This window comes from Podarcis cretensis, assembly GCF_951804945.1.
Source record: "Podarcis cretensis genome assembly, chromosome: 2".
NCBI classification, from domain to species: domain Eukaryota; kingdom Metazoa; phylum Chordata; class Lepidosauria; order Squamata; family Lacertidae; genus Podarcis; species Podarcis cretensis.
Window position 1 is genome coordinate 40,617,961 of NC_137171.1, and position 143,267 is coordinate 40,761,227.

General features: G+C 43.6%; 5 protein-coding genes and 2 long non-coding RNA genes across 14 annotated transcripts in view; 2 read left to right on the forward strand and 5 right to left on the reverse strand.

Annotated features, from left to right (window-relative positions):
- Positions 1-3,936: 3,936 nt before the first annotated feature.
- On the reverse strand, positions 3,937-39,311 carry CDRT4 (CMT1A duplicated region transcript 4). Of its 6 annotated transcripts, none has more exons than XR_013835955.1 (4): positions 39,151-39,167; positions 34,898-34,953; positions 30,918-31,008; positions 5,579-6,093 (listed from the first exon to the last, which is right to left on the reverse strand). XR_013835955.1 is itself a non-coding variant. In XM_079966277.1 (3 exons), the coding sequence occupies exons 1-3, from the start codon at positions 39,187-39,189 to the stop codon at positions 5,579-5,581; spliced, it is 645 nt and encodes a 214-aa protein (XP_079822403.1). In that variant the 5' UTR covers positions 39,190-39,311; the 3' UTR covers positions 3,937-5,578. The 6 variants fall into 6 exon arrangements, 1 of the variants encoding a protein (XP_079822403.1); XR_013835956.1 differs by lacking the exon at positions 39,151-39,167 and adding an exon at positions 35,436-35,450; XR_013835957.1 differs by lacking the exon at positions 39,151-39,167 and adding an exon at positions 35,080-35,347.
- On the forward strand, positions 35,459-39,391 carry LOC307210434. The gene is made up of 3 exons (XR_013835998.1): positions 35,459-35,624; positions 38,343-38,443; positions 39,265-39,391. It is a non-coding gene; the product is annotated as an uncharacterized lncRNA (long non-coding RNA).
- Positions 39,392-56,820: 17,429 nt separating this feature from the next.
- Positions 56,821-66,590, reverse strand: LOC307210394 (Golgi apparatus membrane protein TVP23 homolog B). Of its 2 annotated transcripts, none has more exons than XM_079966279.1 (7): positions 66,512-66,590; positions 64,987-65,069; positions 63,167-63,311; positions 62,418-62,507; positions 61,047-61,178; positions 60,821-60,949; positions 56,821-59,449 (listed from the first exon to the last, which is right to left on the reverse strand). In XM_079966279.1, the coding sequence occupies exons 1-7, from the start codon at positions 66,521-66,523 to the stop codon at positions 59,417-59,419; spliced, it is 624 nt and encodes a 207-aa protein (XP_079822405.1). In that variant the 5' UTR covers positions 66,524-66,590; the 3' UTR covers positions 56,821-59,416. The 2 variants fall into 2 exon arrangements, with proteins under 2 accessions (XP_079822405.1, XP_079822404.1); XM_079966278.1 differs by lacking the exon at positions 66,512-66,590 and adding an exon at positions 66,203-66,238.
- A 3,453-nt stretch (positions 66,591-70,043) lies between these two features.
- Positions 70,044-88,197, reverse strand: FBXW10B (F-box and WD repeat domain containing 10B). The gene is made up of 14 exons (XM_079965926.1): positions 87,502-88,197; positions 86,837-86,980; positions 85,116-85,322; positions 84,447-84,574; positions 84,045-84,164; positions 83,481-83,590; positions 82,666-82,869; positions 81,340-81,461; positions 79,881-80,029; positions 78,895-79,037; positions 77,211-77,369; positions 76,313-76,578; positions 72,995-73,129; positions 70,044-71,413 (listed from the first exon to the last, which is right to left on the reverse strand). Exons 1-14 carry the CDS (start codon positions 88,043-88,045, stop codon positions 70,545-70,547), a joined length of 3,300 nt encoding a protein of 1,099 aa, XP_079822052.1. The 5' UTR covers positions 88,046-88,197; the 3' UTR covers positions 70,044-70,544.
- Positions 71,365-82,909, forward strand: LOC307210417. Of its 2 annotated transcripts, none has more exons than XR_013835977.1 (3): positions 71,365-71,487; positions 73,583-73,680; positions 82,719-82,909. It is a non-coding gene; the product is annotated as an uncharacterized lncRNA (long non-coding RNA). The 2 variants fall into 2 exon arrangements; XR_013835978.1 differs by lacking the exon at positions 71,365-71,487 and adding an exon at positions 71,983-72,108.
- A 5,979-nt stretch (positions 88,198-94,176) lies between the features above and the next one.
- Positions 94,177-109,211, reverse strand: LOC307210327 (cytochrome P450 2B4-like). The gene is made up of 9 exons (XM_079966123.1): positions 108,840-109,211; positions 106,245-106,407; positions 105,867-106,016; positions 103,850-104,010; positions 102,465-102,641; positions 100,665-100,803; positions 98,544-98,731; positions 97,213-97,354; positions 94,177-94,923 (listed from the first exon to the last, which is right to left on the reverse strand). The coding sequence occupies exons 1-9, from the start codon at positions 109,008-109,010 to the stop codon at positions 94,730-94,732; spliced, it is 1,485 nt and encodes a 494-aa protein (XP_079822249.1). The 5' UTR covers positions 109,011-109,211; the 3' UTR covers positions 94,177-94,729.
- Positions 109,212-130,125: 20,914 nt separating this feature from the next.
- LOC307210328 (cytochrome P450 2B4-like) overlaps positions 130,126-143,267 on the reverse strand; it is a 15,491-nt gene continuing 2,349 nt past the window's right edge. The window contains exons 2-9 of the mRNA XM_079966124.1: positions 140,869-141,031; positions 139,536-139,685; positions 138,896-139,056; positions 136,294-136,470; positions 135,222-135,363; positions 133,217-133,404; positions 132,566-132,707; positions 130,126-130,837 (exon numbers count right to left, since the gene is read on the reverse strand). Coding sequence (XP_079822250.1) covers positions 130,650-130,837; positions 132,566-132,707; positions 133,217-133,404; positions 135,222-135,363; positions 136,294-136,470; positions 138,896-139,056; positions 139,536-139,685; positions 140,869-141,031 — 1,311 coding nt within the window. The 3' untranslated portion in view covers positions 130,126-130,649. The remainder of the gene's footprint in view (positions 130,838-132,565; positions 132,708-133,216; positions 133,405-135,221; positions 135,364-136,293; positions 136,471-138,895; positions 139,057-139,535; positions 139,686-140,868; positions 141,032-143,267) is intronic.

Sequence of the window (143,267 nt, forward strand, 5' to 3'; positions counted from 1 at the left end):
ATCAAGCTATGTTCGGGGTCTCGGCTTCATTACCCTTGCAGCTGATTTTCACTTTGAGGAAGCCATGGCGCTGCAAACTATTCAACCACAGCAGCAGTATGAGAAATCCTTCCTATTTTAGCAGTCACATCATGAACTACAATGCCCTTGAGCTGCTCCTGCAGATGCATGATGTGGGAACACCCATCATCACATCCTTAATTCTGACACAACCAGTGGGTGTAGTGGAGATCTCATGGATCCAGATTTGCATCAGAAGTCATTTGACATGCACCCTGTCTGTAGGCTTGCACCCACATTTTGTTAAGCTTCCAGAAACAACAGGCCATGTGCTTCTCCAATGTCTTTATTATAGAGATACTCATACTAGCCTCATCTTACCATCACTGCATAAGTCCCCAGGGTGCACAGGACAATTCTATACCTCCCTAATGCTTTCAGATACCAATCCTGCTACAACATACAACATTGCTAGATTCTGCACAGCAGCACTCAAAATTTGTCAGATGATGACCTGTGCCACAAACTAGATATAATGAGCACTTGTATTAGAGTGCTCTGTAGACTGATGGCTATAGTCTTATGTATACTAACCTTTTTATGCTCTTTCACTCTTGTCTAATGTTCCTAACCCTTCTTTTAGACTTTCTTAGCTTCTTTTGGATTTTTATAGACTTTTATATATACTTTCTATTTTAACTTTTCTCTCTTTTTTGAGTTTTTAAAATGATTGCATCCCTCCCTCTTTATGCTGCTCTACGACCATAATAAATATTTGTTGTTGTTGTTAAGCTTCCACACCAGACCCCCTCCTTGCCCAAAGAGGTCCTCAGTGTTTCCCTTTCCTCATATGGGAGTAGAGCTTGCCATCCTGAGCACACAACCTGTTCAACTCACTGGGACTGAACTTTTAATTCAACCTGCTTAGACTCATGGCTGTGTTATCTCCCAAGTCAGTTCTCAGAGTGATGGGCATGTCCAGAAACAGGCTGCTTTGAGTGCTATTGCTGAAACACACACACACACACACACACACACACACACACAAACAATGCCATCAGCGCTGGGCATACACAAAGCACTTATGTGTATGCAAAGAGCCATAAACACTCCCTTTCACACTTGCAGAGCTGGGGAAATGTATAAAAGACTTATTTCTGCCTCCTCCACCTCGCCCACTCCAAGCATTGACATCATACCAATCTCCTACAGAGGCAACGCTGCCCCTGAAATGTGGAACCGTGGCAGACCAGTAGGGAGTGTGAGGAAAAGAATGGACATAGCCTTATTGCAGCCATTTGTGATTTGTATGTGCGAGTGTGTGCTTTTTCATTTTAAGCACTTGGAACCCCTGGAATCTTGCACTGCTTGGAGATTGGGGTGGCATGCAACAATATGGATCTAAAGCCCCACCTTAACAACACTGTCACTGCTGAGAATTAGAATTTGATGCATGGCCGCTGCATGTGAGGTTTGCTCCGCAAAGACAGACTTCCTTTTGTTTCTGAAAGGGTGTCTCCTCTCAGAGGTACATGAGACTGGCAAGCGTGGAAGCATTACAAAGTGGCAATTGGAATGGATCTTAGAACTTTTTATACTCCTAAAAATTAATGTCTGAAATTGCTGCCAGCCTGGAAAAGGGGAGAGCCACTGGCATTCAGTGAGGCACAAATACTAGAAATGGTGACTTCTCTGACTGCCACTTGGGCTTCTGGGCAGCACCAGAAAAGGATGGAATATCCGGGTAACATTTCAAGTCTGCAATACCTGAGTAACAACAAAGCCTACAGCAAAGATGGCTTCACATGCACTTGAAGTTGGGATCCCCAGAGCAATCAAAATAGGAGAAACAGCAGCTATGGACCATTTTTCTATAAATAAAAACTGTTGTGCTTGGAATGTGTTTGGAATCCATTCCCATAGGCGTAGGGACCAGTGCCGGATTTACATATAAGCTAAACAAGCTATAGCTTAGGGCCCTACTCTCTTGGGGGCCCCAAAAAAGTTTAAAGGGGAAAAAACCTGGATGTACATTTCCAAAATATAGGATAAAAAAACAAATAAAATAAAACCTACATACAGAAACAGTGTTTTGTGTTGTGTAGGCTCCTATGATGTAAGTAATGGGCCCCGCTTGCTAGCCTGCTCCCTAAAATATCACTGGTTTCCTCATTTCTCTATACAGTGGTACCTCGGGTTACATACACTTCAGGTTACATACGCTTCAGGTTACAGACTCCGCTAACCCAGAAATAGTACCTCGGGTTAAGAACTTTGCTTCAGGATGAGAACAGAAATCATGCACGGCAGCAGCAGGAGGCCCCATTAGCTAAAGTGGTGCTTCAGGTTAAGAACTGTTTCAGGTTAAGAATGGACCCCTGGAATGAATTCAGTACTTAACCCGAGGTACCACTGTATAGGGTGCCTACATTCTGCATGTGCAAATGGCTTTAGATACCTATTAGGTCCATAAATTTCCATACAGCATATATTCAACACAAAAAAACAGTGACAATTTGTTGCTGACAAAGGACAGCTGAACATATAAAGTGCCCCATTATCTTCAGTAGCTTTGGACCTCATCAAACCTAAATCCAGCCCTGGTAGGGACAAGCCCTCCAGAAAGGGAATGTCCACATGCTCAGAGACTCTCTATTACCAGACATTCTGCAATGACTCTGCTTTTCATCCAAAGAGTTCAGGGCAGCATCCATCCCCTGGACCAGTCTCATTATCTCAACAGCACTATGTGGCCAGGTGTTTGACTGATCCAGGCCTACCCATGAAATGCTATAAACCTGGCTCTGTCCACCGTAAACCACTACATCAATACGATGTCCTTAGAAAAATCCCTCCTCTCTCTTCTTGGCTGTTTCTTTATCCAGGACAAATGTGCCCATCCCTGTTCAATAAGTGTTACCCGTGAACCTTCCAACACCATGCAGGGCTTAATGTTGGACCAGATCCATCCATAACTAGACCAGATTCATCCATAAATTACTTGGCAAAGCAAACCCTTGGCCCTTAATTACCACCAAAGTTATTGCTGTTCTGAGCAAGGAAGTTATAAACCATGCTAATTTGGCTCTCATGTACAATATCCATCTGCTCTAACTGCACAATATTAAATTCTCAAATTGGCTGCTTAAAAATACAGACTTTTCGCCCTTTCCTGCAGGCCGTTTTCGTTTGCCTCTGTATGTGTGTATGTGTAAATCTGACCACGTTGTCATTGGTGTGAGGTTAGTCGATATATCACTTATACAAGGCAGACAGCACCTGGATTCTGTTGGTACACCAACAGGAACACCTGGATTCAATCTACCCAGACATAGCACAACAAAGCCCCTTTAGAGCAGAGCAGGGGCAGAACCGCACCGGATGGGGGTGGGGAGTCAGTGTTTCATGTTATAGTAATCAGTGGGGTCTGCTACTTTTGTACATAGTGTCAGTCAGGAGTGCTGACTTACTTTTTTTGGTCTTTCCTTATTAACCCTTTGCTCACCTTTCACTCTTCATTTAGCATAACCACCAGACACGGTTGGACAACAATGAAAGTGCTTCATTCTGTCTTTCTCTTGGCCGGTGGCAGATCAATCAAAAGCCACCCCCAAAATACTGGGATCTGGGGGTGAGGTGGGGAAAAATTAATAAAATAATAATAATAATTTATTACGGTATTTATACCCCACCCATATAGCTGAGCTTCCCCAGCCACTCTGGGCGGCTCCCAATCGAGTGTTAAAAACAATACAGCGTTAAATATTAAATATTAAAAACTTCCCTAAACAGGGCTGCCTTCAGATATCTTTTAAATAATAATAATTTATTAAAGCGAATGTATACAGACATTATTTAGGAAAGTTAGGAAGATATTTCTCATATAAGAAATGGCAGAAAACAGGAAGAGACTTATTGTGAAGTCTTCCCTTCTTTATCAGGTTTGTCCTTTATTTGTTTTGAAACATTATCTTTATTCAGTTTTGGGAAATGGCAACATGCATTAAACATAGCCAGCTCAAGGGCTGTTATCATAATACAAAGAATGAATTAAGTAACCAGCACACAAGACTGAAAACATCGTCAGTATAAGCGTGGTCATTTCAATTGATTTGGGCACAACCCCTCCCACCCTGCTGTCCTCAGGAGAGTCCATGAAAGAGAAAGAGGAAACTGGGTTATGAGGGAACTGTTGGAAGCACAGCAAATGTTCAGTTTGCAACTTTGTGTGTGTGTGTGTGTGTGGTAAGTGTGACAGCAGACTGATGAAGTGGAGACTCAAGTCAGTTGGAAGTTGGCTGGCAGTGAGGAAGACTGCTGAGATTTGGCCATTTGAGGAACTGGAGGGAAAAGCAGTTCTGGAGGAGTTATTCCTCTGTGTAGACCTGGCCTAAGGAAGACGAACCTCTGTGTTCATTTCCCCTCATGTTATACCCTGTTTTTCACTCAGTAAAGTAACAATGGCTAACAACCGCTACCAGCCACTTTGGCTATATTCCACCTCCACAGTCAGAAGCAGTATGCTGGGAATCGCAAGTGGGCACCAAATGAACAGAATGCTGGACCAGATGGGCCTTGAACTGATCTTATAGGGTTGTTTGTGCATTCTTATTTGCCCTCACAATAAATGTGCAACTCTGCTTATAGCATCTTACATTCATATGCTTAATAACACGTGAACCTTCTCAAAATCAAGGGTGCAGGCAATTGCATGAACTCAGTAAAGGCGGTAGAATTCTATGTACATAATAGGGGCTGTGTCCCTACTTATTTCAGTCACCAACCTCACCAACCCTCTCCCCCTGCCTTTACAGCTCACCCAAAGAATGTCTCAGATCTTGCCATACCTCTGAGGGTCTCCTGGACAACTCTCCTGGGCCACCCATCTGCCTGCATCTCTGTCCTTGGGTTCCCACCTCCTCACCTCACTTGGTTCTCTTGCCTGGGCCTCCTGCTTATCATAGAATGTAGAGTTGGAAGTGACTCCAAGGTTCATCTAGTCCAACTCTACAGTGCAATGCAGGAATATTTTGCCTCATGCGGGGCTTGAACTTATGACCCTATTAAGAGTCTCATGCTCTACTGACTGAGCTATTCCAGCGTTTTTATGTCTCCCTTCTCCAGTTCCCTCCTCCTCCTCACCTCACCTAGGCCTGCATCTCTACCCTCTGGATCGCTCCTCCTCTCCTCACCTGGGTCGCCTACCTGCCCACCAGCTTGCCAAACTGTAGTTTACAGCGCCAACTGTCTGCAGCCAAGCAAACTGCAGTGTGACAATATCCTTAACCATTTTTTATATCAGCGAGATACGTCACTTAGAAATTGTGTCAAACACTTGAAGGCAAAGCATTTCTGGGGCAAGGGTGGGCAGGCAGGAGCTGGCATGATCAGGCACAGACCTGTGGCCCCATAACCTATTGTGCTCAGCCACTTCTGTGAGTGTGTGAAAATCCCTCTAATGTTTGACATCTGGTTTCATATGCTCTCCTTCTGGCCAGTCTTTGCTTCTGCACAAGATATCCCACATAAATGAACCCTCCTGTCTGGATTTCTAAAGAAAACGGCCCAAATATAAATATTAGTTGCCGAAGGATTTTAATGTGGACCAATCCGAGGAGGCTATTTGCATCTTCTTGCCTTTTCTGATACTGGAGGCATCTAGTGGCTTCATTGGTAACACACGGAAAGGGACTCTTTTTTTGGCAAAAATGACAAAGTTACCTGGAGCTGAGGCTCCCTCTGGGAAAAAGCTGCTTATGGGGACCAGGCCACCATCAAAGAATTCCCTGCTAACATAAAGGGGACTAGTTGCTATGCTGAATCGTGACACTGCTGAACTTGGTTCAGCAGCCACACCTACGTCTTGAGACCCGTGGCTGCGCTTCTGCTGGGGGATGTGAGCAAGGCTGTTCTCCCTGCTGCTCAGTCCTTGATAGCTTATCCGAGGTGCTGACAGCAACTTGGAAATCCTTAATTTGTCTTGCTCTGCAAGCTTCTTGACCACAGGAGATGTGTGACTAGTGTAGGCTGGATACTGGATGCGGTGGATCAGATGCGGTGGGATGCCAATATTGCTTGATACCAAAGCCCGATCTAAAACCCAAAAGATAGAGAATATATATTAGTTTTCGGATTTTCGGTTTCAAGGATTTTGATTCCAGAAAACAAATCCTTGCCTATCTATACCGGCTTGTGCATAATGCTAAGCTGTGTTTTGTTTAAGCCATAGTTTGTTTAAGCACAAGTTGTCTCACATATGATTGACCAATCCACATCTTGTTTCTCTAAAGCTTGCTTTGTTTTCTAGCTGTTCTTGCCCTGTGGTCTTTGTAGTTTGATGAGTGCCTTTCTGGAGTGGGATAGTCAAACAAACTATAATTAAAGATGAGTGCTGGATTCACATGTAAAGCTAAGCCATAGCTGAAACAAACCAAGATTTGTATACCAACAACAAACTATGGCTTCTGACTGTGGTTTGTTGACAGTAAACAATCCATAGTTAAGCTGCTGGAAAGGGTTAACATATAGCTCTATGTCATGGTTTAACAAAATATTGTTTAATAAGCCATGGTTTAGCATCATGTGCAGAATAGGTTTCTCCAAGGAAATCCCAAGGAAAGAGAAATTCCCTTTAGCCTAGCCTGCAAACAGGAAGAGGACAGAGAAGTTCACAGAAATAAGACACAAAGTTAAAGAACCACGAAGAAGGTCCTTGGAAATCCTGGAGCACCTTTGTAGTGCTGGATCTAAAAAATAAATAAATCATAAACCAGTAGCTTCTTGACCAAGACATACAAACATTTATTTCAAAAGGCTCTTTCCTAGCCCGCATGACATTGTTTTGTTGGAAGCCCTCAGTAAATAAAACTACTGCTATCATCACACACTGGCAGTTAAGTATCTACAGGGCAAAAATGCTCTCAATTCAAGATCCAGCAATTCGTATTGGGTGCAGTGGTCCATAAAAGGCACACTGCAAGGCCAAGAAAAATTCATGCACCAGTAGCTGCATTTCACAACCTCAAGCTGTGCTTGAATCCACTTTGGCAGACATTGGAGAAAACTGGCGAGGCAGTTTTGTGTTTTGCATGACACCTCACTGTAACAGCCTAACAATTATGCCTGCTGCCTTTGGACTCCTTGACTCAGCTGCTATGAAACTACCACTGTGAAACTACCACTGACATCTTGCTTCACATGGGGTGCAAAACCCTTTTGGATTTCTCTCCGTTGTAAATTGCACATGCACCTTCCCTGAAAGAACATGTGGAAGTGCAACCCCAATGTTCTTGGATGAGCTATTTTGTAGTCCTTTTGTAATTTCTTTTCTCTTTCTTTCCCCTGCATTGGACCTCTCAGAACTGGCTGACAGTCCCACTCTGACTCTGGCAAGAAACCAAATTGGCCCTCATTCACGTTATTGGATCAAAATCTAGAAGGAGCTTTAGTTACAATGCAAAAAGGTGCAGCCATGGTTTTTTGTTTTTGTTTCTTGCACCACCTGACACATTAAGCCACCGAAGCTACACTACACTTAGTGGAAAGAGAACAACAATCCCCTCCAGGTGACTGTGCAAGAGATTCAAATGAGGGAAATAAAATAAAAGGTATTGGCTTACAGTAGGTGAATGGTAAATGCACAAAACAAATGGATGGAGAGAATCGAAAGATGGAAACTGGTGTCTGAGATGGAAATTGGTGTCTGAGCAGAAGATGAGTACTTGAATTCCAGCACAAACCTGGTTCCATTTGATCTAGGATATTCTACTTTGGTCTGATATTTGGGGAATTTCAATTCAGGATAAAACTAAGAAATAAGAATATGAGCTTTCAAATGGGTGAAAGTGGGTAATTTTTACATGACTGAAAAATTCCCCTGTAGATTTGAGTGGGAAGGGATGGGTCAAAATTATCCTATATTCAGTGAGCAGTTCATGGATGTTTAAGAATCACGATTTGACATAAATGACATCCGGGTTGGGGAAACTAAGCCTCATTGGATGTTGTTGGAAGCCAACTCCCGTCACTCCCAGCCAACATGGTCAATGCTAAGGGTGATAGGAGTTTGAGTCCAGAAACATCTGGAGGGCCACAGGTTCCCAACCACTGTATTGCAACATCCACAGAAGCTCATGGAATCTTGTGCTGAGTGAAAGTACCGGTAATAGCCAACCCTCCCCTTGATCTCAAGATGGAGGGCTGCATGTTGAAGTAGAAGAAGCATTTCTGTGTTCTACTCAATCCTTCTGAATGACAGCATTCAAAATGCAGGATCTTCCCCACCTCCTCTCCAGGCAAGAAGGACATGACCATAGAAGGAAACCCAGTGAAGTTGCCAGAGCCTTTCTGCAGAGAACACCTTTCTTCCCCATAACCTGCCTGCATCTTTGATGGCAAAGCATCAGTCAGCTTTTGTACCCATGTGGCTCTGTCATTTCCATATCTCCCCTTCCCTTTCCGGTTGCTTTTCTTTTGCCTCTGCTGATATTTCGCTGAACAAAGTCCCATCCTGCCTTGAGACCTTTAACACTGTGCCTATAAAATCCTAACACTTGGCTAGTTCTCTGCATGCCTTTTCTCTTCTCCATGGTTACCCCAGCCGAGAAACACTTTGTTTTTGTGTCACTTCCATTAGGCTGATTGCGTTTACAGGGGACGGCAGGAAACCATTTGATGGGAATATAAATTCCATGAAACAAAACTCAACAGATAAAAATGTTCCTCTTGGAAGAGTTTTCCCTAGCACTGGGCAGCCTTTGTCAAGGAGTTTGCCACAGAGGAGTCAGCACAAATAGGTCCACTTGTAGCTTTCCTATGACATGCCAAGAGATTTTGTGACCCAACACTGGATAAGGGGGGGGGGGTGTTTCCAGATTCCCCCAACTGAAGAACATTGCTTTTTATGAAAGAGGGCAGGGACATATTACTATAATGCAACTTATCCAGCAGTACATGTTAAAATGGATAATTGCTTCTAGTTCTGACGAGAAACTGGCATGGAGGCAATTTCCACACTCTTCTATTTAAAGACCATTTGCCTGTGGTAGGGAGAAAGAGATGGGAAATAAAGTTAAACCCTGCTGGCTGTAACTCAGCATGTTCTGACAGTGTATAGAATGATTAGCAAAAGCAAACAAGGGGAAATGAAATTATACACTGAAGATGGGAACTTCGCAAATGGGTGGGCTTTTTATTTGAGAAGGGGGCTGCAGAGTTACAATGTCTTTTGCTCTTTCTTGTTTCAAAGCTGTGTGTTTTTAGCCCTTCCTCGCCACACACGCATAAAGGTTGTAGGGCCCCAGAGCTTGTCTCCTATTTATTTTGCCATGTGGTTTCCATATACGCTCACTCTGGGGCCTCCAATTGGAAGGCGCTCCTACCTCACGACACTAGCGAGGGTAGGGAGAGGTGTGGCAAATGCTTTTGTTCGCTTTGTAATGGAGAACCAGACTAATGCAAAACACTTGTCTTGGAGTGGGCATAATAGCTATGTTGTATGCTCAACTGGAGTATGTTGTAGCTCAACTGGTTGCCATCATCATGGTGCTCTTAAATGAGGGAGGGGGAGAGATAAAGCAGTCCACAAAGAGGGGGGGAGTATAATAAAGACTCTGTAAGAAAACAAAAAGTAGGAGTTCATGTTCTCACTAGAATTTGCAAAGGTTCAGATATACAAAGTCAAGCAGTTCAGGGATGCTAGGCTCATTCTCATAGTATTCATGGCTTTCTGTGCCCAGAAATTGTCATCATTGTCAGTTTATGATGTTATTATTGGACTTTTATGACTGGCATGTGCTTTTTGAAATACTGCTTGATGTTTTTGGGGTGGGAGTAGCCACTTTTGCAGGGTTTTTTGTTTTTAGAAATGAGGATAATAAGTTTTAAAAATGCAAATACATACATACAAATATAAATACATACATACTGAAACTCATCTCCAGGGGATGCTGTTGAGGACATAGGCAGGAAAAGATGAAAAGAGGGTTTTTTTAGTAGTCAATGCTACTATAAAAAAAGGTTTTTTTTTAGAAGAAGTTATTTTTTTCTGAAGGGAGATGGAACCTCATTATTAGGATTTCCAGTACATTACTTTGAAAGACATGTGAAAACAAGTTAGGCAATGTTCCAGCTTCCAGATGTCATGATAAGCCCCATTAAATAATACAGAATTATATCTTCTAGTAGAGTTGCATTAAAGTTGTCAAGTATTTTCAGTTTTATAATACTTTCTGTTGTAATTTCAGAACATTAGAATGCACAGAACCCAAGAGGTGCCTCATATTCCATTTTCATTTCAAAATTTTAGATGCTACTACTTACTTTGGAGCCTGCCTTCTTAGGAGTCCTCAGGGCCATTTATTTTCAACCCTTGCTTCTGTTTGCCAGCCCAGACTGAGTACTTGTGTGGTGAAGTTCTCATTCATGTGCTCCCTCATACAAACACAACCAGTGCAATTTGAGCCATTGAGAAGAATCCCTAAAGAGCGTTTGCATTGGAATTTCAGCTTCGGTGTCACTGTAGATTCAGGTCCACAAAAACTAGCATACATTACCAGCAGTCACACATTAAGTGCAGCCTAGAATCCAACTCATGGGAAGGGATTTAGCCAGGCAGAGTCCCCTCCCCCAAGAAAGAAAGAAAGAAAGAAAGAAAGAAAGAAAGAAAGAAAGAAAGAAAGAAAGACAGGCTAGAATGAGGGAGGAATAGGAAGGAAACTGGAGGGAACCAGTGAGCCATCTAAATACAGCTGCTCTGTTCAGGAGGTGGAGTTGCTATAAAACCATATTCAGTGCTACCTCAGTTTTCGAGAGTCTTGGAAGCCAAACGTTTCGGCTTTTGAACACCGAAAACCTGGAAGTAACTGCTTCGATTTTCGAACGCTTTTCGGAAGTCGAATGTGCCACACGGCTTCTGTTTTGAGTTTTCCAGAAGTAAACGCTTTGTTTTTTGAACGTTTAAGAATGGTCTTCCAGAATGGATTACCTTCAAAAACCAAGGTACCACTGTATAGATAGCAGGAGGTAACCGAGAACCAGCCATAGACCTCCTATTACATTTAACTTAAAGAATTTCCCTTTTTTCCTTATGATGTTATTGTCTTATAGATTGGTTTCTCATCCTTTCCTCCCATTTATGCATGCCTGAATCTTGTATCTCTATCTTAGTCAGCTGGTCAGGTTTGTTTGTTTTTTGTAAAAAAGGACAAGACATCTGACACCTTTAACAGCTGTATAGAAGAGGTAGCTTCAGCAGGTGAATAACCCCTTAACACTTGATCATCTATATCTATCTATCTATCTATCTATCTATCTATCTATCTATCTATCTATCGGAAGTCTAATTCCAAAGAACTAGTCCTTAAATTAATCTAGCTAGAAAGCTAGAACAGTTCCTAGAGATGCATTTTCTTGGGAGAAGATGCCATCTCCATCACAATTTTCAATCTTTTTTTTCTTTGAAGACTCCCCACCCCCTTTTTTCCCCCTGCAAAGGAATACACTGAGTTTTGGCTGCCGCTGCTGTACATAGAAACAGCCCCCTGCGCCTCCTGCAATGAGGCTATATTTTCCGTTGTGTTTGTACAATGATCGTGCTCATATTGCAGGAATGACTCGGCTGCCACTGTTGCACTAACAGTAAAATGGCTGGGGTGGAGCAGGGTGGGTGGGGAGTGATTCTGCAAACTCTTAAGGCAAGCCCGGGAATGCATTGAGTAAGAGAGCTGGGAAACTTTTCCTGGACCAGTTTTTTGTTTTTGTTTTAACTGGGAAGGCCTAACCAGGTCAGTGACCCTGGCCTCAATTCCAGTGTTTTCACATATGCCTTTTTCCCCTGTGCGGGTGAGAAAGCTTTGCTATATGAATGGACCCTTCTGCCTGGTGCCGACTGCACCACGCTATGGAGGAGCAAAGTTAAATATGGCCCCTTGGCAGGAAGGCACAGCTCACAGATATTTGGGGGTGGAGGAGAGAGCTTGCTAATGTGAAATGCCAAGGCAACAAATAGTTGACATTAGAATTGCATGCAGGCTGTGGGACTAGGCTATTCCTTTCAGGCGCTCACACAAAGGGCCCCTTTTTTGTCTCGCTGCTAAAGACAAGCAACAGAACGAGAAATACAGAAACGATATTGATAGCTAGGGAAAGGCCTGTGGAATTTCTGGGGAGGGTTTGCTATCCCAAAAGCACAATGGCCTGTGCTTTGAAATGCACAGACCACGTAGGACGCAAAAGGCCACTGGGGTCTCACGTGACCATGGATTTGCCTTCTCCGCCTACCCCCGCCGATTCCCCCTCACCCAGAACTTGGTGAGAGTTCTTGCTGCTCTCCAACGTCTATGGCAACAATCCTGCCACACATTCAGGCAGCCTTACTGAATGCCCTCCAGCATTTCTCCAGTGAAAGTAGGGATGCCCTATTCCATCATCATCATCATCATCATCATTTTATTATTGATACCCCACCCATCTGACTGGGTTGCTCCAGCCACTCTGGGCGGCTTCCAACGTATATAAAAACATAATAAAACATTAAACATAAAAACTCTGCTTCCCCATACAGGGCTGTCTTCAGATGTTTTCTAAAGGTTGTATAGTTACTTAGCTCCTTGGCTTGGAGGTTACATAACTCCATACTTTCCATACATTTCTCTGATTAAATTGGGATGTCTTAAGGAAAAGCGGGACATTTCGGGATCAAATCAGAAACCAAGATGGCTTCTGTAAATCCGGGACTGTCCTTGAAAAATAGGGACATTTGCAGGGTCTGTGACTGTGCACAGCATGGCGGCTCAGATTGCCTTCCACTGATTCATAGAACCAAAGAATCATAGAATTGTAGAGTTGGAAGTGACCGCAAAGGGTCATCCAGTCCCAACCCCCAGCAATGCAGGAATTTCAGCTAAAGCATCCATGGCAGATGACCATCCACAGGCAAGTCTTTAGCATATGCGCCGCCGGGGTGCAAAGATCTGCCCAGTGTCCCGAAATTTAGTTTAGCTCCCCCAATTAACTTTTGCATCACCATTGTGAGCGCTGTCGTTGAGTCTGACAAGCGGCACCATTGTGAATGACAAGCACCACCGCTGGCGCGGTGTGTCTTTGGTAAATGAGCATGCAAACAGTAGGTATACATCTTATACATCTAGTTACAGGTAGGTAGCTGTGTTGGTCTGCCGTAGTTGAAACAAAATAAATAAAAAAAATTCAGTCCAGTAGCACCTTAGAGACCAACTAAATTTGTTATCGGTATGAGCTTTCGTGCGCATACATCTGAAGAAGTGTGCACACACACGAAAGCTGGTACCAATAACAAACTTAGTTGGTCTCTAAGGCGCTACTGGAAGGATTTTATTTTTTTAGTAGGTATACATTTTAGTAATACCTAGGTATATATGTATTTTGTTTTTCTAGCTTGATCAAAATTATTTATTATTTCATGACTGGTAGATAGTTAAGAGCTTAAGCAGCTTCAGTGGTGGGTGCCTGGTGCCCTCCAGAATCCAGCGCCCAGTTGCCCTGCACCCCTTGCACCCCAGGTAAGGATGGCCCTGGCCATCCAACCTCTGCTTAAAAATCTCCAAGGAAGGAGTTGTTCAGAACTGTTGACAGGTGCCAGGCCAGAGAAGCTTAGGTCTGGAGCAACACATGGGGTGTCCAAGTCAGGTTTGCAGACTTCAGGTGTTGCTTCTTTGCTGCAAAGCAGAATCCAGTGAGGGATATTTATAAAAGGAGCAGTTGGAGGAGGTCACATAGTTGTCGAATTGTCTGTGCCTGCCTCCTCCTTCCATTTTGCCCCAACCTATAGTTCCAGACCCATAGTTCTGTCACAGTGAAGCAGCACTGCCCAAAGTTTGGAAATGTAACTTGGATAAATAAAGTGTGGTTCTACTCTAAGGGCCTTCTCTTGGATGATAATAGGTCCACAGTTGTTGCTCATTTTGGGGGGATCCAGATGGTTTCCTTCTGTGGAAGGGATAGAGCATTTTCCAAGGACTTGGGAGGAAATATAGCTCAATGCTTGTGCTGGGTACAGATGAGCACGAAAGCAGCGCAAAGCAGGAAGATGACTTTTTTCTTTTCTTTTCTTTTCAAAAAGGCAGCTAGAAAGGCCTCAGACAGACACCATGCAAAATGCCTCAGCAGTTTAGCATTTAATCTATAGCTAAGGGGGGAAGAGGAAGCATTGCTGCACAGCAAATGAACCATATTAAACGTTGGCAATTTGTGGCACTGCCAGCCAAAGGAACAATCCTAACACCTAAGATTCATCAAGCTAGACCTTACAACTTCATTGTTTCCCTAGCTACTAGGATCCTAAAATGTCCTATTCCCAGAATGTAATCTAAACTGGAATCTAGAAACATATAAGAAATGCTGTGAAAATTGTTTTTTGGTGTTTTTTTTTAAAAGCGTTTTGAAAAATATATTAAATTTGCCATAAGCTCACCATAGCCATCTAGTGTCACATTTGTATAATGCACTTAAAACGTTATATTTGCAGCTGTACAGCTGAGTCCTAAGGTTAGCCAGTAACCAATTACTTGAACTGGAGTGGGGGGGGCACACTGTTCTGATTCATTAGATGCAACTTGTGAACCCTGTACCCAGCGGCGTAGCGTGGGTTGTCAGCACCCGGGGCAAGGCAAGAAATTTGCGCCCCCTAACCTGGGGCAAGGTAAGTAATTTGTGCCCCCTAACCCGGGGCAAGGCAAGTAATTTGCGCCCCTAACCCCTAACCTGCCGCCGCTGCCAGCTTCTTCCTGCTGCCTGGGCTGGTTGGGTGTGGTTCTCTCCCGCGCTCAGCGCTGCGCTGGGCGGCCGCTGCACTGTCCCTCCCCCAGATAGTCCCTCCCTCGCTCTCTCTACGCTCCGCACCGCAACGCACGCCTGGCTACCTCCCCCTCCACACTGGGTGGTGACCCGGCAGCTCGGATCGGATTCGCACAGCCAGCACTGCAGTGAGAGAGAGTGAGTGAGCCAGGTAGGGGCAGAGAGCTGCGAGTGCGAGCGCCCCCCCCCAAATGTTGCGCCCGGTGCGGTTGGCCCCCCCTGCACCCCCCACGCTACGCCCCTGCCTGTACCATGTGCAACTTCAAAATCTGGAATTACACAATATGGGCAGCTGGGTTTAGACCACCAACAAGGAGTTCTGCCCCCTCCCATCTTGTGTAGGAGGAATTGAAGACATCATTTTTAAAGCCCCTTTGAACATTGCCACCATTTCCATGGCAAATACATGCATACTGGGAGATAATATCAGGGTCATTTAAGACAAGGCCATACAATTGAATGGGATGCATGGCACATCACTCTGGCGCCAAGGGAGTTAGCAATGCAGCTTGAGCACGACCCACAGTGGGATTGTAGATAGTGCAAACAATCCTGGGCATTGTGGATAGAGATGAAGGAGGCACATAATAGCATGAACGTATTCCAGGGGGTGGTCTCGTAGCCAGTTGACCACCATCAACACCCTGTGCTTTTTCACCTTTAACACCTGCATGATGCAGACATTTTAAAAGTAAATGTCATTTCCATTTGAGACCTTTGATTACTACAGCTACTAGTCAGAGCAGACAACAAAGGCTGAGCTGCTCTGTGCTTTGATGCTAAAACCAGCCCTGCCAAAGAGCCCCGCCTTTCACAAATCCTCGCCACTTTCAGCAGTGATCTGCCCCTAAAGCATCATTCAACAGCTGTTTTGCTCGTTTCCCCCTGAAGTGGTATTCTGTTGCTGTTGCTGCACAGACACTCCTCCATGCCCATCAGACAGTGAAACCCTGGATATAAGTGACTGCCCAATTTCCAAACAGTCAGAGAAAGAGAGGGAGAGAGGGAGAGGAAGTGCTGTAGCAGCCTGAACAAAGGCCGCCTTTGTGAGCTTGGAGAACAAGCCAGGAAAACACAACACGGCATTAAAAATTACATGCTAGGCTGGCAGGATCGTTCAGAAGGGGATCAACCAATGCAGACGGCGTTTCCCCGGGACTCCAGTGAGACATTCCGGTACCGCCGTTTCAGAGCAGAGCTAAGTCTGAAGACATTTGAGTTCTTCTCAAACTGTTCTAAGAAAAGCGCCGCAAATTCTGGAGCGGACACACGGCTGTCATTCCCGGCTTGCGTGTCCTAATAATACATGCCAGGTTTGAAAAGTCCATGGAATCTGGTTGTCATTAACTCTCTGCTGATGTTATTGAGGAGGAGTGAATGGTGAGCCTGCAAAGGGCACAGGATTGAAAGACCCAACGGTCCTCCTGCTACAAAAATTAGGCGGCTGCTAATTTTATTTGCCCTGAAATTACCCGTGAGCAAATGCCAATTCCATGTGGCGGCAGATATCACTAGGTGGCACTGTTGTGAAACTTGCCTTTTAAGGCTTATTTGACCCAGGAAGTTGACCATGTGCATTGATTTAGGGCGCCGCTGGATGGTGAGTATTGGGATTCAAGAGCATGCCAGAAAACTGAGGTTTGCGCAATTAAAGTGGATTAAAGCGCTATGTTGCCTAGTGCAACAAATCCACTTTTACAAAAGAAACAGATTTCTTGGCAGTTCAGAAAGTGATGGGGAAATGGACAGAAAATGTGGAATAAATGAATGAATCATTCATGGGAATGCATGCCAACAACCCGCAAAAAATTAGGAGGAATGCAAAAGGAATGTTCATCATCGTATAACCTCCTTGCAAGCAAATCACAATGAATGCTCAGTACAGTGGTACCTCAGGTTACAGACGCTTCAGGTTACAAACTCCGCTAACCCATAAATAGTACCTTGGGTTAAGAACTTTGCTTCAGGATGAGAACAGAAATTGCGTGGCGGTGGTGCAATGGCAGTGGGAGGCCCCATTAGCCAAAGTAGTACCTCAGGTTAAGAACAGTTTCAGGTTAAGAACGGACCTCCAGAACGAATTAAGTTCTTAACCCGAGGTACCACTGTAAAGATTCTGTATAATCAAACTGTGTGATCTTTGTGCAAGAAAATCAGGATGAATGCTCACAACCTAGGTTAAAGCCTTTCTTCATTATTGCAGTTTAGATTCCACCTTCATTCAAGGTAGGTAATAACCACCAACCCCATCAGACACCTTTTCTTTTTAAAAAAACTAAATTGGGTATCTGGGCTGCAAAGCCCACTGAGAGACTGATGCATGCTGCAGGACTTGGCCCTTTCCACACTACTGATTTTAAACCTCCAAACTGCCCCTCCCAGCTGCTTACTCCCATGGGCCTTTGCCAGTGATACCCTGGAACCCAAATGCCTTGGCTCCCAAACAAATCGGCTCCCAAACGATCAAAACCTAGAAGTGAGTCTTCTGGTTTTCGAGCTATTTTTGGAAGCTGAACGTCCGACAGGGCTCCTGTGGTTTCCTGCAGCCAATCAGAAGACACGCTTTGGTTTCCGAACGTTTTGGAAGTTGAACAGACTTCCGGAACGGATTCTGTTCAACTTCCAAGGTACAACTGTTGAGTACAAGTTGAGGGGGAAAGAACAGGCACTCATTCAGGTGGATCTGCTACCCCATATCTCCAAAAAAAAAGGCCTGACAGTCCTCAGGTGATTTGAGCTAACTCATGGCTCATTTTTTCTCCCTCTCTCTTGCCTAAAGGTAAAGGTACCTCTAACCGTTAGATCCAGTCGTGGACAACTCTGGGGTTGCGTGCTTATCTCGCTCTACAGGCCAAGGGAGCCAGCGTTTGTCCACAGACAGCTTCCGGGTCATGTGGCCAGCATGACTAAGCCACTTCTAGCAAACCATAGCAGCGCACGGAAACACTGTTTACCTTCCCACCAGAGTGGTACCTATTTATCTACTTACACTTTGACGTGCTTTCAAACTGCTAGGTTGTCAGGAGCTGGAACCGAACAACGGGAGCTCACCCCGTCACGGGGATTCAAACCGCCGACCTTCTGATTGGCAAGCCCTAGGCTCTGTGGTTTAGACCACAGCGCCACCCGTGGCCATTCTCTCTCTCTCTTGCCTACCTCTGCCCATTTCTTCCAAAACGCATCACCTGATGTTTCTATGCAAACACATCCACTACACCCGCCCACAAACTTATCTGTGTGTGCATGTGTCATTCTCCAAGCTGTAATGATGGCTGCGTGCTTCTCAACGCTCAAGAGATGCCTCCACTTATCAGGAGACCATCTCCTAACCTCAGTTAGCTGATACCTTATCAATGGGAGCTCACTATTACAGCCAGCAATATTCCTAACAAAAGCAACGCTCACCCAGCGGCTAATAATAATAGGAATCAAATCCTTATGAAGCCCCCTGAGGATGTAGCAGTGCCTGAGAGTACAATTTTGCTATGTGAAGAAGTACCCTTGGGCTGTAAAAAATCCCTGAAGGTATGATCGGCACTGCAATACCATTTACCGGTACTTGGGCCTAATTCTCAAGGAATGTGCTTCTGAGCAAATGTGATTAGAGGTGTGCTGCACATCACATATGAAACCATGAAATGTAAGACATGCTTGTAAAGAAGGAAGTGGGTGTTGACTTTTCCTAAGCTACTCAGCCACTTGCACAGTACTCAGTTGTTAAAATTTCACACCTCAAGGGGACTATCCTTGGAGCTCTCTAAGCTGATCAACTCAGGACCATTGCAGACTATGCAAAAATGCTACCAAACGACTGAAGTTCTAAAGAAGAAGGCTTAATACATCCCAGATCCTATTTTTCCTGAAATTATTAGGAAAGGAATGGGATGCCAGGTGCCTGGTATCAGGAGGCCAGACTATTTGTTCTCCTAGGACGGCATTTTCTACTCTTGCCTGCTGACCGATTTCCAGCATTGGTTCTCCAGCCTCACTTGATACCTGATTAAATTTTATTATTATATGCTGAGATACCTTCATTGCAGGGGTTTGGACTAGATGACCCATGCGGTCCCTTCAGACTCTACAATTCTATGATTCTATATGAGATCTCACAGATTGCTGCATACACAGTATTTTTTGCTGCTTCCTAGCTAGCCTATAGCCCCCCCCCAATCCCTGACAACATTACATAATGGGATAAAGGTAAAGGTAAAGGTACCCCTGCCCATACGGGCCAGTCTTGACAGACTCTGGGGTTGTGCGCCCATCTCACTTAAGAGGCCAGGGGCCAGCGCTGTCCGGAGACACTTCCAGGTCACGTGGCCAGCGTGACATCGCTGACATGTGCGAGCCAGAGTCGCACACGGAAACGCCGTTTACCTTCCCGCTGGTAAGCGGTCCCTATTTATCTACTTGCACCCGGAGGTGCTTTCGAACTGCTAGGTTGGCAGGCGCTGGGACCGAGCAGCGGGAGCGCACCCCGCCGCAGGGATTCGAACCGCCGACCTTTCGATCAGCAAGCCCTAGGCGCTGAGGCTTTAACCCACAGCGCCACCTGCGTCCCACATAATGGGATAGCAGATACTAAATAACCATTGAAATCACTTTTCCTACTCCAGGGGACAACTTTAAAATCTGGCCCAAATAACGTGTTTGGTGTAAAGAGGTGTGCACACAATAAGGTATATAAGGAGTCACTGGGCTCCTTGTATTTTTAATTTTATTTTTTGCTAAAATGGATTGATAATATGGCTGTATTTTCCAACTGAACTCTCAATGGATCATGCATTCCTGCACCTCCCAACTCAGTATCCATGCATTAAGTCCTTGAATAAACTGAAAGCATATTTCCCTGGTCCCTAGAAAAACAAAAACAAAAGCCAGGGATCACTTCCTCTCCAAAGAAGCCTCAGGCTTATTTCATATCTGCCATCATCTTAAAATAACTGAGCTTTACAAGCAGGACATGATGCCATCCGTGATTGGGCTCATGCTATGCATCACCAATAGGTCACTCTCTGGCTCAGTTACAGTATAAAAGTAGGATTGTGCACCAAACCCCCAACGGCCACTCCAGGACGGGAAACGCAGGTTCATGAGAGGGCAATTTGAAGCTAAAAAGTGGTAGGGGGAGAGTGTGCTTAACCCTTCCTTCATTAGTGTTTCCACTGAAAACTCTCCCTTCAAACTACAATATGCGCGCGCGCGCACACACACACACACACACACACAGCTGCTTTTCACACCAAGAAGCTCCTCCAAATGTACATTTACTCCATTCCAAACCAGAAATGTGGGCCTCCCTGTCTTTTTAATAAAGACAGTTCCATTTTTAAAAAAATTAGTAAGAAGATGCCTGTGAAACCTGCAATTTCTGATGTGAGAAAGGAGAATTTCCCAGAAAGGGAAGGAAACAAACACACAAATAAATGGCTGCACCCTGCGAAATAGTTTCACCGGGCAGCGCTGATCACGCTGGCTCCTCTACTACGAAAGCCCACTGCTGTCTTTGGCGCTCTGCTTGTTTTCACTGTTTAATGAAACAATAATTCTGTTTTAAGCATTGGCAGCTGTCTTATGCACTGAGGTTTTGTGTAAATTTGTTATCCTTCATGGTGAAAACCATATAAATAAATACAGCAGCTTTTCCTTCCTGCCTGGACTCCCCACAAGAACCAGGCTGGTGGCTCTGGGCTCCCCTTCTCTGTCTCTCTCGCTTGCTCGGCTTGATAGCCTCAGACGCCAGCAATCACAACCCTGCCTCCCACGGAGTGAGCAGCCAGCTTTGGTTTAAATCAGCTTCTCCCTGGAACTCGTAATAAACACAGCGCAAAGTTTTGGAGCCATCAATGAATGGGATTGGCCAGGCTGGTCCAGCGTTCCCAGTGTTAATACTGCGGTGGCTTCAGCCCAAAGTCCAGCTTGGCTTGATAAGGTTGTCAAAGCTTCCTGTTTCTGGCTGACTACATTCAAATAGAACCTGCTTACATGAGCTCAAATCCCAACATGTGCTGAATGCTTCAGTGCCTCCTGAAAAACTGTCCCAGCAAAGCTCAACTTGTTTCTTTCAGGTCTGCAAATTGGGAGAGACCGATTGGAACAAGTGGGTCTTTCAGAGGCCCAGATTCAAGAACAGAATAGCCCTTTCAATTCCTTTGACTTTTCCAATTTAAAACCGCCCTCTTCAAATCCTGCCCCAGTGAACCTTGACTAGCTTTGATGGGGGAAATTGCTTAGTTTGAAATGTCTCAAAATTCTAAGTGCCTGGCTCTTTGGATTCTGGAATAATTTAGAAAATATATATATACTGTTTGTTGTTTGTCGGCTAATTCAATTCAAAATTGCCAACAATTTACTAAGCTAGTTGTAAATGATGAATAACAACAACAATAATAAAATTGACTATCAACGTGGCATCAAAGTTCCTGCTTTGATGAGAATTCAAATTTTGCCAAGTGTGAAGAATCTATTGCATTGACTGCTATTCCAATTCATCTTGCCCTTACTTGCCACCCCACTCAAACTGGCACTGTTAGAGAGGCTTGAGGGTTGCCCACCATGACATACAGGGGGAAAGTGTGTGTGTGTGTGTGTGTGTGTGTGTGTGTGTGTGAACATACACAAAAGAATTTGGGGCTGACTACATTATAGTGGTACCTCGGGTTACATATGCTTCAGGTTACATACACTTCAGGTTACAGACTCTGCTAACCCAGAAATAGTACCTCGGGTTAAGAACTTTACTTCAGGATGAGAACAGAAATTGTGCTCTGGCAGCACAGCAGCAGCAGGAGGCCCCATTAGCTAAAGTGGTGCTTCAGGTTAAGAACAGTTTCAGGTTAAGAACGGACCTCCAGAACGAATTAAGTACTTAACCCGAGGTACCACTGTAATGTGAGTGATTAAGTGTGCCTATTTCAAATTGCTGCACACTGAGGGCAGATTCATTTATTTAGAAGATAAACCAGCCTTTTAAAATTATTTTTAATAGGGAGGCTTTGCACAAGTCGGCTCTTGCACAAAACTGCTCTATTAAAAAAAATATAGAAACAGGTATCGACAGATAAACAGGAACTGGGAGTGAAGGGTTCTTGTGCCCCTCCCTCCCTGCTGCCTCCATTGCACTTAGGCCCCATAAAACTCATATTTTGGAGTATCATCCTTCACTCACTGTCTGAATGATGTAATGTATGTGGTTCATCTTAGGGCTGCATGTTGCTTTTTAGCCTTCATGTGGCAGGTCAGCATGAGAAGAAACATGAGCCATTTTTGAAACTGTCACCATGTGACTACTTACTGTATTGCTTCCTTAAATACAGAGGCAAAGCAGATGCCTGAAAAATGTGATTTAGCATGTCTGAACCGTTCCCTAGATGATAAAGTTCAAGTAAACATAGCTGCAAATATTGAAGTGCTCTTCTTCTGCAGATGTAATGGGATAGAGCTCAGTCCGAAGAGCATGAGACACTTTATCTCAAGGTCATGCGTTCGAGCCCCACGTTGGGCAGAAGATTCTTGCATTGCAAGGGGTTGAACTAGGTGACCCTCAGGGTCTCTTCCAACTCTACAATTCTATGTTTCTATGTCACTTCCATTATTATGCTTATGCCAGCATCCCTATTCAAAGGCTCTTTTCTTGTGGATTCCTAAAAAAAAGCTCTTAAAAACCTTGTGTTAAATTATTCTGCAGCTATCCCTCAATCCCAGTGAAGGCCTGTAGCTGGAGCAAAAACAAAAAACAAAAAACTGTAAGGCTTTCCATAGAGAGAACCTTTTGTCAAGATTACCTTCAGCTACAATTCAGGCTCACATAATATGTGGTATATTCTTGTCACCTTGGGGTGTGGGTGGGGAGACCTCCCCCCAAAGAGATCCTTGGAATTCTGCTATGGAAGCCAGGAATGCTGAGTGTTCTGTTCCTTAATCACCAGCCTATAACTTCTCTGCTTCATCAGCTCTGTTTTCAGTTTAAAATTATAGCACACAGGATGGAATGGCAAGCTGGTAGATTTACAAGCCCTTAATAACTTGGGCATAGCTGTCAACTTTTCCTTTTTCTTGCGATGAATCCTATTCGGAATAAGGGAATTTCCCTTTAAAAAAGGGAAACGTTGACAGCTATGAACTTGGGTCCAGGATACCTTAAGAATGCCTTACAAATTAGGTTGCACTTCAGCTTCCATCAGCCCCAGCCAGCATGGCAAAAGGTCAGGGATGTTGGGAGTTGGAGTCGAACGACTATTTTGGTGTTAAGCGGTATAAAAATTAAAGAATAAAAAGAATAAAACATCTGGAGGGCCAAAGCTTCCCTATCCCCGACATACAGCAAGGAACTGCACACTGGGGTGTAGAAGGCACATACAAAACTGTTGTTTTAACTGAGGATTTGAGCTACCCATTCATCCTCTGAATATGCCAGATTTTCAAAGCTTAGTGCACTCTGCTGCTCATTTCTAATAGACAACTGCTGAATGATCATCCATTTGTTTTTGACAGTAATGACTAACCCTGCTCTTTATACTGCTCCTCTCTTATAGAAGTCCAAATGAGCTCATGCTTCCATGTCAATTTGAGGATATATTGAATTTGTTTCCAGGAAGACAATATAGAATTTCTAATCCAAAGTTCATGGGAGTGTTTAAAATGTGAAATGTCCTGATCTCATATTTGGATGACATTTCTACCTTCCTTTCACTTCTTGGTAGAAAAAAAAAGCCACAGCTGAATTTAGAGGTTACTCTGATTTGTTTTGACCTTAAGATAATAGTGGAGAATTGAATCCAGAAGCTTTGTTTTTAAAGAACCCCAAATAGGATCCACTAGTTATCATTCAAACAAGATTGCATCTGCCTACACCAGGGTAAATCTCCTGGTTCCCTATGACATATATTAGAGGAGGCCTAGTCTTCATTATCTCTTCATGATATGCCCCCTTTCCTTATCTCTCATCCTCTTCCTTGTCCACAACACAAGAGAGAGATTCTCATCTTCTATAAAAGCAACAAATGGGGAAACTGCTGCAGTATAAATTCCCCCTCCAGATGTTGATAACCTGCAACTCCCACCCACCCCTTGACCATTGGCCATGCTGGAGTCCAGCAACATCTGGAGAGCCATAGGTTCCGCAGCCCTTTCTAGATATGTTATTCACTTCCCTGTGAGAACTATTCCAGTGGGTGAACCAGATAAACAAGGACAAAATGAAGTGGGATAATTACAGACGTTCCTAGAGCCTGGAAGTGTCCTGTAAGGCCTTTTGGCAAGAGGACTGTCAGCTGGCTTACAAGTGAAACAGTGATGCCCTTCATCCTCCTGCTTTGCTCAGAACATCACTCTGCCTCAGGAAAAACCTGGTCTGCTGGGCTACAACAATTAAGAAAGTATGACAAACCCATCCTGCTGCTTCCCACAATGGCCAACCATTGTTGGAGATGCAGAAAGCCCACAAGACACCAAGGCAATAGCCCCACCCTGCTATTTGCCACAAAGCAAGTGGTAATCAAGGGCATGCTACTTCTGAACAAAGGAGTTTCACCCAGTCACCATGCCTGATAGATAGCTTTATCTGCCATAAATTTACCTAATCTACTTTTAGGAACAGAGAGAGGCTGTCTTACACCAAGTGAAGGTATTTATAAGTCAAGTCAAGTGCATTTTTGTTTATTCTGACTGGCAGCACCTATCTAGGTTTTCCGGCAGAGCTCTTCCACACTACAGCAGTGTGTAGCGTAGCGGTTAGAGTGTTGGCCTAAGACCTGGGAGACCAGGGTTCAAATCCCCACTTGGCCACAAAGTGTCTCTCAGCAGTCTCTCGTGCCACTTTAGGCGCCAATTAATATTAGCGACTAGGGCTTAAAATGCCTACCACAACAGCGCAATCCTACACCTGTCTCCTAGTCAATTCCACCCAGTTCAACAGGCCTTATTCCCAGGTAAGTGGATATTGGATTATAGTCTAAATTCCGAAATGCAAGGGCTGCCACCTCCCGCTTCTGCAATTGCAGCACGGATTCAGAAACCTGAAAGATTTTAATGCCTAGTAGATTCAGACACAGATCACAGTGTTCAAAGTAAACACTTCAACCCCTCATTCATCACTCAGGAACGCTAATCCAGCATGGCCTTGAACTCAGCAACTCTTACTGAGATGGGTGTGTGTGGCCCAGATTTCTCTTAAGACCTGTGTCAGGGATGAATAAATGGAGGGACCATGTTTCAGAGTTTATTTCACCACTGCCACTCTATCATACAGAAAAGCTGTCTGCTTGCCATGATAGAGTGACGCTCTTTCCTCCAAGATTGTTCCTATCTGTGTTTCCTCCGAGGCAAAGGACCAGCAGCCTCCAGCCAGCATGCTTGAGGGGTGGCTTTTCTAAGATTTTCTCTCCCTTCCAGGCTAATTAGAAACAGGTGCTTGTTTACTGGGAATGACAGCAACTGGTTCTATAGGCTCACACCCTTAGCTGTGAGCTATGCCAAATAACCTGTTTATTGAGTGCCTGGCTTGTACTTTACATTACGGTGAAGGAACACATGTCATTATCATCATTATTAAATATTGTGAGAGAAGTAGGGCAGCTCTAGAGGCACTCTCGCTGAATCCAGTCCAAATGCGCCTTTCTCAAGCCCTTGGGGAGAAATGCGCCTGTCAGTTCAAAGCAGGAGCCCAGGCACTGAGTTCAAAGGAGAATTCCACCCTGCCCCTGTTTCCCATGATATCACCCAGAAACCTCCTGCTCATACTGGGCACAATCCTGCAGTTTTTAAAAGCAAGTTTCCTTCTTTTAATTGGCAATGAATGGATAAGTGCACAAACATTTGTGTGAGACTCTGTTAAAGATACATGAGGGCGATTTGCTGCCTGAAGCATATTGGGAGGAGAAGACTGGTGTCTGAAATAGTGGCCTGATTCAGACATAATGCTAAGACAACCTATGGATTAGTGTGAATGAGCAAGCATGTGGCAATGCAGAGCAAAAAACTGGCCTTGCTGCTACCACATTACCAACAGCAAAACCAGTGCTTGTTTTCTGGGGAGACGCAGGGGGATGCATGCCCCTAAACATTTTGTGAATCTTTGTACTTTTGTCCATTTACTGTGTTTATTTTTCCTGATTTGAACTATAAAATGGTGATTTTCTTGAGTCAAAATGAGTACCCCTAAACATTTTTTTAGAAAAAAAGCACTGAGCAAAGCTATGTTTTATATAATCCGTAAGCCACCCAGAGTGGCTGGGGAAATGCAGCCAGATGGGTGGGGTATTATTATTATTATTATTATTATTATTATTATTATTATGTTTGGCTTAGCATTACGTGCAAACCTGGTCTCATGGTTTGTCTTGCTCCAAAGAAACAGGGTTTTGCTGAGCATACCCTGCCATACACACTTTTGCCTGGTCTGAAATCTATGCTGACTGAAAGTGGCTCTTTGGGGGTTTCCAAAAGGAGCCATTCCCAGTCCAAACTGGAGATGCTGGGGATGGATGGAACCTGGGACCTTCTGCATGCAAAGCAGATGCTCCAACACAGTCCTTCCCCTCCCTGTTTACCCACCCAGAGCAAGTGGGAGCTGCTCAGCTTTCGCAGTCTCCACTGCAGGCTGAGAGCCAAATGCCTCAGACCCTGAGGAGTGAGAAGGAAGCTGACATCAGAGCTGGCAGCATGCGTGCATACAGCTTATCCATTGGATCGCCATTGGAGCAACATCTGTTTTCTGTGTCTTCTTGGGCAAGGCGCCAAGCTTCTAACAATATGCAGCCTCATAGATCCATCTGTGCCCGGGATGTCTTATTTGCCTCCTGAAGCTCTCAGATGGCAACAGCTCCATGTGGGGACCCTGCAAGCAGCAGCAGCAGCAGCAGCATCTGCCACCAACGCCATCCTGCCCTGCCTGATTTCGAAGGAGCCCCTCACAAGAAGGCTCATGAAAAGGAGGCTGCAAAAGCTAATGATCTTTCTGGCTCGAAGAGCGTTCTCTCCCCGAGGCAGAGGCGGCGCTTCCACAGCCCACAGCCGCCAAGCCCAATTGCTGCAGACAGTGTTTTCGTAACCCCCACCACCTGGGTGGCAACCAGCACATCTGCTGCCTGGATGAACTAAAGCGGAGCTTGACCTTCCTGTTCTCCAGAAGGCAGCTCAGTCGGCTGCTAAAAAGAGGAGGGAGAGAAGAACTGAAAATGCAATTCAGATTTCTCAGCTATCTGCTCCTAGAACTTTAAAGAAGTTTCAGGTTTCACCTCGAAAGAAGTTTGTGCACCCACAGCTATGTCGGTCATTGAAGAGGTAGTCTCTTTCCTTCCACCAGGCACAGGCTCTGGAATCTGCTCCCTTCATCCGGATGCTGTCTGACAGCTGTCGGCAGCTGAGCAAGGTGAGCCAGGAGTTGAGTCAGAGCTGAGGAATCAAGCCAGGAAGGCTTTGCTACTCAGGCAGGATCCCAGCCCAAATGACAAGCCTTTTATAGGTCTTCCTTTCCAAGATGCCCCAATGGGGTGGAGCCAATCCAAGATGACCCAATGGGATGAGCCAATCCATAGCCTACTTTGCTGCCATAAGCTGTACTTCTCATAGGTTACAATGTGGGGCAGCTAGACACAGATTTCTGGTCCTAGCACTGGCCTAGAAGTTCTTCCGGCCAATGTGGCACCCTCTAGAGGTTGTGGACTACAACTCACAGCAGCATGGTCAATGATCAGGGGTGATGTGGAGCACAGGTTCCCCAACCCTGTTTTAACGGCAGGTGTCACATTTTCTGGTCCCAAAACCCCTCGGAACTCAGGACAACTGCACCTCTCTTGCTTCAGATCAGAGAAGCTGGGTTTATCCTGGGAAGGGGGGAATAGATAGCACATTTTGCCAATCGCCATCAGTTCCTTCCTCAGGAGGCCATTTCAGGCTGGTTCTCCCCCTCTTTTTCATAGTTCTTTCTGAGGCTTATATGCCATCAGGAGAAATCTGAGAGCTTGCAGCCTCTCATCAGTTCCACACTTACCCATCTGGGCTGATGGGTCTAGTGCAGATATGCAGAACCAATGGCCTGCCACATAGAATTGGACACAAAAGTTTGGTCAGCATCATTAAGCATGGGAAAATATCAGGGACGATTGGGAGCTGGAGTCCAGCAACATCTGAGAGGGTCACAGGTTCCTCATGACTGTTCTAGTGGCTTTTTCTCCATCACTAGGAACAGCTTCCTTTCTGAAGCTGCTATCAGTGAACCAATCCAGGGTAGCTAGGTCACATAGAATGGCAACCTTCATTACTACAACACAGGCCCAAGCCTAGGCATTTTGGGGGGAAGCAAATAATGCAGAAGCCAAGTGAAAGCAGAGCAACTTAAAGGTTGCTTGTGAGAAAGAGGAGAGTGGCAGAAGTGATGCACCTCTAATGGATCCTTTAAGTTCCCCAGTAAGACATCTGGCTGGCCACTGTGAGAACAGGATGCTGGAGTAGGTTGGCCTTTGGTCTGATCCAGCAGAACTTTCTTGTGTTAAGGCAGACAATGGTGAGAACAATATCAGTGAATCCTGGTTACACCCCCTCCCCATGGCCCTTGCACGTTAGCCATCACTCACTGTGCTGGGTAAGAGAGGCTAATGGAGAGAGTTAACATTATGGAGCTACAGACCTGGTTAAGCCATGAAGAACTGGTTAAGCCATGGGTTTATTTCATGTTTTTGGAGGAGACTTGGATGACTCTGGTCCCATAACACCAATTTCTCTGGGCTAGTTTCAACAGGAGGCTTCTGAAGCCACTCAAAGAGAGCTACAAATCCCTAAGAAGCAAGCCTGCTGAGGATGGGGTGGACAAGTGGCAGAGCTTCATGCTCCAGCACCGGGGGGGGGGGCAGAGAACAGGTGGGGGTGTGGTGCACCACCCGCAGGGGCGTGGCACCCACACAGGAAGGGAGCAGTCATGATGGCATCCCACCGGGATTGTGCTGCTGGGGGCGGTACGCTCCCCCCGCTCCCCTCTTCCTCTGCCAGTGGGGTGGACTCCCCTATTTGGCACCCAGGTAACTTTGGCACCCAGGTAACTGTCAATCACTGGGACGCGGGTGGTGCTGTGGGTTAAACCACAGAGCCTAGGACTTGCCGATCAGAAGGTCGGTGGTTTGAATCCCCGCGATGGGGTGAGCTCCCGTTCCTTGGTCCCTGCTCCTGCCAACCTAGCAGTTCAAAAGCACGTCAAAGTGCAAGTAGATAAATAGGTACCGCTTCGGCAGGAAGGTAAACGGCGTTTCTGTGCACTGCTCTGGTTCACCAGAAGCAGCTTAGTCATGCTGGCCACATGACCCGGAAACTACACGCCGGCTCCCTCGGCCAATAAAGCGAGATGAGCACCACAACCCCAGAGTCAGTCACGACTGGACCTAATGGCCAGGAGTCCCTTTACCTTTTTAACTATGAATCGGGCTGAAATTCTGAACATTTTCATTGCCCACTTGAACCAAAATGTAACACTTAGAAACCACAGAGATAAAAATAAATAAACATCAAAAGTAATATGAGTTACCCCAAACCTCTACTTCAAGTGAAAGCATTGCCAGAAATCTTATCCAAAAAACACACCGAGCTTTCTTCTGGTTTTGTCCTTCAGACCTCAGTGAAAAGGAAAACATTGCTCTAACATGTGGAAGGGTTTGCTTTTGTGCTTCAGCAACTTTTGCAGTAATAACAGTGAACTCTCTCTTCTAAAACAAACCATTGTGCTTTCCAATATATAAAGAAAGAAGGAAATTATTTCTGGCTGCAAGGATAGTGGTTGATTAAGGAATACAAACCAGGGTTGCCAGGTTATCAGGTTGGAACTGTCAACACAGAACCTTCAATTTATTGGATTTTGCTTCAAAATTCTCATGCCCAGTGGTGGGGCCGAGGAACTGGGAGAAAATTAAATTCAGTTTGCATTTGAAGATGAACCAACATAATCTGCACTTTCCAAAACAATACGTGAACTGAAACACAGCAGCGCTTCAAAATTTGTGCTCTCCATATTTCACAATCCAATTTATGGCTCACCCACACTTCCACTTGTCCCACCACATTCCCCTGGGAAAACCTGCTATTTACTGCTGAATTGGGACAAATGTCTATGGCAATTTTTCATGTGATCTGCTGAGTATAATCATGCAAGGAAGTGGGGTTGCATGCACTATACATTCTATGGTCATTCAGTGGTCATTCTCCAATTTCTTGTTTTCTCGAACTCCACAAAAAATAGGTGCAAAACATTTTTGTTTAGTTTGGATAGGAGCCATCTTCCTAGCTGTAGTTCTATTCCTTCTTCAGTATGAAAGTCTTTCAATGAAAGTGAATTTATGCCTTTGCAACCATGACCACCCCCTTGCCTCCGAGAATATGGTAACTTCTATTAATTTCTTTTGGCATAAGCTAAACACAGGTGCTATATAGTCCAATCTCAAGGATCACTCTCTTCCCCAAACCCACCTTTAAAAAATAACAACAACACTTCATTCAATATATTGGAATATGCAGGGCTGCAACTGTGCAAATTCAGCATATACCAAGAAAACTTTAAACATGTAATTAATTCAATGAAGATGTATCATCAATACCAGTAATATAACACCACTTGGATGCTCCTTTTGGTTAAGCAGTGGCACTGTGGGTTAAATCACAGGGCCTAGGGCTTGCCAGTCAGAAGGTCAGTGGTTCGAATCCCCGCGATGGGGTGAGCTCCCATTGTTCAGTCTCTGCTCCTGCCAACCTAGCAGTTCGAAAGCACCAAGTGCAAGTAATAAATAGGTACGCTCTAGTGGGAAGGTAAGCGGTGTTTCCGTGTGCTGCTCTGATTCGCCAGAAGCAGCTTAGTCATGCTGGCCACATGACCTGGAAGCTGTACACCGGCTCCCTCAGCCAGTAAAGCGAGATGAGCGCAGCAACCCCAGAGTTGTCTGCAACTGGACCTAATGGTCAGGGGTCCCTTTACCTTTTTAAGCTTTCCTAACAAAATAGAGGACAGTACCCCAACTCTTCAGTAATTTTGTTCAGATTGGGATTTGGCCACAACAGATGATTGGCTCTCTGATGGTGATGTAGCAAGTCAACCCAGAATGCCTTACCTTTCAGTGCACTCTTAAAAGGGACTGCCATGGTTGTTTTCGTCCGTGTCAAGTGATTGAAGATGTCCCTCTGAGAAGGCTCTAAGAGATCCTTTAAGAAAATATCCATTTGTCAGGCTTAATAAGATACAGGTTGGCACACAGCAAACAGGATGCATTTCTGTTTCTTTTGCTCTCCCAGAAGCTAGGTGCAGTTTAGTAAGTTGCAAATGCCTGCCAGTAAACAGGGTGGTTGCCATAGAGCTGCTATATTGAAGTCCTGCTCAAGGAAATAAAGGCTCACGAGGGACATTGCTAGGTTCACAGACCATCTAAAATGAAGAGGAGTTTTATCATTCACTTCCATAATTATGAGGCACTTTGGTGCAAAAGTTTGTTTCACACAACACAAGGCAGTGCAATAACCTTGAGCGTCTTTTCTATTAACAGTTGTAGACAATGCCTCATGCAAAAACTATGATTCCAGAATGGAAGTTTATGCAAATTGCCATAATTAATCAAGCTGCCCTTCGAGGACCAATGCTTTTTCGGCGTTACTCATGGACCAGTACTAAACAGACTGTTCTTTACCTTCCCTGTGTCTCTTTTTCCATGCCATTTACCACCTCTTTTTAGTTCAGTTCCCATGTTGGCTAATGGAGCAATGCAAATTAAGACTGAGCAAAACAGAGCAATATAGCATGAAGCCCTTGGCCAGGCAGAGAGCCTTCTTGGTAGTGGCGCCCGCCCTGTGGAATGCCCTCCCATCAGATGTCAAGGAAATAAACAACTATCTGACATTTAGAAGACAGGCAGCCCTGTTTAGGGAAGTTTTTAATGTCTGATGTTTTTTTATTTTGTTTTTAATGTTCTGTTGGGAGCCGCCCAGAGTGACTGGGGAAACCCAGCCAGGTGGGTGGGGTATAAATAATAAATTATCATCATCATCATCATCATCATCGACTGCTAGTGTCATCTGGCTCAGTACTGTCAACACCAGGGTTTCCCAAACTTGGGTCTCCAGCTGTTTTTGGACTATAATTCCCATCATCCTGATAGCTAGGGATGATGGGAGTTGTAGTCCAACAACAACTGGAGATCCAAATTTGGGAAACCTTGGTCTACATGGACTGACACTGGATTTCCAAAGTTTGAGGCAGAGGCCTTTCCCAGCCCTGCTTAGAGATTTCAAGGCTTGAACCTGGAACCTTCTGCATGCAAATCATGTGTTCTACCACTGAGCTACAACCCTTCCTGGTGTCATGAATATATGGTACCTAAGGAAGGCTCTCTCTTCTTTCCTGACTATCAGGTGCAATGGGAAGTTCAAGTCCCTCTGGAAGAAACCCTCTCATGTGTTATCGTGCTAGTAGGAGTGGTTTTCTCCTGCAAATAGAATTAGGAATCAATACCCATGCAGCTGTTGTTCTGCCCTGCTCCTTGAGGCTCCCTTGGTGTAAATCATTGTGGCATCCTCATACCACTCTCCAACATAGCATTGTAGATTATTGCTAGGAGCTGGGATTATGACATAGTTGGCACAGTAATCCAATTATATTATTCCTCCATTTTAGGGATCTTGCATCCTGCAGCTCTGCTAGCTAAGTTGCCTTCAAGCCTTGGTGGAATTAAAAGATTTACAACTGAGAACATGTTGTGTCAGCTACCAGGCAACTGCAGGGCAGATACATAGAAGAGTTGGGCACATGAGAGCCTAAGTGAGAGTTTGATTATGCTTTCTAAGGATGTGCCTTCATGGAAGCTTCCTGCACTGTTAGTCTGTGGTAAGTTAATGTGTACAAAGCATCATTTGAACAATCATGCCCTGCTGAGAAGATTTTGCAGAATTCCATCAATGTAGATGCTGCAAATGTCCCCTTTCTCTTGGGTTGATGAACGGGGATCAGCCCTGCTGTTTTGCAGATTGAGGTGGTGGTGGGGTCCAGCCCTATGAGCTCAACAAAATCTCAATAACACTATGACTTATGTAAAACAGCTGGCAATTTCTTCCAAGTTTGGTCGGCATTGGCAGAAAGTGAAGATGAGGAAAGGAGAGGAACAGAGATGGGCACGAGGCAGAGAGCAGTGAAAGGGAGATTAGGTGGATAAGAAGATGGTGTGGTGGGAAATTGCTGATGAAGAACCCTAGAGGAGCAGGCAAAAGCAGGTGAAGAGAGAGTGCCCAAAACAGGCAAGAGGACAATGAGAGAAAGCTGGTGTATACTGAGTCAAGCCACTGGTCCACCCAGTTCAATATTGACTCTATACTGATAGTCAGTGGCTCTCCAGGGTTTCAGACAAGGGCCTCTCCCAGCTTTATCTCGAGATCCTGGGCATTCAACTTGGGACCTTTTTCATATAAAGGATATGGTTTTTTATGGCACACCACAGAGTTATGGCCCTCTCCCTTAAGAAAATGGACAAAGGTCTATGGAAAAGCAGGGGAGGCAAAGGACAAAAGGTTGAGAGCTAAAAGAACCATAGAGAATGGGGCAGGGAAGGAAACAGGAACAGAGAAGTAAGTTCCCAGTTGGCCAAGATGATGGAACAAGAAAGCAGTCTGTGACTGAGCATGGCCACCTATATGGCAAGAGGTTCTGTGGGGCCCACCAGAGGCCTTGACCAAGGAAGATTTATACCTAGTGTTGGGGTTGTCCAACAGGGGCTTATAGAAGAGCATAGCCCAACTGTACCACACACGCCAGCAAACTTATTTGTTGAATTGGCGACCTGGCCTTAGAGTGTTGTTATAGCCCACAGGGGACATTGTGAAGTGGGTAGTGCCAAAGTGTTACTCCCTATCAAGTTGGTGGTACCCATGAGCCTCTGCAGGAATTATCCCACAGAGGTAAAACACTGAAAGGGGAGGAGCAGGTTAGTTTCACACACAAAAAAAGATAGGAGAATACTGCCTGTACATTTTGCTTCATATCTAAGGTTCTAAAAATGTTAGAAACTTACTTTTTTTTGGTAAAATGATAGGAATCTGGGGATTATGGGTCATGGGCAGGGAGCACCTGCCCACTTTATCTATATATCTATATCTATATCTATCTTTATCTATTTATAACCCACAGATGCCCATGACAGTACTCTAACCTCACTAACATTTCAGTGCTACTATAATTCCTCCTCAAACCCCTGTTGGACTGAGCATTGTAAATGGTATGTTTCTGCAGGAGATATTTCTGTTCCTGTTGCTGCCATGTTGGAAGCAATCTGAGATAAATGGTTTTCTAACAGGAATACTGGAAGAGTCACTGTGGAGGAAGCTTCCCTGAGGTGAAATCAAGGCTGTCAAAGCAAACAATGATGCACTTTTTTGGCATCCTCAGAAGAAAGAGAGAGAGAGAGAGAGATGCCTCTTGTAGATCTAGATTAAGTCATCCTCTTGGCAGGCTCACAGCTCACACCGGAACTGTGCATGTGACGCATGGGAGTCACAAACAACTGACAGGGAGTCAACTAGGGAAAGGACAATGCAAGAAACCACAAAGGCCAGGGCTACTTGGATTGGCTTGAAATCCAAGGCTCCAAGTCAACATCCCTCCTTGTGTCAGGAGTCCATTGGAAGGCTGCCACTCCAAGTGGCTGGACACTCTGTAACAACATCCTCTCTCCTTTGTTTTCCTGCAGCCTCTTCCTCACTTTCATTTCCTCTCTGCATCTGTTTCAGGGGCATGGTGCAACCCAGAGACACAGGCACTGGTTCTTTGTTACCTGCTAGGCATTACCTGCACCACTGCTACTAATATTGTTGAAGTATTGTGACTTCTCCACATGGTAGAAAGCTCCTGAGGCAAAGCAGTTACGCAAGTTTGGTTCCCTTTGGAAGGTGGTCAGTGGAGTCTTGCTAGCATTTTGTATAATTTATTTGCAGATACATAGATTGAGTAGAACTGGAGCCCCAGTTTGCACATGACAGCAGATAGCCAAACCGTTGTCCACTTCAGATCTCCAACGAGGTGTGTCCCAAAGCTGCTTACAGAACCCAAACTCACCTCTCTGCCCTCTTGGTTTTCTCAGCCTTTCTTCTTCCCGACTCCAACCGCAGCTTCTGTCAGGAGAAGAAAGGCATGTCACTTTTCATGACCTTCCAGGTATTTCCCTTTCAGAACAATGCAAGGTGGTCTTGTATTAAGAAGCAATCATCTAACAATTATCTCCCATGGAGACACATCACCTGAATACCCTGAGCTATTAACATTCCGATCCTAGGTGTCCAGGTGCTGCTTTAAGGCAGGGGTGGGAATTGGATCTAGCAGATGAGCCAGATCCCAACCTCCCGCAAGTCCCGTGGGCTATTTTGACAGGTGGGTGGGGCCACCACATGTCAATCACTTAATGTCACCATGTCAAGTAAAGTGTTTAGCTTTGCTTATGTGGCATGAAATCCAGCCACGCAGGGAAAGACTATGGGGTTTGCAGGTGACACTAGTCACGATGACCACCTCAGGGGCAGCAGAACCTGATGTCTTTATCTCTCTCTCCCCCCCCCCCATTCCTGGCAAGGAAAGGGGGTGCCATTTTGTGGTTCACCTCAGGTGCCCAAATGTATTGGACCAGCCTTGGCTCAGATCATAATGGCCATTATTTAATCAGGCCACAACTAGCAGTTTCACAATTCTTTATTTAACATCAGGCAAGCTGTAACTTTCATCTTCGGGGAAGAACCCAAGAGGAACCATGTGCTGCTGATGCATAGATGTGGATGAGCACAGAGTGAGGGTGGGTCGGGAGCATGTGGATGGATGAAGGGATGAGTGTGAATGGAAGGTATATGTGTGAATGGAAGGTATATGGAGCTTTGGCCCCACCCTCTGTTGGCATGTCAACTCTGGAAGGTAATGTATGGCAGGAATGCAGTCCTCAGGCTGAAGAAGTCTCCCCACCCCTCATTTAGAGGATTTTGTATCAGGGATTAACTTAGTCAAAGGGTACTGATTATTTCTGGGAACAGAACCATCTGAAGCATCCACCCGCTGTAAATAAAGCAACATTGCTCCCCCATCTATTCGTTGGGATGTGAAGCGCATGGTCTCATGGAGAGAGGCAGTGTCATCAACTGAAGTGCTGCCAAGTGCTCCCTTGACTTCCAGCATTCCTGGAAGTGAATAAGTTTTTCCTTCTCTTTACTGCCATCGTGAGCCACAAAGACATTTGTTCTTTCCTTTGTTCTGGGTTAAGGGGGGGGGGGACTAGCAGGAGACAAGGCAACAGCACGTTGCTATGAACCACTGGGCGGAGATACAACCAGTACATGTGCGTTTGACTACTGTTCCAAGGAAGGGATATTTGGCAAAGCCCCGTTTGTCTCTTTGAAGGATATGCTAGTGAATGATTTGTTCTGAGATCACCACCTACACAGCCAGGATTTCTGTCTGTACACACAGGCATGACTGGTTGGCCGTACAGCCCTGGAGCCTTGCCTCTTCTTCCTTCCTTCCGTGGGCAGTCTCCCTTCCTCTCAACCCAAATGCCTCCAGGCTGTATGTCATTGACAAGCAGCAGTTACCTCATGAATCAGACACACCCCTGTTCAGACCTTGGGCCCTTCCAAAGGAAATTCCTTAATGTGGAGCACAGTGGGGATGTCTGACTCACATCTTAACTCAGGGTGATCCTGTGGGGTTTGGAATGGACTATGGGAAAGAATCCCAGGGCACCTGCTATGTTAAGCCAATCCTATTTTCACCCAAGTTATGACAATCACCTAACAAAAATGGCTTTTTGTTACTGAAAAAAAAGCCACAAAAGAAACCCCACCTCACAACCATGAGCCAATGGTGACTGAGAGTAAAATTATCCTTTGGCCCAGAAAACCAGCCGCCATTTGAAGCTTGAGTGAAAAGACTCTAAACTGAGAGAGGGTGAACTGGGGAAGCTTGATGAAGGGAAAGACCATGACGAGCCCTTTTGAAAGGGCCAGCATTCCACCCACAAGGCCACACAAGTGCAGGGCAAAGCCTTGTGAGATTACACAAAAGACCAGGAGGGCCCCTTGCAATTGGAGCTAGCAGACCATCCCACAAATTGGTCCCCGGTGCGCAAAAGAACACAGAACCATGAGTTAAAAGTATGATGTGGAGGTGACCATAGAGTCAGAAGGGGGCCTTGTAGGCCACCAAGTTCATCTCCCTGCTTGATACAGAACTGGATCCTCTCCAACAGATGACTGTCCAGCCTCTGCTTGAAGACCAGCTTGCATTAGGGAAGCAGGATTTCAAGTTTTGCAGAATTTTGATCCAGTTACATACATGAGGATGGGAAAAGACTGGAGTAAACGTGGATATAAAAATGAGAATTTTCTTTAAGGTGATTGCAGATATCTTGAGGTGGTTGGAGACTGCAGGCTATTAGTTGACAAGGACCATTAAAGACCCGGATTTCCCAGGATCAAGCATGTCAGACTACCTATTTCCTCCTAAGATGCTTCCAGCATTCTTGAGTGCTTTGGCCAGAGTAGAAACTTGGAAAGTGGCCTACCGGACATGCCCTAAATATCTGAGATTCCCCACCACACCCCTCCATTAAAAAGGTGAAAATAGAACAAATGGATTCACCATATAATCTTAATCAGTATTTTAAAATATGTAATACTGTCCAATATGTAAAACTAGTTGTACAAATGTGCACACATGTAAGCCAGCAATTAAAATCTGGCTAAAATTTCTGAAAGTTGTATTATCTTTTTCTGTCACAGTAGAAATCAGTATGTGGGGTTCACCTGACTCCTTCTCATGCAATGAGACTTGTACCCTTTTCTTCACCCCATGTACCCACTGATATTGGCTCTGGGCAGGTCAGGAGAACCCCCAAAGCAAAGTGTTAAAGCTTAGAGAAGAGTTCCCTGTAAGCTGAAATGCTTGAGCTGTCAGAACGATCAACTTAATGCAATGCTGAGTTCCTCCCAGTGACTATTGAAAGTTGCCCAAAGAAGTTATTTGCTGCACAATGAACTGTTTTCGCCATAATTATTGTTCAGCATCTGGGACTGGCTCTGATGTGCAGGTGCTAATTTGAGGGATAGTCCTGGTTCTCTCTCAGTCATCTTCTTGCGACTAACCAGAAAAGGGGTGTTCTTTTTCACACGAAGCATCTACAGCGTTTGAGGAATGGCAAGGCTGTGAGGAGGTCCTAAACAGCCAGGAAAGCTGATAACCACTGGTTACGCTAATCATCCAAATGTCACCTTGGTCACATTTCAAAGTGGAGACTGGGCCAAAAATACAAGAGGCAGAAGAGCATTTTGAGGCTCTGCCCACAGTCAGTTCCAAAATAGAGAAGGAGGTGTGTTTGTGGGTGTGTGGAAGAGGAACGTGTCTTTGTTGCTTTGGGTATCATGGTAATCTGAGTTTGTGGGAGTCAGGTTTGTGGTAGTCTTGGCTGTGCCAAAAAAATAATTTAATCTTTGTACTTAGGAAAATATTTTTTTTATACCAATAGGGACATCTGACGCTTGTTTCTTTCCACATTCCACTTTGATAGTTTTGGATAGCTATACAGAGGTCTTTGCCATTGAGGGTGCCCACTCTGATACACAGAAGGTCAGTCAGGGTATAAATAGCCAAGCCTACCTCACAGGGCTGCTGTGAGGATGAAATTGGAGTGGAGAACCATTTATGCTATCTTGAGCTTCTTGGTGGTGGGACACAAATGGCATAAATATTTAAGAAGGTCTCTAGTTCTATCAAAGCATCAGATTTTTGCCTTACAAAGACCTTTTGAATCCACACACCATCAGAATCTGAATTTTCAAAACTGGGAGTTCATCACATTTGACCCTCCCCACCCCAGTTCAGCTGTAGTCCAATCTGTTGGTGGGAAATGTGGACAGAGTAGAATCCACTGGCAATATACAACCCCTGTATAATACCTGAATAGCCATTTAATCTCCACAATGTGTTTGTGATGCAGATTGTAGGGCCATAACTTGTAGCTGCTATGTAGCTACTGACCTCTGAGCATATCTGTGAAGATGAAGATTTGATAAATACATGTGTACACTTGCAAATATACACACACATACACAATGGAGGGACAGTGTCAATTGCCAAAAACAGGTGGCTTGAAAGTAAACAGCAAATGCAACTCCAAAACGATGAGTTGACATGTTATTCCCTGAACATACGTGAACTCCAGTGGAATGCAAGCTCAGTCATAACTGAATCCAGTATAAACAGCTTTGTATAATTCCACTGGGGAAAGCTTTGGCTTGATAGGAGACATAAGGAACTAGACCATGACTGCTTACCTGGTGTGTTTTAGTCATCCGTCCCACCAAAGGCTCCATAAGGAATTGTCTCTGTGGCTGAAGTTTTGGAATAAGGCATCAAGCTTAGGCAGTAATGTGATACCCTCTCAACAGAGAAGAAGGCCATGGTTTGAATTCCCAGTGAAGATTTGTACTCATGATCTAAGCTCCATCCTGTATACTTGAAAATTGAACTTTGCACTTTCAGGAAAGGAACAGCCAAACTAAGCCAAAGAGCTATCATATGAATTGAACCCACCTGTTAACAGGGCAACCTCAGGTTTCTGCAGTTTCCTCTGTGATAAGGTAAGAAGACAACATGTTGCAGTTGGGTTGATTCCGACATCATGACGCTAAGGTTAGTTATGCACAAACCTGTTTGTTGCATGGAAAATGTAGTTTTTCCTCAATCAGGAATCATTCATGCTCAACATGCTGTTTTCCATCTAGATTGAGTCTAGACATGGGTGGAGGAAGGGGGTGTGGTGGGGGGGGCCACCCTGGGTGTCACTACTGAGGGGGTGATAAAATGCTGAGTGGCACTCACCATGGGGCCTGCTGTGCGCCCGAGCCACGTGTCTCTCCTGGCAGTGATGTGGTGGCTTGGCACCCGTAGGCTCCATGCTGCCCCAAACCGTCTGCCCACTGCCTCCCCCTCAGCTGTAGGGCAGACTCTTCAGAGGCCCCACAGAGCGTCCTGCCCTGGCTTGCCCCATCCCGTGGGTGGTTGGCCCTGCCCCTGGGCACATCAAATCTTCATCTTCACAGATATGCTCAGAGGTCAGTGGCTACATAGCAGATAAGAGTTATAGCCCTACAATCTGCGTCACAAACACACTATGGAGATTTAATTCAGGTATTATACAGGAATTGTATATTGCCAGTGGATTCTACTCTGTCCACATTTCCCACCAACAGATTGGACTACAGCTGAACTGGGGTGGGGAGGGTCAAATGTGATGAACTCCCAGTTTTGAAAATTCAGATTCTGATGGTGTGTGGATTCAAAAGGTCTTTGCAAGGTGCCCAATTGGCTTGCTCCACCACTGATTCTAGATCCTGCGATCCATAAGGGTATTAGGGCTGAGTGATGTCTGGTTTTCAACATCATGATATATCACCAGCTAAACATCACGATATACCAATATATGACAATGTCTGAACTGTGTGGAACCGAATGGGGCAATGTCCTGACAACTGTAACTACTTAGGAGTCTAAAACAGAGATATTTTTACTTACCTTTAACATATTGTTACAACTGTTATTTTATAGTATAGAGCAACAGGGATGGCAGGAATCAGGAGAGAATCCTGATTTTTCTGCATGTCATGATTTTTTACATAGCACACACACACATCATGATTTGCGATATATCGCCATGCCAAATATTATGAAACTGTTACCATGATGTGGACTTCAAACCAATTTTGGGTGATATATCACCCAGCCCTAAATGTTAGTTTTTCTCAATTTGGGATCACTCATGCTTGATACAGAAGGACCACCCTCCCTGTTTTTTCAGGATGTATAAGAAGCTTCTGCAAAAGAGTCCAGATGTCAGACAGGAAGTAAGAACTATGGTCACATCTGCACCTCCCCCCCCAAAAAAAATCCCAGACTCCTGGTGATGTTGATGATGATAATTTTATTATTTATACCCTACCCATCTGTCTGTAGTTTGTTAAGGTGGCTGGGAATTGTAGTTCTGTTAAGGATAAACTACAGTTCCCAAGATTCTTTGAGAGCAACCATGTGCTTTAAATATATTGTGTGGCTGTGTTGGGGACCTTCCAGTGGGAAAAATGGGTACAGAATCTGCAAAAACAGATTCCCCCACCCATGTCCTCATTACATAAAAAGGAAACGCTGCTTATTTTGAGGGAGGGGAATAATATTCTGTGTATGTGTAAGTTTAAGAATTAATGGGATAATTGCATTTTTTTAAAAAACCTCTCCCACTATGAAAAGCTGGGCCACCATGTCTCCCGTGAGTATCAAAGATGTCTGGAAAGCTACTCTAGGGATGCACAATTCCTGTCTGCATTTGTAGGAAGCCTCTCTCTCGGCCACGGATGAAGTCGATGAAGTCCTTCATTCAATACAGATATATTTTTAGAATTGTGAGCAAAGAAGAGGGTCGTGCTGTGGACAGATGCAACCTTGCCTCAGCTCCGAAGCATGATGTCAATTTTATTCCCTGATAATCCCTCACTCCAACCAGCACATCAGCATTAGCAGCAAGTCAGCACTCACTAAAAGCAATGATGCACTTTATGCTGGGGCTCTGAGATTCCTCTGGCATTTGCTCTGCAATCTAGATTCTTGCCAGCGCTTCTCTTTCCATGAGCTCACACTATAAACATTTTCACACACCCTTCCCCTAATGCAATGTTCAGTACAATCAGGCAGAAGGGGGCTCTTTTTCATTGACTGATGCTGAAAGGTGGTGGAGAAGGCAAGGTTGGAGCAGGGCAGGAATAGTATTTCCTGCTCAGCTAACTTGCCAATCAACACTGGAGGCCAGGAGATCGGGGACGTGTCTTTCTAACTAGCTGCGCTTGCCACCTGAGTGTGAATGAATGCAACCTTCAGCCATCCAAGTGGTTCTCTGAAATACAGCAGCAGTCAGGGACCTGGACAACTTAATGCAGCCAGGGGGTGACTTAAGAGAAAGAAGAGAATTTGCTTGCTTAAATAAATACAGAATAATACAACACCAGTTGAGTAGCAGAGCAAAAGGAAAGCGTAATAGCTCAGATGGAATGGGGTGGAAGATGGAGAAACCTATTAAATTTTGGGCATTCTGTTTGATGTGCAAACACAATGAGCAGTTTAACCCAGATTATTCAGCTAATAGTTTCGTCTCTCAAAGGGAACTGGATCAAGCAACAACACATATTGCTACAAATTATAAAGGAGAATCATACAATGAATTTAGCAGGAAGAGGTCTAGCTGCATGGAGAGTTGGGCAGTTTCCATGCTAGAGTCCTTCTTCTTATCTGGATGAAGCAAAATTAAAAGACGTCACACAGACTTGCCTACAAAAGAAACTCAGAAATATTGAATTCAATGGTGTTTCCTCTCAAGAAAACAGGAGCAGAATATGCAGCCTTAACTTATAGCCATATTATCCAGCAATGACCCTTTCCCATAGTAAAATATCCTCATATAATGCTTACTCAGTAAACTCCATTCAGCAAAGTTCCCCAGCAATATTAGTTAACAGTTTCTTCTTTGCAGGCCCAACCCACTTTATTGCTTCCCTCAGCTGAGGGCTAAACTAGATTTGTGTGATGAAAATTTTTCTTCTTTAAATGAATAGTTGAGCTCTTCCAGATGGCCTGGTTTTGGAGCATTCATCCTCATTTATTTTCAAGGAGGTTATTTGACATTGCTTCAGAACCAATGTTATCCCACACTTTCCAGCACATTTTCCCATCAGTTTCCTTATCATAAAAGGTCTGATCCTCTTGAGAAGTGGGTCAACCCTAATTGCACAGCCTGGATTTGCCAGGAAGTGATTGAATAGCAGCAGTTTGGAAACAGCCCTGCTCACTAGGTAGGCCCAGTGTCAGGTAGTAGAGTTCTGAAGTGGTTCTGGTCATAACTCCAGGGATGGTTCCAGAAGGTAGCACTGGTTGGCTAGGATCATGTGGGCATCAGGATGAATTCTTTTTAAAGATATGCCCCCAAAGCATATGCTACCTGTGGAAGTAAAAAGGGCGTAAGCTGGCACCAAAATAAAAGGAAACGTATTTTGCTCTCCAAGTCCCCTTTTTGCACCAAAACTGTTCACCGGCAAAACAATTTGGAATGGCATGAATTGAAATAACCATGCACAACTTGGGCAGATTACATATAAAAACAGTTTTAGCTTTGGAAACCATCTAGTCAAGAACCAAAGAATGGAGAGAGAACCCTTTCCTTTTGGTGCTGGGCTAGACATTGGCACTGGGGCTTGGGAGATAATGTACACAGAGTCAGACAAAGGGGATTTAGAGAGCAGGCAGCAGAGCTGTTAAGCTTTGGGATCATTCTCCCTGTGTCATCTCTGGGACCCATGTTGGTCCAGTTTAAGCACTAGCATGATGATCGCATGATTTCATTCCTGAAGCTTTTCCAATTTCTGTTTGTTTATGAAAAGAATTCTCTTGACAACATTGTTTCCAAATGAGTGTTCAAGGCTGGGAGGCCTTGCTGGACTTCCATCACATATGATGACAGCAGCTAGGTGTGTCCCCGTGTGTGCACCTAGGATTTGTGTGACGGAGTCTGAGAATCAGGAAACTCAGTGAGGAAACCAGAAGGACTGGTATGTGCTCTCTGGGAAAGGCAAAGTTCGCACTTTGCAAGGCCTCCAGGATTTTTGTTCCTGGAAAGGATGAGATAAGCTCATCTCCAGGAAGCATGATTCACCTCTGCAGTGGAAATGTATTTAAAGAGTTTATCTTGATAAATAATGGCTGGTATAAAAATACCTTCCTCCTTAGCCATCTCCAAGCACCACCATGGCTAGCCAAGGAGCAGCAGTCAAGCATCTCTTTCGCTTGTCCAGATCTTTTGCTGAGCAGTTTCCAAGTTGCAATTCTCTGCTCTTCAGGGCCTCAAGGCAACTGCTGGGTGGTACATCTTCTTGAATTGAATGTATTGACACAGAGACAGTGTCACTGGTTTCGTTAGGGCACTGAAACAAGACAGAAGTCCCAGGAATCTAATATTCAGCCCTCAAAGTTTCCATGCATGGACTTTAAAATAGCCATTGAACTTCTCTCACACATTCATTATGTGGGCTTGTGCTGTCAGACTGGAAGACAACTGGTCACTCAGATGAAAATTCCGGCCAATGTAGATTTGACATTCATCTGCAAAGAGATGTAGGCAAAAAGGAATCCGCTGGAAGGTTCGCATGTGTAAAAAGCACCACTAGAGTCATGTGGCTCTTGAGACCCGACTGTCCTCGTAAGTGCGCCATTCATAGGAAATGGCTGCAAAACACATGTGGAAGGTTGGAGATAGCTGAACAGCTCTGTTTACATCTGGAATGTCAGAGAGTTCACATAGCTAGAAGGGCTTTTGTGTGGCTTGTCTGTGGTTTCCCAAACAGAAAGAGAGGAGGACTGGCTGTTGGCGAAGAACCACCACCTTGCTCTTTTACAAAAAAAAATGTACACAAACCCTTTTGCCGGGTTGCTGCCTGTAGAGGAGATGCTGGATTTCTTCAGCCAAAGGATGTGTCATTGATGAGAAATGCTGCTAGCAACTTTGAAACCTGATGCCAAACAGAAAGCCATGATCACACCAATCCGGCATAATCCAGAAGTTGTGCAGCCTTAGGAAGCTGCCTTAGCCTATGCTACACTATAAGCCCATCAAGCTCAAGATTGTTTACATTGTGTGTGTGTGTGTGTGTGTGTGTGTGTGTGTGTGTGTAATCTGTGGCCCTCCAGAGGTTGTTAAACTACAACTCCTATCACTCCTGAGCATTGGCCATGCTTGCTTGAGGCTGAGAGGAGTTGCCAGGCATGGGCCCCGGGACCTCTTGAAAACAAGGCAGGTGCTCTACCACTAACTTACAGCCCCTTCCTCAAAGGCAAGGACTAATTACTTAGGCAGCTGGGCAAATGGTTTTTATAATGAATATATCAGGGATGAGGTGTTCTTGCAGTGCAGCTCCCATCATCCCTGAACACTAGTCCTGGTAGCTGGGATTGGTGGAAGCTGGAGCCCAAGAACATTTCATAGAAGCACAGAACTGCAAACTTGGAAGGGACCACAAGGCTAATCTAATCCAACCCCCTGCAATGCAGAAATCTTTTGTCCAACAAGGGACTCAAACCCCCAGCCCTGAAATTAAGAGACTCGTGCTCTACTGGCTGAGCTATCTTCTACTATATTGACGAAGCTCAGGTTCTCCATCCTTTAAACATGTACATTATAGCTCTTCCCAGAAAACAGCATAAGATTCAAAATAACTCAAGTGAAATGCTCCACCACTGTTTCCTCCTCCTCCTCCTCCTCCTCCTCCTCTTGGCCTTGCTTGAGTAAGAGGCTCCATCCTGAGGCTGCCTTTGATCCTGGCAGCTGTTTCAACTCACTGGGGATATACTGACAGACCACATTCTAAAGCTTGTCTGCTGTTCAAGAATATGGCATGATTCGATCCCTCCAGTGATTGGAGGAGGGAAATTATTGCAGAGAACATCTGGGCATGCCTGCCTTGCATATGTAGACAGGATTACCACCACACTCCCCAAAAAGGCCACCAGGGATTGTAAGGGGGTGAAAATGGTAGGAGAGGGAAGCAACAGGAACCATACTGTGGGTGTCTGTTATAGACCTCAAAGCCAGACCGAAGACCTGAATGATGCCTTCCTAGAGCAACTGCCAAACATTCAAAAAGGAGAGATATAGTAGTCATGGGAGACTTCAGCTATCCGGATGTGTGTTGGAACTGAAACTCTGCCAATAATGCAAGGTCCAACAAATTCCTCCATTGCCTCGCTGACATTTTTTTAAAAATGATTTTTATTGAAATTTACAATCACCAGCCAACCCCCACCACCTACCACCAAAACATCACATCTTATTACATGTATCCTACTTTGTGTTTCATAGATCCGTTAGCTTCCGTCCTTCCCTTCCACCAGTTTTCCTATTCCACTCTATAGTTTACAGATTCTTTAATTACAAATTATACCATGACATGAGAATTATTTCAATCCTGCCAAAGTTTTCATATTTGTACAATTCTCGCTTATATAAACCATAAATTTACTCCATTCTTTTTGGTACTTTGTCTCCTCCTGATTGCGAATTCTGTGTGCCAATTTAGCCATCTCAGCATACTCAGCCAACTTTATCTGCCATTCTCTTATCATCGGCATCTCCTGTTGCTTCCACTTTAAAGCTATCAGAACTCTGGCTGCAGTTGTTGCATATAAATATAATCTTTGATCTATATTTTTAATCCCTTCTCCCACCAAACCTAGCAAAAATTCTTCCGGCTTTTTGGGAAAACTGTACTTAAACATCTTTTTTAACTCGTTGTAAACCACATCCCAAAACTCTTTTATTTTATTGCAAGACCACCACATATGATAGAAATCGCCGTCTTTTTCCTTGCACTTCCAGCAGGTTTTACTACTTGTTCTATACATTTTTGCCAATTTGGTGGGAGTGAGATACCAACGATAAACCATCTTCATAACATTTTCTTTTAAGGCAGAACATGCCTCGCTGACAATTTCATTTCCCAGAAGGTGGAAGAAGTGACAAGGGGATGAACTATCTTGGACCTGGTTCTCACCAACAGGGAGGAACTGATCAACGAAGTGGAAGTACTGGGAAACCTGGGAGGAAGTGATCATGTCCTCTTGGGTTTCATTACACAGAGGCAAGGAAAAGCTGAGTGTAGTCTGACATGCACACTGGACATTCAGGAGGCTGATTTCAAAAAGCTTAAGGAACTACTGGGTGAGATCCCATGATCTGAGATACTCAAAGAGAAGGGAGTCCAAGATGGATGAAAGTTTCTTAAGGGTGGAATGTAGAGGGCACAAAGGCAGATACACCTGACAAGAAATAAAAGTGCGAGGCATCTAAAGAAACCAGAGTGGCCACATAAGCAGCTTACAGATGAGCTGAGATGTAAGAAATGAATGTACAGTGGTACCTCGGGTTAAGAACTTTTTATTCCTTCTGGAGGTCTGTTCTTAACCTGAAACTGTTCTTAACCTGAAGCACCACTTTAGCTAATGGGGCCTCCTGCTGCCGCTGCGCCGCCGCTGCACAATTTCTGTTCTCATCCTGAAGCAAAGTTCTTAACCTGAGGTAATATTTCTGGGTTAGCGGAGTCTGTAACCTGAAGTGTTTGTAACCTGAGGTACCACTGTATAAGAAATGGAAGAAAGGAGAAACCAGAAAGGAGCACACCCACAACCCAACTTAATGGGCATTGCCATTCAAGTGGGGTGGAGGTGCTAAGTCATGTGGAGCAGGGCTTACCTCCAACTCCCCCGCCCCAATATTTTATTCAAGTTAGCACCTCTGGCTATACATAGGAATGCCGTGCAAGGCACTTACATTTTCTTGACAGCAGGTTTCCATCTGTTTCTGCTGAGCTAAGCTGGATTTTATGGAACAGCCACTGGAAGGATACCAAGCATCACTTGGAAATACAGTGGAGTTCAGGTGGGGGTCTGATTTCCAACTTGATCTGTGATGATGAAGGAGGGCTGTGAAATCAGGGCAAACAGGACTGCAGCCTGAAATGCTTAATAAGAGGCGTTCAGTGGGAAGCGAGCCCCGTTTCCCGAAACTGGAGCCTGCGAGTCTAAATGGAGTTCAAAACGCCTCCTAAGTGGAGCCAGGCTGTGGGTCTCGGTCTTGCACTCCTGCACACTCCTCCTTCACACAACTGCCTGGTTCCAATTTGCTTCTTCCCACTTGGCTCCTTGCTCCAAGAAAGCTCAGCAAAATCATCTTCCTCCCCCCCCCATCCCCCATCACTGCACCGATGACCCAAAGGGAGCAGTGAGCGGGGTATGAGAAAGGGTGGAAACAGTGACTCTTGCTCTGTTTTGTCATGGATTTCCTGTCAAGAACTTCTGCTGCAGCAGCCAAGGAATGTAGACGCAGGCCAAGAGTGACCCCGTATTGTGGCTCCACCCGGCTCCGCATCTACTTGCACTCTCGTCTCCCCACTCTGTTCCCTCCTCTTTCCGGGCAAGTGAAGCTCTGGCGGGGAAGGGCTGCCTTATTCTTTTCCACTTCTCGCACTTAAATTGATTCCTGGAGCCATTTCAAAGGAGTTCTTCCAAAAAGGACTGTGTGCCAAAAGTAGCCATTTTCTAGCCTGCTCCTCCTGCCTTTGCAAAGGAAAGAAGAGTTGTGGCTCCCTCTGCTGGTAAGACAAGAACTGGCTGCTTGCAGCATAAGATTCTGAAAACAAAAGTCTATAGAGTACCACTGATAGGGAAAGAAGAGCAAAAAGTCCCCTTGATCTGGCCTGCTTGGACCACTAAATACACCTTCTCTACCCCCTTTTCTCATTACAACCCTCTTCTACTGTCTGTTCATTTCCTCTTCTACTGTCCGTTCATTAAAAAAACAAATTCCGAAGTAGCTAAATACAGAAATTATTAACTATAGAAAAGCTCTGTATGAAATTTGTATTGACGCAATTATGCATTTACCTGCATACATCCTCATTTTCTAGGCTTTCCTTACTCTTTCTCCTGCTATGTCTCAACTTGGATACTGCGCGATCTGTGACAACTGGAACATTTTACTTCTTACTATCTATCTGCTTTATGTGATCCCCAAGCTAAGGAGATAAGTAACAGGTAGCATTTCTGCTCATCCCAGTATTGGACAGTGTACCTGCACAGACTGTATTTCTGAAGTGCCTATATAAATTATGGGGTGCGGTTGCCTTAAATTGTTTTTCAATGTTAAATGTTAATTTAGATGTTTGCATTTGTATCTGTGGGCTGTTTAGGGGCCTTTATTGGGGAGTGTATTTTTAATTAGTTTGTATACATTAGTATCGTTAATTATTTTTATTATTTTTATTATGTATTTTGTGCTTTTATATTGTGTTGTGAACCACCCTGATACCTTCGGGTATAGGGTGGCATACAAATAATAATAATAATAATAATAATAATAATAATAATAATAATTTATTATTATTTCTACCCCGCCCATCTGGCTGGGTTTCCCCAGCCACTCTGGGCGGCTTCCAACAAAATATTAAAATACAATCATTCATCAAATATTAAAAGCTTCCCTAAACAAATATTAAAAGCATCCCTAAAATAATGATGTTGATGATGTAGATACCGCTGCCAAAATCAAAGATTATTTGTTGGGTGTAAGGAAAGCAGAACTAGGAATAAGACTTGCACCCACTTAAAACTGGAAGTGTGTCAAAGTTTCCCTTCTATTTTTGACCCGTGAGCCACTTTGCGAACCCTGCCCCACCCTATTGTTCCTCTAAGAAGTGTAGCGTGAAGGACATGAGGCGAGGCTCCCTCACCACCTTCCTGTCAAACCATGACGGCTTCTATTTCTATTATTACACAGGAAAACCCGTCCAAGCTTTATTTATTTTTTATTTTTAAGTTCCCACAGCAGCCCAAGTGGAAATGAGATAAAGGCTATTTAGTTCCGACCCCCTCATAGCATCACAATGGGAAAGTGTGGCTTCTCAACAGCCGGGAGCCTAGATACAAAGCAAAGGGTATAAAAAGCTGCAGAGGGTGCTATATTTATCTGAGCTTATTAATAGACTTTTTCTGGTCTTGAGGAAATTAATTGCATTTCCAAGAAACAGTAAATGACTTTCAGGAAATAATTCAAACCAGCAAGCAAGCAGAAGAATTCTCCACACCCAGTAGGGTTTTGGTCGGCCAAAATTGGGTGGCTTTAAAAGAAAGAAAGAAAAAAGCATTGTATTTACTATGTGGTAAAGCCAACTCTCTCCAACAGCACACTACACATTGTAATGAAGGCAGGCATTTTGCCCCCTCAATATTTGTTGAAAGGGGGCTGGGCCCTCTCAATGTTCAGCTTCAGTGGCTGGCTTCTCCTGCACGTTCAGCCTCCTCCAGACATCGTCACATCATGCATGTGCAATGTGCACTGGGCCCCCTCAATCTTGGGGGCAATTTTGTGCCTCTGCTCCTTGATGCATGGTTGGTAATCAATATTCCCTAGATGGTACTATGCCAGCCACATGACGCCCAATTCCTTTAACTGTGCTTGTGAAGCCATCACAATTAAATTGCTATGAAACTAAAACAGGTACAGTGGTACCTTGGTTCTCAAATTTAATCCATTCCGGAAGTCTGTTCCAAAACCAAAGCATTCCAAACCAAGGTGCGCTTTCTCATAGAAAGTAATGCAAAATGGATTAATTCATTCCAGATTCCCACTAAAAGGGAAATTTAACATGGATTTTACTATCTAACGAGACCATTGATCCATAAAATGAAAGCAATAAACAATGTACTGCAGTCACACAATCAATCAATCAATCAGTGGCTGAACAAAAAAAAAAAAGAGCAGCAAAAATGCAAAATAAATAGCAAAAACAGACAGACCTCAGCATAACATTCAAAATGGAAGTGTGGCATTCAAATTGGAAGCATAACACCCAAAACGGAGCACGTTCGGCTTCCGAAGAAAGTTCGCAAACCGGGACACTTACTTCCGGGTTTGCAGTGTTTGGGTTCCAAGTTGTTTGAGTACCAAGTACCAAGTACAGTGGTACCTTGGTTTTCGAATGTCTCCATTGCCGAACATTTCAGTTTCCGAACACTGTAAACCTAGAAGTAAATGCTTTGGTTTTTGAACACACCTCATAAACTGAACATGCAATGAGGCTTCTGCACTGAGTTTTCCGTATTGAAGCTTCCGTATTGGGTTTTTGAACATTTAGGAACTTGAACAGTCTTCTGGAATAGATTACATTCGAAAACTGAGGTGCCACTGTATATAGATAGGTAAAAGGGAAAGAGAATAAAAGGGGGAATGGGGACACTGAGGCTTCCATCACTGTTTGAAGCAAGTTGGGAAGCAGCATGAGCACGTGTGATACAAAAGAAGCAGAGAAAGCTACCCACAATTAGTGAAAGGTGTGAGAAACCGCAGGGAGGAAGGAAACAAGGCGGTGGGTGAGAAGCGAGTGCGAATAAATTGCTCATCCTGCAAAGAACAAGCTGTGCAGCGAGGCAACAATTGCAACCGAAAGGAAAGGAACCTTGGAACGCAACGTCTGCTTCCTGACAGGAAACGAGGAAGCCCATAGTACGCAGGGAGTGCTCTGTTACAACATGTACTCGCATCACACCACCAAATGGAAGGTGCTTATAACCACACCAAGGCCACTGCAGCGGAAATTTATAGGATATATTCTGCTAGGTAGCCTGCATGTGAAGAGATGTAGAAACTGTAAAAGAGAGTGTGAAAGGATGTTAGGAGAATTTGCTTACTCAGGCTGTATTAAGAATGGGTCAATAATGTTTGTGCAGGAGGAACTTGGCCTTGAGCTAGCCTGATAGAAAGTAGGCACCCTGTCCTTCTCTCTGAATGAGGCATCCAGCTCTGTTAACGCAGGCATGTTTTTCCTCCAAGAATGTGACTTACCGTATTTTTCGCTCTATAGGACACACCTTGTTTTAGAGGGGGAGAACAAGAAAAAAAATCTCCCCCTCTCTGCGCAGCGCCCCTCCAGCGAAGCGGCAGGAGAAATGGAGCCCTTTCAATTTCTCCTCCCGCTTAGCTGAAGGGGCGCTGCGCCTTAGCTGAAGGGGCACCTACCCTTCAGCGAAAGGAACCCGAAGCCTCCAGAGCGCAGTGGGAGCTCCTGCTGCACTCCGGAGACTTCAGGCAGCTATCTGGAGAGCGAGAGAGGGCGGTGCGGAGGGAGGGCGGAGACTCTCCTGGCTTCAGCGAAAGGAACCCGAAGCCTCCGGAGGCTTCGTGCGGCTATCTGGAGAGCAAGAGGGGTTGGTGCGCACCGACCCCTCTCGCTCTCCAGATAGCCGCACGAAGCCTCCGGAGTGCAGCGGGAGTTCCTGCTGCGCTCTGGAGGCTTTGGGTGCCCAATGCGCTTCAGAGGCTTCGCGTTGCTATCGCTGAAGCCAAGGAGCCTGCATTCGCTCCATAAGACGCGCACACATTTCCCCGTAATTTTTGGAGGGGAAAATGTGCGTCTTATAGAGCGAAAAATACAGTGTATGTGTCAAGCTAAGGCTAGGGAATGCCTCTATATAAGCCTGTGTAACTTATAGGCCTGGGCATTCCACTTTTGTGGGTTCCACAGTGGCTGCTGCTATGACCAAACACCACAGTGGGATGTTTATTGAAGAAATCCACTAAACAACAAAGGCTTTTTCAATTTGAGGGAGATTTTATCAGGCCTCTCATCGATCCTACCCACAAGCACCTATACTTACGTGGAAACGTACATCAGAAGAGACCGTTCTGCAATAGGATAAGGCTTCACAACAGCAAAGCTGTTTACTGTTGTTGTTGTTTGCAACACAACTGTACAGACGTGGGGGGAGCTGGATCCCAGGCCGGTGTCAAATCAGACCTAATTGTCTGCCCCCTCGCCTTCAAAATTACTACTGCTTTGTAAGAGTTTTATTTTTTAAAAGTTTACCCTAAGCTGAGATTTCAGGTTTTGTTACAATTTAAAAATTAAAAGCATCACAACATACACTATAAAGCATCAACAATACTTCACAACCCCCCTCCCCAAGTCTAACAAGATTAAATCTCCCAAACAACTTTGGGACCCACTTGGCATTGGAGTCCACCCTCAACAACCAGTAAGTATTGGGTGGCACAAAACTGTGGGCAATTTGCTCAGAGTACCCCCACCCTGAGGCTAGGCTTCTCATCTACCCCATTTTTCACTGAGATTACCAAATATCCTTTGAAGCGCTATCTCCTTTCTCTTAAGACACTTTCTAAGTGATCCAATATATTTTTAAATTGTATTTTGGTATTTCGTTCACTGACTAAAAGGGCCCCAGAACTCTATATGAATAAATGAATAAAAGATGCCTAGCTCAGAACAGGATGAGCAAAACCAAATTTCAAAGTGTCTAAAAAGTCAAATGCGTTTCAGTGCAGTGCACTTGTAACAACACACTGCCACCTAGTGGGTTTTCTGCTAACTCTACTGTACAGTGGTAACTCGGGTTACATACGCTTCAGGTTACAGACTCCGCTAACCCCGAAATATTACCTCAGGTTAAGACCTTTGCTTCAGGATGAGAACAGAAATTGTGCTCCGGCGGCATGGCAGCAGCAGGAGGCCCCATTAGCTAAAGTGGTGCTTCAGGTTAAGAACAGTTTCAGGTTAAGAACGGACCTCCGGAACGAATTAAGTACTCAGCCTGAGGTACCACTGTATTCATTGCACATTTGTTTAGAATTCACTCCTGCTTGCTAAAGAATCCAATACAGTACTTGGGGAAGAGGTGTGCATGCATACACAGAGTGAGTATATTTGCTTACAGTCTGCTCAGAAATAAGTCAAACCAAGAGTTTCTAATGAAGATATTAATTTGCTCTTCCACAGAGTATTTGCTTATGACTCAACTACCTAGTACAGTGTTTTAGGTTCCACAATAAAATGAAGATATTACAAAGTGTGCTTCAAGATTAGGGCTTCATATCGCAATTGGGTTGCTCCAGTCCGACTTTCCTGTGTGTGCAGCTGACACAGTCACTACCACACATTCTGGCCCCAACCCTCCTCGTCCCCCGTCATGGCTATTTGTTGCTCTTCCACAGCTTGTGGAACTCTACCAAATGGCCCCCTTAAAATAGCTTCACTGGTTGCCAATATGTTTCCAGGTCTAATTCAAGGTGCTCACATCACTGTTCAAAGCCCTAAATAACTTGGGGTCCCAAACAACTGAAAGACCACCTCCTTTCCTATTGACCCTCTAAGGTGTTAAGATCAGCAAAGGGATCTTAGTTGAGTTCCCTCACTCCATTATGTAGCGAATAGAATGTCCCTATTGTCATGTGGAAGGTTGCAGAGCTATAGCTATGGGGGTGCCAGCCAGGTTTTTTTGCCCTGGGTGAAGCCTCCTGAGGGGTGCCATTGAGGCTCCCAGCCAGTGTGTGCGTGTGCCAAACTGGGTCTTTGACCCGGGTGAAATAAAGCCTAGTTTTGCCCCTGAATGTTAAAGGGTATGTGATCATATGAATTGCATTTGAAATCATATAGAAGATCTATTGGTTGCATGCACTCTGCAATGGCTATTCCTATATCTGTCAGTCACTACCTGATGTGGCAACCATTTTGCCAGCAACTCTGGGTCTTAGGATTGTTTTGTGTTGTCCTGCTGTTTCTTTTTTTTTTAATAATATTTATTAAATTTTATATAACCAATAAAAGACATTCATAATAACATAGTATTTTCCATTATCCACATTTCATTCTCAACTTTGGACTTCCTCACATCTCTTGTTCCTGCTTTCTAAACATAAATTTTACCAGCAAATTATTAACTTGATTTAATTCATATAATATAATTTTCCAATATTTAATGTCTCAGATTTTGGGATTTAACATACTCTTATTGAAGCTTAAACATAAAGTATTAATTATCCCAAATTTATCTTTTCATCTTCCGATTGAATTTAAATTTATATTCTTTATAACTAGTTTGTTGAAGCCATGTTTTTACTAATCTTACATCTTTCTTAACAATCATACAATTTACAATATTTTTGTAGATAGTCCTTGAATTTCTTCCAGTCTTCCTCCACCAGTTCTTCTCCCAGGTCTCGGATTCTGCCCGTCATCTCCGCCAGTTCCATATAGTCTATCAGTTGCATCTGCCATTCTTCCAGTGTGGGTAATTCTTGAGTTTTCCAGCTTTTAGCGATGAGTATCCTTGCTGCTGTTGTAGCGTACATAAAAAAGGTTCGATCCTTCTTTTGCACACTCTGACCAACAATGCCCAAGAGAAAGGCCTCTGGTTTCTTAGGGAAGGTATACTTAAATACCTTTTTCAGTTCATTATACATCATTTCCCAGAAAACCTTCACTCTAGGGCAAGTCCACCAGAGGTGAAAGAATGTTCCTTCAGCTTCTTTACACTTCCAACATTTATTATCAGACACATGGTATATCTTTGCAAGCTTGACTGGGGTCATGTACCACCTGTATATCATTTTCATAATATTTTCTTTCAAGGCATTGCATGCCGTAAATCTCAAACCTGTGGTCCATAACTTTTCCCAGTCAGCAAACATGATGTTGTACCCTATGTCCTGTGCCCATTTTATCATGGCTGATTTGACCATTTCATCCTGTGTATTCCATTTTAACAGCAAATTATACATTCTTGAAAGTATCTTAGAGCTGGGTTCTAACAATTCAGTTTCTAACTTTGATTTTTCCACCTGGAATCCTACCTTTTTATCCAACTTAAAAACTTCTTTAATCTGAGCATAATGTAGCCAATCTCGCACTTTATCTTTTATTTTATCCATACTCTGCAACCTGCAGTTATCTCCATCTTTTTCTATTATTTCCCAATATTTCGGCCATTTGGCCTCCATATTGAGTTTTTTCACAGCCTTAGCCTCCATTGGTGATAACCACCTTGGGGTCTTGTTTTCCAATAAGTCTTTATATTTCAACCAGACATTAAATACTGCTTTTCTGACAACATGGTTCTTGAAATTCTTATGTATTTTAGCCTTGTCATACCACAGATATGCATGCCACCCAAACGCGTTGTTGAATCCTTCCAAATCTAAAACATCAGTGTTCTCAAGAAGTAGCCAGTCTTTCAACCAGCAGAAAGCTGCTGATTCATAATACAACTTTAGGTCTGGCAGGGCAAATCCCCCTCTTTCTTTAGCGTCAGTTAATATCTTAAACTTGATTCTGGGCTTTTTGCCCTGCCAGACAAATCTTGAAATATCTCTCTGCCACCTCCCAAAACACTCCATTTTGTCCACAATCTGCAAAGTTTGAAACAAAAATAACATTTTTGGCAATACATTCATCTTAATTGCAGCAATACGTCCTGTCAAAGAAAGTTTCAGTCTTGACCAAGCATCTAAGTCCCTTTTAATTTCAGACCAACATTTTTCATAATTGTCTTTAAATAAGTTCCTGTTCTTCGCTGTTATATTTACCCCTAGGTATCTCACTTTTTTAACCACATTTAATTCTGTCTCTTTCTGAAACCTTTCTGATTCTGAAGAAGTCAAATTTTTTTCCAAAACCTTAGTTTTTTGCTTATTAAGCTTAAATCCCGCCACTCGACCAAACTCGTAAATCAGTTGTAGTACCCTTTTAGTACTGGGCTCTGGCTCCTGTAGGGTCAAAACTAGGTCATCTGCAAGTGTTGTCCTGCTGTTTCATCATTTTATTCTGCTGGAATTTTAAACAGTATTTTATTTGTTTTAAATGGCACAATGCTTCGTTTCAAATGGTGCTGGAAATGGCTCTGCGGCATGAAGAGTGGTCTAGAAGCTTGACAAATAAATAAAATGAGCCAGACCTAGCTATGGCTTGCAATGGCCTCATTAATAGCAAACTCAGAGCACTAAATCACACCAGTGCTGTAGCGTCCCAAGCTTAACTCTTCTTGGGCCACTTATACCTTCTCTTGGGGATTCCAGCAACCGATTAGCAGGCTCCTCTTCCTAGAGTTCCATTGACCAGCCAATGAAGACAGAACCCTTTCTGATTGGTCATCAAGATTAACAATTAGCAATGGCATTCATATGAACAAAAAGGACTACATGATCCTGTGGAACAAGGAGATTGTCAGTAACTGTGCCAATATCTCTTGCATGCACGTGTATGTGCACACACTCACACTTTGCATGTACAAAGGTAAAAGTCTCATTGGTTGCTCTGGTCACTTTTGCCTTTGGGCCATGCCCATCACTGGCCCACAGAGCAAGGTGATGGTTCTCTGCATAAGACATCAAATGCAGGTCTGTGAAAAATGGGTACTGGCAGCCACCCATACTGGCAAGCCCAACATCCAAAGAAAGGAGGGCTTTAGGAGGCCAAGTTAAAAATGTAAGCTTGTTAATCGGCCAGACAGACATTACACATCACTGCAGGCAAAGAAATCCAGGACACTAATCAAACCAGTTCAAAGGTACAGAACTTTTAAAAAAATATATTTCTTTTGAAAAACATGTTAATTCAAAAGGCTTCACAAGCGTGCACAAGAATTTTTAAATACATTGCTTAAGTATCCCTCAAAGAAATAATAACCCACAGCTTTACATTACCCAGATATCCAAACACAAACATTTAACTATCAGTATTCAGCACTCCGTTGAATATAATGTTGCCCGATAAATGGATTCTTCTTTTTAACCAATATCAGACAACATTGTATTCTCCTCTTTGTAACAGAGCTTCTTTGCCAGTCATCTCACTACATTTTCTTAACAGTAATTGAATAATACAGCTGCAACTTCCATTTAAACACCTTGAGATTTATGCAAATGTCATATTAAAAGTGTTGTATTTGATTAGAAAACTGCATCCAGCCAGCGTTAGTAATCCGCGTATGATTCAGCACTGAGTCTGAAAGTAGCCCAGCCAGCCAGCCAGCTACATAATATGGTCAATCCAGGAGCCTGTTCACATGACTCCAAAGGGAGTGTGAGGAAATGCAGTTATTAAAGAGGGTCGTTTGATGTAAAGGACCATAATCCAATCCTGGATGAAATGTGACTGTGACTTTAACAAGCAGATGACTGGCTCAAGGTAGTTTTTTTAATTCCTCTGGCCATCACAGGTTGTGTGTATGAACGAGCCCCCAAGTTTAACACACACACCCTTCTCAAATTGAACCAGTTAAATTACCCTTTTTAAAATGTAATGGTTTGGGTGTTCCAGTATCTTAGGGTTCATTCTCATACTGCATTGAGATGCTCTACAAGTGATGCAGGAGAAGTCGTCTCAGGCTTGCATTCTATACCTGTAGAATGTTGTGCATGCACACAATAACACCCCATACGTAGATGGAAAGATTACATGGATGCAGAATACATATGACTGCATGAAAACATGCTCCAGTTCATATAATACATTTTATGTGCACGGGAGTGTGCATGTATGTGAACACATGTTCATGTATGTGAACACATGCATGCAAGCCAGATTCTTTCCTGTCCCACAATGTCTGTAGCATGGACACATTGGGGCAATATGTGCACTGGACCTTTAACTGGCATTGGCTGTGTTTGAACAGAGCGCTAAACTATGGTATAAGCATTAGGTAAATGAGCCTCAGACTCATGCCCTCACCCATCCCTCAGCCATGAAGAAGAGATGGGAAGCCTTGGCTTCTCTTTCCAATTAATCAGAGTATACTCATCCAAAGTGTGGTTGCTCATACCATGGCTTGTTTATTGAAACAAGCCAATTTCTTAACACACAGTTTGAAATTGACACGCTTCTGTAAACCATAGTTAATACAAACCACACTCTTGTCAAGGTGCAGGCATAACACTGAACTGGGGTTGGTGAAAACAGAAGCAAAAGCTTCTGATCGCCCTATGGGTGCGCTAGAGGAACAGATGGGAGAGAAGCATGCAAGCTTGAGACACCACACTGGAACACAGCTATTACATATCTAAAAGGAGGAAGGGTTCTGAAGTCAGGTTTGCAGATATTCTATATGAAAATATGGACTACCACATTAGTTATTTATCTCCTGTGGCAAGAACGGAGATAAAATTCTATAGCAAAGGTCTGTCATAATCACATCAGCATGAATCTTCTCTACTTTCTACTGATTACCTACAGCATGTTTTACCTATATTAACTTATTACCAAGGAAAGGATGGTCAGGTGCATTAAATACTCTACATAACTTTATTAGGATGCAAATACATTCCTCTTTCTTTTTACCTCTGCTGGCTATTTAGGAAAAAAGCCGAAAACCAAAAAGGGTTGCTCCGATGCAGTCCTAGCAGCCTACTTTACAGTTGCACCATGAGAATTTGGTACTCCCAAGAAAGTAAAGAAAATGTTTTATAAAAAAGAGGGAGGGGAAAGAGACCAATCCGTACTAGCCAGGTGCTCTGAAATCCACACTAAAAAGTCTCAGGTCCTACACAAAAGAAAACGTTTGAGCTGAAATCAGTTTTGAAAGTTGAGACATCAAAGTGCTTTTGTTCAACTTTCAAAATTGGTACTCTACCGCAATTTTCCCAATTCCTGGTAGCAGAACTTATCAACCTGTTTTTCAAGTTGCCCCCTCCACATTTATGGGCTAAAATACTTCCTCGTTTTAAAAGAAAACAAGAAACCTATAATATTGTAATTATGTAGATAATATCTCAGATTTCATGTTAGAGGTCAGATTTTGTAGTTTCCGGGGGGATGAGAGATTACTCAAGTCCCTGCTCAAAGGGCTTCTCAGCTTTTGGGACTGCCCCAAATTTCACAAAAATGCTGATGGCAATAAACCGTGGTACTTATCATGAACTCTCTGCCATCAATATATTTTACTTATGTATAAGTGGAGCTATTGCACCTAGAGAGCCCAGAATCAAGTGTCAAGAAGGACTCTGCAAAATAGAAGCTGTAAGGAATATGAGAGGTAACCTGCATTTCTAGAAGATGCATTTAATTACGAAAAATCCACACACAGATTATAAATCTTCTGTACAGGGGGGTCAAGGAAATATATCTCATTCTCCAGAAGGAATTGAAAACAAAATGGGACTCTTCCTGATCTTCAAGACACTGCTTGCTCCTCTTTGGGCACAGTCTATAAAAGGAAAGAAAGCAGCATTAGATCAGGACTTTAAAAGACAGGGAATTGCCTGGGGGAGAAAGATCACCAAGAAGCTGAACTGTTCCCAACTTTGGAAAAGCATTCCCTTTAATATCTTTTTAAATAGCAGCAGGGTAGAAGGCTAAAGAGCAGCAGAGGACCAAAACAAGAATTAAATGATTGAGTGTGGATAGTGGAGGAAGGTATCCTGCTCAGACCCTCTGTTATCAGCTGACATACTGAACTCATTGTTAATCATCTAGTATTGCTTAATTTGTAACTTCTCATTGAGAAACCCTGGATCTCAGGATTCTGAACCTCACTTAAGGATAATTAGCTGGGCATCATTTTCACTCCCCGAGACCTGGAAACCTATTTTTAAAATGATATAAGTGTGAACAGTAATGTACGGGTCTTATGTTGAAAACCCTGAAGCAGCCTCCTATTATTTTCTGGACCAATTAAAAACTGTGACAAACTTTGCATGGCCAAGGCTTTGTGAAATAATGCCCTATAGAAAGATCCCAGAAGATGGAAGCCACACATCTTTTCAGAGAAAACAATGCTGTATTAGCATTTATCAACAGGCAAGGCAACATCAGGAATGAGAAGGAAGAAACAGAAGGGAATGACCCAAATTACAGATGGCTGGATTGCTTTTGTCAATATATGGACTTTTCCTCTAAGGAATTCAGGGGCTCCAAGGAACTACATGGGACTTACTGTTACTGTGCTCTGCACCTTGCATCGATCTGATGAGCATACTCCTCCCAGAGCCAATCAGTTACATGGCTCAATGGGATGTTGACATGCTGGCAGGAGGGGTTTAAAACTACTCATCCCTACATGCTAAGAGAAGAGAGGGTGAATGAGTGTGGAGAAGGCAGTGTGGCCACAAACTCACAAGGTCCTAGGACCCCAAAAGGATGTGCCCTCCTGCCTCACCGAATAGGAAAGGAGGTGTGGGAAAAGTCAAGGACAAGCACTGGGAGATGTACAGAAAGACTTGTTGTCTTTCTCAAGGTGGTCATTAAGCCACAGGCCTTGAGGAAACAATTCTCCTTTCTCCACATGGTTCCAGGTGCCCGGCAAACTACAGAACAGGGCACATTAAGGATCCTGTACTTTACTTTCTCAGAAGGATAAGGCAGAGGAAAAATTGTGAAGTAATGTACCTTTGAAGCTCAGAACAAACTCTCTTTCCAGTAATGGAAGAGCCAGATCATACTGTGATTTAGACTGAATTCAAAAAGCCTGCCAATATCTGGGCCACAATGAATTCAAGGAATGCAAAATCAATTGATAAGCACCAAAATACACTCTGGGAAGCAGGAAAAATGGCCATGCAAACAAAATCTCAAGTACCTGACGCAGGAGCTGCCTGCCTAGGTAAGAGGTCGCCACACTGGTCAGGTTCTTCCTGCTGCCTACTTTGCACCGGATATAGCCATACAGATTGGCCCCTTGCAATGTCACCCCCATTATCACTATCGCCTGTGGAGAGAGATGACAAAGATATGTAACGGAATTCAGGTATCATTACACTCAAAGGAACAAGTTCAGTCAGATATTTGCCAAGCAGGCCACTCACCAGCCACTTAACTTTGAAAGAAAACAGGGCGCTGAAGGCAAAAATCACCCAGAGCAAAGGGCAGCTGATAAGCCCTAGCCAGAAGATTCTGGACTCTGCTTCTGATGTTGTTTTCTTCGTCTGAGCAGATGCCTAATAATTTGGAGAGAAATACAGAAGTTTTCTTTTTTAACGTGGCTTACCAAATCTAATGCTCTGAACCAGCAGGACCTAAAAATTGCACTGGCAAGTCATACAGTAAGAACACTTAACTGCATTTTTACAACCATGTTTCCTACTGAGAAAAATATATTTCAGCCTGTTATTTTAGAAGGAAAAAAAAAGAGCCACCTAATCAGAATACCAAGGATTTCCACCACCTTAAGCCACAAACTATCACCCCATCATTTCCAGGCATGGCACAATGCCATGACACAATAGCCTTTTTATAAAGCTTCTAAAAATTGGGAGCACTGACCGTGGACATACAATAGCCTGAAAAAAAGATCATTCAGCAAACTGAACTAAAACATCCCAATGAAAAGCAGCTGAGGTATTTTTAAGTAACAGAATGTGATATTTTAATTGCATACAGCAAAATAAAGGATCAAACCAAAGTAGTTTTTGAGTAGTGCTGCATATACTGAAAATGAGTGTTAGTCGAATAATGATGAGAGGTGTTCCACTACTAGCGAACTAAAATCAATGAATTCTTCTATAAATAATGGGGAAGGAAAGCATGCCACAACTGGAAATAGTATCTCAGAGTAGCCATAGTGGAGGTGAAGGTTATTTTATCTTCAGAATGCTCATTATTCCTATCATTTTAAAGGCCTGTACAGATGTAACAGGGCTTGAATCCCACATATGATTACTGGATCAAGACCAAGCTCTAGGATGTTTGCTTCCTGCCACAAGGTTTCTCCTTTTCCATATGGATTTCCATTGTAAGACTTCACAATAATTAAAAGTTACATTTCAATAATTAAAAGTTACATGTCAACGTTTTAATAGTAACCAGGGTATTCTGCTATCCAGGCTCTGAAACCACTTAATGAAATCTGGTTAGTACAAAACAGTTAACATCACTGTTCATATAGCTTGTATAAATATAGTTTGGTCTTTATATGCCTAACTGTAAATACTCTATTCCACGTTCAGTAATATAATCTGTGTTCTTTCGCTGTGAAATTAATGACATGTCTTTGTAGCATTGTCTCTAAAGCAGAGGATAGGGAAAGCCAGATTTCACACGCACACTAACTGTTGCTCCAGTTCAATCTGTCTTATCTCCCCCAAATGGCATATTGAATGAAAGATGTCTACAGCCCAGGAAAACAACACCATATACCACCAACTGCAGACTTCCCTCAAGGACTGGGAGAACATTACCTTCCTGGCTTCAAACACCCAGTGGCTTTTGCCGTCATCATCAACTTGGTTCCACCAGCGGAGGCCGACCATCAACCTCCCTGTGACATTCTAGAGAGAGAAATACGAGTTTACTCCATGGGATAAGTGAAGGCAGGAATGAATTGATTCCTCCCATTACATAACAGCCTGCCTGGTGGCCTTGGATGCTTCTGAATGTGCCTGGGATTTGCAGCACCTTGGGAAACCACAGACATCTCATGCCCTAGAGGGGACTGCAGTCTGAAAAGGGGGGGTTATTTATTTTTTTTGTATTCCTCCCCACCAAATGGCTTTACATGGGTGGTATGTAGGGTGCAACTCCATCACAGATGCTGAGTTCTACTCAAGAGGGGTCTAGATGCCTCTCTACATGAAACCAGCCAGTTACAATCATCCCTAGAAATGGCTGGATCTCAATTCATGTTGGCAGCCATTGTGGTGTAGTGGTTAGTGTATCACACCAGGACTAGAGATACCCTGGGTTTAATCAATACCCTATCCCCCCCCACGCTTTCAAAAGGAAGCTTGTTCCTTCAGAGGTTAAATGTACTCTGCACATACCTAGAGGTATGAGAGTACATGCAAAAACACTTGCTTACTTTTCCTACTGAAGTTAAGGGATTTAGAAGAGAGAATTCTAATTCAAAATCTAAGAACTTGGCCAATCTGCCCACCCTCCTTTGAGAACAGCCATGCTATAGCACTGACAAACTCCCAACAGTATTTACCTTCACTGCCCAAAAGTCACATGACAGAAGTAGGATGATCGTCACCATACAGGCAATATAGCTGCTGCTTAACAATTCACAGAGTAAGTAGACGATTATTGCACTAACCCGGAAAAACAAGTGAAAGAAGGAGGCTATCGGATGTCTGTAAAAGGCACATGTAGACAATAATTTAGTAATGCATTTATCTGTTCACTCTGTCCAAATCAAAAGGCCTAACAAGGGTTATAGTTTCAATCGTAATTCCATGTTATGGCACTTCATAAAGACAGAAGTAATTATAAAAACCAACTAATTAATTACCATAGCATAATCAGTGTGGGCAGACAGAAAGTGTCAATCTTTAGCTGGTGAGATAGACCTCTCTAACAGCACTTCCTTGCAAAGTTTGCTAAGAATACAGCGGCAAGTAAACATTGCAGTTCAGAAGAATACATATATTTCCTTCTAAAATAATAATCTGCATGCACAGGTAAATCATTCAGATGGAACCTATCCAGAGCTTTGTCAAACACTTTCAGACACCAGAAGACTGGCCTGGAGCAGTTCTGTGCTTAATGATACATTGTGCATTCAATGCTATGCAATGTCAAATCCATTAACTCTGTTTGGATCATTTTTTCTTTGCTCACTCTGAACTAGGGAATTTCAAAGCCACCTTAGCATGCCAGCATCTGTAAATGCTCCAAACCAGGTTTCTTGCACCTGGATAAGAACATAAACACACCCTTTGTGTCAGACAGTATAAATAAACCATAGTAGCAACAATGCACAGGCAAGCAAATGCTGAGTTGTCTGGAAAGCTATCCACGGTAGCATTTTGAATTTTATTTTTAGCCTCCAAAAGTCTTTGGTCGATAAGGTTTTATTTATTTGCAAATAATCTTATATACCACCAATGGATATAAATTATCGAGGTGATGCAGAACAATATCTGCGATAAAACTTAAAACAAAGTGGATGGCATGCAACATTGGGGGGCTGTTCCATGAAGGGAAGGGCCATATCACAGTAGCAGAGCAGAAGGTCCGAGGTTTCATCATCAGCATCTCCAGGTAGAGCTGAAAAAGACCCCTGTCTGAAATCCCACAGAGCCAGTATAGACAACAGTGAGCTGAATGGACCACTGGTCTGACTTACTACAAGAGAGCTTCCTATCCAGTGCTGCAGCCACAATTCCCTACGGGTGGCAAGAGACCCCCAATTGTGATTCCATATGCATCCACAGGCCTTAGTACCTACATGGCAGTTAAGGCAATCAAACGCCTGCTGTGATCCAATTTACATGGTCCCCAGCACAAACAAAGAGCATGGGGTTGCGTCACAAGATCTCCTCCATTTCATATAATCCTGGTCTATTTCCAGAATAGCATCACAGTGCCATTTTCTCAAGGTATATGGGAAGGTTTTTCAGAGCCATTAGAATGGAAGCCCTTGCCCAGCTTGATTGGATTTCTCTATGGCTGATTCCTTACCGAAATATATAAAAAATACCTCTTACTAGATGCAGTATGGTTGATTCCTTACCAAAATATATAAAAAATACTTCTTACTAGATACAGACTCTCTCTATATATATATCTGATATGACTTATTTTGACCCATACAGAACTAGAATATAAAGCAGGTAAAATTTAAATATATGTATCATATGATATTCAAGACAGAGATCCTACAAGAAAGCTCTTCAATAAAGCATATAAGAAAGCCAGTGCCAGAGCTTTTATTTTCCCCAAGCTCACTCCAACAGACAGACACAAGAAATGGCAGGTCTTGTACCAAAGAGATGGCAGCCCAAGACAATTCTGTTAATTACTTACTTTATCTTTGATTTCTTCGGCCTCCTGGAGGTTTCATCATCAGCATCAAAGAGTGACACATCTTCTGTGTCATCACTACTGTCCTGGACAAGCACATGGGCAAGGGTTAGAAAAGACAGCATCAGTGGTGAGATTACATAAAATCATAGAATTGTAGAGTTGGAAGGGTCATCTAGTTTAACCCCCTGCAATGCAGGAATCCTGCCACAGCCATCCCTTGGTAGGCTTGAACCCCCAACCTTCTGGCTAACAGACGCACTCACCACAGGAGGGCAGCTTATACAGTCAGACAATACCGTACATTCTGAACACTTTATCTGATCTCTGTTTTCTTGAGACATTATAGAGCATAACAAATTATTTCAGAGAACAGTAATGACTTCAACTGCATAAACATCCTTTCCCTTAGATAATGTAGTTGTCAGTTATCTATTTTTTTCTGGCCACTTGTTCCAGATCCAAAATACTGTATGTGGTTTTTTTTAAATGCATTTTTAAAACCTTTAGCATTTTGTAAATTTCTGCAAATGCCTGAAAAAGTCAAATTATATTTTAATATTTTCTCATCTTAAAGGACCATTCAAAGTGGTATTTCATATAGTTTCATTTTCAGGGGTATTAATTATTATGAAAAGGCACTTTGCACAGCAAGAACCCAATCATTTGGGAGAATGCCAAGACAATTAATTGGAAAGAAAATTTGCCACTTAATATGTTTGCTGCCTTTGAGTCCCTGTCAGGGAAAAAGGTGGGGTATGAATAAATAAATAATAAAAATATACAAATAAAAATATGCTTACTCAGAAATAAGTAGCACAAAGGTAAATGAAACTGACTCCTATGTGTGCACAAGGAATACAGTAGTCAAAGTGTGTTGTGGTGGCAACTTGTTTGTTTGTTTTTGTTTGTTTGTTGATTGAATTGATATACTGCCCTAAACTCGAAGGTCTCTGGGCGGTTCACAGAACAGAATTAGAATATACAACCACAAAATACATAACCAAAATAAAAGCAACAATCCAATACTCCCCCCTCCATAACTTGGAATCATGTTAGTTTACTACGGCCGAAAAAACTTCACAGCCACCGCTACTCTTCATTTTGACACAGAGTGTTTCCTTCTAATGATGCCTAACTTCTAGGGTTTGGGAAATCCTAAAGAAATGCGATGCATATAAAGCAAATGCAAAAGAAACGAAGAGGGATAAAAGAAAACCAAGGGCGAAGAAAGCAACATTTCCCCCCCAAACAAACAAGCCCTTAGCTTTGTGCATAGAGGAAAGGAGGTCGGTGGTGAGGTTCATCCCGCCGCCCGCCCCTTCCTCCTCTGTAAGCAAAGCAGCCCCCCAAGTCGTGCAGCCCCAGACAACGACCCCACCTGCGACCCACTTTCCCCCGCGGGCCCCCAGCCATCTAGCCCCTCCCCCGGGCCCTCCCCCAACTCGCGCCCCCTCAAGGGCTCCCTCTGACCCGCCCCGCTCGCAAGGAAACCGAGTCACCCACCCGCTGTCCCCCACATCCCCACCTGCCGCAACATCGCTTCCGCCTTCTGCCACGTCACAATGCCGCCCAGCGGGCGAAACCCGACACGCCGTCGCTCTGCGACCGACGCGCGCGATTATAGTTAGAACTAGAAAAAAATACAAGAGCGACCCGCTTCTTGAACTTCCGGGAGTAAAAAACAGCAACGAAGAGCATCCATTTTGGCCGACAGATAAAAGAAAAGAGAGACACATCTCAGGTTCCGTGTACCAGTATTCCGCATTTTCATCGGCAGCTGTTTTAAATGTGTCCTAGGGCGGCGCGGAGAATATCAGGTGTCTTCGCCGGCGTATTGGGGACTGAGCTGCTGCAGCAGGAATGTCCACCCAAAAACGAAAGGAAGCGGCAGGAAGGACGGGAGACTGTGCTTTTCCCGGCTCACGGCTTATTTCGTGTGTTTTAATGCCGTTGCATGTGAATCCGTATGCCAAATATATATAGCCGCTTATTGCAAAGGGAAGCAATGATGCTGAGAGAATGGCTCACAATATTTTCCATCCACCACCACGCCACTCCTCCTAAGATACTGTTCATATATACAAGGAGAGAACAATCATCCTATATTGCCCCCTCAGGATCCATCCAAATCCAGGTGTCAGTTGCATGCAGAAGCCTTCCCTTCCAGGACTTGCATGGCTTCAAATGTTGACAAGCTTGTTCTTTATTGCTACCTGCCTGTTCATTCACTGTGAGCAACATTAAAATCTTGAATTTCTCAGTTGATTTCTACAGGCTGCAGTCAGTTAGTTCTGCCTCCGTCAGTGCCAGATGTACATATAAGCTAAGCAAGCTATAGCTTAGTCCCCCCCCCCACCCCCCCAAAAAAAAAAATTAAAGGGGGAAAAAAGCACCTGGATGTACATTTCCAAAATATAAGATAAAAAACCAAGTAAAATAAAACCTACATACAGCAACAGTGGCAAATGGCTTTAGATAACTATTAGGTCCATAAATTGCCACATAGCATATATTCAACACAAAAACCAGCGACAATTTGTTGTTGACAAAGGACAGGTGGACATATAAAGGGCCCCATTACCTTCAGTAGCTTAGGGCCTCATCAAATCTAAATCTGGCCCTGGCCTCAGTGGAGATCTCCCCTGTCCTTCCCTGTTTGTTTCTGCTTCCATATCATTCAGTTTGTCATGCTTCTTCTGCAGGTGGTTTCATCATTTCCAGAAGGCTTTAACTATTCAGAATGTTTTAACTATTCAATGCAGCTATTTGAGGCTGTTCCCATCGAAGCTATGAGGAGGAGTATAGCCAAAATCAACTGTACTGTATATGTGCAAGAGCAGCATGGTTAAAATGCTGCTGGGCCCAAGAAACTCGTGCAATGTGATGCAAATTCTTTGCAGGTTTGGCCAAACTTGGCCCTCCAGATGTTTTGGGACTACAACTCCCATTATCCCTAGCTAACAGGACCAGTGGTCAGGGAATCGTAGTTCTAAAACATCTGGAGGGCCAAGTTTGGCCATGCCTGCTTTACAGGCAGTAAGCACCCCTGGTCTCTGGTTTCAAATGTGGCGATGTAGTCTCCCTCCTACCCCCATATTTCAAGTTGCTGTTCCCACCAGAGAGGGGGCAGGGAGGTCTTCATATGATGTTCATTGCCTAATCCAGTTCACTGAAGCTGCCCTCTGTGCAAGTGCTGTCACCCCTGAGTGCACAATGCTACCCGAAATGTACACACCTCACCTTAACTGTGGCTTCTGTTTTCTAATCAGATTAAAGCTGGATTGAGGGAAAACACATCAAACAGAAGTATTTCTCAAGAAGTCACAGGATACCTATGGATTATGGCTATTGTCATGTCTAGGTAAAGGTAAAGGTACCCCTGCCCGTACGGGCCAGTCTTGACAGACTCTGGGGTTGTGCGCCCATCTCACTTAAGAGGCCAGGGGCCAGCGCTGTCCGGAGACACTTCCGGGTCACGTGGCCAGCGTGACATCGCTGCTCTGGCCAGAGCCAGAGCCAGAGCCAGAGCCGCACACGGAAACGCCGTTTACCTTCCCGCTGGTAAGCGGTCCCTATTTATCTATTTGCACCCGGAGGTGCTTTCGAACTGCTAGGTTGGCAGGCGCTGGGACCGAGCAGCGGGAGCGCACCCCGCCGCAGGGATTCGAACCGCCGACCTTTCGATCGGCAAGCCCTAGGCGCTGAGGCTTTAGCCCACAGCGCCACCTGCGTCCCAATTGTCATGTCTACTCAGCTTCAAACACCAGTGGTGGGAAGGTGCTGGAAGCAAGCAGTAATGTGCACACAGCTTTAGGTTGCAATCTGCGAATCAGTCACATTGAACATGAGGGTACGTAGTAGAAATGACTAGGATAGCACTGTAATTTCAGAGTAAATCTGCAAAGGAACAGGCCAAAAGGCAGGTCATTTCAGCATGGCAAAAGCTGTTAAATGTGAACAGTTTGTAGGTTTGTGTCTCTGCTAGGAACCTCCATACCAAATATGGTATTTTATGTCAATAAGAAGAACTAAATACTGATAGTAACTCAGTGGCCAGAGTCAGGAAAAACTAGATGGTGGTTTAAACTATCTTTGCAAACATATGAGATGGTTAGCTGTTGCTAAAACTGCTAATAAACGGTAAAAAGAAGTCTAAAGGACAGAAAGACCAGCACCAACTCGACTGCAATTTCCATAGAAAATTACATTTATTCATTATATTTTCCCTTGGCCCCACCCCCAAAGCAGGACTAAGGACAAATTTATTTATTTTGTTTATTAATTTATCTGCAATATTAACACAAAGTCTGTAAACTGTCAGGATCTTTGGGTGGCTTACAATGTTCAAATTAAAACAACAGTAAAACCAACCACAAAATAATAATTTAATTTAAACAATTTAAACAACATTTCAGTTTCAGCTGGTCTCACCCAGTTAGATTTACAGCTATGGAATTAGTTATCCCCTTGTCTTCCCCCTTGTATAATTTGTGAACCACACAAAGCAGGTGTCAAAGGTGAATCAATGCCAAAACCACACCAGCATCAGGGACAAAATGGATCTGCTCAACTTCTTCCTGTGAAGGAGATGCTAAGCATACTCTCAGACCTGTCACTCTAAGGTATATTTTAGGCTTTCAGTGTTAGAGGAACAATATTGTCCTAGATACTTCGAAGTTTAATAAATAAACTTAATAAATATACAAAAAACACCAACGAATACAAGTAACATTTTAAAACACTAAATAAAAACCACACTAATAACTAAAAAGTTATCCCAAACTATTAGCTATCCCAGCATAAACTCAACATATTAACAATTTAGAATATTGTATAGTATTAGCAGTCTAATTTATTTCAACTAGTGAAGGCTGCAGAGAGAAAAAAATTGTCTTTAAGGCCCACTTAAACATGAAGTGGGGTAGAGACAGTCTGATATTGCGGGGAATTTAATATGCTGCTCCTTCTACCCTGTTTGGAAGGTGGGAACGAGACCCACATGAAAAGCAACAAGTAAGGAAACAAGTTCATTACAAAGCAGGTACCACTGTAAGAGCTGTTGTAGCCAGGTTTCTTTATTTTGTGAACATATATTAATTGATGGTGACTCTTGGACACCTGGAGGATGTCCTCAATAAGACTGCAAAGTTTAGAACATTTTCATTAAGATTTGGGCTATATGGTGAGCTTTGAGAAGTGTACACACAGTCTTAGAAACAAAGCTTACAAACAGAATCATTGTAGAGTCATGTTAATAAACCTTTCTCTAGAGACCAGGAGTATTTGTAAACTGCACTCACTGCAAACTGGAAAGACATTTCTTTGGGGAGTGAAGTAGCTTCCCCATCATATCCAGCCCACCCCACCTCCAGTGCAGCCCAGAGTCCCACCTTCTCAGCCATGTGAAAATCTGGATAATTCAATAGAGTTTGTTGGCATTTTCTGAAAGGTAGCTTCAAGCTGAGGGTAAAAATTCAGCCCAAAGCTCTCCAGTGCCAGCTGTTTGGTTTGTAGGCAGTTGTTTGGAAGGACTAGCAGGCTGCTTTGAAAAGCGAAGTTCAGATGAAAACATTCTCTCCAAGTTCAGGAGCTGCAACTTTGCCCTCCTTGTTGAAATCGTCGATGGGGAGACCTTTAATTTTCCTTAGCCAGGCATTTTTACACTCTTTTTCTCTGTTTGCTATAACCTTGGTCTTCTGTGCCTGATACTCATGCGCCTTAGCTTCTTCATACTCTTTCATCTGTTGGGTTGTCAGAAGCCGGAACCCAGAATTGAGCCGGTATGGGTTTGGCGTGTGGGTGAAGAAGAGTTTGGGTCGCCGTGGTATCATGTCTCTATCGGGTTGGGCAATCTTCATTCGAGGCACTTTGATGGATTCAACAGAGCTTGTAAAGTGACCAACGACATGCCCTATGGCAGGTGGAGATGGTATCTTTGCCTGGCGAGAAATCTTTCCACCTCTGGCCAAGTTGCTGCATGATTGGGAACGTGTAATTGTGGGGGCTGGGATGAAGGATTTCACCCTGCTTCCAAGCAAGGAGTTCTTCAAGCTTAACTGCAGCGTTTTGGTTTCATAAGGTGTGGAAATCCTTTCCATGCCGATCATGCAACGGGCAGCCTTCAGTCGTTTCAGCTGGGTTGATGGATCCATTTTCAGTTGCTCTGGACTTTGGGCAGCAGGGGTCTTTTTGGGCAAATTTTTCTGGAGAAAGGCAGGCCCCCAGGCATCTTTGATTTTCATATTGTATGCCATGTTGGCACTGACTTGGTCTGTCTGGTAGGCATGCTGCATTGTGCTAACAGTGAGAAGTATCTGGTCACCAGACAGGGGACCATGGAAACGCCTCTTTTTTATGTGCTTTATGAAAGCATCCTGGCCCGATGCAAAGTTGCTGGCTGAGGGCTTGTTTTCCTCTAACTCATCTCCTGTTTTCAAAAATAAAAGTGAGATGAGTGAAGATTAGCACCTGGGGGAAGGCAGGGCAGAACTTGGAGCACAGGTCTGGGCCCCTACTTGGTAGATCAGAAGACCCCCCAAATGAAGTCTTTTAAAAATCCATGGATTGAAAGAGGAGCCTATGGGGATCAGGAGCTCCACTGTCAGAAGAGCTAGAAGAAGAGTAGCTAGCTTCCTGCTGAATGCTTCCCCTCTCCTCTCTCTGTGAGACTGGGGGCTGTGGTTTGTGCAGGATGGGGGGGGGGCTGAATGACTGAATATGGGTAGGTGGGTAGGGGCCTGCAAAGCCTGATGAGTAGAGCAGGATGGGGAGAAGGCTTGGGTGTTTGTTTGAGGTGGGGAGGAATAAATCATGTTGGATGGCACTTTAGTTTTAAAGGCGAAAGTCCAAAGAGGGAAGGGATATGACTAGGAGGAAGGAGTGGTGCCAGATGATAAGCTTGTTGCTCAATGGCTCACAAAAATGGGGAGCTCACTCTGCACATTACCATGTAAAGGAGGGCCCGAACTCACCTAACTGCAGCACTGGGTTTACTGTGAGATGAATTCATTGTTGCTGATGATGTCAAAGTGGTTGCCATGGTGCGCCAAGACAAGCACAGTTCCAGGCAACTATTATGTCATGCAGGAGTGTGAGGTGGATGTTATGGAGACGAAGGGTAGAGTACGTGTTTGACATTTGTACGATCTAAAATGTATATTGGCTCTGTTTCTCTTTCTAATTTAACATCCCTTAACCTGCTGCTTTGTGGTGCTTTGTTTATCCCATTTCCCACCTGCGTCTTTGCTATTTCACTTTAACATGTAGTAAAGGATATTCCCATGCCCTGACCCACATTTTACTTTCCCCACCCTCACCTTCCGTCAGTCTGTTTTAAAATCTACATCCCCCCCTCCTGTTTTGCCAAGTCAATAGCAGGTTTTTTAATGGATCTCTGATGGACCATAGAGCGCTTAGTGGGGGGAAAAGATTTTTATTTGAACAAAATAGGCTTCTCGTGTAAAACCTCCCCAGATAATCTATGATCCACCTTCTTACACAAAGAAACAATCACAAAGAAGCAATCCCCACAATACCTTCACTCAGACAACCCACATATAGCACCAGATCACCAAATCCCTTGTTCTAGCCATGGGGGGGGGGAGGCGGCCTCAGGAACAGCAGCGTCCAGTCTGTGATGCAGCAATGTTGACTATGTTGCTCCGCACCCAGACTCTCTGCATCAAATGCCTCCACGGCCGCCACCTGTGGTGATTAGGGCTCCTCCCAGTCCCATAATCTGGGCAATCGAGCTGGAGCTGGGCCACCCTCAAGGGCAGGAGTGCTCCTGCAAGGACATGCGGCCTTCAAGGGATGGTTAATTGCGCAAGGCCAATCCTAAGCCTGCTCGATCCTTCTTTGGCGTTTCCACTACACCTCCCAAATCTACAATTTGCATACTGTTTATTTTGAGTATGCTAATCAGCTCTAGTGGCCTAAAGCTGGACTACAGGAACAAATGGCACCTTTAAATGCAGCTGCACATTTTCAGTACACCATAGTTCCTTACCTACTAGAGTTGTTACAGATTTTGAATGCGCAGCAAGAGAAAAGAGTCTAGTCTGCTCATCTGGCTTCATTTCCAGGGTTACTACATTTTCGCGCATCCTGGGAAGAGGTTCCTCCAACATTTGATAACGAAGAGCTAGAAAAGAAGGGAATAATTTCGGCTGCTGTCCAAAGCACACTTATTGTGAAGGAAGTCCTACTGAACGCAGTCAGACTTTCTTCCAAGTATATGAGAATATGGCTATATGGCTGCAATCTTCAAATGGCTTAGCTCCAGAGTTGTGTTTTGCGGATCAGTGGGACTGTGCATGCCAGTGAGCTTGGGCTTATCAGTTTTGTGTCAGCTACAAACATCCTGAACATATATGAGCAATGTATCACTTGATATCTGTTTCCTCTCTCCAGAAATTCTAGTTAATTGGAATATTGTGAAATTAGAAAAATGTGAAAAGTAGTCTGATAGGACTTCTTCACCAAAGGGATTATCTAACTACTGTGCAGTTGGTCTTGTATAATTCTTAAGAACTTATTAGAACACATTCAAAAGGAGTACTTCAGTAGAAACCCGTCTTACTCTTCATTATTCCAGAGAACCAAGATCAAACCCATCTTGCAAAACTACACAAAGATTTCCGATGAATATTCCTAGGAACCCAGAAATATCCAGCCTTTCTTTCTGTAATGGAGGTAGGTTTTATAATTTTTTAATGTTGCTTTTAATATATGTGTTATATGTTTATTGTTGTTAAGTTGCTTTGAGTATCTTGTATATGAAAAAAAGAAAAGTGACTTGTAAAGAAACTGGTAAAATGCGGACTTGACTATGCTACCACTCAGTGGATTTGTAACTGGCTGACTGACCGAACCCAAAGGGTGCTCATCAATGGTTCCTCTTCATCCTGGAGAAGAGTGACTAGTGGGGTGCCACAGGGTTCTGTCTTGGGCCCGGTCTTATTCAACATCTTTATCAACGACTTGGATGATGGACTCAAGGGCATCCTGATCAAATTTGCAGATGACACCAAACTGGGAGGGGTGGCTAACACCCCAGAGGACAGGATCACACTTCAAAACGACCTTGACAGATTAGAGAACTGGGCCAAAACAAACAAGATGAATTTTAATAGGGAGAAATGTAAAGTATTGCACTTGGGCAAAAAAAATGAGAGGCACAAATACAAGATGGGTGACACCTGGCTTGAGAGCAGTACATGTGAAAAGGATCTAGGAGTCTTGGTTGACCACAAACTTGACATGAGCCAACAGTGTGACGCGGCAGCTAAAAAAGCCAATGCAATTCTGGGCTGCATCAATAGGAGTATAGCATCTAGATCAAGGGAAGTAATAGTGCCACTGTATTCTGCTCTGGTCAGACCTCACCTGGAGTACTGTGTCCAGTTCTGGGCACCACAGTTCAAGAAGGACACTGACAAACTAGAACGTGTCCAGAGGAGGGCAACCAAAATGGTCAAAGGCCTGGAAACGATGCCTTATGAGGAACGGCTAAGGGAGCTGGGCATGTTTAGCCTGGAGAAGAGGAGGTTAAGGGGTGATATGATAGCCATGTTCAAATATATAAAAGGATGTCACATAGAGGAGGGAGAAAGGTTGTTTTCTGCTGCTCCAGAGAAGCGGACACGGAGCAATGGTTCCAAACTACAAGAAAGAAGATTCCACCTAAACATTAGGAAGAACTTCCTGACAGTAAGAGCTGTTTGACAGTGGAATTTGCTGCCAAGGAGTGTGGTGGAGTCTCCTTCCTTGGAGGTCTTTAAGCAGAGGCTTGACAACTATATGTCAGGAGTGCTCTGATGGTGTTTCCTGCTTGGCAGGGGGTTGGACTCAATGGCCCTTGTGGTCTCTTCCAACTCTATGATTCTATGATTCTAAGTTTAATCAATAATAACCTAGGAGAATGTCATCAAGCAGAATATGACGCCATCTGATGAAGGGAAGTTGGCCCTAGTTTGTCTATTTTCTAGTCTAAAAGCCACATTTCCTCATGGAGAACCTTTTAAGGGTCACGTGACAGTCTTGGGTGTGGCCCAAGTGGGTGAACAATGGATGTAACTTTTATCTTCCTACAGTAGCTGAGACACAAAAGGACTAGGTTTCTGCACGTGCATGTGCGCCCATGCACACACACACACACACACACACAGCCACGTGTCTCCATCCTTCAGGCAAGTAAGAGGTGTTATCTTATTGTAAGGATGCATTGCAGTCAGGGCTGGATTTGGACTCTGGGCATAAGGTCCCCCAATCCTGCTCACAAATCCATGATTATATTACATGAGTTTCGCTTTTTACCTATCCAAAAAACAGTATAAAGCAGGACATTGCAGATCGCTTGTGTATTAAAACCTACAGATAATTCATTCCATCTTCAAACAGCCACCAGTGACCTGAAATATCCCCGCACAGCCATCTGTTTTGCATATGTACCAAGAACTGGTTCATATGCTCAGATTTTGGTTGTGCTTGCTTTACCCTGCAGCAAACTGAGTGGGCAAAAGGAGTCTGATTACTCGGCATTTGCACAACTCAATGGCTGCATTGGGGTGTCATGCTAAAGCATAGTTTGATGAACAAGCTGGAGTGAGCCGCCGCAAGCCTCAGGTTTGAAAGGTCACCCATCTTCTCCGGTACAGCCATGAAGAGGCACTTGGAAGCTCTCACTTCTGCTTAGCCACAGCTTGTTGAGGTCTCCAAACCAATAAGCTTTGCTTAATGTCAATGTAGTTCAAAGCTAGCTTGTGTCAAATAAACCATCGCTAACATCAACCATGGTTTTGCAGTTGGGGCAAAACAAACAGGCTGTGGTTGAGCAAAACCTTCCAAACTCTTCCTTGTAGTCACATCAGAGTGGCAGGGGCAGTTGTGTGAGCCCAAGGCTCACTGCAGCTTGCTCACATAATCCTAAATGATGATATATCCTTCAACCTTAGGTCCCCGGATGTTGCTTGACAGCAGTTATAATCTCTAACCATTGGCTAAACTGGCTGCATATGATATGAGTTATAGTCCAACAACATTTGGAGTACAGATAGATTTTTCATTCCTCTTTGTGAGTGATAAAAGGAGGATCAGACCACCCTTTTACTGCATGTCAAATGCAACATAGATCAAATGTGATGCTTATCATCACAGGGTATTAGAATTTAAAGGAGAGATGACCAAGGCTGTATACAAGCCATCTAAACATCCTGGAAGAATTTGTAAAAGGATGAAGAAGTCCCTCTCTTCTTGACTCCTACCAACACTTGCAGGATTTCACCTGCCATTTAACTTAATACTTGATGGGCATCAGGAGCAGTACCTGGAGTAGAATTTCTGAAGTATTTCGTCGACTTCCGAATAATGTCATAGGAAAATACTGTTTTGGTGTTGTAAAGCTTCCATTTATTCCTGTGGGACCGTTTCTTCTGCCCAGAAAGTAAATGTGGCGGCATTATTTGCAACGCTTTGTCGTCAAATTTGCTCTTTTCTTTCCTTTTAGTTAGTTGTTCGGAAGCTAGTGTGTGGTCCCACACTACTTCCTCAAACTGGAACATAACCACACTGCCCAGTGCATTGACCAGTAGCCTAAAAGAAAGGCAAAGGTAGTGAGAAAACACCATGGCCAACTGTCAGAAAGTACCAAACGTGTAGTGCTGTAAACTGAGGAGTGAGGCATTATTAGAACCTTCAATCTGCAAGGAAGGAAAGGTGGTATGGATGTAGCTTATTGCCACACTGCCTTTTCCTGCAACTAGTGACATGATTTTATTTCTTTTCAAATGCAAATAGCGATCACATGGCGGGGTGGAAGACTGAGAATTATAGAATTGTAGCAAATGGGGGAGGAGAAATTTTAAACTCTCGTTCCCTTGGTGCAGTCCTAATAACAATTGCTCCTCTAAAGCTGTCATTTGCATGGGGATGGTTCCGTTGGTTTCATGTAGATGTTAAACAGCCATAGGGGATAACATCAAACCCCGAGGAACCCTGCACTGAAGACTCCACAGGGCTGAAGACCACTCCCCAAGCGTCACTCTCTAGAAACATCCATCCAAACAGGACCAGAACCACTGGAAAGCAGTGCCATCCACCAGAAATTCAGACAATCACTCCAGAAGCAATATAAGGCCCTTCACATGCCAGCCCACACATTTCCTCAGAAATGTATATGGCAACCTTTATTATTTAAGAACTGGGAAATAATGTCTGCAACCTACGTGTTTTCCACTATACAGAAGGACACCACGGGGTCACCTCTGCTATTGGCTCTCAAAACTCTCAGGCAGGTCCCTGTCAGGAAGTTGAATATGCGTATCTTCCCATCCGCACAGCCACTGATGACTCTGAGATAGAGAAATCCCAGGGACAGAACCTCCCTACAAACAAGGAAAGTTGTTGAAATACAGCACTTGCTCTTATGAGGACAACATTGAGACTGTAAGGGTGTCTTGGTGTAGAATGATGAATTAACACTCCTCAAAGTAAACAAATGGAGGATGTGTTTTACAAGGAATATTCATGACTGATGTGAAATTGGGGGGGATTATTACTAGTACAACTTTGTCTATTTGCACACACACGTAGAATGCACATAATGCAGTCAATGTTCATTAATTTGAATTAGTCTATTCTGAGTAGAACTTAGTGGAATACCACCCCTAGTTCCTACCCTTCCCTCATGTGTTACTCTGAGCAGAAAATATGTCAAGCAAGTGCTGTTTACTAGGAAAATGACAAATTGAGGTTTAAACAGGCTGCCACCTGAAGTGAAAAGTTACTGCTAGAACGCACCCGGATCAGCAGAGCGCTAAACGTAAGCAAACAAAATGTGAGCCAATTTACTTTTAGGCAGTTGAGGGAGAAAGAAAATCAACACTGTGTTGAAGGATTGTATGCTGACATAAGGGGCTGGGTGGAGAACCGCCTGAACCGAGAACTGGCATTGGCTCGAGTCCAGAAATGCTAGAGGCACCTTCTTCTATGTGCCAAGGCAGGCCAGCAGGAACCTGGGAGAAGTGAGACGAACTTAGAGAAGAGGACCACAGAGAGTACAGCAAGGGTAGGTGACTCTTCAGCTGTTGTTGGACTCATCAGCCCCAGCCAGCAAGATCACCATCCCTGGAGTACAGCCTAGTGAATGAAGAGGCACAACTTACTGCCTTTCTGGAGTAAAGTAGTCTGATGGGGATGGAAAGTGAAAAATGGCCACCATCTTTCAGAGGCCTGTAACCACATGCCAGTGTGGTGTAGTGGTTAAGAGCGGTAGACTCGTAATCTGGGGAACTGGGTTTGCGTCTCTGCTCCTCCACATGCAGCTGCTGGGTGACCTTGGGCTAGTCACACTTCTTTGAAGTCTCTCAGCCCCACTCACCTCACAGAGTGTTTATTTTGGGGAAGGAAGGGAAAGGAGAATGTTAGCCGCTTTGAGACACCTTCGGGTAGGGATAATGCGGGATATCAAATCCAAACTCTTCTCCTCCTCCTCCTTCTTCTTCTTTCTTGCTGTATCCTTTCATCATTACCAGTTCACAACACACACACTTTTGAGATGTGATATAGACTAAATATTAACTGAAGTGGTAAATCCCATGAACAGCTTTAACGTAGAGGACCTTTGAAGGTGGAGACAAGCCATTCATAGTAGAGTCATGCTAGGTTCTGTGGTCTTAGGTTTGCCATCTTGGAGGTGGGTGGGAGTTAAAAGAAAAGATAAACCTTGTATGGTTCAAAAGCAGAGAGCTATCTCATCTCGTACAGAAGGGATTTTGGCAATGGGGAAGATTCACAGTTCCAGTTAGCTTTGTCCTTTATAAAAACTACTCCAAACACATAAGGATCAAGAGTCATTGCTAAGGACATCACAAAGTCTGCAGCTTTTTGACTGCAATAAACAATACCTACATGGGGTGTCTGAAAGCCCCCAGGCATCTCTTGTGATTTCCGTGCATGCTCCATCCCAGGATATAGCCGTCATTGCTTCCTGTCACAAGATGCCACTCATCAAACGACAGGCATGTCACAGGGCCCAGATGCCCTTGTAAAGTCTGGGAAACGAAACAGATTTGTTTTTGCATGCTCTTTAGAGGCTTCCAGCAACCACAGGATTATGATGCCATTGTTTACTTTGTTGGTGGTAAAGATGTGACTAACCTCCACTGGCCGCCTGTTGCTGAATGCTAAGCATCTAACCTATCAGAAATGTCAGCTTTCTTACTGTAGCGGAAGAGGATCAAAATAACCCCTTTAAAAATAGTGGGGTGCAAGGAATCATCAGACTGATTAGGCTAATTTCAATCCCAGGAAAATTTGTAGAAAGCATAATTAAAACTTTACCTGTGATTAAACATATAGACGGACTAGCCCTGCTGAAGAAAGACCAGCAAGACTTTCTCACAGAGAAGGTTTGCCTCACCAAACATTCAGAATTCTATGAGTGTGTCACAGACATGATGTATTGCAATTAGCAACCACTTTTGGTGAAGTTGCGCACTAAATTCCTATTGCTGCCTAGAAAACCCCTGCTGCCGGTGGCAGTTCCCATATTTCACTCTGAATGAGTGGTCACTGTAAGCCAGTTCTCTTCTGATTGTTTGACGCTTGCCTGGGTTAGTCCCTTTGCTATCCCTGTGTTCATGAAATGCCAAAGAAGCTTGAAAGGTCTCGCTGACCTTTCTCTGTGTTCCCAAGGAAGATAGAGCCCCATTGTTTGCATACAAACTTTTGGCAAGAGCAGTAGAGAAGTATGGAGGGCCATGTTACCCTCCCGCCCACCCACCCTGGCCTGAGTTTCCCCACCACTGCTCTGACTCCACCTTAAATGTGTTGCTTGGTGCCACATACTGAGCTGACAGCATTTTCAGAGTCAGCCACTGCGTTTTAAATCTTACCTTTATCAGTATACATGTCTCAGCATGCCACACTTTCACTATGCCCTTATCGCAGGCACTCACGACATGTGTTTCATTCATCTTAGCAGCCCAAACAATAGCTTTGTGTGCGAAAGTCTTAATGCACTTTCCAGTTTCTATATCCCACACTGTGAAAAACAGAAAAAGATGCCGTTAATTCATTTTCAGCACAACCCTGAGCAGTCTCCTGGTGCCATTAAGCTGAAGTGATGAGTGCAGGATCTCAGAGACCTTGCCAAAGACACAGATAGGCTGGGAGATGGACAGTACTCTCTTGCAAAAAATCTCTAAAGGTGCCAGCATATTTAGCAGCAGCATCTGCTCCAAAGGGTCACTCAGTCCCCTTCTTCCTGATGACCAAGCAACCCCCAGCACTTGCTCTGGAAGCAGAAAAGAAGATCCCAATGAGGACTGAGCAGCCTTGGTGGCCTTCAGCCAAAATAGAATACTGTCTACTGGAGAGGAAGAAAGGAAAACGGTGTGCATGAACAGTCTTGCTTGACCCCTTGCAACTTATGGAGGAAGGCATGATTGGCACCTTGAACTGGAACACTCCTGTTAGATACAGTGGTACATTGATTCTCAAACTTAATCTGTTCTGGGAGTCAATTCGACTCCCAAAATGTTCAAAAACCAAGGTGCAGCTTCTGATTACTGTAGGAGTCTCCTGCACTCAAGCAGAAGCTGTGTCGGACAGTCAGCTTCTGAAAAACACTCGCAAACCAGAAAACTTACTTCTGGGTTTGCGGCATTCGGGAGCCGATTTGTTTGGCAACTAAGCCATTCAAGAACCAAGGTACGACTGTATTGAGGATGTACTGCAACACGTTGTTATTCTGCAATAAAAGGTAAAGGTAAAGGACCCCTGACACTTAAGTCCAGTCGAGTACGACTCTGGGGTTGCGGCGCTCATCTCACTTTATAGGCCGAGGCAGCTGGCGTTTGTCCGCAGACAGTTTTCCAGGTCATGTGGCCAGCATAACTAAGCCGCTTCTGGTGCAATGGAACACCGAAACCAGAGCAGCACACAGAAACGCCGTTTACCTTCCCACCAGAGTGGCACCTATTTATCTACTTGCATTTTTGGGCATGCTTTCAAACTGCTAGGTTGGCAGGAGCTGGGACCAAGCAACGGGAGCTCACCCCATCGCGGGGATTCGAACCGCCGACCTTCTGATCGGCAAGCCCAAGAGGCTAAGTGGTTTAGACCACAGTGCCAATAGGAGCCTTCTAATGACTACAGTTCACAGTTCCCAAGATTCTTTGGAGGAAACCATGTTTGTTTAAAGTGGTATGATTCTGCTTTAAAAGTATCTTGACGATGCGGTCATAGTTCTGCATTACAATTGTTTACCCTTTCATTCTGCAAAGTTTAAATTTAACTATAGTATGTAGATTTTCCCGTATTTCGCTGGGAGACAGGCAACGTTTTGCTCACATTTTGCTGTGCAGTCTTTGGATCCAGACACAAACTTGCTCTTGTACAAATCTAGGCAAGTGATGCTTCCGGTGTGGCCGTTAAAAATTTTCACACATGCCCCAGTGAGGATATTCCACATTCTAAAAGATACGGATCAAGAGGATGAGATGAGAAGAAACAAACACTGAAGTTGCATGTATGTTACCAGCTTAAAATACAGCTAGGCTGTTTCCCCCATCAATTTGGATCAAAGCTGGTTTAGGGGAAATTGCATCAAAATGCAGTATTTCTCAAGAAACAACAGAATAGATACGCATTGTGGCCAACATGGTGTATACACTGCTTCCAAACTAGCAGCGGAAGTGCATGAGATGCTGAGTAAACAGAAGAGTGTACACAGCCAGAATATAATGAGTTATTGAAATTTCAAGCATATCTAGATAGGGGTGCAACCAAACAAATGGGAATAACTATCTGGAAGCAATATGCTTTGCACGGTCTTTCTCTGTTTGGATTACGATACTGGGGTTAATGCTTCATTTCCCTTTTTCTACTATGCAACCTACTAAATTAGTATGGGGATTGGTAATATGTGGCAATGGCCAATCCAAGGTGAGATATGGTAGACATGTACATGAAAATTGCTTTAAGTTCTGACATTCCGTTCACCTATCTTCTTGTCTGATCTGTTGGTACCAGGTTTTATAGCTTCTCTAGTATATACTAAAGTTTAAATAGTTATGATACAGGTATGATATATTATGGAATACAATGTAACACATGGCACTATACTGTGTGTTTTTTTAATGCGCTTTCTGAGTTTCAATAAACAACGTTCAGAAGCTGACACTCCCTAAAGAACTGGAGCCACCAACAAATTAGTCAACCAACAATTTATTTGAAATTCTGCTGGTGAGTTGCAAGTGCATTGCTGTTTCATTTGCTGTTGTGTTCTGTAGTCTGTGGCTCTGTATTTCATTACTGTGTGAAGTGCCCTGGAATTGGAGAATGAAGGATGGTATATAAGAATAATTAAAAAAAAAATACAGTAGCTAATTCTGGAGCTTCCTGGCTCCAACCATCATTTGCTATGGCTCCACCCAGTGCTGGAATGTACCTCTGCACAGATTACCCCTGAGCTCTCATCCTTGTTGTGGGAATACATAACTTATTTTAGACTCAAGGAGCATAATAATACAATGTGAAGTATTTTTAAGCTCCACCAGCAACGAAGCACTCAAGGGACGTTGAATTAAATGGGCCGCAAGTACCCTTAACACCTTCCATATTTTGCCTTTCCCTCCCAAAATGCAATGTAAAGATGTTAGGATCAGCACAGCTCACCTGATGCTGAGATCATAGCTGCCACTCAGAAGCAATCCTTTCTGTTCATTGAGGTACACAGCCCGGATGCTACCAGCATGTCCCAGAAAGACAGGAGGGACATAGCGCATCTCATCCACATCCATCAAACGGACTTTCCGGTCCACAGAACCAGTGGCCATCAGCTTCCCACCACCATAGTGAATCACTCTGTTTGGATCCAAACTGAAGAGGTAGCGAAAGTTGAAGGGAGAACCTGGTTTTATTTGATAGACTTGTTTCTTTCATATCCTGCCTTTATTCCATGGTGGAATTCATCATGGCAGCTAATATAGTATTCCCAGGAGGTCCCCCATCCAAGCAGCAAGCAGATCCAGACCTGCTTAGCTTCATATGCCCTCACACCACATCCCTGTTTGTAGCAACAGATGCAACACTAACCAAACATTCATCCTTGCAGTCATTTTTACTATTTCTCAAAGTCTAAGCCAGGCCACCCACATCTGGTTTCCTCCAAGTGTTGTTGGCCTCTATGAATGAACTGAGCTGGACTACTTGCATGTATTATGGGAATGTACGTCCTACTTGTACCACTTGTGGCAATTTATTCAGAGGCAGGAAGCAGATAAAAGACACAGGGAGGTTTTCCTTAGCGTGCTGCTCCTGGGGGGAAAGCTATATGTGTTCACTATTTTGAAAATATCATCAGAGGTTCATGGGTTTACAAAATGCCCCATATGTTGTGGAACATTGGTTGTTGTGAGGCACATCTAGAGATTTTTGGGGGGAAGGAGGGTGGAATGAGGCAAAACACACTTCTTGCTGGGTGCACATACCTGTCTATTAGAATCCGGACATTATATCCACTGCAGAAGACATTCCGTTCTTCCAACTTGACAATGTCTACCTCTTGTCCATGATAAGCTTTGCGCAGGTATTCATTCTCCTTAAAGCAGAATGAGGAGCAATGATGGCTGGTTATATGAGAGAATGACAAACGAGGAAGTAGGTGGCCTTGTGCTTCAACTGGCAGAAATGGGCTTTGTCTCCACCACCACTTCCATCATTAGAAGCCCCCTCTACCCTGTATGGAGAGTGTGCTAGGGCAAGACAAGTACGCAGACTCCCACTGCAAGCTGGGCACACACATGGGCTATTATTCCTTTCTTTGGGAAAGAAGGAGCATAGCTTCAGGTTGACACAGCTTCACACTTCCATACCCTAGGCATGGTTTCTCTCTGTGGTTTCTCTCTCTCTCTCTCTCTCTCTCTCTCTCTCTCTCTCTCTCTCTCCAGAGAGATCAACCAATGGCAGAGATCTGAATAGGGTCCAAGAATTTCCCACCACCTACTCAAACCCAATCCAAGAAAATCCAGGAATGCAGAACACCCACAATGCACCTTTATGGTTACGATTAACTTGGCCTTGCTTCGGATGATGTCACCTTCAGAGTTTATGCGAGGAATGGCAACATTGACAATTTTGGCATAGTTGGAAATTGCTCCTTTAGGGCATGACCCCTGCAACAGAAAGAAGACAAAATCATTTAGTTAAATATGTCAACACTGAAATGTTAGAACAAAAAAGCCTGCAGTTGGTGCAAGATAAAGCTTGGCCTCTGCATGGGAGGGCAGGTCCATCCTTACTGACTGCACTCCACACACTATGACTGCAGATACGCAATACATTGAAAGCACATGATTTCCCCCAAAGAATCATGGGAACCGTAGTTTGCGCCTCAAAGAGCTACAATGCCCAGTACCCTTAACAAACCACAAGGGTTGAGGAGAATCCCATAGTACCTGCAGGAATGCAATCTCACTATGGAGAGCACGATTTGCTATCATATCCCTCTTGATTAGTTTGACCAGGAAGTCCCAGTGTGCACTCACGAGAGCACATCTGTTCAAGGATTTCATGTCCAGCATTCCTAGAGAATCACAAAGAGAAGCTTGTTGCTCTGTTGCTTCCTAAAAGCGAAGCATTAGAAAGCTGCTTCAGGGACTTATTAAGACATGCTGAAGCCCCTAAGCTTTTGTCAAACTTTGTCAAGTTTAAGAGGCCGGAAAACGTTAAAAAACAACAACAAAAAAAAACAGAAAAGGCAATGGGAATAGAAATAACGAAGTTTAATATCGGCATATATGGTGGTGGCACAGGTAAGGATATAACAAAAAACTAACCATCTAACTATGGACACCTTATAAAAATACAGCTATTTCTGCACAAATTAATGAACTCAATATGACAAATGTGTAGCCATTAAGTATATTGTTGTCATATCAGAGCAATATTGTATGTTTTAGAGTGCTTTCCCTGTTCTCCTTTTTAACCAATTATGTAAAATATTAAATTTAGTTTTTAAAAGAATGTATTTAGAGATTCCTCATAATCTGAAGCCCTTGAATGTAGCTTAATTTAGCTTGTGCATAAGTAAATCTGGCACTGTGAGGAAGGCAAGAGGTTCTTACGCAATATGAACTTGGACAAGTGGATGGGCAGACAGCGAATGAAGTCTTTGAACTTGTTGACCTTGAAGGGCTTTGTGGGATGGGTGGGTACAGGCTCCGCGACATTCAGTATGATAGAACTGCTGGCGGCTTCATCCATGTACTCTGACATTACTTCAGACATCTGATCTGACTCTTTGCTCCAAAGCCTTTGCAAACGTAGACGACCTGTCGAGTGGATGAGAAAACCAACCAAGGGAGTATTACAGAGTGGCCATAAAAAGAACGTGCAGGATAAGAAGCTTAAGTTACCCTCTATAGCCCCGCAGTGAACAAGCAGCCGGTGCATTTGAGCAATTGGACCTCCTCATACATATGTTATATATGGGCCATGGCTTTGTAGGTGACGTAGCCAATGTCTCATACAGTCCCACATCTCAAGAGGGACTATGTAGCACCAGATTTCCATTATGCCAACTGGGTAGTAGTTGCAATTATTTACAAACAAGATGCACCTCCTAGAGAAAACCCAGGAAGAATGAAAAGTCACGAATCAGCATAGAAGTGGTAGAGATGCTGCTTCACAGGCGGAAGGTCCCAGGCTCTATTCAGCATCTCCAAGTAGAGACCTTGGAAGAGACCCTGGTGTGAAATCATGGAGAGATGCTGCAAGTTGCTGGGAACAACACTGAGCTAAATAGACCAATGGTCTGTCTTGATTATCACTGATCTCATCAAAACATCCACTACTGTTATTCTGGCTGTTATCTATAATTACAACTGGTGGACTGGATTGCTAGAAGGGGAATTAGGTGGAATGAGAAGAAGAGCAGAGCAGGATGGCCCGCCAGAGCTACAGGGTGGTGCAGCTCAGGGGTATCAACAAGCCTTGACATAACTTGAGTGGGGAAGGCTGATCTCAACTTTCTGATTGAGAGTTTCCCAACCATGACCTTGGGATGGCCAGCACGGCCACAGAAGCTATGCTGGAGAGCCAAGACTGCCACCAGAGTTGAAATCGCAACGAGGCAGTTAAGTAATGCCATAGCATGTTTTGTTCAGGCTAACGGTGACATTGCCATCTGTTCCCCACCCACCTACCTGCTCCACACCTACCTGTGTGGACCTCTTTTGCTCCAGTGGAGTGGCACTGTTAGAGGCAGACATTGACATTTGGCTGGAAGACAAAGTCTAGTCTGTTGGATCAGCTGCAGAGGTTGATGGGGTTGGCAGCATGAGCTTTGTTGTACACTGTTCTTGTGATAGGGATGGCATTGGTTAGGGTAATTTGACAAAAGGGATATGTGAACATCTCCCAGCCCCACCACAAGTTTAACTTCTAGCCTAAGGAAGAACTCTGGAGAACTTGAAAGCTTGCTCACTATTTTGTGACATTTTGGCTGACCCAAAAATAACTATGGATTTTGCATATTAAAAGTGGCATATATATACAGTGGTACCTCTACTTATGGACGTGATGCATTCTGGGGTGCCATTCGTACCCCCAAAAGTCCATAAGTAGAGCGCCACTTCTGTGCGTGTGCGTGACATGATAGAGCACTCCTGCGCATGCGCAAAGCACACAGATCACTTATGCACAAAGTGGCGAACCTGGAAGTAAACACTTATGGGTTTGCTGTGTTCGTAACCAGAAAAAACGCAACGTGAACCTAACGCAACTAGAGGTATGACTGTATTAGGAATGGGAAATGGATGGATGGATAAACAGAATTAAATAATACCAAATAAGTCACTCTTCTCTGAAGCAACCCCCGAGGTAAAACCAGAGGTGCGAGATGTGAGGTGGCTCCGAACCTGGGAGATAGATTTCTCTTGCTTCTTAAGAGGAATCACATCCTTGCTTGTTTGATCTTCATCTGGCACAGCTGAAAAGATTTAAATAACACAGGAGATAGAAATAACGAAAAAACAAAACAGTAAGAGACAAACATTTCACAGGAAATGATTCTATATCTAGGTTCTTTGCTCATTGGTCTGCAACCAAAGGAAGAACAGTTACAAGCTACACTTAACGTGGTCCTCTCTGAAGTCAGGTATGGGGAAGTTATGGCCCTCCAGATGTTATTGGACTCCCACTCCCATCAGACCCACCCAGAGGTGATGGCAATTGAAGTCCAACCACATCTGGAGGTTCCCCACCACACCCACCTCTTCACATGAACTTCTGAATGTAACTAGATACTTGGGCAATGTAAGCTAGGACAGTTCATTCAGTTTCACTGGTTGACCACAAGCAACTAGGATGCTGGCTGCCCCACACATATCTATGCAATGAGGATTAGCACAACAGTAAAGGATACTGTCCATTTCCCCCTCCACACATTACTGGGATGTCTGGTTGAGAGTCAGAGATAGCACCTTCAGCTCCCTAATGCATTAGTATTACCTGTTTTGTTGTCCGCCGATTTGCAAGTGGCCTCATCTTGGCTCAAGAGGATGCTAACCAGGTTGGCAGCCATCAGCAACAACTGTGAGTCACACATCTGCAGCAGAAGCAGGAGGTAGTTTGCTTTGCTCCAGAAACTGGCATTTAAGAACCACTTCCAGAGGTCTTCCATGGCATGCTCCAGTTTCTTCGGATTAAGTGCCCGGTCCAAGGTGGAAGATGCTGCGAAGCTGGAGCTGACGCAGGAACGGCTGTAGGTGAAATCCTTGCTATTGGTGGACTGCAGGAGGTTCCAGGCATACTTCAAGAGGTCTTGGCTTTGGAACCGTCTTATGATCCCCTTCAAGAATTGCCCCTTAGAAATATGGCTGGCCCGCACAAACCACTCTCGGGTGGAGAGAGCCTTCCAGGACAAGATGCAGGATTTGCAATGATAGCAAACAGGCACCAAGTCTGTTTGCTTGTCACACCGCAGATCTGGAGAGTACTCTAGTTTATATTCCAGGAGCTGTGGAACCACTTCCACCACCGGGTGGGTCTTCATTGTATTAGCCTGTGTTACACACACACACACACACACACACACACACACTAACAGACACAAGGGCCACCAGCCAAAGGCAAGCAAGCAGCTTCCTAAGAGTCTCCCTCCATGACCCTAAATCTCTGTCTAGCAGCAACAGTTTTCTGTTTGTGGAACTCGTTATTTTTCAGAACTCCTAGGAGACACAGTTAGTACCATAATTCTCCTAGAACTTGCCAGGGCAAAACTGTCTGCAGCTAACATACCTTATAGATTCTAATAGATGGAGAGAGCTGCTTCTGTATCAAGATAGACACAGAAGGATCAAACATGGCTCCGGGTTCAGATTTTCCCCACAAAATATAGTTGTATTCCCCCCAATAAACCCACAACCTCCCAGAAATTCTGTCTACTTGTTTCCCTATGCATCTTGGCCTACATTTTCCATTTAACTCATTTAACAGCGAGTCTCTCTCCTAATAGACTTATCAGACTCGTTATAATTGAGCACACAGTCTTCTGTGCTGTTTTTGTCTCCATGAGGGAGCACTTTGAATTCACACAGAATCTCATCTCTCTCTGCTTTCAGTTTGGGGAATTCCTTTTGGCCCTCTTCCCAGTCTTCTTGGGATTTTACCATTCTAAAGGTGTTTGGCGTCATCTGACTTTAAATCATTTTTTGAATTATTTCGACAGCAATAATTGCAAAGGAGAGCTCTGGTACATCGCACTCTTGTTTACATCCCTTACACTGTGAAATCAATTAAGACTCTCCTCCCTGAAAGAGAGGGGAGTGGTTGTGGGTGGGACCCCGAACACCGCTCCTAGCAGGGGGTGTTGCCCCCTGCCTCCAACTCACCTGGCTGGCGCTCACGCCCCCCCAGTGGCCGTCCAACCAGGTGCCATGGGGGGGCGTGTACAGCAGCCTTTATGCTGCAGCGCCAGCCTCTCTCCCCGGCCTCATTTCTCTTCGTCATCCTGTGCGAGTCACCCACCCTCCACTCCCTTTGAGTTAGGGCCTAGGTCATTGGCCTTGGTATGGACCTTAGGTTGGTCGCCCCGGTTGCCCGGGGGGCCTGGTAGGAGTTTTTCCATTTGGCATTAGGCTTTTTGGTTTTTTCGCCTACCTCGTAGCAATCGTCACAACTTTTTGTGGTATTGGTGGGTAGGTTAGGCATTGGAATAATGTGTTGTGGTGTGTCGAAGTGCTAGGTGTGGCCATCGCCTATGCCTACAATTTCTAGGGGTATTCCGTTAAAGGAATCTGGCGGTCGTGTATTCCGTCCGAAGCCTGCTTGGCGGGAGGCCATGGCACGACCCTCGGTGACATCAGGGGTGAGCCTATAGTTGGATTAGCATCAACAGGTGATGAACCCCTGGTGAATAAACCCACTTGTTTTGCGATCCGATGCCTAAGCCAATACCTTTTCATTGCTGTAATCAATAAAGTTGTGGCCTTTTCTAGCCCATTAACCTTATATCACGTGTCCCTGTGTCTTCATTTCACTTCGCGGGGGTCAGGTCCTCGAACCACAACTGTCCGCTTCATGTTCAGTTTTGAAACTGGCCACTAATCTGTAATAAGATCTGTGTGCTTATTGCATTACTACTACATTTCCATCATATTTGGTTTGCTTCCAGGTGGTCAATATTCTGTGGAAGGGATTCAATCATATATTAGCACATTTAGGTTTGGGCTGCAAAAGTGGATTGAAGTGTTGATCTGCAGCAAGCTCCCTTTAAAAAAAAAGGAACCCGCTCAGATTTTTTGCAGTAAGAAGAGTGCAGACCCTCCAAACTGCCCAGAGTGGTTGGGGCAACCTAGTCAAATGGGTGGGGTATTATTATTATTATTATTATTATTATTATTATATAGGACTCCCTATTTTCATCAGAGGAATGTTGGAAGGTGTGAAAGTGTAGGGTAATGATGAATTGATGAAAGCTCATATAATGCTCAATAAATAGTAAACGTTGCATAAACTCTGTGCAAACAAATCCAAATGAATGCTCAACAAACAGTGGGTACTGTGCAGGTTCCAAGCAATCTTTGTGCAAACAAATCAGCGTGAATGTTCAATAAACAGGTTGCCTAGAAGTGGTGGAAGTGGCCTTGGAGACTTTTTCCTAGACCAATAGCTTCAGAGGTATGTGGAGTCACTCTTCAGCAGGAAACAGTAGCTGGCTACTAAGACAGAGAACTCAGTCTAAAGCTGTCTGCCTTTTGTAGGCAGATGCAAGATTGCTGTGGTATCTGGCTTGCAGTACCCACAGGAACATGGCTGAGCACCTGAAGACTGATGCAAAGAGTTGGCTTGCTTTTTGAAAGAATTTATTTCTGCCTCCCTTAAGCTCCCTTTATCACACGTTTGTCAACTAAAGGACGTACTGCTTCTCTGGGTGGTTTTAAACACTGTATTTGTATATTTTAAAACCTGTGTTCTACTTTAATCGGTTGCCATTAATTTGATTTTAATTAATTAATTTTTATAATGAATATTTTGAATGTGTGATTATTTGATTGTTTGATTATTTGATTATTGTTAGCCGCCCTGAGCCCGGCTTCGGCTGGGGAGGGCGGGATATAAATAAAATTTATTATTATTTATTATTATTATTTATTGTAAAGCCTTGAGGTGGGTAAAACCATGTTACTACTAGTGTTTATTCTTAAATCTCTTAACTGGCTTTCCTTACAATCAACTAGTGGGGACTGCTGGCATTACATAGGAATTCTAAGAAACCAACAGCAACCCTTTACTGGCCATCAGTGCAGTTTTGAAAGGTTCCATCCACCATTTTGATTCAAAATGGCATCCAGTGATAGACCAAAACCTGCTGCTTGATCTGAAGAGCCACTGTACCAATTTTTGTTAAAATATTTTAATAGTTGTCCTAATCAGTGCATTTTTGAAAGACCTAGCTTGTTATTTAGTTTCAAAATGGTGTTCAAATATAGTCAGGAAACTGCTCCTTGACCTCAGGGACCATTGTGCCAAATTTGGTTACAATATATCTTAAGCAGTGTCTAAATAAATGCAGTTTTTTATTTTTTTTAAAGGTTCAGGTCGTGTACCTTTTGATGTTGTTTTTATTGTTCATGGCTACTTTTGTTATGTTCGTATTTATGTATTTTTTGTACTTTGTAAGCTGCCTGGAGCATGGTTTTAACTTTGGGAAGGCAGCATACAAATGAAATGATTTATTTATTTATTTAGGCCAAGTTTTTCCACATCTTCTTGTTTATTATTCAGCCACGCTGGCATTTTTTCATGGGTTTGTGCCTTTTCCTAGCCCGTACTACATATTTCATTTGTGTCTTTGTGAAAATGACTTTAAATTATGTTCACACTTTCTGAAGGAATCTGGTCCTCCTACAAGTAGTCTCAGTTTCCTCTAATTCCGAAGATTTTCTTTCTTTTTTTTAAAAAAAAAGGTCCACACTTCCGGGTCAGCGCCTCTGGCAATGGCGGAATTCCTCTGATCGGGAGGAATTTACTCCGTGGAAACAGGGTCTGGCCGCCACGGCGAAGGCAGAGACCCACTAAAAATCACAGGCGGGAGAAGCCTGTGAACCTGGGATTTGGCTGGCACCTTTTGCGCCTCCCCTACTCGCGGGGAGACCCGGTTTCGGGGATCCAGAGCAACGTGGGCTGAGCGGCGCGGTGCTTCAAATTGATTGCTTCTTTCACGGAGTGAAGCCGCATTGCTGTGGCCGGAGAGCGCTGATTTTTTCCTGTGGACAATTCGATTTTAAACAACTACCCGTGAGTAGAACGGAAAATTGGACCTATAAATGTTTTAATTTGGCACCGAAACTGGAAGGTTTTAAACAGGAAGTCCGCCTTCCCCTTTTGTAAATAGATTGAAGCAAAGACGCTGCAAGCTAAGGTCTTGGAAAGTCTTCTGTAAAGGATTAAACTTCCATCGATTAAAACTATTAAACCCCCCTTGGAAGCAGGAGAAGAGGGGGGAAATTTTGGATCGCGCAAGCCTGCAGGAGAGAGTGTTGAAAATTAAATCACCACTGCTCCGAACCTGGAAAGGGTTCTGCCAGTAAGACTGACGTTTTGAAGTTCATTGACAGTGAAGAGAACGTATCTTGACAGTTAACTAAATAAGAGAAATATATTGTTTCCATTGTCCTCTTCTGCGTTTAAAAAGGAGGAAAAATAACTGAAAATTGAAACTATATTTACTGTTTGAACTGTGCTTTAAAAGGATTGACACAAATAGAAACTGTTTCCCTCTAGAGGGAGCTTTTGAAACTGTTATAAGAGCTGAGCTGGGGGAACCAGCTGCAAGATAAGAGACTGTGAGAATCAGGGATTGACCTTGGACTATTTGAGAATGTCGACAGAAGAAGCTTTAGTGATTGCATTATGCAAGATAAGTCACTCGTTGGAACAACTCCACAAGAAGACAGATGTCATGACTACTAAAATTGATAACTTGGGACAAAAAGTGACTAACTTGGGACAAAAAGTGGCTATCAATACAGAAATTATTCAGGATCTGATACAGGAATCTACTTTGACAGGGCAAATTGTTGAGAAGGCGAAGGAGAAAGTTGCTGTTGTTGAACCTAAAATAATAGAAGTGGGAGTCCCAGCCTTACAGAGGCAAATTGAGGACTATAAATTGAGGCCTTTTATGACTGATTCTAGAAAAAGTCAGATTTTGAGGATCGGAGCCCTGCTTGGACTGGAGAAGGAAAGTTGGACAGATCCCTTCATGCAGGGATTTACTGACTTTTGGAATTTGGACTTGGGTCATGAGGAGATTGGAGCTGTGGAGGCCTTTGGATTTGGAGGAATTTTGAAACATGTCCTGAAACACCTTATGGATTTTAGATTTAACCATGGAGATTTGGTTGACCTGTCGAGAAGGAATAAAAGCATTGCTAGGTTGGAGTTTCCCCGAGATCTGCTCTTCAGTATCAAAGGAAGGAAAATAAGAACAAGATCAGTAGAAGACAAAGTAAAGTGCATGTATAAATATGAAGAAGACCTACAGAAGGGACTTGGAAAAGAGTTAAGAGCCTCGGACAGAGGATCACCAGGTTGATGGACTATTTGGAATTGACGAATGACTGGCAGTATCCGAGACCAGGGAGAAGAGATGGTGGAAGAAGATTGGGAAAAAGTTTTATTTTCAGAAATAGAAATATTGTAAAATTACTGAGTGTTAGAAAAATGTTGGAATGAAATCTTATGGCTTTAGTTGAAATGTTATAAGGAGTTAAGCATAAATAAGCATTATAGTATTAATGGAAAATAAGGGTAAAAATAAGTTAAGATATTTATATGACAGAAAATAGAGAAAGATGGAAAGGACTTGCTGAAACAATAAATAGAAGTGGAATACAAAAAGGGAGGTGAGAGGAGGTCGATGAAACAAGGGTATGAAAGATAGACTACTGAAATGGTACAATGTATGTTTTTAAATTGTTTTTGTTTTGTTTTGTTTAGGTTAATGTTGTGTTTTGTATTGTTTATATATTTTATTGTTCTTTCCTTTTCTTGTTTTTTTCTTTTTTTCTTTTTTCTTCTTTTTCCTTTTTGTAAGTTTTAAAAGTAAGAAATATTATTTTTAAAAAATAAAAAAATAAAAAAATGGTCCAGTAGCACCTTAGAGACCAACTAAGTTTGTTCTGGGTACAGTGGTAGCTCGGGTTAAGTACTTAATTCACTCCGGAGGTCCGTTCTTAACCTGAAACTGTTCTTAACCTGAAGCACCACTTTAGCTAATGGGGCCTCCTGCTGCTGCCGCACCGCTGAAGCACGATATCTGTTCTCATCCTGAAGCAAAGTTCTTAACTTGAAGCACTATTTCTGGGTTAGCGGAGTCTGTAACCTGAAGCGTATGTAACCTGAGGTACCACTGTATAAGCTTTCGTGTGCATGCACACTTCTTCAGATACACTGAAACAAAGAGTTACTTTCATCTTCTTCAGAGATTTAAATAGACAGAATTAAGGAATTTGGGGGTACTGCCTCTTGAGCAGGTGCAGAGGAGAGAGATAATCATTATATTTATTTGGCACGTCTACTCACAGGTTTTCTTTACTTTCAGTAAAGAAAGTAATTGTGGGATCAGTGTTCCTCATGCATTCAAGTTTTTGTTTGTTTTTTGTTTTGCAGACAACAAATGCCACCCATATTCCCCCTCAATTCAATCCAGGGTAAATCCAATAAGATTAAAAAACAATAATCTGTTGCCAATGACTCATTTGAAATATCTCAACAACCTGTATGCAGTTTTAAGCCTCCAACTGAAACCAGACAAACAAGATTAGGATTCACTTTGTTAAAGCATTTATTTGCTCACAGATAACTTCTAGCCAGAAGCTGCTCTATGGTTACATTTGAGAGAGGCAGCAAAGAAAATTAGGCATGGGTTCTTGTATGAAGCCTACTGTATATTCAAAATGCATTGTCAGGGTTGTGGTTTTGGAATGGTCCACTAGAGGCAAGGGAAGTGTGATAGGACTCTCAGTGGGAGCTATGTGACATCAGAACCTCAAGTTTAGAATAACCATAATGCTGTGTTTCACACTTGGTGACGCTCAGCAGATTCCACATCCTCCACTTTTCTACTCTGGCACAGTCCTAAAGCTTTTGGACAGAGAAACAAATAGACACATGGAGACAGAGAGACATTGTTCTGGATCTCTGAGTATTTCTGCAATCATGAATTTCATTCTCATTTCACATTTTTACGTCTGATGGCTTGTAACAAGCGGTGCTTCCCCTCTCCTCTGCAAGCAGAAAACAGGGTATCCATGTCCATCTCATTGGGGTTTGCAACCAGTTGAAAGGTGAAGTTCTGGAGCAGGGTGGCAGTGAAGAGGAAAATCTCCATCTTGCCCATAGCCTCTCCTGGGCAGGCCCTCTTCCCTAGAAGATGGAAAGGGAAAGAGAACTAGTTCATCACCTGAGACATTTATGGTACCCAGTAAACACTTGACTCCTGAGGAGTCACCTCAAATTATTATGTGTGTACAGAGACATTTTCCCAGAAGCAACATAATGTAACCAGTACATTGAGATAATGTGATAGCCCCACAATATGAATGCAGAGGTATTTCATTAACCATTAAATGTATGTTAGACTATAAAGGTTACCATCTGTAAGAGCTCTGTTATTCATTTTCCCACTCTTAAATTCAGTTGCCCATATTTTGCTACAATTTGTCATTAAAAAATATATTTGTCAAACCTCATCAGCATTTTAGGCAGAATTTGCCCTAATAAACTAATTTCTATATGTAATTTTGACTAATATTCATATTTTTGCAATCAGTTTTCCCTCCTGTGATGCATCTTTGTATGTTATAGTTGCAAATATATTCATTTTTAGGCCCACTTTCCTCCAATATATGCTTTTTGGTAAACATTGTTTGGTTGCAGAACTGTTGCATATTATTATAATTTTCACTTTTAGAAGCAGCACAGGGGCAGCTGCAGCATGGGGAGGGGGGTAACTATCCACCCTTGCACTATAAAAACTCCCACCCCACCCCCATGAGCTGTGGTTTGTCCCAGAGGGACTGCTTGTGTACCCTTAAATGCACTTGGGGAGATTTACTAAGATCAAATATGCGTTAAGAACTTCTGACTTATGGCCCAAAAAGATGTGTTATCGGGCAATATGTGACCAGATCACCTGCATTCCCTTCTCCGCAAAAGTAAAAGACAGCCTCTCTGGGGAATACAGGTGAATCACACTGGGACTGCAAAGTTAACCATCTCCCTATGCTGTTTTCCCAATGCAAGAGGACAATGCACATTCCTTCCATCACTGCCATGGTTGCTTGTACCTTTGCCCCACCCCACTCTGAGAGATTTAGTCATGGATATCTCCCTCCCACCATATTTATATAGTTTGACACCAAGATAAATAGCATTCTGCTTCAAGGCTCAGATCTGAAGCTCCTGTTCCCAATGCACAATAGTGTTCATGGCTGCTACTTTTACATGCTGAGAGGTGGCTGGTGCTGTGGTCTAAACCACTGAGCCTCTTGGGCTTCCCAATCAGAAGGTCAGTGGTTCGAACCCCTGCAACGGGCTGAGCTCACATTGCTCTGTCCCAGCTCCTGCCAACCTAGCAGTTCAAAAGCACACCAGTGCAAGTAGATAAATAGGTACTGCTCCGGTGGGAAGGTAAATGGCATTTCCATGCGCTCTGGTTTCCGTCACGGTGTTCTGTTGCACCAGAAGCAGTTTAGTCATGCTGGCCACATGACCCGGAAAAGCTGTCTATGGACAAACGCCAGCTCCCTCGGCCTGAAAGCGAGATGAGTTCCACAACCCCATAGTCGCCTTTGACTGGACTTAACCATCCAGGGGTCCTTTACCTTTTACCTACTTTTACATGCAGGTTTGCATGTGCTCGAGGTGTTAATCTCAAAAACAAGACAGTCAATAGCAATGGCAGGGAGCAAGTCCAACACATGGATGAAACAGGAATTTCAGCAGCAGCCATGATAGCAGAAGACCAGACTCCAAGAAGCAATGCCAGATTACCAAATTGGCAGAGTAGGCACCAAACCATGGGCCCCATGCCTTTTATGGACCCCACAACAACGGACCAAAATAATATTGATTAGATCTTGAAAGAAAATTCCAGTCGAGCTTTCTTAGTTCAATGTTATCTCGCGGGAGTGCGTGCACTAGGAAGGCCCCAAGATTTCAACCACCTAGGGGCCTCCACAGGGTTTAATCCGGCACCGCCATGAAGCACTTTCTATGCCAGGAGCGGGAAACCTTTTCACATGATCTGGGCGGGCAGGACCAAAGGAAATAGTGGGTAGAGCAATGGAGCATCCTTTTGCACAGTAGGCTCTATTCAGCCTTGCAAAAGTCAGAGGATTATTTCTGCACCTGCCCCTTGCCAGCCAGCCAGCCAGCTAAGCAGGAAGCACTGTCACAGTTCAAGGACATATTCCAGTCAGCCAGAGCACTCAGGGTGGGCATAGAGCAGGGGTAGTGGTGGGTGCAGCCTGGGAGAAAGGGGTGTGGTCTGGGGAGGGGGGTGTTTGCTTGAGGAGAGTCCTGCGGGCCAAATAAAGAGGCCTGGAGGGCCACATTCAGCTCCCTGAGGTCCCTCAGTCCTGCTCCAGGCTTTTGTAGGATCTTAGGTACCTAATTGCGGCTGTGAGCCCCGTGAACAGCTCTTACTGTTACCTGCAGAGAAAGGCATAAAGGCATCATTCATCCTGAATTCACCCTCTGCATCCAAGAAGTGACCCGGGTCAAACTTTTCAGGAGTCTCCCAGCAGGCTTGGTCGAAAAGCACAGAAATGAGCAGTGGAATAATAAAGGTGTCCTTTAGGGAGATAAGAAGATGCATAATCAAGACTGTCGGCTCAGTTTAACAGAGAGCAAATAAAGAAGTCTTGTCTTTGACAGAGAGTTGAATGGAATAAATCTTCTCAGAGGAAGAGGTGGTTCATAGAAGGATAGTAGCAGAAAGATGGTGGGAGCTAAGGGTGGATGGATCTGTCAGTTTCAATTATCTCAATTTCTCATTCCCCCCCCCCCCCCCCGCAGCATTTTTTCTTAAATCCTCATAAAAATTCCTCAGCATTTTAGTGCAAATATCTCCTAATAAACACATTTGTATGCAGCATTGACAAATGTACACAATTTTCACAAGCAACCCCCCACCCCGAAAGTAATGCATTTTGAATGTTTTTTTCATGGATCTACCCATTTTTATGCAAACTTTCCCCTTACTGATGCATTTCTGTAAACCGTAGTTTTGTTGGAGAGACTATATCATAAAATTTGAACTGATTCGAATTTTCCATTCTCATGCTGTTTCCATTCTCATGTTGTTTTGAAAAGTGTGGATTTCATAGATTCAACTAAGTAGTTGTGTGCATGGAATGAGGTCCGCTGGCACAACAAGACTCTCCCCACTCTCCTCCCACCACATGCCTCTCACCCCCTAAATCTCTTCTGGAGGGTTGGGAAAAATGCAAGGTTTAAAGAACGGATCGGTGGGGAGGATAGGTGGGGAAGTTCTGATGCACAAGCAGACCTCATTCCCCATATGCATACCCCACTTGGCACTATGTTAAGCCCCACCCCAAATCTTTATGTGATTTACGATCACTTGTATCAAGATGTGTGGGGGAAAGTGTGTGTAGTGTTTTACCAACAATTCAAAATCTGCACTTCTCCCGGTTTAGCAGTGCAATTCTCTGGCCATGTGTACAAAAACACACATACTAAGATAAAGTGTGCATAAAATTCATATACTGATGAAAATAACATACAAGCTGCGTTGTAATAAGCTAAAATGTATATATTAGGAGAAATTCACACTGCAATGCTGATGAAATTTCATAAATACTTTTTAAAACATGCAAAGTGATGTGGGAAAGTAAAGAACTAGAATTTATGACTGGAGAAATGAGAAACAAAAAACTGAAATTGCCATATCTGACCATCCTTTGCACAATACATTTTCCCTTCACAAAATACCCTGTTTATTTTCTGACTTGCCACACCTGAGGGATGGTGTAGCCCTTGAAATCCACATCCTGAGTTGTCCAACGTGGAAAAGCCTCACTACTCCCTAGCTGATAACGCAGTATCTCATGGGTAAATGCATTGGTGTAGTTCATCTTCACCCTGTCCTCCATGCCAGGAGCACGGTTGACTCCAACAACCTCATCAATCTCTTGGTGGACTTTGGCTGCAAAGAATGATATTTTATTGCAATGAATAATATTATTGCATGTTATTCTGGAACCCATTTCCCCCATATTGACAATACAGGCTCAGACTGCCTGCACCATACAGTGTGTAGAACCAAGGATATACAGCCGATTTTCGCTTTCCAATTTCAACCCTATTTGAGAGATCAATTTGAAGTGATGGCCCCATGATCCACAGTCACTTGCTGCATGACAGATCCACTGCTTGATCGAGGCCAGTAATCTAAAATGCTTAGGGTTAATCACAGGTTTGTCTGACCCAGAACGAGGGCTTTTTTTTTTTCAACCGGAACTCAGTTCCAGCACCTCTCAGGTGGGCGCTATTGCCATTATAAGAGAACAAGGGAGGCATTCATGGTGAGTTCCAGTACCTCTTTTTCTAGAAAAATAGCACCGCCAAGGACTTGCATTCGACTGAAGGGACCAGTGGAATTCTAGAAACAATAAAAGGAACCTGCTCCTGCTAAAACCAGAACAGGAGCATGAACATGAAATTCTGCATCTGTTAAGCTTTATTCTGCGCCTAGTTTCTTATTCCTAAAAGTCCAAGGCTCTAGCAGTTTCCCATAATCAATCCATCAAGTCTATCTTAAAAGAATAATTAGGAGGTCTGTCCCTGCTTGCTCCACCCACCAGCTCTGCCTCCCCATTTGCCAACTACCTTCTCCCCACAGCTGGCCAACCCTCTTCCTTTACACCTCACCTACTCTGGGGGAGCTTCCCAGAGTGGTTTGCTAAACTGCTCTATGAAAGTCCCTCTCCGCTTGTGTTAAACCTCATTGCAGCCATGCTTAATGGAGGGTTAATGCTTCGTAGAGCAACTTGCTAAACCACTCTGTGAAATGCCTCATCCTTTTCTATTAAACAGCTCCCCTGGGCCCCCTGCCACCAGTGCTGCTTCCTCACTCTCCTGCCTGCTGTTCATAGTGCTAGAGTTGGCTTGGTCACCTGTTGGCAGCCACTTGAATTGCAGAGTGTGATGATAGCCTTACATTTTTATGTAAGAAAGATGATATAATGTGTGAAATCATTCTAGAGTGGGTGAAAGATTACTGTATAGAGAGACTAGCTGCTTTATTGGCCTGTTTGCTTCAGAACAGGACCGGCCCACCCAAGTGGCTTGGTGAAGCATTCACCTCAGGCAGCAGCCCAGGGACAGTGGAGGAGGCAGCAGATCCAGGCCCCTGAGGAGCCATCTCCTCTGCCTGTCAGCCTCCTCAGCCCCCACCTTCCCCCACCATTCTTCCTTGCCACCTGCTGCTCTCTCGTCCTTTCCCCCCTCCCCCACTGTCTTCAGCAGGTGTGGGATTCTCCAGGCTGCCTCCCATTGCCTCAGGAGGTTGCCGTGGCAGAGGTGATGGCAGCAGCAGAGCAAGAGGCAGGGGTGGCTGTGGGGCGCCATTTTCTGTTTTGCCTCAGGCAGCAAAATGCGCTAGGCTGGCCCTGCCTCAGGAGGTTATACATCTAGTGCACATTTAAAATATGAAATGTATTTTCAAACATGGTTAAATTGTTAATTTCAAATACTGAGGTGGTTGTGGGATTGTGGTGGTCAGAGAAATCTCTTGGGGTTTCTTTCAACTTGGCCATTCTTGATTCTAAGAGGATGTGGGCCACAAAATGGACAGGCACGTTTAGGCTCATTGTTATGTAAACTCCAGAAATAAGTTGCCCAGGGTGTCCCAGTTGTTAAGTAGAGGAGTTTAGCAACAGCTCAGGAAGCAGAGACACCTACTAGAGGGTGGTGGGCATGGCTTCCTTCACTTTCTCTAAGGGTGGCGCTTGTGGAGAGAGATATAGCCTGTAGTTTTGTGGGAGAGAGACCACAGACTGGGGGTGGGGGTGGTGAGAGAGCTAAGCTGGAGCTCTGAAATATCTGGAAGTGTCTGTTGGGGTGCTAAAGCTGTGTACCTTGTATGTGTGGGAACCTTGCCAACAACAGAAGGCCATAGAAGATGTTATGGCTTGAGGTCTCTATACCAGCAATAAAGAGGACAAACGCAGTCATCACTAGGTCTTCAACACAGATATTCTGAGCAGAGCTTTGTTCCTGTAAATTAATGCAGAAAGAAAGGGAAGAGGTGGAAGGGAAATACCTGCTTAAAATAAAGGACCAGAATTTGTGCAACACCAGACAGCTGTGCATCAGTAAGCCGTCAAGATGGTTTTCTCGGCTTTAGCTCCATTCTAGATTAAGGTTACCAGATTTTTTTTTCAATGAATCCGGGGACACAATAAATAAATAAATACTACACGTTTGGGATGTTGATGCTGCAGCGATGCCAGTTGCAGAGGGGCGGCCACTGCCTTGACCTCAACCGCCACGTTTCCCCTTCCTCCGAAGCTCCTAACTCCTTTCTCCATGAGACTGGGCAGCCCCTGAGTTGTTGGTTCTTCAGTGGTGGGTCAGGCATGGAAGGCAGAGAAGGAGGGCCAAGAGCGGTGGCGGTGACAAGGCTCGGGCAGTGCAATTCCTCCCTTCCCATTGGACCAGTCCCAATCCCATTCCTACTTGCGTGCAAGCAGGAGGTGGTGGGGATCCCTCAGCTGGGAAGGGAGGCTTCCTGTTGCCTAACTGAGAGATCCCTGCCCCCTCCTGCTTGCATGCAAGCTCCGATAGGCAGCATGAAGCCTCCCTTCATAGCTTAGTTGCTGGGGTCAGGGAAGGTGGAGGCAGCCTGGAAGCTGCATCTTAGAGCCCCTGCCCCACCATCATATGGGGACTTCCAAGCAGCTCCTGAAGCCAGCCAGATCCAACAGCTCCGGGCTGCTGAGACTGCCACTGTTGTGTTTCCCAGGGACATTAGATGAAATCTGGGGACATTCCAAGGATGGAATTTGTCCAGGGACTTATTCGCAAATCCAGGGACTGTCCCCGGGAAATGGGGACGTCTGGTAACCCTATTCTAGATCAAGCTATAGGAAAGTGCCACCAAAAGCGGCAATCCTATGCAATACTCTACACATTAATGTGGATGTCCCATGGAACTTACTGAGGCTGTCCCACCCATCTGGATAGAGGTAGCAGATTAGGTTCATGGCTGAATGGAAAAGAAAAGGGACTGAGGTGAAGGTGATCCAGTTCCTTCTCCTATGGCCTTTGTACAAGCAAACTCCTAATATCTGATGTGTCTTACTCCCTTGCCTCCACCACCTACCCCTCTGTGGGACCCTGCCACGATAACCTTTGTGGCTCGGCATTTCCCTCTGTGCAAAGGAAGGCCATCTGCCTTACTCGCCTCTCAGCCAGAGCCTCTTCCTCTCCTCTTCTTGACCCTGCTTTCTATGTTCCTTTGGAGCTCTAGACTGATGCACTTGGTGTCTTCCTCTCACTGCCTTCCACTTCAAGGTGCCCTCAAAATTTTCATGTTCCCCCATTACCTGATAAGCACCTCCGACTGATCTGTATGCTGCTGGCTATGGCCAAGCAAGTTGGACATGTTGATGCACACCCAGGTGAGTGACTTTGGATCACAGGGACTCACTACTGAATTTACAGGCAAAGAATTGTAGCAGACATATGACATTATATGGCACATACGTAAAAGTTTTCTGGGGAGCATAGCCAATTTCCAATCAAAATAGTCTGCCCTAAGCTTTTGGGGGTGGGGTGGGGTGGGAATCACCTGGCTGAAAAGATACAAGTTCTGTAGTTACATGCAACAAGCCACTTCCCTTAGCTTCCCTCCCGCCAACAAATTTCTCATCTACCTTATTCAACCTGAGTAGGAAGCAGTCAATAAAATCACCAGGATTTTGTGGATCCAGGTTCAATTTGTGAGATTCCACACTATCTCGGATAAACTGGCAGAGCTTGGAAGAGTCAGTGAAGAAACTCTTGTGGGGTCCAGGTATGAAGTCCATGATCCTTGGGATAGCATTGTATGCCTGGGACAAGGCAATGCAGTGCATTAGAGACAGTGATTCCCTCCCCCCCTCCTGCCCCCATCTTCAGTGGCTTACTTTCCCACCTTTGGCCCAATTCACACGTTAATATGTGCACCCACATATTAGAGAAGGGTTGCCACATTCTTTCTTGCAAAATACAGGGCCGGGCAAGGGGGGGTGGGGTGATTTTTATTTTTAAAATCTGGTGCTGAAATGACTTCAAAACAATCTATTACAGTCTAACAGAATGGCCCCTCTGGAATTTGACACACACACTCACACACACACACACATGCATGCATGAACACACACATACACATAAATTTGTAAATCTGTCTGTGCTTTGCTACCCAGAACTTAAATACATAACCTTTCACACACCTTTTCACACACATGCATTTGGAGAGGATCCCTAACTTGGCATGGGGGAGGAGGGGGGAGGGAGAGGAAGAGAGTTGACCTGAAATATAGGACAAACTGCATTCTGCATGGAATCAATATAGGACACAGCATTTTACATTGAAATATAGGACTCAGTGGTGTAGGAAGGGATGTGTGGTGGGTGGGTGCGGACCACCTTGGGTGTCATCACTAAGGGGTGTGTGTGACAAAATGGCAAAAGTTGTGTTTTTAAAATAAATAAATAAAAATTGGGCTCACAACAATTTTTTTTTTTTGGGGGGGGGGAATAACTCCTGCACCCACCACAGCTCCCTTCCTACGCCACTGGTAGCTAGGTGAGGCGGGGAATACTGCAGTGTGCCTGAGCCATGTGTCTCTCTTGTGGGGGAGGCGGTGGGCTGACTGCCTGCAAGCTCCATGCTGCTTTTTTGAGCAGCATGAGACTTGTGTCTGCCCACCACCTCAGCCGCCCTACAGCTGAGGGGGAGGCTGCGGAGAGGCTCCATGCAGCTCTCCCTGCCTTGGCTCACCTCGCACACATGGGCAGTTCGCCCTGCCCCCAGCTGCAGGACATGCGTGCTGCACCGGGCACCCAAGCAGCTAGCTACACCGCTGACAGGACTATCCTGTATTATACAGGATAGGTGTCAACCCTTGTTCTCACTAACATGGAAAACCTATGTCCAGGTTGTTCTCCTTCAGAATGCAGAAGAATGTTTGCTCATAAAAGGAGCATTCTGCATAAATGAACACTTTCAATGACTGGGAGAAGTCCCCAGTTTTCCTAGTGCATGAGGGTGACGTACCGTTCCAGAGACATGGAAAAAGAGGTTCACAAATTTCTTGATCACATCCGTGAGCTCTTTTAATAGGGGGTCTTCATAGCTGAATCGGGTCCCAAAGATAACAGAGCAGAGCACATTAGAAACAGCAGTTGTGATGTCTGGCAATGCATCAAAGGCCTGCCCTACAACAGCAAAGAGAGGGTTAAAAAGATGACTGGCATTTGTATCCTCTGCCCTTCATCCGTCAAAGCTTTGTGAAGTTTCTCGGTGACTGATAGTTTGGAATTTGGATCTTTTATCTCTGTGTGTTCTGAAATTAAAGCTCAAGGTTGGCACATTCAAATAAGTGAATGTGATGTGCCAAAGTGATGAACTTGTTTAAAAGAAGAAGTGAATTTCATCTGAATTCAACATGAAATCAATTTTTCCACACAGAATTTATATGGAAAATACAGCAGCTCTAGCAAGACACATTTCTGAAAAAAATTGTAACATGAAGAGGCTGATTAAAACAAGCATTATGAAAAGCATGGGAGCAATCAATTTTGCTCCTCAAAGAAAGCTACCAAAAGTGAGATGTGTTAGTCACTGGGGCTTACTCCCCACTCCCAGTGGGGCTTACTCCCAGGTAAATGGCCATAGGATTGCTGCCTTAATGCCTCCACAGATATACACACCTAAGATATTGGCAAGGACAAAGAAATGAATGCCAGAATTCACTATCACAATCCAGCCAGTCATTAACCTATGAGAAATGTACTTCCAACACATTAGAGATACTGCCAATGAATGTGTTATGAGCAGGGAAAAGGGTTCTTCGTGCCAAAGTGTAGAATCTTGCATTGAATTTCATTGTATTAGTTTGGGCCCAGGTCTCCAATCTGTTAAGGCCATTTTGAATCCCAATTCTGTCTTCTGCAGCATTAGCCAGCCCTCCCAGTTTGATATCATCTGCAAATTTGATTAGCATTCCCTCAGTACCTTCATCCTAGTCATTTATAAAGATGCTGAACAACAACAGACCCAGGACAGAAGCCTGGGGCACCCCACTTCTGGGCCGTGTCCAGAAAGTGGTGTTGGGGGATGAGTGTTCAGACCCCTAGGGGTTTGGGCTGGGTGTTCACCAGTATGTGGATGATATCCAGCTCTACCTCTCATTTAAATCGGAACCAGTGAAGGTGGTGAATGTCCTTGTGTGAGTGTCTGTAGGTGGTTGGAAGATGGATGGCAGCTAACGGATTGAGTTGAATCTTGACAAGACAGAAGTATTGTTTCTGGGGGACAGAGGGCAGGCAGGTGTGGGGGATTCCCTGGTCCTGAATGGCATAACTGTGCCCCTAAAGGACCAGGTGCACAGCCTGGGAGTTATTTTGGACTCACAGCTCTCCATGGAGTCACAGGTCAATTCTGTGTTCAGGGCAGCTGTCTACCAGCTCCATCTGGTACCCTGGCTGAGACCCTACTTGCCTGCGCACTGTCTCACCAGAGTGATACATGTGTTGGTTATCTCCCACTTACACTACTGCAATGCACTCTGTGTGGGGCTACCTTTAGAGGTGATTTGGAAACTCCTCCTCCTCCTCCTCCTACTACTACTTTTTCCCAGGATGATGAGAAACCATTAGTGAGCACAACAACTCTTCAGCTACAAATGCACATAATAGTTATCTCATCCAGCCCACATATTACCAACCACTCTGCAATACTATCATGGGGGGCTTTGTCAAAAGCTTTACTGAAATCAAGATACACTACGTTCACAGCATTCCCCTGCTCCTGGTCACACGTCTGTATGCCCCAGCATACTCTTCTTTACTTCCTCTTTAACTGTTCCCACCCTAAATAAAGGAAGGTCTGCTCTGTGTTCCCTATACCAGGAATGGGAATCTAGCATGTTCCAAATATTTTGGAACCCTGCTTCCATTAACCCTGGCCATTGGTTATGCTAACTGTGGCTGAAGGGAACTGGGGTCCAACAATATGTGGAATGCTGCAGGTTCCCCATCTCTGTACTAGACCAGGAAGGGGCCTAGAGAACCTTGTTTGGCTGCCAGCACTTCCACCAAGCAGTTTGCCTCCTCTTGCATCCGCTCAGCCATCGGTTTCCTCCCCATGCCAAAGTTCCTCAGTGTGGAGAGAGTGAAGCGGCGCAGTTCCCTCCATTTTGCATTGTCTGAGGTGACGAGCCCTGAAAAATACAATTGGCACTGTTGTATTTATGTTTAATCAGACGACACTGAAGTCTGCAGCATGTTTTGTCCAGAGGCAAGGATCTTCTCCCAAAGGATTTACATGGCTCGTTGTCCCCAAGATTTGTAAGAAGATTGACAGCCATCAATTCCTGAGAAAGATTGCCATGGCTCTTGGCAACTGCATCTCAAATTAAGGGGAAGATAAGATAGTTAAGAGCACCCACCGTAACCACCAGTCACTTTTTCAAGGAGAGCTATGGGTGGCCGCCCACCAAACGCTTCAGCGTGATCCACCAATGCACCTTTGACCGCATCATATCCACAAAGCACAACCACAGGCTTTGGCCCCAGCCAGATGGTGAAGACTGAGCCATACTTCTCAAAAAGCTGAGGACAGAATCCAAGAAAAGCACGAGTCATTGAGCTGTAAGATATCATTCTTTTTTATATATATAAAATATTTATTAAGTTTTTCCAAATTAGTACAAAACACAAACACAAAAAAAACAAACATGCACAAAAAATGACAAAAATACAAAAAAGCAAAACAAATAACAAATATAATTTTCATTACTTATTCCATTATCTTATTTCCCAGACCTCCTCTCACCTCCCCCTTTTGTATTCCAGTTCAAATTCTTAACTCAACAAATCCTTATTTTAACTTATTATGACTTATTTTAACTTATTACTCGATCCTCACATTACAGCTGGAAACCAATTAATTTCTGTCCAACACCAATCTAACATTCATTAATTTTGCAATATTTCTGCAAATAGTCCTTAAATTTCTTCCAATCTTCTTCCGGTGACTCTTTTCCCTGGTCTCGGATTCTGCCGGTCATTTCTGCCAACCCCATGTAGTCGATCATCTTCATCTGCCATTCTTCCAGAGTGGGTAAATCTTGCGTCTTCCAGTATTTTGCAATCAGTATTCTTGCTGCTGTTGTAGCATACATAAAAAAGGTTCTGTCCTTCTTTAGCACCAATTGGCCAACCATGCCCAGGAGAAAGGCCTCTGGTTTCTTCAAGAAGGTATATTTAAATACCTTTTTCATTTCATTATAAATCATTTCCCAGAAAGCCTTAATCCTAGGGCACGTCCACCAAAGGTGAAAGAATGTACCTTCAGTTTCTTTACATTTCCAACATTTATTATCGGGCAAATGATAGATTTTTGCAAGCTTGACTGGGGTCATGTACCACCTATACATCATTTTCATAATATTCTCTCTTAGGGCATTACATGCCGTAAATTTCAAACCGGTGGTCCATAACTGTTCCCAGTCAGCAAACATAATATTATGTCCAACATCTTGTGCCCATTTAATCATAACAGACCCGTTTCATCCTGCGTATTCCATTTCAGCAGCAAGTTATACATCTTTGACAAAATCTTAGTTTTAGGTTCAAGCAATTCTGTTTCTAGTTTCGATTTTTCCACCTGGAAGCCAATTTTCTTATCTAATTTAAAAGCCTCCATTATCTGATGGTAATGAAGCCAATCTCGCACTTTATCTTTTAGTTTTTCAAAACTCTGCAATTTCCATTTGTCTCCTTCTTGCACCAAAATTTCCCAATATTTTGGCCATTTGGACTCCATATTAAGTCTTTTAAAAGCTTTCGCTTCCATTGGTGACAACCACCTTGGGGTTTTATTTTCCAGTAGGTCTTTGTATGTAAGATATCATTCTTGGAAATCTGCTCCAATTTGCTGCCCACACCATACCATTGCTTACTGCAGATCAGTTGCATTGATCATCCTTTATTTTTGCTTTTTTAAAAAATGGAGTTCAAAGAATGTGTGCATGGGGGGAGAGATCCTCACCTGACCTACGTAAGTACCTTGAATGGGCTCTGCAGCTATACTTATCTCAGTTCTAGCACTGGGGAGAACATGATAAGTTCACCTCAAATAAAGGAAACAGCCTAGTGTAAGACTGAGACTGCATTCACATTAGAACTTCACCTCTGATTCACAGCTATCGCCCAAAGCACATTAATACTTCACTTCGCATTTTGCGTGCTGAGTCCAATTCAGTCATTTCTTCAAGATGCAGGAAAACTTTGAAGTGTTGCAAAAATGCTAGCATTAAAGAGACAGCATGGGTGGTTCTGAACATAGGAATGCAGCAATTTGCCTCATGCAGAGTCAGACCATTGGCCCATTTACTCCAGTAATGCCTACACTGACTGGCAGCAGCTCTCCAGGTGCTCTCCAGGGACTGAGCATGTGACCCTCTCTTTGCAAAACAATGTACCCTTCCTGCCCCCACTCTGCTGCTTTAAAGGGGAAAACACACACATCTGGACTCATCAGATCATGGATCTTTCAAGCCAAGGTTGCTTTGAGTGGAAAGATCACAAGGCAATTGGAACACCATGAGTCATGGTGTGAGGAGAGCTAAAACGTGAAGTAGATATTGATGAATTTACCTTGAAAGTAGAAGCAAAGAGCAGAATAAAGGGGGGAGGGAGTTAAATACAGGCTAGAAGAACACTTCCAAATGCAATCAAATGAAGGTGGCAGGGGAGAGAACTTCAATCATGCCAGCTGGATGAGTTAAAGTGAAATAAATCTCACCCATCTGATCCTAATGGATCTTGAAAATGCTTCCCAAATTATGGGGTAGTTATGAGAATAGAACCAAGGAGCATTTGGATTAGGTGGTGGCACAAGAGGATTGGTATTCCTGGAAATCTCACATATGCATTCACCTCCTGCCTTTATTTCTGCCTTTGCTTCTTGAGCCATTTCTTATTCTCTGCCTTTTTAACTAAAGGATTCCAGTGGCAGCCTTGCAAGAGAGGGCACTTACCTTGGAGTAGGTTTTGTGTAGAGGCAGGACCTCTTTCTGCAGGAGGTTCCCCAGAAAGAGCCAGGGAGTGGGTCCTGGAGGTAGCTGGCCTCTAGCTTTGTGAAGTTTGAAGGACAAGGCCGTGAGCAGAAAAAGAAGCAGCAGCACTCCTGCCCCAGTTACCAGCTCCATCAGTATCCTTGCTCTGTCCACTCTAAAGGCAAAAGGGCAGAAGCTTTTTAAGAGATGCTGACCTAGAAGAAAGTGACAAAGTTTGAGACACGCCCAGAACGCCAGAGAGAGACATTTTTTCTACCTTCCTGGATTCCAATCCCCCTGGTATCTTCCATTGTTGCTAACACAGCTGCAGGCTAGTCAATTACACCAATGCTTTGGGACACGACAGAACTTTTCACAAAACTCTTGTTTAGTTACTGTTTTGATTTCAAATAAAAATAAATGGCACAATCCCTGTTATTTTTTTCTGTAAAGGTTCATTTGCCATTATCATCATAAACATAGGTTCAAGATTCCAGTAAGTAGGAGTTTGTTTGTTTGTTTTTAAAATAATATTTATTAAGATTTCAAAAAAGTTACAATAATAAAAAAGAAAAGAAAAAGAAGAGAAAAATACAAAACACAAAAAGATAAAAAGCAATTAAAAACAAATCAACCTTTCCATATCTTAACTTTCATTTACTTATTTCCCTGACCTCCTCGCACCTCCCTTTTTTGTATTCTAGTTCAATTTATTATTTCAGCAAATCCTTTCCATTTTTGCTTTTATCTTAATAGTTTATCTTAATATATTATAACTTTACATTCTCACCTGTTAACAACCCATCTTTAAATACTCCTTTATAACATTACTGCTAAAGCCACATAACTTCATTCCAGCATCCTTCTAACATTCCTTAATTTTACAATATTTCTGTAAATAGTCTTTAAATTTCTTCCAATCTTCTTCTACCAACTCTTCTCCCAGGTCTCGGATTCTGCCAGTCTTTTGTGCCAGTTCCATGTATTCCGTCACCTTCATCTGCCATTCTTCCTGGGTGGGTAAATCTTGTGTCTTCCAATACTTCGCGATGAGTATTCTTGCTGCTGTTGTGGCATACATAAAAAAAGTTCTATCCTTCTTTAACACCAATTGGCCAACCATGCCCAGGAGAAAGGCCTCTGGTTTCTTCAGGAAGGTATATCTAAATACCTTTTTCATTTCATTATAAATCATCTCCCAAAGGTGAAAGAATGTACCTTCAGTCTCTTTACATTTCCAGCATTTATTATCGGGCAAATGATAGATTTTTGCAAGCTTGACTGGTGTCATGTACCACCTGTATATCATTTTCATAATATTCTCTCTTAAGGCATTACATGCCGTAAACTTCATACCTGTGGTCCATAACTGTTCCCAGTCAGCCAGCATAATGTTGTGTCCCACATCTTGTGCCTATTTTATCATAGCAGATTTCACCATTTCGTCCTGAGTATTCCATTTCAACAGCAAGTTATACATTCTCGACAGAATCTTAGTTTTGGGATCTAACAGTTCTTCCAGTAAGTAGGAGTTTGAAAGGGATATAGATTTAGGTCAGTTTATCCCCATGGGGATTTTTGTCAGGGAATGGACAATGGGTGTTTATTAAGTTTGGAATTAACTACTAGTCACGATGGCTATGGTCTCTCTCCACGGTCAGAGGCAGTAATGCTTCTGAATACCAGTTGCTGGAAATGAAAGGAGGTGAGAGGGCTCTTGTGCTCAGCTCCCACTTTTGGTTTCCCCCCAGGTGTCTGGGTGGCCCCTCTGAGAGCAGGATGCCAGGCTATTTGGGCCATTGGCCTGATCTTGCAGACGATTCTTAGTTCTTTGTAGAAGCCTTCTTTTATAACTGAAACTAGAATTTAACTGGTTTTGTGCTTTGAAAATGCATTGACCCTGTTTTCCCCATGGAGCAGTGGTCAGCAGTTCCTGACACTCTGGTACTTTAAAGACATGGGATGATATTCAACACTAAATTAGGCCCATTAATTTTTACTCAGAACAGACACGTTGAAATAAATTGGCCTAATTTAGTCATATTCCTTCATTTCAGTGGCGTTACTCTGAACAAAACTGAACACCACTCCTACAGATTTATTGTGACATGAGATGAATATATATGATGATAAATAAAATGGGCTTCTGTCTACAAAAGCTTGTGCCATAACAAATTTGGTTAGGCTCAAAGTTGTTGTTGACCTTTCTGCTATATTGTTCAAAGTGGCTCAAATTGTTAACCTTCTGCACTTTCCCCTACCTGCAGTTTCAGTTCCTGTTCTTTGCATTGCTGCTTATTTTAGCTCAATGACGCTGCAACTTTGCAGTTTTTCTTGTCCTGTTTCCCCATTCTGCTGCCAGCATCGTTCCCCTTCTTCCTCCTGCCAGAGGACCAGTTTGCACTAGAAGAATTCGGCACTAATTATAAACTACAATGCCCCTTTTGCTCATTACTAGGAACTCATGAACCATTCTCTAGCATTTCTTTGTCAACTGACTTGTTCCCCCTTTAAAGGACCCGGAGTCACAATGTTTGGGAATAGCCGCACTACACAGGGAAAGGACTAAGAAGCTGATGCACAATCACACAAGCATGGGAGTGCTACATCAGGATCCAACATGGGTTGATGGTTAGGATGTTAGAGTTGTACTGGGAAGACCCAGGTTCAAATCCCAACTCATCCATAAAGCCATCTAGATGACCATGGTCTCGGCACCATGTCTCAGCCTAATTGGCTGTCCAGAGGAAAACAAAGGGCCTGCCCTCTTGTATATACTTCTTAATGTACAGAGTTTCTTACCTGCTGGCCTTCTTCCTCCATTAGCTTTCCTTCCACTTGCAAGGAACCAACCATATCCTCCCCTTAGTATCTAATTTTATTAGGTACAATTTTATTACTTTGAATACGTCTTGAAGTTGAGGACTTTATACAAAATGCAGTAGCCTTTTAATATTTACAAATGCATTGGGATAATAATATTGGATTTATATACTAATGTATGGGTTAGAGTTTTCTTCGTATATTTTATATATTCATATATTGTTTCTTTCTGCCCAGCTTTGTACCTTTTTCTTTTCCTTTCCTTTCCTTGCATCATTTTATTTATAAATGAAACGTTTTCAATAAAAATACCCTCAAAAAAGTCGGGAAGAAAAGAGCAAATGTGAAACACTGTTTAGGATTGGACACATTGAGACAAAGTGGTGTGTATAAAACGGCTGTGCAGGTCAAAGACTACCTGTGCAAATGATCTTTCTTCTCAGCTTCTCCCTCTGCCAGGTCCCCTGAAAAAAGCCTCTCCTGGTGGGCCTTCCTTTTGAGGGTTCTGCAGTGGAGGGGGGAATTGCAAATGTTGGATATAACCCATGGGTAGGCAAACTAAGGCCCGGGGGCCGGATCCGGCCCAATCGCCTTCTAAATCTGGCCTTCGGAGTGGGCCACCAGGGGGTGCATTGGAAGATGGCTGACAATAACATCTCTCCAACCCACATGAGGTAATTAAGAGGCTGATATGGGAGTATGCAGCCTCCCTTTGTTGCCCCAAGGGAATGGGGAACACTGCCTTGCCTGCTGTGTCCATAATTCACCCCCGGATTCGAAAGAATCAAGTGAAGAACGGGAGTGAAGACTGCTAACTGAAGTGACCTCTGTGAAACGAGAGCAACGGGTTGGATTTAACAGAATACAACATGAAGAAAATACACCAGGTTCAGTATGCTGGAGCGGGACTGGATGGGGGGGGGACTTTTTTTCTTTTCTTCTATGTGATTAACCAATAACCCCTCCTCAAAAAGAACCGTCGCATAACCGACCTAAGCAGGATGATTAAAAACTGTGTGTAAATGATTTACTACCAAAAGTTTGGCTTGTGAGATCGAGAAAAAGAACAAGGGCTTTTGATGGCGCAGCAACAAAAAGGGAGTCGCCATTTTGACAGGTCCTGTCGAAAGATTCATGATCGGGAGGAGGAAGCTTTGTTTTCATATTAGATTCCTGGTAGAACCTCCTCGAGGACTGAGAAAGAGGGACAGACCTGTGAAAAGTGAATGAGTAGACAGCAAGAATGTTTTTCTTTATGGAAGCGATGAAATATGACTCTTCAGCTGTCTGAAATATGACTCTTGGACGAACGGAAAAATCCACACAGGAATACAAATTTGTTTCAACCCACTTATGGAGACAATCAGAGGCCACAAAGACAAAGAGAAAGGAAAAATATATGAAAACAACTAGAAGAGATGTGGAAAACAGCAAGAAAGGATTGGACAGAATTCTGAACATTATTTGGACAGATTTGTGAACTTTTAAAGCAGCAGCAACAAGAGGATTGGACCCCTTTCAGAACTTGAAATATGGGTACCCCCAACAAAAATTTAAAATTAGGCTTTGTAATTCGGAACTTACATGATTTGATTTGATATGATTGGTCTGTTAATAAAAATTATTTTTTTAAAAAAAAAATCCGGCCTTCGGAAGGTCTGGGAATCAGCATGTTTTTACATGAGTAGAATGTGTCCTATTACTTAAAATGCATCTCTGCGTTATTTGTGGGGCCTGCCTGGTGTTTTTACATAAGTAGAATGTGTGCTTTTATTTAAAATGCAACATTTATTTAAAATGTTATTTGTGCAGCATAGGAATTCCCCCCCCCACACACACACAAGGTCTGAGGGACAGTGGACCTGCTGAAAAAGTTTGCTGACCCCTGAATTACAACCCAATGTAATTGGGTGTCAGATATTTTCACAGTTTAACAGCCATTATAGAAGCGTGGGTCGTAGTACTCATCCCCAAACATAGCGGCCTTAAAAATGTGTTATGTGGAAAACAGGGTTCATAAACATCTATATCCATTCAAAATGGAGGGTTTTAAAATAAATCATTCCAACTTAATAGAAAACAAAATTATGAAAGCTGGGTAAATTAAATTAAATGGGAAATTTTTGCTAAGCTTAAAGACCACAGTTCCCTAGCCAAACAGTCATTTTTTTGTGATTTGAATATTCTGGATCTGCTACATACAATCTTCTTTATTTGTTTGAAGTCTAGGGCTACTGTACCTTTCTAATATCACACAGATGGATGAGCAAGGGGTGAAAAGGAGCAACATTTTATGAAGTCTTTTTTTTTTTACATTAAACTTATAACTATTTTTTTTGACAAAGTAATAATCATAAATAAATAAGAATAAAAATGTGCACCCCACCACTGAGATCATTCCGTTGTAACTATCCAACCTCCCAAAATTACAACACCTCTTGCGATGGTTTGACCCCTTTCTGTTTTAACAGTACAAATTCTACAAACACCTTCCATATCTCCTCAATCATTTCTCCTGCATATTCCCTGTCTTACCTGCAATTATGCATAACTTCTTTTATCTTTATCATTAATATTTTGATTTTCCAGTGTCCTAATTTCTTCCTCTAACTTTTTAATGTCTTCTTGTTGTTTTTTCAATTTACTAGATTCCCAAATACTAATTCCCCTCATCATTGCTTTCATTGTATCCCATATTATTGCTTGAGTACTTTGTCCCTTCTCATTAATCTCCCATATGTCTAATAATTATTTCCGTATCTTATTTACTGTTTGACTATTACTGAAGATCCTCGTGTCTAGCCTCCGTTTTCTGGCTTCCTTATAATTTTTCTTTATTTTTAATACCATATTAACCAATGTGTGCTCGGTTATCTTTATTATTCCAATTTCAGTATTCATTATTTTAGATATTAAGTTTTTTGAAGCGAAGATGTAATTGATCATTGAGTAGGACTTATGCATTAATGAGAAGAATGAATAGTAATAGTAGTAGTAGTAGTAGTAATAATAATAATAATAATAATAATAATAATGTATTATTTATACCCCGCCCATCTGGCTGGGCTTCCCCAGCCACTCTGGGCGGCTTCCAAAAAAATATTAAAATACTGTAATACATCAAACATTAGAAGCTTCCCTAAACAGGGCTGCTTTCAGATGTCTTCTAAAAGTTTGGTAGTTGTTCTCATTGATGTCTGGTGGGAGGGCATTCCACAGGGAGGGCGCCACTACTGAGAAGGCCCTCTGCCTGGTTCCCTGTAACTTGGCTTCTCGCAGTGAGTGAACTGCCAGAAGGCCCTCGGTGCTGGACCTCAGTGTCCAGGTAGAATGATGGGGGTGGAGACGCTCCTTCAGATATACTGGACTGAGGCCGTTTAGGGCTTTAAAGGTCAGCACCAACACTTTGAATTGTGCTCGGAAATGTACTGGGAGCCAATGTAGGTCTTTCAAGACCAGTATTATGTGGTCTCAGTGGCCGCTCCCAGTCACCAGTCTAGCTGCCGCGTTCTGGATTAGTTGTAGTTTCCAGGTCACCTTCAAAGGTAGCCCCACATAGAGCACATTGCAGTAGTCCAAGCGGGAGCATGCACCACTCTGGTGAGGCAGTCTGCAGGCAGATAGGGTCTCAGCCTGCGTACCAGATGGAGCTGGTAAACAGCTGCACTGGACACAGATTTGATCTGTGCCTCCATGGACAGCTGTGAGTCCCAAATGACTCCCAGGCTGTGCACCTGGTCCTTCAGGAACACAGTTACCCCCATTCAGGACCAGGGAATCCTCCACACCTGCCCGCCTCCTGTCCCCCAAAAACAGTACTTCTGTCTTGTCAGGATTCAACCTCAATCTGTTAGCCTCCATCCATCCTCCAACCGCCTCCAGACACTCACACAGGCCCTTCACCGCCTTCACTGGTTCTGATTTGAAAGAGAGTTAGAGCTGGGTATCATCCGCATACTGATGAACACCCAGCCCAAACCCCCTGATGATCTCTCCCAGCGACTGTGTGTAGATGTTGAAAAGCATGGGACAGAACCCTGAGGCACCCCACAAGTGAGAGCCCAGGGGTCTGAACACTCATCCGCCCCCCACTTTCTGAACACGGCCCAGGAGGAAGGGGCGTATGACAGTGCCCCCAGCTCCCAACCCCTCAAGACGGTTTCTTCTCTCCTCCCCTCATCACTCTCCAAACATCTTTCATATCTTTCCTTTTCATAATTTTAGCTAACCCTGTAATGTTATTACATCTTTCCTCTGGGGTAGGATTTGACTTATCCAGTCATTTATCTAATACCATATTGAAATCTCCTGCCATAATCATATAGCCCTTTTGAATATCCTCCAATTCCTTACACACTTTTGTGGCCTTTCAGAAAATTTAAGTCCATTCCAGTGCTTAACCATGTGGTGTGTTTAGGTGTCAGTGAAGCTCAGTTGCTGACAGGAGGAGAAGAAGCAGGCAGAGAGAGAGAGAACAGTTAACAGCAGAAGGCAGAGAGAAGGGGGAGAGCAGCTGTAATCTGAGCTCTGAACAAAGGGGAGACGAAAGACAGGGCCAGAGTGACAGGCGGCTGGGTGAGAGCTCCAATAGTGAGTCAGGCGTTGGAGTGCACAAAGCAAATCGCGTAGGATCTCAAAAGTGGCCAAGAGGCGTGAAAGATACTGGAAAAGAAGGTGGGGGCTTCTGTGCTGGAGAAGGGGGAGGAGCTCAGTCTGGGCAACTCCATCTTCTGGGGAGGACGATGAGTAGAGGAGCTCCGTCCTAGTTCGTTGTTTTAGCAATAAATCTGAAACAATTAACAGCCAGAGTCGTCTTGCGTTTGTGGGAGGGACCAAGCCATAACATTAGGTGAGTGTTGAAATGCCATGAGGAAACTACAGATTGTTTAATTGCTATTGCAGGATTAGATTTGACACTTAATGGCTTGCATTGGAGGAAAGACGCCTTTCAGCCTAAACTCATTCCATGCAGAATGTACATGCCTCCCATCTAAAACTCCAGCCTCTTGGAAGGTGAACTTCTGGAGCAGAATGCTGAAGAACAAGAAGAGCTCCATTCAAGCCAGGGCCTCCCCTGGGCATGCCTGTTTTCCTGGAAATGGAGAAAGTCATAATTATTCACATGACAGCTGAACACTGTCTAGAACTGAACAAATGTATCCTGCACAATTCTCCTCAAAATGGCCCTCAGTGGATTTTGATGGTACAGTGGTACCTCGGGTTAAGTACTTAATTCATTCCGGAGGTCCTTTCTTAACCTGAAACTGTTCTTAACCTGAAGCACCACTTTAGCTAATGGGGCCTCCTGCTGCCGCTGAGCTGCTGGAGCACAATTTCTGTTCTCATCCTGAAGCAAAGTTCTTAACCTGAGGTACTATTTTTGGGTTAGCGGAGTCTGTAACCTGAAGCATATGTAACCTGTAGCATATGTAACCCGAGGTACCACTGTAAATATTCTCTGGATCTGCACATATCTTTGATAGTCATCATCAGTATTTGACACTGAAATTCAACATTTGATAGTACCTGTATAATAGCTAGTACTCAGAAGTGTTTTACTTTAAACTGTGGGTTCTTCCAGATGGATCTATATTGTGGTACTGATGGTGTCCACATTATGTCATGGGCATCAAACTGCCAACCTGTATTTCCCCCCTGATTTCATCCAGATTTGCCTTTTCTGAGAAAAAAAATATGACATGTTGCAAACAAACATGTTGCCAACAATCTGTGATATCTCAGTGACCCAGTGTCTGTTAAAGCAACGTTTGACAAATTTACCAGATGACATAAAATATAAGTTAGTATTTGACAACTTCACACATGTAGACATTTAAGCACTACACTAAAGCATGATTTACTATTGTGAGAATGACTCTCAGCAAGCCTTGGATTTCTGTACTCCTCTGTTATCAGGTGTGGCTTTGAGGAAGAGAATGGAAGGTGAACCATAGCTCAACATGATGTTCAAATCTAAACCAAGTGTAGTTTGGCAAAGTTTGCTGAAAGCTGCCCAGAGTGGCTAGGGACTCCCAGCCAGATGGGTGGGATAGAAGAAGAAGAAGAAGAAGAAGAAGAAGAAGAAGAAGAAGAAGAAGACAGCTACATATGTCAGTTTATGAAGCAAATCAGTTTCAACAAACCATAGTTAAGATTGTCCATAGTTTAAGGTTCTATAAACTGTAGTTGCTTCCCGTTATATGAAAAAATAGCCAATATAAGAAAGGTCAGGTTTTGCAAGATTTCAATATATCAGACATCATATCAACATTGAGTAGAATTTGACAGCAGACATACAGTATCAATTAGAAAATAAATAAATCTGACTACCCCAGAGCCTAGGGCTTGCTGATCAGAAGGTCGGCAGTTTGAATCCCCGTGACGGGGTGAGCTCCCATTGCTCGGTCCCTGCTCCTGCCCACCTAGCAGTTCGAAAGCACATCAAAGTGCAAGTAGATAGATAGGTACCGCTCCATGGGAAGGTAAGCAGCATTTCTGTGTGCGGCTCCCTCAGCCAATAAAGCGAGATGAGCACCACAACCCCAGAGTCGTTCGCGACTGGACCTAATGGTCAGGGGTCCCTTTACCTTTACCTTTTAACTGCTTGATTGGCGAGAAAAAAATCATTCATATATGCAACTCATTGAAAACACATGTCTTCTCACTAAGCTGGTTTAAATGTGCTTTGCTGAGGTATGGCTGTTCGAAAAAGCTTTCATGTAAGAGCAAAGATAAGGTTAGAGGCTGTCTCTCTGCTGTGACAAAGTTTCTCAATGAAGCTAGGGAAATGGTAAGCTTTTCACATGGCACACAGAAGAATGAATTATTCCTCACTTGAACATTATCATGATACGGAACCCACATGAAGATAGCACATCCTCCAACTTGTATCTTTGTCCTTTAAACATTACAGGAACATCATGATCTATCCTAGAACCAACCACTAAGCATGAGCTCAGTTCAAAATAATCTTTGCACCCTCTCGGTTGTTCATGACAAAACATCTCCATTCAGGAGTCAGCACTGATATTACCCTGTGCTATTTGAAGTGTTTCTGAATATTTATAGGAAGGCTTTCAGCTGCACACACAAGTTCATAAGTTCATAAGAAGAATCCTGATGGATCAGACCAGGGTTCATCTATTCCAGCACTCAATTTCCCACAGCATCCAGTCAGATGTTTTTTGCAAACCCACAAACTGGGCTGGAAAGCAACAGCTGTCCATTGTTTGTCCCACAACAACTGATATTCATTTCAGAGATGTGTTGCCTCTGAACACAGAGCTTCAATTCAGTTATCAGGTCTGTGGGTGGTTGTGTTTTTAGTAATCCTCCTTTTTCTTCTTATTTTGGGAACGGTGGTGTTGATGACACTATTAAGAGATGGCTGTTTATCTGTTTCTCGCAGTCTAGTGAGTGGTTTGAGGGCTGATTGGGAACTAATCACTACAATATCAAATTTGTGGGACAGAGGGGCCACTAGGGGCGCATCAGAAGATGGCTGACAATAACATATCTCCAACCCACACGAGGTAATTTGGAGGCTGTGATGGGAGTAAATAGCTTCCCGACCCCCCCAGGATTGTGGGGGGGGGGCTGCCCTTGCCTGCTGTGCCCTATACCACCCTCGAATTTGAGGGGATGGGGGCACTAGGCAGAATGCCCTTCTGTGGATATTGGCGCTCCTGGACGCTGCCTCTGATCCACGCCTCTAGCTGCAAGAACTTCAAAAGAAATGATTAGGATGAAGCGAATTCACATATTTCAAGGAAGGAGGGGGAGTAAAGACTGCTAACAGAAGAGATCTCTGATAAACAAGACGAGTCGGAAGAACAAGAATTAACCAGATGAAGACACACCAAGACTCGGTATGGCAAAAGGACTGGATGGGGGAGGGGGAAAAACTTTCCTTTCTTCTTCCGGGTTGGCGCCATCGCCGAATGGCGGACTCTCTCCGAGCTCCGGAGGGAGCCTGCTCGGCAGGGGCTGGGTCCTACCGCGCCAGCGGCGCGGGGACCCTCAAAAACCATGGGCGCTGAAACCCATGGACATGGTGACTCGGCGGGCACCGTTTGCGCCCCCCGACCCGCGAAGGAGCCTTTTTAAAGGCTACGGAACGGGGGACGGGGGTGGTGGTGTGGTGCTATGAGTCCTCCGCTTCCCCTGCCGAGCGAAGCCGCATGCCATTTGACGGAGAGCGCTGACTTCTTCTATTGAAAATTTGGACTAAAAAGAATAACCCATGAGTAATTGGGAAATCGGATTTAAAAGGGGGAAAAAATTTAAATTCGGAACGAGTGGGGGAGGCGCAAAAAGGAAGTCCATCTCCCCCCTGTTGTAGAGGATTTAAAGCAAAGATCTGGCAACTAAGATCGAGAGAAGGATCTAATTTTTATTGATAAAGTTATTAATTTCACGATGGGAAACTACAAGACTGTGCTGGAGGAGAAAAGTGGAATGTGTGAGCAAAAGCGTAACCCCCCCCCCCCCGGGAACCAGGAGCGATCCGAGAGAGTGCCTGGTGAGGAGACATAGAGATTTTGACAGCTGTCAAAGTAGCTGTCAAAGTTGAAGAATAAAAAGAGAACTTTGTTACAATGACTTTGCCAGTTATATTTGTTACAATTTCGATATAAAATGTTGAAAACAAGGGATAACAAGTTACTTTGACTTTTGGGAGTGATCTGGAAGGAAACTGAGTTACCATAATCCCTCTAGAGGGGGCTTTGGGACACTACAAGAACTGCTACAAGTGGAAAATTACGTATGGAATCCGATGGGACTTTTTATCTCCTGGGAAAACTGCAGAAATGAAACATTATTTTGTCTACAGAGGTCTCTACACTAAAGGAGACAATAGATTTATCTATTGAAGAATGGAAGGGACTTGACGCAAGTCTATGTTCCTGAACAAATAAAGCCTCTGTAGAGGAATTACAAGCTGTTAGAATTAGAACGTTTTTGCAGTGGAACAGGGAAAGAAACCAGAGGAAAGTGAGGAAAGAGAACAACAAGAATTGGACAAAGCTGGAAGTGGGAACATTTGGGACATTCAGATTTAAAAGGACTATGTCAGGGGTTCAGGAGCAGAGGCACAGGGAGGAGAGGAGATGGAGAGCGAGGGGGAGGAATCCGAGGGGAGCATAGGAGAAGAGGACAGTGAACCGAGGGATTCCATGAGCCTCTCCAGCGAATCGGAAGATTCACAGAAGGGGGCGCCAGTGGCCAGGGGTAGGGGGTTCCCAAGGGGAACGTCCCAGGAGCAAGAGGAGAGCAGGGACTCCCAGAGCAGTAGTTGGAAATCAGGACCAGCTTCCCCACCAGAGCAGAGTGGGGGGGAAGAGTCCCAAGGATCAGGGCCAGTGCATTCCCCACCAGGGAGAGAAGATAAGGCAGGGCTGACCACACCTCCATCGGAGAGTCAGACAACGGAGGGGAGGTCAGATCCGGCCAGTGTACCGGAAGAGGGAAGCAGTGACAGAAGTAGTGTAACGGTCAGGAGGAAGGTCACTGGGTTGGCGCGAGAGGCAAGTTCAAATGTACAGGAGCGCGGGACAGCAGAGAATGAGGATTGGGAACCGGGTCCTAAAGCCCGCCCGAGGGAGGGGGAGGAGCTAAGTGACTCAGCGTCGGAAGAGTCCAGAAAGGGCAATGCCCCAGCGGGCAGGAGGACCCAGAGGAGGAGAGAGCAGCGTAAAAGGTGGAGCCGGGCTAGGATCTTAAACTGGTGTCATAGGGGAGGAGACTCAGACGGTACTTCGCCGGTCTAGGCTTTAAGACGTAGAGCTGCGCGCTACGGCTTTGAAATGGAAAATGAACCTCAATAAAGACTTTTGTACATAACTACAGCCTAGCGTTGGTCCTCTGTGAGCTGGGACCTAGAGGCAGCTCTGACAGACTAAGAAATAAAATTTGAGTTTTACTTTGAAATATAGAGATCTGGATGGAGAAAATGGACCTTCCTGAGACAGAATTCTTCCAAGATTGGGCGTTCGAAACTAAAGATTATTTAAAAGATGGCAAAGACTATTAAAAAGACAGCAAAGTGGAACAGAGAGAGATTTGGACATAGATGTGGGGTCTCCAGGTTGACAGCAGACATTGATGGGCATTGGGGATCATAACCGGGAAAGGGGGGAGGGAAATTTGGAATCCAAAGGGTGTAAAATTATATTTTGTTTTTTATTCTGTTATTTTATTTTGCTCTGCGTATTAAAGAGGGGAACTCGTGGAAGAGAACAGGGGTCGATTTTAGGGAAAAAAAATATTTTCAACATTGGGTTAATGATAATGAGTATAAAATTTGGGGTAAGAATTTGCTGAACTAATGTAATGGAATTGGAATATAAGAGGGGGTGAGATGGGGAAGTCCCGGAAAGAAGTTAATGAAAATAAGGTAGTAAATGGTTTTTTGTTCTTTTTTTTCTATTTCTTCTTTCTGTTATATTTGGAAATTTCAATAAATATTATTTTTTTTAAAAAAACTTTCCTTTCTTTCCTCTATGTGATTAAACAAGAATCCCCCCCCCCCTCACAAGTCAGAAATGTCGTTTGAAGGACTTAAGCTGTGGATTTATGTCTGTGTGGAGATAAACTTTCTAACCAAAGCATGCTTTAAGAAGAGTGTGGAATGTATAAGGGCTTTGGAATGACGCAGTTAAAAATACCGTTGCCATATTGGGAAGTTCTGTCGGAGGACTTAAGTCTGGGAGGAGAAACAGAGAAATAGAGCTGTTTTTATATTGTGGGTGAAACTTCTCAGAGGGACTTAAGAACGACAGTTCTGTGATTAATAATGGAAAGAGTGATGTTATCTATGAATGCGATCTCAATTTGAGGATTGGATGAACGGAAAAATTCACACAGGATTATTGGTGTTTATTGGCTTAAGGAGATTATCAGAAGAGATCATAAAGAAAAAAGAGAAAATATACGAACAAGATGAGATGCAGAAACAGCAAGATAAGACTGGATAGAATTATGAACTTGGTTTGGACTGATTTGGACATTAACACAGTAGCAAGAAGATGATCAGAATCCCCCTTCGGATCTTGAAATATGGGTCCCCTCAACAAAATTTAAAATTCGGCTTTGTAATTCGGAATTTATGTGATGTGATGTGATTTGATTTGATTGGTTGGTTAATAAAAATTATTTTTTTTAAAAAAAATTGTGGGACAGATGGTATTTTGTGGTTCAGTTTAGCAGGCAATACCCTGGATTTTGTGTTCTGCTCTTGATAGTGGGAGCAAATATTTATTATGGATAAAGGTGTCACAAATAAACAGCTAGCGGTGCTTCCACAGGCAAGCAACCTGACTCAGTTTCTGTAAGCAGGATTGGGGAGGGGTAGAAGAGCAGACCTTAAGCAGGCCACCTGCCCCTATTCTGCACACAAAAACCCAAACACACACTCTCCATCCCTCTGGATCTAGAATTGCCCTCAGGTGCTAGAATGGAGGTATAAAGTGGTTCAAGTCACAGGGCAGTTTCCCCCTCACATGCTTCCTGGAAAATCAGTGGAGATGTTTGCAGTTGGCTTGATGCTAAAGTGCCTGAGATCATGGGGACTGAAACATCACTCTGATTAACTCTAGCCATTAGCATTTTCAAATGGAGATGATGGGAGTTGCCATACACCCAGAATTTCCTGGACATAGCCGGAATATGGCAGTCGCAGTGTCTGGGAAGATGCTTGAATATCCAGGAAAATCTGGACATATGACAACCCACTTGAAAAATCTATATTTTGGTGAATTTCCTTAAAAATAGTTCAACTTCATTTTTTTAAAAAAAAAAACAACAACTTGGGGGGTTCAACAAATTTACCAAAAAAAGCTGAACAAGTTTCACTTTTTGAAATATGGCAACCCAATGGGAGTTGTACTAGCAGCAATGTCTTCATGGCATATAGCATCACTCCAGGGACTGATTTGTGTGCTTGTGGAATTAATGGATACCATTGGCAACCACTGAAATTACTCTGCTACAATTTGGGATAGTCAAGGGCTCTGAAATGTTCCTTTTAAAAAACAGTTTCAAGGTGCAATGACAGGGGCAGGATCCTCTTCCTCTATTTGTAAACTGGGGGAGGGGGGTAGTTTAGCTGCTGCCTATGATAGCTATTCATCTGCTTTAAAAATGAAGGAGGCAGATGACACTGCTACTACTTGCTGCCATGGGTAACTGTAGACTCCAAACTATTGGAAGTAGATTTTAGGGCCCTGTTTCCCCAAACTGTCTGTCTAAATCCACCAAAATTTTGATTATTTGAATTTTCAGTCTGTTCCTTGGTAGAATGAAGTAAACCTTTAGTAGTTGCTATCACTTCCACCAGGCAATGGACCTCCTCCTGTATCCGTTCAGCATTGATTTCTTCCCCATCCCAAAGTTCTGCAGCGTGGAGAGAGTGAAGCGATGCAGTTCCTTCCATTTCTTTTTATTCCTGGTGCTGATCCCTGGAAGGATGTCATTTGACATTGTTGCATTAGTTCTGATGAAACACATGGCTATGGAACGCTATGGTTTCATATTTGCAACTGTAAACCATTACCTCGAGCCAAATGAGATGCAATGTGGGCCACCCTAATCATTCTTCACATGTGCTCCCTGCTCATGTGTAGGGATCAGATGGGATTACCATGAGGAATTATAAAATATACATCAAGCCATCGTGTCCATGATGAAGACATTGTGTTGACTGGGTTTGATATATTGATGATAATTTCTGATTAAATCCCATAAGACTCTACATTCGTGCCCTTTTGCCTCTACTGGAAGGACTGGGCGATGGGCTTCGTGGGGTGGTGAATGCTTCCCTCCGTGAGGGAGCCTTCCCAGACCCGCTGAAAGAGGCAGTTATTAAACCGCTTCTTAAAAAACCATCTTTAGATGCGGCGACGATGGCCAATTAACGCCCAGTCTCAAATCTTCCATTCTTGGGCGAGGTGATTGAGCACGCCTGGAAGAAGCGGACCATTTGGATCCCTTCCAGTCGGGATTCAGGCCTCATCATGGGACTGAAACTGCCTTGGTCTCACTGGTTGATGATCTCCGGTGGGCTAGGGACAAAGGTGAGAGCTGTTTCCTAGTTCTGCTGGATCTCTCAGCGGTGTTTGATACCATCGACCATAACATCCTTCTGGACCATCTTGAGGGGCTGGGAGCTGGGGGCACTGTCATACAGTGGTTCCGCTCCTTCCTCCTGGGCTGTGTTCAAAAAGTGGTGGTGGGGGATGAGTGTTCAGACCCCTGGGCTCTCACTTGTGGGGTGCCTCAGGGTTCTGTCCTCTCCCCCATGCTTTTCAACATTTACATGCAGCCGCTGGGAGAGATCATCAGGAGGTTTGGGCTGGGTGTTCATCAGTATGCGGATGATACCCAGCTCTACCTCTCTTTTAAATCAGAAGGCGGTGAAGGTCCTGTGTGAGTGTCTGGAGGCGGTTGGAGGATGGATGGCAGCTAACAGATTGAGGTTGAATCCTGACAAGACAGAAGTACTGTTTTGGGGGGACAGGAGGCAGGCAGGTGTGGAGGATTCCCTGGTCCTGAATGGGGTGACTGTGCCCCTGAAGGACCAGGTGCGCAGCCTGGGAGTCATTTTGGACTCACAGCTGTCCATGGAGGCGCAGGTCAAATCTGTATCCAGGGCAGCTGTTTACCAGCTCCATCTGGTACGTAGGTTGAGACCCTATCTGCCTGCAGACTGTCTCTCCAGAGTGGTGCATGCTCTGGTTATCTCCTGCTTGGACTACTGCAATGCGCTCTACGTGGGGCTACCTTTGAAGGTGACCCGGAAACTACAACTAATCCAGAACGCAGCAGCTAGACTGGTGACTGGGAGCGGCCGCCGAGACCATATAACACCAGTCTTGAAAGACCTACATTGGCTCCCAGTATGTTTCCGAGAACAATTCAAAGTGTTGGTGCTGACCTTTAAAGCCCTAAACGGCCTCGGTCCAGTATATCAGAAGGAGCGTCTCCTCCCCCATCGTTCTTCCCGGACACTGAGGTCCAGCACCGAGGGCCTTCTGGCGGTTCCCTCACTGTGAGAGGCCAAGTTACAGGGAACCAGGCAGAGGGCCTTCTCGGTAGTGGCGCCCGCCCTGTGGAACGCCCTCCCATCAGATGTCAAAGCGATAAACAACTACCTGACATTCAGAAGACATCTGAAGGCAGCCCTGTTCAGGGAAGTTTTTAATATGTGACATTTTAGTGTATTTTTCATCTTTGTTGGAAGCCGCCCAGAGTGGCTGGGGAAACCCAGCCAGATGGGCGGGGTACAAATACTAAATTATTATTATTATTATTATTACTGTCCATTTCTCTTGCCTGAGAAGTCACGTACACAGCCCAGTTGCTTCTTGCTTAGCCAGGCAGGCATCCTGGGCCATAAAGATAGTGGGAAAGTTTCTTTGATGTATATTAATCTTAGGATGTTAATCTTGGAGCCAGGAAACAGATCTCACATGAAGGTGATAGTGATCCGGTCTTTCTGGCCATCCTTCTTATCATATGTATTGCTTGTTTATTACCTCCGGGGTTGCCAGATGCTCTTCTTTGTAGTTCTGTTCTTTGTTTACCCCAGAAATATTTGTCCTTAATTAGTTTTAGTAGTTTAACTTTCTCCCCACGTGGGTTTGTGGAATGCTCAGAAGAAATCTGATTGGTTCTCATGAACACTCTGTAAAAAGTTCTTTTGTGAATAAAAACGGCCTGGGCCAGGGGCTGCGAAGATCTGTCGGACAGGCACAGAGAGACACGATTATACACACCCTTCCCAGAGTCTTGCTGGTTCAAGTCTCTGTGTGTATTCTTATTAATCAGACTTCAATCCTTCCTTTGCTTTGTGAACGCAACACTCATGTATGAAGTACATAGCAGGGCATGTGGGGTTTTTAATTCTTCTCAGAAATGTGTGTGCAAATGAAGGGAGCTGCCAGTGATGCAGAAGTGGATGGAGGAGAAAAACATATGAAATGATAGGAAATGGTGAGGTGAGAGTGACAAGTGCAGAGTTCAGCTCCCTCCTCCTACCCACATATTTTCTAGTAAAATTTTCGATCCTTTTGGGGAGAGCACACTGCATACTCCCTGGGATCTGTCCAGGGTGCTGATGGATCTGTATGACTACGCTTGTTTCCTCATCCATTTTGAATGAATATTGCTAATTGGTCCCTTGCTCTCTCAGTCCATCCTAGACACTACTTGACATGCTTCCTTCAAACTCCTGTATGGGCTCACCAGCTCTGGGCAATATGTGAATGGTTCAGCAATGTGAACAAATCTGGCTGTCTAGACAAATTTTGCCTAGGTTAACTATCAGTCACTACATGGTGGTCTAAACCGCTGAGCCTATTGGGCTTGCCGATCGGAAAGTTCGAATTCCTGCAACTGAGTGAGCTCCCGCTGCTCTGTCCCAGCTCCTGCCAACCTAGCAGTTTGAAAGCATGCCAGTGCAAGTAGATGAATAGGTATTGCTGTGGTGGGAAGGTAAACAGCACTTCTGTGCACTCTGGCACTTGTCATAGTCTATCATGCACCAGAAACGGTTTAGTCATGATGGCCACATGACCCAGAAAGCTGTCTGCCAACAAACGCCAGCTCCCTCAGCCTGAAAGCGAGATGAGCACCACAACCCCATAGTCGCATTTGACTGGACTCAGCAGTCCAGGGGTCCTTTACCTTTTTTACCTCTATATACTGTTCTACATACTGGGAGAGACAGGCAGTGCTTTTTTCTTTAAAAAAATGTTTAGGGGTACTCTCATTTTGACTCAAGAAAATCACCATTTTATAGTTCAAATCAGGAAAAAGAAATACAGTAAATGGACAAAAGTAAAAAAATTCACAAACTTTTTAGGGGTATATATACCCCTGCATACCTGCAGAGAAAAGCACTGGAGGCAGGTATAATCTAGGCCCTAAGACAATTTGAATGGGACACTTCCTTTAAAACAGAAGGAAGAAATCATCATAATTAAGATCAACAATAACAACGAAACACTCACCTAAATTTTTGGTCACAGTTTCAAGTATAGGTTGGCTACTTTGCCCACCAAACTCTTCAGCATAACTAACCAGAGCATCTTTCACAATCTCGTATCCACAGAGCACCATCGTAGGCTTTGGTCCTATCCAGATAGCGAATATCTGGTCATACTGCTTGGTGAGCTGAGGAAAGTATTATGGAGGTGTATGATTCATTAGGTAGCTGCCTTAAAAGACTGCTACTAAAAAATGTTTGTGATCTTAGCATGCTTTAATGGGAGGTATAGGCAGCACACTTGCATGCTGCTTCCTACGAGTAAGCAAAGTGAACCAAGTGGGACTTCCTTTTGGATAGGCATGCATATGCACAGTTAGGTTGTAATACTGTGCTCTATCATGCATGTTTTCTTGAGAGTGAGCACCAATGAACTCTGTGAGAAAACATGTATGGAATCAGGATGTACATCCCCTCACAGAGCTCAGATTCCCAGAGTTCTCTGGGAAGAGGGACTGATTGTTAAACCACTCAGGGTATGGTAGTTGTGTAACAGGAATAGGGGTATCCAAACAACTCTCAACACCCTTAACAAACTACAGTTCCCCAGGAGTCTTTAGGGGAAGCCATGACTGTTTAAAGCACCATAATAATGCTTTAAACATATAGTGCAGATGGAGCCTGATAGCTGAAGGGGCTTACTTGGTACCCCAGTTATAACTGCTCACCTTAATACAGGAAGACTCTTTAACCCAATAATGTAACAAATAGATACTGTCACAGGAACCCAGTTTTTCAAGTGACCTATGGGGTGTCAGTACGCTCCAGAAGACCTACGGTTCTCACTGTTATTCTATTTGAGAAGAGTTAAACCACTTCCAAATTCACTCATGCACTAAGTGGCAAGAAAATGGAAAGTTAAGGTGCCTCAGGTTAATTTCCATGCCACATATAAGCAATACACACTGTATACTGTATGCTGCTCGTATACAGTAAAGAAAGGAAGAAGTCAGCAGGTGTATATAAATATGTTTACTGAGCCCAACATTTTTTTTTAAAGAACTCATTTAAAAAATAAAATAAAGCAAACCTATAGCAAACAATTTACATGAAATCTGATGAGGTCTCCCCGAATATCACTTTCATTGAAACCCTACAAAACATTATATTGCCAATGTTTTATTTTAATTTAACAAGAAGAAGAAACCCAGCAACACTCCAAACCAACAAACAATTGTATGATCCAAAATAAAAATAGGGAATAGTGAGAGAATGCCAGGAAGTTGTGTATGTGTGTGTCTTACCTTTTGATATGATTTGGACAGATGCCTGAAATCTATTTGCAGGAGGTTCCCCACAAAGGACAATGGAGTAGGACCTGGTGGTAGTTGGCTTTGTTTCTGGTACATTTTGAATTCCTTGTACATACTTGTCCAGGGTGGGACATGGTTGCTCCACATAAAAGACTTCCCTCTTGCAAGAATGCTTAAAGCTCATGTGTCCAAGGCAACATACACATGTATTTTCAGAGACACATATAACAGTTAAACAAGTTTTGAGCTAGAGTGTGAGGAACTAGAAGAGCCAGTTTCATGGTGCTAAAAAAAATATGTACGTGATGCAAACAAATCAGAGTGAGTGCTCATTAAATAGCTGGCTCCTCTGAAAACTCCTGGTTCTCAGAGATTGGGTGTAACATTATAATACTGACTATACAAACAGTATTCAAAGTGGACCTAGGACTGAAATCCAGAAAAAGGAAATAGGAGGGTTCTTATATGCAACTTAGCAAGTGATGAGCAGAAGATGCAAGAAAAACATAGGTAGAACTGAAGAATGTTAGGGAAGTCCAAAGTTGATACAGTGCTGACTTGAAGGAGTGTGGCTACCATTCATGGGGAAATGGAGAGAGAGATAAAAACTGTGTACGAAAGTGAAAATCTGTTACCTCCCTGGAAGAGCAAAGGAAGCTTCTTCTTTATGAGGGGATGCTCTTTTTGCAAATTGTCTCAGATGCCAAGTGTGGTGGTGTGCACAGGTATCAACAAAGAAGGGCATTAAACCATTAAAAAATCATAGTCCAAGATTTCTTGCACCCGTTTATCTAATATGTGGCAAGTTTCATGCCCCTCAAAGGGTCTACTATGCCCGTAATTTCATCCCATTTTACCAACAAATTAAAGGGGGAGGGGGAGATACAGGTGTTTGCAGCAATTTGTTGTAAAGCTTTATAAATACCTTCAACAAGAAACTGATGTGTGATATTATCAAATGCTTTTTCTGCATCTGGAAACGTAACTACTCATTCAAGATTTGTTTTTCATGCATAAATGAAGTTGTTGGCATTCGTCTGTCTCAGGAGACAATGGAGGAGTGCAACTTTGTGGGTGAAGTCAAACCACTGGAGGATTACAGCACCTGCTGTGGCTGTTGAGACCAATAAGGAACGGATGCTGTATATAAAGGTGAGCAGTTGAGCTGCTGCAGATGCACAGCTAGATTTATTATTTTCCTAATATTATCCTTCATTATGCAAAATCCATCTTGATCTATATGATTTTTAATTATGATCCTTTTTAGATTTTTTTTTTAAAAAATGCTATTGTTATAGACTTGTTACAGAATTCAATTTACCCATTTGTAATATCTCATTCTTCACTTTAGAAAGTTATTGTGCTAACATACTCCTAAAGGTCAAAACACTGAGATTCCATCTGCTCCCAAAGCCTTATTGATCTTTGCCCTTTTTACTGTATCTATCACTGGATTGATGCTTCTAATGTAGAAGTGGCTCAGTTGTGGTTTTCCAAGTGTTGCACTACAACTCCCAGCAGCCCCAGCCAGCATGATGTGAGCTATAGTTTGGAATATATAGTTTTTCTAAGTACTGTGTGATTCAGATCTCCCAATAATCATATTCTTCCTACTTCAGATATACTGAGACGCATTGGCACCACCCATTTTGCTTTGTTGCTGTCACCGGATCATATTGAACGTCTAATGAATTTCAGTGGCAAGTCTCCTTTCATCAGGCCACTGTCCTCATACAAAGTAAATATATCCTTGTCTTTGGCATCTCCCACCAGCTGGAAGGTGAAGTTCTGGAGCAGAGCACCGAAGAACAGGAACAGCTCCATCCGAGCCAGGGCTTCCCCTGGGCATGCCCGTTTTCCTGGGTGAAAAGAAGGGGGCAGTGCTCATCAGTCATCAAAGACCTATATAGTGCCCAAGAAACTCAGCCAACACATTTTGAAATAAATGGAGCTGCATAAGAATGACAGCAGTGAGACCATTTCTCAAGTGGATCTGCAATTCTCTGTTTCCACTGTGATATGAAGGTGAAGTGTTTCAGGCAAGTATGTTTTTGGAGATATTGGTCTCATGTCATTTTCTCGATTCTTTGGCTGATTGGTGGACTTCTATTCTGAGCATGTTATATAACACTAAAGTACTGCTTGGCTTATTCTCCTGCCAGAAAACACAATAATGTGGCTTCCGTCTGTGTGTATGTGTAAATCTTTGCTGAAAGCTACACATAAGCAGTTTCAGAGCAAAGAAATATAAAAGATTATGTGATAGTGAGTTACTCTTTCCTCTCATTTCATCATGCCACCTCTCTTTCTTAACACAGAGCCCAAGTGGTTCCTGTAGGTAGTGGTCCAAAAGTTGGGAACTGAACTGTCCCTTCCTCAGGCTGATGTTTACAACTTTTCTGCTCAAGATGCAGGAAATGGAGGACAGAGGCAGAGAGAAATGTCTTGTGGGTGGACAATCCCTCCCCAAACCTCTTACTTATCTCCTGGCAGCACTATCACTTCCTGGAGTCCAGCTGCCCACCCATCCACATGCCAGCTGCTGGACCCAACCCCACAATATGAGAATTGCTATGATTAAATGGGCACAAGATGTTGGACATAATATTATGATGGCTGACTGGGAACAGTTATGGACCACAGGTATGAAGTTCACGGCATGTAATGCCTTAAGAGAGAATATAATGAAAATGATCTACAGGTGGTACATGCCACCAGTCAAGCTTGCAAAAATTTATCATTTGCCCGAAAATAAATGTTGGAAATGCAAAGAGACCAAAGGTACATTCTTTCACCTTTGGTGGACATGCCCAAGGATTAAGACTTTCTGGGAGATGATATATAATGAAATGAAAAAGGTATTTAAATATACCTTTCTGAAGAAACCAGAGGCCTTTCTCCTGGGCATGGTCAGCCAATTGGTGTCAAAGAAGGATAGAACTTTCTTTATGTATCCTACAACAGCAGCAAGAATACTTATTGCAAAGTACTGGAAGACACAAGATCTACCCACCCGGGAAGAATGGCAGATGAAGGCGATGGACTACATGGAACTGGTGGAAATGACTTGCAGAATCCAAGACCAGGGAGAAGAGTCAGTGGAGGAAGATTGGAAGAAATTTAAAGACTATTTACAGAAACATTGAAAAATTAATGAATGTTAGAAGGATGTTGGAATGAAGTTATGTGGTTTTAGCAGAAATGTTATAAGGGTTTAGGAAAAAATAGACTGTTAATTGGTGAAAGGAGGGAAAGTAAAGTTACATCATATTGGGATAAATTACAGAACAAAAACTGGAAAAGATGGAAAGGATTTGCTGAAATAGTTAACTGAATTAGAATACAAAAAAGGGAGGTGTGAGGAGGTCAAGGAAACAAGCAAATGAAAGGTAAGTTATGGGAAGATTAGTTGTTGTTTTTTTCTTTTTTTTCTTTTCTTCTTTTTTCCTTATTGTGATGTGTTGTTTTGTTTTTGTTTAATATGGTGTTATTACTTTTACTTTTGCGTTTTTGTAACCCTTAAAAATTTTAATAAATATTATTTTTTAAAAAAACAACAATATGAGAATCTAGGTCTATAGAGTCACCTGCAGAAAAAGGCATGAAGGCAGCCCTGTTCCGGAACTGGCCCTTCTCATCCAAGAAATGACCCGGGTTAAACTCTTCTGGAGTCTCCCACTGGAGAGGATCAAAGTGCACAGTTGAAATCTCTGCACAGACTGCCGTGCCCTTCAGGGAGAAGATACAGATTTCATTATTTGTTTCAGCTTCATAAACATAAAACATTCTGCCTCTGTTTCAGTGATCTTTGACAGTGACTTACCAATCCTACCATTCCTGGTTATGGGACATTTATCTGATTCTAATAAGTTCGTGACTCCATGCACATATTATATGCTTTCTGTTCATAATTTTGATACAGTATAGTGTTATAAAAATACTGTCAGTATATTATTAGCTGACATGCTGCTTGTTGTTTTTGAGAGTCATATACATAAGAAGCAGCCATCTTATGGGAAAGACTGATTCCTAAAGTTGGTTGTCATATATAGAAACAAGTCATTGCACAGCATTCTGAAAAATCACCATGAATGTGTGAGGGGGGGGGTGAGGTTGTAATCAGCATATCTTGTCTCTGCACTGGCTGGGACTGTGGCAGACCAAAGTCATTGATGGGATGATAAATCCCTCCCTCCCCCTCTCCACAGTAACCTGATCATTTCACATGTGACACAAACCTGGGGGATAAGATAGCCCCGGAATTTTGTAGGACGTGTTGTTGCACGTGGGATGCTCTCAAGGCTCCCTTTTTGATATCGTTGAACCTCATGGAGAACAGCATTGGTGTAGGGCATCCTCACCCTATCTTCCATGCCGGGGATACGGTTGGCACCTACCACATCATTGATCTCCTGTTGAACTTTTTCTGTAAGAAAACAAATTCAGAATTCTGAAACTACTTCTCCTCTGACATAGTGATAGCCTTCAACATTCTCCAACCGGAAGGAAAAGTAACACTTACTGACATGAATTTGCATCCTGGCTGGAGCCCATTTTTAAAGATGGCATGCAAAGATGAAAGGAATTCGGCTTTTGTCCCCTTTGCTAAAGGGGATCATCTTAGGTTACGAAAGAATGTGGGCTTTTTATCTTAGAGATGTTCATGAAATCATGCAAAACATGTTGAATAAATGGTGTGGAAACTTTATGCAATCTCCTCACACAGTACCTTTTATTCATTCATTAAACTTATATCCCACTTCCCCGCCCCCAGAAAAAAAAAGATTCCTGGGGTAGCAAATCAGGGTCAACAAAGGCAAGGGCCTGGCATTAGGCTCAGGACGTTAGACTCCCCAACAGAGGTTTTCATTCTGATTCTAATGGCTCCATGAATTTGTCTTGTGGCAGCAAATTATGACTTTTAAATATGCATCATGTTGCTTTGAGGGATGGAGGAGGAAACCATTTAAAACTGATTCATACACTGAGTTGGGTTCGGATAGGATCGCCTCAGGTATCCAGTGGCTACATCTGTCCAAGGGGCTGGTGCTAATGTAACCCACTGCTTTAGATCATTTTAGCAAGAGCTGAGGCAGGGAGCAGCCAGCATTATGAGCAAATAGCCTGTTCTCCTTTGTGTAAGGCTGTGAACCCTTAAGAATAGCTCAGTAGTGAAGTTTCCTTAAAGTTTTAGGAGCAGTTATTCATTACATCGTAAGGTCCTTCTTTGTTGAAGTATGTGTTTTATAAAGGGATGTAAGTTTTAGTTCCTGAGTGCCAAATTCGCTGGAGTGAAGTGCTGTGGAGTTGAGAATATGCCCTTTTCCCTCCAGGAAAGATAAACATCAGTGTCCAGGAAGACAGAACATGAAGGACAGAACTCTGGGAGGACAGTACTCTATTTTGTATTAATTTATGAGAATTTTATCAATTTTTCATAAATTATATCATTGATGTAGCATCCTTATTTATGTGCTGGTTACTTTCGGAAAATTGGAGTGCATATGCTTATAATATGCATATGATAGCATTGTCTGCAGTGTTTATAACCTCGAAAGTGGAGCACTTCTCACTGAGATCTATGAGACAGACAGGAATTTTAGAAATCCATAGATATCAGCTCCATATCACGTTTTTCAGAAAATTCCGTTAATGCTTAGCTTGAAAACTTCCCAGAGGCATCTCTCTGGTCACTTTTGGACACGGAATACATTGGTACCTCAGGTTACAAATGCTTCAGTTTACAAACGCTTCAGGTTACAGTCTCTGCTAACCCAGAAGTAGTTCCTCAGGTTAAGAACTTTACCTCAGGATGAGAACAGAAATCATGCGGCAGCAGCAGGAGCCCCCATTAGCTAAAGTGATACCTCAGGTTAAGAACAGTTTCAAGCTAAGAACGGACCTCCAGAATGAATTAAGTTCTTAACCCGAGGTACCACTGTATGGGAATAGATGGGCTGTTTGGTCTCCTCCGGAAATATTATCCTTATGTGCTCCATCTGCCAACATGTATTACTTTTTAAAACATCAAAAAACAAAGCAATCCTCAAAATCTATCCAAAATAAATAGTCATAAAAAATAAAAGTGGAGGTTTCCTAATGGAAACCTTTATCATGGACCTAGGAGAAGACATTTTGTGTACTGACTGTGCAGTTTTAATGTTTGTTTTTTCTTTCTCTTTACTATTACTCTTTCCACCTTGGAAAGGCAGAGCCTTTCAGTCTTTGGGGCAATTTATGTACCTTGGATGTGTGGCAATCTAGCCATCACCAGAAGGGCACAGCTCAAAACTTCGCTTGTGGACAATGACCCAGCAATAAAGAGTTCCTGCACAATCACAATAAGCTCCTCTTTGGTGTAGATTGCCTCAGGATTGGTTTGGTCCTGTAAAAAGGAAAAGGAAAAAGAGAAGAATTTAAAACATCCATTTGAAAGAGAGACGGAGGAAGCGAGACATCTCAATAAATGCAGTAACTGGATTGAGCACTATATTTGCATGGTTTATTGCAGTGTAAGTACAGTGTTGTTGTTTTTTAATTGAATATAGTTTTATTCAGGGACATTTCTCTAGAAAAAGGGGTGCTGTTTCATGGAGTTGCATCCATACAAATGAATATACCCCCCCCCAAAAAAATAAACACTATACTCTATCAAATAACTCATTAATTATTTGATCCTGTGTTTATTTGGGGGGGGGTATATTCATTTGTAAGTAAGATCAGATTTTGAAATGATGTTAAAGGTCTTGTGGCATTTAATGGTCAATCCAATCCACTCAGTCTACTTGCTGATCCAGATGTGTTGCTGAAGGAGGCCATCGGGGAAACTGAAGCATTAGGCAAGCTGACCTGATGGGCAATTAATAAAAGTAAATCATAATTGTTGTGTCTGAATGCACCAGCTGACATTAAGAATGTCAAACTCTGGAGGGTCTGAGACATCTCAGTCTTTTCCATGCAGTAACTCAGAAGGAACACAAAACCTGCATGGCTTATTGCAGCATAACTATAATGCTGAAAATAAAAAGATAACTGAAAACCAAATAATAGAACCACGAAGAAAACAATCCCATGTATAGTTATAATGATGGGCATTATTTTTTCAGCTGCTCTCCTGCTGCTTGGTTTGATGTCTAAAAAAAAATTTGAGGGAAACCTGAGATTAGCCTGGAGATCATCACAATGGCCAACCACCACAGCCAGAATGCAGGATCAGAATGAGGGAGGGCAGCAGCCATATGAGACACTTTCAAATGTAGCCACAAACAAGAGACATCTCAGAAGCATGGAGAAGGGAAATTATATAACCTCCTACCTTCTCTGACTTCATAAGGAAGCAGTCAATATAGTCACGGGGGTCCTGATAATCCAGGGTCTCTTTGTGGGATTCCACCCTCTCATTGATGAAAGCATGCATTTTTTCAAAACTTCCTAAAATCTTTTTGTGCTGTCCAGGCAGGTAAGGCATTATTTGCGAGAACACATTATAAACCTGGAACAGAAACAATACATAACAACTGTATATTGAATTTATCATTTTAGAGCTGCCTGCTGAGTCTATGGATTTAGGGATGTTGGAGAAATCTACTGCAAAATGTTTGCAATCCATGGCTCCTTCAAGAGGAATGACAGGATTTAAATTTAATAAACAAACAAAGAATTGTAAATAAATCCTCTCTCCTCCTCCTCCTCCTCCTCATCCTCCCCTCCTCCTCCTCCTCCTCTTCTTCTCGGTCTCCTTTATTTACAGTCTACTATATTTACATATTCATTATCACTAGATCCTGCCCATATCCACTGAGGCAGAAATCCTAACTATGCCTGCCCAGAAATGAGGCTTACTGAATTAAACTAGGCTTACTCTGAGGTATGAGGGGTTAGGATCGCAGCCCTAATCGACTTCCTACTGTGAATTGTAAAATAAAACATTGTTTTTTAAAAAGCTAATGCATTGTTTCTTTTTTGTCCTGCTTATTCTCTGAAACAAAATAATGTAGAAATAGGTTCTAGATCTTTCTACAGCAAAGACTCATTTAAAATAATGTTAGGTTAATTGTACCTTGTATGCAAGTCTGGCCCATCCATGAAGTGGAGTGAAGCAGGTACCTCAGGTGGTACTTGAAGGGTACCCTCCTTATATGTCCTGCCCACCCCACTCCTTTCTCTGCTGGCTAAGAATTCACCTTGTTTTGTCTCAAGTCATGAAATGGGATGCACCACCCCTGCTTGAATGTTTCCGTGCTTAGTTGATACATGTACCTTACATATTAACTCTGAGTAGACTAGAAACCAGAACACTACGGAGACAAGTTCAGTGGCAGAGCACCAGGTTTGCACGCAGTAGGGCCCAGGCTCAATCACTGGCATACAAGGAACTCAAGAGTAGCTTGTAGGAGCCATGCGGTCTGAGCTTGTAGCAACCAACACATACGTCATCACATGCTGAGCTTCTCAGACAGACCAGAGAGAAACAAAGGGTTAATTGCCCAGTCTCTCCCACACTTCCACTTATCTTATGCCTAGAAAGCACAGCTCCAAGCAGATTTGCACTTGGCCCATTCTTTCTAGGCACAGGTCTGACTGGTTCTGCCTTTGCCCTGCTGCTTCCCCAGGAAACCCACTCTTTAGTGCTTAATCAGAACAAACAGCAGTCTGCAGAAAACCTGATTGCTGTTTGTTCCAATTCAGTACCAAACAATGGGTTTTCCTGGGGGGAAGTGGTGGGGCAATCTGAGGTGTGGATAACCTCATAGTTGTGAGGGAAGCTTTTTAGTGATATCAATTGAAAGGCAATCCATGATAAGAATCAGTGCCATTTTTCTAGAAAGAGAGGCACCAGAACTCACCATGAACACCTTCCTTGTTCTCTTAGAATGCCAATAGCACGCACCTGAGAGGTGCCAGAATCGAGTTTCACTGAGTTCCAGCTGAAGAAAAGCCCAGATAAAAATATTTTCCTTATACTCCCTGGGAAAGGGGAGTGTCCGAGTTTCAAACTCATTTCCCCTGCCCCAAGCAGATATTCAGCTCAGCTCTGACTGCCTTTACACCCTTTAGATATATAAAAAACCTTCCAGTAGCACTTCTGTTTCAGTGTATCTGAAGAAGTGTGCATGCACACGAAAGCTCATACCAATAACAAACTTAGTTGGTCTCTAAGGTGCTACTGGAAGGAATTTTTTAATTTTGTTTTGACTACGGCAGACCAACACAGCTACCTACCTATAACTAGAACCCTTTAGATAATAATAATAATAATAATAATAATAATAATAATAATAATAATAATTTATTATTTATACCCCGCCCATCTGGCTGGGCCTCCCCAGCCACTCTGGGCGGCTTCCATAGAAACAAAAAATACAGTAAAGTATCACACGTTAAAAACTTCCCTGAACAGGGCTGCCTTCAGATGTCTTCTGAATGTCAGGTAGTTGTTTATCGCTTTGACATCTGCTGGAAGGGCATTCCACAGGGCGGGCGCCACTACCGAGAAGGCCCTCTGCCTGGTTCCCTGTAGCTTTGCTTCTCACAATGAGGGAACCGCCAGAAGGCCCTCGGCGCTGAACCTCAGCGTCTGGGCAGAATGATGGGGGTGGAGATAAGCAATCCTTTGATAATGAATAACTGGGAAAAATTCACCACTAACCCGGGGAAGTGCTCCACCAACATGCCTACAGAAGAATTTCTCTAGGTCTGTATTTTGAGTGGTTAATTTGCTGGTGCTCTGCAATTAAAGCCAAGATGTATGTGATATTGTGTCATGTGGAATTTAATGGAGACAAGGATCAGAGAAAGTGGAAAAGGTAAAGGGGAATATACCCCAGGGTGCACCTGGCTTATACCAGGCCCATGTCCATTAAGATGAACCAAGGTTCTGGGTCCATGGGATATACTTGTAAGAAGGAACAACATACCTGTCCCATATAACTCACAAGGTAACCCACAAAAGCCTCCATGATATGCAGCTTCTCCAGGAAGACCTGATCTTTGTACTCAAAGCGACTCCCAAAGACAACAGAACAGAGCACATTAGAAACAGCAGTTCTCAAGTGTTTTCTTATATCAAAGGCCTGCCCTGCAGGAGCAAAAGGACATAGTCAAAAGTGTTTGGCAAGGTGGATATTCTCTCCCTCTGCCTGCATGACAGAATAATGTAAACCAGAATTCCTTGCACAATTGAACCTGAAACATGGTGGATTTTGTATTTCCCTTATATTAAAAGATGATTAAGTTCCTTTTACATGGAAATGACAGTATCAGCAGCTCCTGTATTCCCTTTATTTAGCAAGATGTAAGTGCAGCTTAACTGTTGAGGATAACATTATGGACTCCCCAAAGGAGGAAGATGTGCTACCCCATATCTGTGGTCAAGAATTCCCTGCACAAACAGAGCTTGGTGCATTCAAGGTGTACCTTACAACTCAGCCAAGTTCTTTAATAGGAATAAATTCATGAACACCTGTGACATAACTAACAGAAATCCCACTTTCTGGGACTGTTCCTGCCCTGAAGGACTTCAAAATTGTGTTTGTAATAAGGATAACTTGGGAAGACCTTTTGCGGTTGCCATTGCCTCCACCAGACAGAGAACTTCTTCCTGCACCCTCGCGGACATCGCTTTCTTCCCCATTCCAAAATCCCGCAGGGTGCTGAGTGTGAACCGGCGCAGCTCTTTCCATCTTTTCACAGATCTGCTGGACAGTCCTGAAAGCAAACAGGTGAAGATCCTTCCCTCAGCAGGAAGTTTCTACATTGTGGCACTTTGTCCATTCAGACTATATTCCCATTTATAGTTGAATCAAGCCATGGGTGGTTTGTATGTAACTTTTTATCACATAATAACAGTGCTGAACTATAGCGTGAACATGTTGTGTCGTTTCTCCATATTGTTAAATGGTGCTGGAGGAGAGAGGACAGGCAAACTCTTCTATGGGTCATGTCATATCATGTCTTTCATTAAATATCTGTTATGGGCAAAATGTTGGATTTGGATAAAAATGAGACTTTCCTGGATGCCTAGATCCAGGTTTGGGGCAAGTACTCTTTGGTAAGAGAACCCCAGCAGAGATTTAACATCACAAAACTTGCAGCAAAGTAATGTGTGGGAATGGGCTATTGGACCTTTAAAACATGCCCTTCTAACTTCTTTCCAAATTTTCCCAACTATATGCTTATAAGTGGTAAGGGAAGGGGCAGAACAAAGAGTTTGGTAGCCCTTCCTTCCAAGGTGAGCTAGCTAAGCTTGGCATGACAGCTGACTTTAAGATCTTAACACCTTCATGCATTTAGAATTAAGCATGTTGGTTATTTGAGACTGACTATATCCCTCACGGGACACGGGTGGCACTGTGGGTTAAACCACAGAGCCTAGGGCTTGCCGATGAGAAGGTCGGCAGTTCAAATCCCCATGATGGGGTGAGCTCCCATTGCTCGGTCCCTGCTCCTGCCAACCTAGCAGCTCGAAAGCACAAAGTGCAAGTAGATAAATAGGTACCACTCCGGCGGGAAGGTAAACGGCGTTTCCGTGCACTGCTCTGGTTCACCAGAAGCAGCTTAGTCATGCTGGCCACATGACCTGGAAGCTGTTCGCCGGCTCCCTCGGCCAATAAAGCGAGATGAGCGCCGCAACCCCAGAGTCGTCCGCGACTGGACCTAACGGTCAGGGGTCCCTTTACCTTTATATCCCTCACAGTAAAGGAAGAATTCAGTTCAGGGCTGTTATTTTGGGTGGCAAACTCCTTTTTGTGGTAACATCTAGCTCCACCTGAGGTTGAAAAAGGGAGGGCTCGATGTCTGCTTATTCCTACTTGGAGACCCCTGAAAATGAAGTCTGCTTCTTCCATTAAAATGGAAGCAATAAACAAATAAGCACAGGACCCCTACCTACCTTTAAAATGGCTCACTGTATCACTGAAAGGCAAGGCAGGACGTCCACCAAATTCTTCAGCATGATCCAACAGAGCATCTTTCACCACTTCATATCCACAGAGTACCACCATGGGCTTGGGACCCAGCCAGACAGTAAAGATAGGACCCCATTTATCATAGAGCTGATGGTAGAATTTTAAAAATGCATGGATTATTAGGCAACACCTGTTCTGGATATATCAGTGGTGGCTGGCCCATTATGGCAACCAAGGTTTATCCCTACCAAGTGAAAACCCAGCAATTTATTTTTAAAACCCCCCAATCTCAAAGCTATAGTCTTTTTTGTTCCACACACTCTCCCATTTCCAGGAGTCCTGGATACTTTTCTGTCAATCAGCTCTCTGTACTACTCAACTAATCACAATCCAAAAGTGTTGCTCTAGCTAGGAGGTCCCACACTTTTCTTTCTCGAAGCAGAAAAGCCTATTTTTATTTGACCTAGCTATGCAATTTTCCCCTCCCACCTACTGACATTATTTCAATTCAACCAAGATAACTGAAGGTAATTGGCCCGATGATTTGGTAGTCCCAGGGGCTAAGTGTTCTTTATTACTGCATTTGCAATAGTTCAAGATAAAACCTATTTGAGAAAGAAACTGCTTTTGCAATTTTTATGGATGTTTATTGTTTGTTTCCAGATAGTTGATTTGGTGATATTATCTTGTGTCAATTGCAGTAGTCATTGTATCATCACCCTGTTCATTGTTTTATCAGCAAGAAGTAGGGCAGCAAGATGAGATTCTGCACATTTTAAATTGGAATGGAGCTGTGTGAAGAGAGCCTATTGGAAAGCGAAAGGGTGTGGTGGTCAGGCATATCTGAGTAACTGAAGAAAAGGGTTTAGAAATGGGATCCTCATAACAGAGGGTCCTGGTTGCGCGCGGGACCCAAGAGCTCACCTGATAGCGTTAAAATGGGGGGGGGGGGTTGGAGCAAGAAGTCCTGGCCATTCCCCTGGGATCACACCAGGCGATTTTAGCCAATAGCCAGTGGGTGGCGTGATCCCAGGGGCTTTAAAAACAGCAGTGTGATGCAAGGAGTGGCACTTGTTTCGCACTGTTGAACACCCGCCCACCCTCCCTAGTTTAGTTAGAGTCGCTTGGCCTTGCTTTGGTTTGGGTCGCCTGTTTTGGAACAGGGGCTGGGTAGGAATTTTTCCATTTGGCAGATTGGCTTTAGCCATTTGGTTTTCACCTACCCCTTAGCAAATCGTCACAACTTGTAAGGTGGCGGTTAGGCATTGGCTCAGTTGGGTTGTGGGGAGGGGAGGTGCGGCCATCACCTGCCCCTCCAGGAACTGGGTATTCCGTTAAAGGAATCTGGGGGTCCTGGATCTCGTCTGAAGTCCGCTTGAGGGCCTAGGGCCATGCCAGGACCACAGGAACCCCAGGGTGAGCTTAGATTGGTCCTCATCGACCTAGCTCCCTCGTTTGGTTTACCCCATTTGACGATCACCCTGAGAAGTGGAACCAGTTATAGTGGGGAGTCAATGCCTAAGCCAATACCGCTCACGTGATTGTATTTCAATAAAGTTGTGGCCAAAAATTTTGCCCAAAAACTTAAACTAATATAAGTGTTCGTGTGTATTTATTTTGGGGGTGCCTCTTGGGGCCTCAAGACGCAAACAATGTGGGGCTGTTAAAGGGAAGGAGGAGAAAAAAGGGAGGAGTTGATGAATCAGCCAAAGAAATTGCTATGTGAATTACTAAGTACTAAGTGCTGAAGACATTTATTAAGCACAAATCAAGGGAAGAACCAGCAGACAAGTGCTGATTAATAAGGATTTGTATATAAAGTTGGATGGATTAATTGCAAAATGAATATGAGTGAATGAAATGATCTGGTAAGAAAAAAGTAAATGAATTTAAAGCAACCCTAGGGAAAATTAAGTAACTTATGAATAGAAAAGAAATCTCAACTGAATTCTTTTGGAGAAATGGGTCAGGGGAAAGGCACCTACACCAGCCACTTCTTAACTTCTTAAGAGAAGGTTCTGTTCACAGCAGAAGGGTGGCTGGGTGACTATCCAGTCCCGGGACCCAATGAAATATCTGCATGTTTAAAGTTTAATACAGGGGGCACTGATCCAACAGGAACTGAGCAGGAAGAGCAAACAGTCTGTCAATCATTATGGATGTTTATGGGGCTATACACTGAACTTTTTCAAGGGCATCATAGGAGGCTATCAAAATAACTGTGTAGCAAGGCTATTGACACTGGTCATGTGTCTCAGTCAAGTCAAATGCACCTGATCAGGAGGGCTAAACTAGTCACGAGATTAAGATAGTGTGAACTCTGCTACTGCATTTCTATACCACCCCTATCTTCCAAGGAGCTCAAAGTGATGTACATGATTCT

Bases quoted from the DNA above. Each gene is read 5' to 3' on its own strand.
- CDRT4 (XM_079966277.1), bottom strand. From the start codon at position 39,189: ATGGAGCCTTTGGTGGGACGGATGACTAAAACACACCAG. The intron at 31,009-39,150 runs GTAAGCAGTCAT...ATTTTCTTAAAG, and splicing joins GGATGACTAAAACACACCAG to GATCTCTTAGAGCCTTCTCA. The intron at 6,094-30,917 runs GTAAGGCATTCT...TTTGGGTTTTAG, and splicing joins TTTTAAGAGTGCACTGAAAG to ATCGGGCTTTGGTATCAAGC.
- LOC307210394 (XM_079966278.1), bottom strand. From the start codon at position 66,223: ATGTTGCTTTCTTCGCCCTTG. The intron at 60,950-61,046 runs GTGAGTGGCCTG...CTCTCTCCACAG, and splicing joins CTTTCAAAGTTAAGTGGCTG to GCGATAGTGATAATGGGGGT. The intron at 59,450-60,820 runs GTACTTGAGATT...TTCCTTTTATAG, and splicing joins GCAGGCAGCTCCTGCGTCAG to ACTGTGCCCAAAGAGGAGCA.
- FBXW10B (XM_079965926.1), bottom strand. From the start codon at position 88,045: ATGAAGACCCACCCGGTGGTGGAAGTGGTTCCACAGCTCCTGGAATAT. The intron at 84,165-84,446 runs GTACTATGGGAT...TTTCTGTTGCAG, and splicing joins GTGAGATTGCATTCCTGCAG to GGGTCATGCCCTAAAGGAGC. The intron at 79,038-79,880 runs GTAAGATTTAAA...TTCGTTTCCCAG, and splicing joins AGACATGTATACTGATAAAG to ACTTTACAAGGGCATCTGGG.
- LOC307210327 (XM_079966123.1), bottom strand. From the start codon at position 109,010: ATGGAGCTGGTAACTGGGGCAGGAGTGCTGCTGCTTCTTTTTCTGCTC. The intron at 102,642-103,849 runs GTACGTCACCCT...GCCTTGTCCCAG, and splicing joins TTTTCCATGTCTCTGGAACG to GCATACAATGCTATCCCAAG. The intron at 100,804-102,464 runs GTAGATGAGAAA...ATTAATTTACAG, and splicing joins TCCTACTCAGGTTGAATAAG to GAACAAAGCTCTGCTCAGAA.